Source organism: Eumetopias jubatus, unplaced genomic scaffold, assembly GCF_037043125.1.
Source record: "Eumetopias jubatus isolate StellerSeaLion01/CBP00866 unplaced genomic scaffold, mEumJub1_p1.0 scaffold_12, whole genome shotgun sequence".
In the NCBI taxonomy this organism is placed as follows: domain Eukaryota; kingdom Metazoa; phylum Chordata; class Mammalia; order Carnivora; family Otariidae; genus Eumetopias; species Eumetopias jubatus.
Genome location: NW_028274818.1, coordinates 106,921,568 through 107,033,678, shown reverse-complemented (window position 1 = coordinate 107,033,678; position 112,111 = coordinate 106,921,568). Strand labels below are relative to the sequence as shown.

The 112,111-nt window shown below is 45.1% G+C and overlaps 4 protein-coding genes across 6 annotated transcripts; 2 read left to right on the top strand and 2 right to left on the bottom strand.

Annotated features, from left to right (window-relative positions):
• Positions 1 to 11,878: 11,878 nt before the first annotated feature.
• On the bottom strand, positions 11,879 to 36,287 carry RBAK (RB associated KRAB zinc finger). The gene is made up of 5 exons (XM_028088473.2): positions 36,086 to 36,287; positions 35,198 to 35,256; positions 23,069 to 23,195; positions 22,679 to 22,774; positions 11,879 to 17,426 (listed from the first exon to the last, which is right to left on the bottom strand). Exons 2-5 carry the CDS (start codon positions 35,210 to 35,212, stop codon positions 15,508 to 15,510), a joined length of 2,157 nt encoding a protein of 718 aa, XP_027944274.1. The 5' UTR covers positions 35,213 to 35,256; positions 36,086 to 36,287; the 3' UTR covers positions 11,879 to 15,507.
• Positions 36,288 to 44,406: 8,119 nt separating this feature from the next.
• LOC148162885 (speedy protein E4-like) lies at positions 44,407 to 48,880 on the top strand. The gene is made up of 6 exons (XM_088016737.1): positions 44,407 to 44,521; positions 45,022 to 45,219; positions 45,868 to 45,926; positions 46,448 to 46,533; positions 48,472 to 48,640; positions 48,821 to 48,880. The coding sequence occupies exons 1-6, from the start codon at positions 44,413 to 44,415 to the stop codon at positions 48,878 to 48,880; spliced, it is 681 nt and encodes a 226-aa protein (XP_087872863.1). The 5' UTR covers positions 44,407 to 44,412.
• Positions 48,881 to 53,609: 4,729 nt separating this feature from the next.
• Positions 53,610 to 70,552, top strand: ZNF12 (zinc finger protein 12). Of its 2 annotated transcripts, none has more exons than XM_028088474.2 (5): positions 53,610 to 53,991; positions 55,482 to 55,546; positions 61,336 to 61,462; positions 61,713 to 61,808; positions 65,521 to 70,552. In XM_028088474.2, the coding sequence occupies exons 2-5, from the start codon at positions 55,532 to 55,534 to the stop codon at positions 67,371 to 67,373; spliced, it is 2,091 nt and encodes a 696-aa protein (XP_027944275.2). In that variant the 5' UTR covers positions 53,610 to 53,991; positions 55,482 to 55,531; the 3' UTR covers positions 67,374 to 70,552. The 2 variants fall into 2 exon arrangements, with proteins under 2 accessions (XP_027944275.2, XP_027944276.2); XM_028088475.2 differs by lacking the exon at positions 53,610 to 53,991 and adding an exon at positions 54,485 to 54,666.
• LOC114197448 (uncharacterized) lies at positions 69,437 to 97,901 on the bottom strand. Of its 2 annotated transcripts, none has more exons than XM_088016735.1 (13): positions 97,590 to 97,901; positions 97,052 to 97,207; positions 96,629 to 96,742; positions 96,343 to 96,524; positions 95,230 to 95,288; positions 85,564 to 85,705; positions 85,170 to 85,265; positions 79,773 to 82,396; positions 74,625 to 74,804; positions 74,204 to 74,391; positions 73,875 to 74,085; positions 71,653 to 71,845; positions 69,437 to 71,001 (listed from the first exon to the last, which is right to left on the bottom strand). In XM_088016735.1, the coding sequence occupies exons 5-9, from the start codon at positions 95,242 to 95,244 to the stop codon at positions 74,742 to 74,744; spliced, it is 2,940 nt and encodes a 979-aa protein (XP_087872861.1). In that variant the 5' UTR covers positions 95,245 to 95,288; positions 96,343 to 96,524; positions 96,629 to 96,742; positions 97,052 to 97,207; positions 97,590 to 97,901; the 3' UTR covers positions 69,437 to 71,001; positions 71,653 to 71,845; positions 73,875 to 74,085; positions 74,204 to 74,391; positions 74,625 to 74,741. The 2 variants fall into 2 exon arrangements, with proteins under 2 accessions (XP_087872861.1, XP_087872860.1); XM_088016734.1 differs by having other exon boundaries at positions 74,204 to 74,370.
• Between the last annotated feature and the right edge of the window lie 14,210 nt (positions 97,902 to 112,111).

Genomic DNA, 112,111 nt, shown 5'->3' with positions numbered 1-112,111 from the left:
ATTTATTTATTTGAGAGAGAGAGAGAGAGTGAGAGAACACGAGAGGGGGGAGGGTCAGAGGGAGAAGCAGACTCCCCGCCGAGCAGGAAGCCCAATGCGTGACTCGATCCTGGGACTCCAGGATCATGACCTGAGCCCAAGGCAGTCGCCCAACCAACTGAGCCACCCAGGCGCCCCTGATTGCCAACTTCTTGTCAGCAAGCCTGAAGACAGTGGAGGAACAGCTTTAAAGGACTAAAAAAGAAAAAAAAAGTCTGTACCCAGTGAAAGTATCTTTCAAGAAAGGAGACATTTAAACATTTCTGGATGTACAAAAGCTCAAGGAATTCATCAAGCAGTGAATCTTCCACGATGCGTGTCAATTGATGTTGGCGAAAATATCCGTAGAGCAGAAGGAGACCTCGTTTGACGAATGCACAAAGCTTGTGAAAATAGAGGTACTTAGAGTCTGTGGTTATTAATTGCCTTCTTTATTAGCAGGTACTTTTTGAAAGCTATTTCAACCTATCATGTGTTATCGATCAGTAGCATCAACTGTGAGTCTCATTTGCTCTTTTGAACTTGATCTTTGAAAATATTCTCACCTGTAGTTGTTTGGTATCCGTCGAGGCTAATTCTTCAATCACTTTCAAGCTTGGCACTGGCGTTTCAAAAAATGAACAACCTGCGAGGTATCAGTAACAACTGTCAACTCACTGAGAGACAAGGAAAACCACTCAAAGTCACTTGCCTTGTTTTGAAATTGACTATTGATGTTGCTCTCAATGTCATTGACTCTTCTTCTCACCAAAAGGCTAAACATCTCAGAATATGTTTATCTTCTCTTACACATTTTTTTTCCAACTGTCTCCGTCACGATTTATTAACCCGCCATTAGGTAGATGGCTTTTCTTGCTTGGCTAATAAATGGGCCACTCAGAAAAACTCAGTTTCATTTCAGCCTCATTTAAAAAAAAAGATTTATTTATTTGAGAGAGAGAGAGAGAGAGATCAGGAGGAGGGGCAAAGGGACAGGGAGAGACAGAATCCTGAAGCTGACTCCTCACTGAGCTCGGAGCCCAACTTGGGGCTCGATCTCATGACGCTGAGATCATGCCTGAGCGGAAATCAAGAGTTGGATGCTCATCTGAGACACCCAGGTGCCCCAAACCTCATTATTATTTTTGTGAAGAAATTCTGATGCGATGAGATCATCTCTTTTAAGCTTTCTAATGTTTCTGATTGTTGCTCTCCTGTGAGCTGGGAAAAGGATGATGAGTGTCTAGCCCGGTAAGGTCAATGTCTATTGTACTCTCTAGCATAGCTGTGTTTTGCTATGGCCAATACAATGCTTTGCCATCTAAATCAATAACAAAATAATCTTCACTCCACCAGGTCTTAAAAGTACAGTATTTGAAGTCACTTTTCCTCTTTTACAGAATGGATATACACTGTCTCTGTTGCAACTGATCTTTGTTGCACCTGCTTGAGTCCGCCATTGTACTGTCAATGCAGCCACATGGGAGTGAGTGATCATGGTTACGTTCCAGGAACACTTTATTTACGGACACTGAAATTTGAACTTGGCAGAATTTTCATGTGTCACGAAATATTATTTTTCCTTTGATTTTTCACAACTATTTAAAAACATAAAGGCATTCTTAAGTCAGGGGTGGTACAAAACCATGTGGTGGGCTGCATTTGTTGAATGGTCCATGGTTTGCCAACTGCTGGGTTAAAGAGAAAATTATAGTGCCAAGTTCCTATGTTAGAAAAAAAGATCTCAAATCAAACTCAGCTTCCACCTTAAGAAACTGGAAAAGGAATAGTGAATTAAATACAAAGTAAGCACAAGAAAGGAATAAAATAAAGATCAAAAATCACCAACATGGGAAAATTAAAATAACAGAGATGAATAAAATTACAATTTTATTTTTTGAGAAGAGCAAGAAGATTGATAAATCTCCAGAAAGACTGATCAGGAAAAAAAAGAACAAATTACCAAAATCAGGTAAAATGTGGAGAAACAGAGCCACATGCTCATCTCAATAGATGCAGGAAAAGCATTTGACTAAAACCTACATCTATCTCTGATAAAAATTCTCAGCAAACCAGAGAGAGAAAGGAACCTCCTCTATTTAATGAATGATAAACAAGCTCAAGTGAACTTGTGTCTTTTGAGTAATTTGTCCATTGTATGTGAATTGCTGGATCTATTGGCATAAAATTGTTCACATATTTAAGTATCTGTAGGATCTGTGGACAGAGATCAATTGTGCTTTTCTCTTTTTTCCTAACTAATCTGGCTAGGCTATTTTTATTGATCTTCTCAAAGGATCAAGTTTCAATTTCATCAACTTTCTCCACTATTTTTTTTCTCTGTTATATTTTCTATTTGATTGATTTCTCCTCAGGTAGTATTTCATTTCTTCTTCCTTTTGGTGAATCTGGACTGCTTTTTCTAGTATGATAAGCAGGAAGTTGCCATCATTAGCTTTAGACCTTTGTTCTTTCCCAACGTAGACATTTATTGCTAATCCCCTTTAAACACCGTTTTAACCACGTCCCACAAAATTTTATACATGGTTTTTTAAATTTTTTTCATTTGATTCAAAATACTTATTTCCTTTTTGATTTCTTCCTTGACCAGTTTTTCTCCAGGTATTTCAGGGCTCTGTTGTTAGGTGTATATATGTTCATAATTGTAGCATTCCTGATGGATCAATCCTTTTATCATTATTAAATATTCTTCTTCATCTTTAGTAACAATTTTTTGTCACAAAACCTATTTTGTCTGCTATTGGTCTAGTCACTCCACTTATCTTTTATTATTGTTTGCCCAGTACATCTTTTCTTATCCTTTCAAGCAATCTTGTCTTTCAATCTAAAGTGATAATCTTGGGGCACTGAGGTGGCTCAGTTGGTTAAGGGTCTGCCTACATATTTTGGGGGCTTACCTTCTTTTTTTAAAGATTTTATTTATTTATTTTGAGAGAGAGAGGAAGAGAGAGAGAGAGCACAAGCATGGGGGAGGGGCAGAGGGAGAGGAAGAAGCAGATTCCCCACTGAGCAGGGAGCCTGATGTGGGGCTCAATCCCAGGACCCTGGGATCATGACCTGAGCCAAAGGCAGACACTTAACGGACTGAGCCACCCAGGTGCCCCAAGATAAATGTACTCTTAAACCCCTTTATCTATTTCACCCACCCCCTACCCACTTCCCCTTTGCCAACAACCAGTTTGTTTTCTGTATTAGAGTCTGGGTTTATTTGTCTTTTTTCTTTGCTTGTTCATTTGTTTTGTTTCTTAAATTCCACATATGAGTGAAATCATATGGTATTTGTCTTCCTCTGACTTATTTCACTTAGCATTATACCCTCTAGGTCCAACCATGTTGCCAGATTCAAGATCAATGAAATCTTGCCATTTGCAAGATTTCATCTTCTTTATTCATTCATCTGTAGATGGACACTTGGGTGTCTATATCTTGGTTATTGTAAATAATGCTGCAATAAACAGAAGTGTGCATATATCTTTTCCAATTAGTGTTTTCATATTCTTTGGGTAAATACTTAGCAGTGGAATTACTGGATCATATGATATTTCTAAGTTTTTGAGGAATCTTCATACTCTTTTCCACAGTGCCTGCACCAGTTTGCATTCCCACCAATGGTACATGAGGGTTCCTTTTCCTCTACATCCTCACCAATACTTGTTATTCCTTGTCTTCTGACTTAACCTCTTATTTTTTTTTTAGATTTTATTTATTTATTTATTTTGTACATTTTATTTATTTATTATTTATTTATTTATTTATTTTTAGATTTTATTTATTTATTTATTTCTCTCTCTTATTTATAAGAGAGAGAGAGAGAGCACAAGCAGCGGGAGCAGAGGGAGAGGGAGAAGCAGACTCCCCGCTGAGCAGGGAGCCCGACACAGGACTCGGTCCCAGGACCCTGGGATCACGACCTAAGCTGAAGGCAGGTGCTTAACTGACTGAGTCACCCAGGCATCACCTGATTTAACATGGTAATTTAAAACAATCTAGCTTGGATTAATACCAACCTAACTTTAATAGTATACAAAAACACTCCTCCAATATACCTGTATTTTCTCCCCCCACATTTGTATGTGCTATTATCATCACACAAAATATATCTTATAAACCCATCAACACAGATTTTATAATTTACTTGAACATATTTATAATAGATTTGAAATTTTTGTCTACTAAGTCCAACATCTGGGATTTCTCAGGGTCATTGACTGCTTTTTTATTTTATGTGTATAGGCCACATTTTTCTGTTTCTTTGTATGTATCTCTCTCTTTTTTACACAAAACTGGCTATTTAAAATAACAGTGTGGCAATGGGATTCCCTTCCCCCTCCTCAGAGTTTTTGCTCTTTGTTGTGCTGCTTATTTGGTGATTTTCTTTGACTAATTCTGTAAAGTCTGTATTCTTTGTTGTGTGAAGCCTTTGTCTGCTCAGTTATCCTAGTTTTCAGGCAATGTTTGGTCAGATCTTTCCAGACATGCCTTAAACCTGTAAATCTCCCAGGCTTTGTCAAGGGGCCCCTTGCGTGTTGGGGCCACCCTCACTGCCCCAGCAATCAACAGCTCTGCCCTAGCCTTTATTTCCTGCTTGTTCAGAGTCTCAAGGCCAAGCAGATGTGAGACTAACGTTGTCCATGGTACTTCCTGGGCATGTGCATGGCCTCCTAGGCAAGGGGCATTAAGTCAGAGCTTCTCCCCCCAAATTTTCCTTTTTTTTTTTTTTTTAAGATTTTATTTATTTGACAGAGAGACACATAGCGAGAGAGGGAACACAAGCAGGGGGAGTGGGAGAGGGAGAAGCAGGCTTCTCACAGAGCAGGGAGCCTGATGCGGGGCTCGATCCAAGGACCCTGGGATCATGACCTGAGCCGAAGGCAAACGCTTAACGACTGAGCCACCCAGGCGCCCCTCCCCAAATTTTCCTTTTAAGTTCTTGGCCAGACTCTTGTTTGCCTCAACTGGTATCATCACCCCAGATAGCTACAATGTGATTAAAAGGCCACTAATTGGTTTTGACAAATGCCCCAGGGACAGGTCTTTACTCCCACAGTGAGCTCGTAATCAGGGAAAATAAAGACAGTTCCTACAGATGAGGCTTTTCTGGGGAGCTGCCATATAGGCTAAGTTTTGACAATTCCCTGGGGAGGGAGCTTCTGAGGAGCTTCAGCCCATTTGGTCCCTTCGATGGCTGCTAGGCTGATGCTTTTCACCACTGTTGTGTTCCAGAGGCTGCTAGTTTTCAAGGCAACCCCAGAGCTGGGGGGAGGGGGATGGAGATAGGGCAAATTTAAATACCCCAAAGTTCACTGTTCTTACAGTCACCCATTTTTCTTGAATAGTCTCCCCAAATTGTTGTGAGTCTTTGGTCAATTTCCAGAGTTCTGGAAAAGTTAATTATGACCATTGTTTTCATCAATGTTTTGTTGCTTCTGTGGAACAGAAGGTTTTCAGAGGTCCTTATTCTTCCATTATGGAAGTGCCTGTCCCCTCAGGTTTACTCTTGATTCAATAAATGGAAAAAAAAATTGAAGTGCAATATTTTGCTTTTGCAAAAATATTGGCCAAAAAATGTTTAAAGTTTCTGAATCCAGAGCTGACAAAGATGAGAGAAAATAGGCTTTCTCACACACAGGTGGTGGGAGTGTAACTTTCTGGAAAGGAAATTCGGCACTTGTCCTTATAAATTGGAATTTCAAAAAATTTCATGTTTTCCTGGTGGAGCCCCTCGTGTCAGAGAGATTCCATCGGATTAGAGAGGGAACACCATCCTCCCAGGCGAGGGCAGGAGGGCATTTGCAGAAAGGATGAGGGTGGGGAGCTCCCCCAAAACAGAGGCACATCGTGCCAAGCAGAGCTGACCACACGAAGCCTCAACACGTGCAGGAGCAGGGGCGAGAGGGAGAGAGAGGAAGTGGGACCAAACCTTCATTCCCAGTGTGGTAGGGAGAAACTAGGAGATGTTTTTGACTGGACAAGGTGTGTGAACAGATGGTTTGCAGCATGATCTTTGTGTGCCTTCGAGAGCCAGACCACAGAGGAGATGTAAAAAATATTAGCCGGTAGTTTGGTCCTGTGATCAATAGATGCCAAGCCATCGATGACAAAGAGTTGTTTAGAACACCTTTTCACAGGTCCAAGCTCCACACTCCTGACCAAAAGTGGCAGCCTAAGAGGATGGGAGTCCCCCTTTTGTGGGAGGTGCTACTGCTGTTCTCATTTTATAGCTGGGGAAATGGAGACCCCTGCTTCCCCTTCCTCTTGAAAGCGTGCACATGCACGCAAGCACACACAACTCTTGGCCAGAAACTCATGGCTGAGCTCTTCTACCTAATTAAGTCACCATTCCCACACTTGTCTTAGGATGATGATTCATTCTAATACCTTAGGATCTTTGCACTTGTGTTTTGAGAGATACTGAACTGAAATTGTTCCTTTCTCAAAATTTACTTTTCAGGTTTTGCAAGGAGGCTATTCTGGTTTCCTAACACACATTTTCTATTCTCTGAAGCATTTATATAAGATTGCCATTAATAGGGGCACCTGGGTGGCTCAGTTGGTTAAGCGACTGTCTTCGGCTCAGGTCATGGTCCTGGAGTCCTGGGATTGAGTCCCACATCGGGCTCCCAGCTCAGTGAGGAGCCTGCTTCTCCCTCTGACCCTCTCCCCTCTCATGCTGTTCTCTCTCTCTCAAATAAATAAAATCTTAAAAAAAAAAGTTGGGAAAAATTAAAAAAAAAGATTGCCATTAATATTTTTCTAAAGTGTTAAGAAGGATTTGCTACTGAGGTGAGCTGAGTCTGTAGACTTTTTGATGGGAAGATTTTAAACTGTAGATTCCATTTCTTGTCAGTTTCAGTAAGTTGTGTTTTCTAGAAAGCTGTCTGTTTTATCCAGATTTTCAAATTTACTGGCATAGAATGTTCATAATATCTTCTATGGGCTCTGTAATGATGTCTCACGCTTTTCCATCCTAGTGGATGAGGGGAGGAGAACAGAGATGGCATTCCAGGCAGTGGAAGAGTATGAGCAAAGCCCTAGCACAGAGATTGAACCAAGAGCTGGATGCACCTGTCTGGAGCCTCGAGGCACAGGCCCCAAGGATATAGAGGGTCCCAATATCAGGTCCTGCTGACACTGGATAGGAATTTGTTAGCAGAAGAAGCTGCCATTTGATTGGATGGTTCCATCGGCCGGGGGTCCCAGAGACAAGCCGAAGAACAACCTGAGTCACACACTGTGGCTTGAAAACAGGGCACAGCAACCATCCTGCAGGCTCCCCCTGCACCAGTAGGGTGCCATTTCTTGCTGGCTGATATCTCCATCAGGTGTGCTCACTTGGGTCCCTGGTGTAGTTGCTCCTCCACCGGCTCTGCACCCTGAGCCCTGCCTCAGTCCAGTTTTTTTTTTTTTTTTTTTTTTTAAGTAGGCTCCATGTCTAGTGCAGAGCCCAGCATGGGGCTTGAATTCACGATCCGGAGATCAAGACCTGAGCTGAGACGGAGGGTCAGATGCTTAACTGACTGAGCCACCAAGGTGCCCTTGAGCCCAGTTTATAATTGCCATCTGGCCCACCCATCTGGCCTTAGACGGGGCCCACTGTATCAGCATGGTCCTGACCTTTCTGGCCTCAAGCTCGGCCCCCTGCCCCCTTTCTTGGTGCCCCCACATCCACCTGACTCGGATCAAGCAGGGACCTACCCAGACAATGGCCAGGACCCTCACAGGCTGGGGTACAGCTGGCCATGCCCATGCTGCCATAGGGCCCAGACACACCCACAGCCACCAGAACACAGAACCAAAGAGGAATATGTCATCACTTTAACCTCAAAACATAATTGAACAAATAGTGCTTCTTCACCTCTGAACAGAGGTAGAGGTCCCCCACTATGAATGATCCATTTATTTTCACCAACCCATCAACATGTGTTGTTACCTTCAATTTCAGCTTTAGGACAGTAGGACTCCAGTATTTTTCAAAAGTCCAATGTGATCACCCCTTTAGGCAATATTGAAGTGGGAGCTTGGGGCTGGAGTGTCAGGGAGGGGGTCCCTCCGGACAGCACACAGGGGACTCAACTGTGTCTATTCTTGTTGACAAAATATTTTTGAGAACTAAATGCAAGCCACACTCTCTGGTAAGCATCATGCATCATCTTGCTGCTACAGGAGCTTGTAAATCAGGTAGAAGAAAGTATTTTTAGTTGGCCAAGTATTGGGGACAGGCCCTGAAAGGAAACAGCACAGCTGACTGTAAGAAAGGACTTTATTTCTAAATGAAGCTGGGGATGGGGTCTGGTAAGATACATGTCTGTCCCCTGCCAGTGCTCTGGTGCCCACCCCCAGCCGCAACAGCTGCTGCTGAGCCTCAAGTGGGTCGTGGGGGTGGGCTGTTTGAACTGAGGGAGGCCCCAGGTCTCGCTTCGGGGCAGGCCCCCTTCAAGATGGGGCAGACGGCCTGTAGCCGTGGAGGCTGCTCACAGAGCCGCAGGCCAGCTTCCGGGGCTTTGGGGCTCATAACCCAAGAGGACAATCAGAGTGAGGAACTTGATTTGCGATCGCCCATGGCCCTCTTTCTCTTCCAGCTTGAGTACCTGGTGAAGGAGAACAGGTTGGACTCCAGGAGGGGCTCTCTGGTGCTAGCTGGAAAGGGGGCTGTTCCCCAGCCAGGATCCCTGCTCCTCTGTGTGGTGGCAGTTCCTGCGGAGGCACTTAAGTCCATGGGGCAGAGGGGAAGCTGTCTGTGTCCCATAGCAAGTCTGCTCCAGCCTAAGCCCCTTGTCCCTCCACCCCCTTCTCGGTCCACCCTTTGACCGGGAGGATCAAACCAGTCCACCCACACCCCCATTTTGTTCCCTGTGTTTTTTGTTGTTGTTTTTTTTTAATCTCGGTCCCTCGTCTATTCCGTCCCACATTCTCCTTATTCCTGACCTTCGTCTGTCGTGTTATATCTCTGTTTCCCTCAGGCTCCCTCCCTTTATCTCTGTCTCTCCCTTTCTCTGTGTCCCTCTGACTTCTCTTGCTGTCTGCTCCGCCCTTCTTCTCTGTCTTCTTCCTCTCCCCAAACCCCAACGAGAGACGGTTGCAACCTTGGAGAAAGCTCTGCAGGCTGTCCTGGCTTCTGGCATCCGGGATGGGAACGGCAGTGGCGCTGGGAATGGGGACGACGGAGAGCAGCAGCAGCATCAGGACAAACGGGTGCCACATGGCTGGGCAGGTAGGGCTGGGGCAAGGCGGCGAGGGCCGGGTGGTCAGAGGCCCTGCCCTCTGTCCAGGCTCCGCCTCCCACTCTGCCAACCCCATCTCCTCCCCCTTCTGTCCCCTCCCCCTTCCGTGTCCCAGGCCCACTGCCCCCGAAGCTCGGCCCTCAAGCCAAGCCTCAGTCACTGCTCACCCGCCCGCAGGCCTGCCTGTCTTCTCACTGCCCTCGTGTCCGCCCACAACCCGGTCACTGGCCTTCCGCTCCCCTAGGGCTATTAGATCCACACGGTTTTTGCCTGAGCTGCTCCTGGAGCTTTGGACGCCTTCTGCAGCCGGAGCCACGCCCCACTCCTGACCACGCCCCGTCCCGAGCTATGCCCCACTCCTGACCACGCCCCCAGGGCATCACCACGCCCCACTCATTGTTACACCCAACCCTTCAGATAAAGATCACGCCCCCAGGACAGCCACACACCCCGTTACGCACCACCCAACCGTCCTACTATTGCCCCTCCCCCCGAGATATAACCACGCCCACATCCTTTAGCCACACCCCCTAGAGTCAAGACAAGCCTCCGCCCCCTGACCACGCCTCGACCACAGCAGGCCACACCCCAGGCCAGAGCCACGTCTCTACTTGAAGAGCAAGGCCCTAGAGACCCCTGGTGTTTGGGGGCTCTGCTCTGTTCCACTCTTGAAGACCGCCCAGCGACTTGGGGTGCCCTTTCCCGCGCTGTGGTCCAGAAGGTCTGTCCAAGCAGCACGCTGGGCACCCAGGGAGATCACTGTCCTGTGCCCACTGTCCCAAAGCAGTGACCTTATTTTGTCCAAGTTTTCAGTTTAGTCAGAAGCATAAATCTGGTTCATGTTACTTCACAATGGCCAACAATGGAAGATGAGAAATTATTCTTTTGAGTGATTGACTATAGAAACTTGCAAAATTTTATCTTGAGCATCCTTATATTGCACTTTGATGAGGTATGGCTATTTCCGTATCTTTCCCTTTTTTTTTTTTTTTTTTTGAGCACCAGATGGTCTTTTGAGGTCATTTTGTTTTTTTCCAAATATATAAAATTAAGTACCCCCCCCAAGTAGTTCCTCCTCTTCACTGCTGCAGTCTCCCCCACTTCGGAGACTCCTGTTATCTTGCGGAAACCTCACTTCTACCCCTTTCCCCGCACATTTTTATTCTTGCTGAGGCCTTCTGCAAACACTCCTTGCCACACAGTTATCTCCCAGTTCATCAGCCACTGGCTCATCTGAATTCTTGAATCTTTATTGTTCATACTCAACACTTCATCTCTTTTTTGCTTATTCCTACCTCACTTTACAATACACTGCTTCTTTGAGGACGTTCATTTCGCGGAGGTGGTTCAACCTGTTCCTTTTTAGTGGCTGAAGTCTCAAGATTTTGCCGGAGCTCTTTTTCTCCCGGGAGTTCCTGGAACCTTGCCCGCAGGAAAAGCCACTCACACCCGTTTTCCAGTGAGGGTTTCTGGAGAACCCGTGTACCCCAAAGCTGACAAAGCTGGTGTGCATTTCCTGTTTGTCCACCCACCAAACCACCATGCTCCAAGATTCCCCCTTCCTTGGTTTTAACCACTAAAATATGCCAATTTTCTTGTTGCTGCAAAAGCTTAGGTTTGGGGAGTATGGCAGGGGGAGGGCTGAACACCCGCCCGTGTGTTCCATCTACTCCCCAGTCCTGTCAGGCTTGAGGGTTGTCTGGTGGTCCTGAGCTAAGCACTTGCTTTCCTGTTCCACTGTCGTCAGGTCAGCTGATTGTGTGGAGAAACGAATACGGTTTGGGAGCTGTGCTTAGCAGATGCCATATTTGCACCTGTTTCTTCACCGTCCCCAGAGGCCACATGTTCCTCCATAGAGAGACCACGGTCCTGTCTTCCCTTGGAGGATTTTTGGACGTTATTTTCACTCCATACTCTGCTCACAAGTCAACAATTCAACTAGTTCCCCAATTTGACAGGCACTACAGCAATCTGATTTCCTAAATGTGAAAGGGAACTTTTTTGTCATGATTACCACAGTGGCAAGTTGGGGGGTGGGGGGTTATATGTTTGTTGTTTTTTTTTTTTTTTTGTGGCCTTTAATTCGGGGAATACTGTAACCCCATGGTGAAAGATGCAGGCTCTGGCTGGGATGGAAGGGGAGCCACGGCCATGCTTGACCACATGCCTCACGCGAGGCATGTGGTCAAGCCCAGCGGACTGAGGGAACAAACAGGCAAATGGGGTGGGGGAGCAAAGCATCAAGCCCCAGCTCCTGGATTACTGCTCCTTCAGCCAGGTGTTAATCTGTTTACACTTCAAGCTTTGCCTAGTATGAGGAAGGGAATCAAGTCAAGTGCACACAGTCTGTTCCATCCCATGGCCGTAACTCCTTCTTGCTGGGCCGCTGAGCTCAGCCAGCCCTCTTCCCTCCCCACCCGCCAAGCGCTCTTACTTTTTATGACACAGAGCTTTCACACTGTCCTCACTCACAACCGAGTGGAAACCTTCTAAGTACAACTTCCCATCAAATCAAAGTCACCATTATATGGATTTACCTCCCAGCAAGGTCATCTCGAGGACAGTAATGCAGAAGACGCAGCCCCAATTCAGAATGTGAAAGATCATTTGAGAAAATATGAAATGTTTACACACGTTAGTTCTTTATTGGAAGAGGTGGTTCAGATCCATTTATATATGCAAAAGGGTAGGATGACAAAATATGTAATGGCCCTGTCACCTTTTCAAATATTTTACTTAAAATATATTTTATATTAAGCTTTAAGGTCACAGTGTAGGAAATCTCTGTATTTGCCATTAAAACTACTCTAAAGAATATTTCCTGCACAAAATGATGCAGGATTTTAAAACAATATACATGCAGAAAAAGACACATATCTCAAGTGCACAGAACACTCAGATATTCAGCACCCAGATTTAGGAAACAGTATTACCAGCACCAGATAAATACCCCTTTTCCAGCCTTGCCCCAAGGCTAGCCACTATCCTGGTATCTAAATGCATAGACAAGTTTTTATGTTCTTATGCTTTACACAGATGGTCATGCAGTGTGTGTGCCTCTGTGTCTGGCTTCCATCATTCAGCTCTGTGAAGTCGAGCTCCTATTGCAAATACTTAGTTCACTCGTTCTCAACACTCTAGTCTTCTGCAGTGAAACATACCACGTAGGTTCATTCATTCTACTGTATGCATGCCTTCAGAGAATTCTGGTTTTAGCAGTTTTATGCCATGAATATTCTAGCATGTCCTTTGGTTGACATAAATGCACCTATCTGCTACGTTTGGGTTAAAAGGGTATACGCACATTCAAAGAGCCATCTTTCCAAAATGGTCATACTAGTTGGCAATACCTTGAGCAGGGTAGGCTTCCTGCTGTTTACCTTGCCAAAACTTGATTGCTTTTTATGCTTTTCATTGTAACCATCTCAGTGGGTGGGTAGTGTTTTAATTTTGCATTTCCCTGATTACTAATAAAAATAACATACCTTTTCGTGTTTACTGGCCATCTGGATATTCTCTTGTTAACTGGATGTCCCAATCTCTTGCCCATTTTCTATTTTTTTCTTGTTGATTTGTAAGCATTCTTTTTCAATTTTAGATCCAGGGCTGGAAGGGCCAAATCCAGACTGTTGCCTGTGTTTGTGAATAAAGTTTTATTGAGACACAGACATGTTCACAGAGACTGTCTAGCCCACAAAGCCCCAAGTATTTACTAACTGGCCCCTTCCAAAAACCATCACCACCCCCTCCTCTACACTCAAGTCTGCTGTCATATACGTAAGTTGTATTTTCTCCCCGTTTCTTGCCTATTTGCTTTCTTAATGGGATCCTTTTGATAAACGTAAGTTTCAAAAAGTTAATATATCTAAATTAACTGGCTTTATTTTATAGTTTAGTGATTTGGGGGGTCTTAAGAAAAATTTTCTTACTATAAGGTTACATACAGTCGGCTAAATTTTTCTTAAAGCTTTATTTTACATCTCATATTTAGATCTGTAATCCATCTCAACCCACTTCTCTATTAAAATTACTGACATTAGAAAGAATAGCCTCTTCCCCATTACACTGCATTATCATCTTCATCAAAAACCAAGTGACTGTATTATATATGGGTGTTTCTGGAATCTTTACTCTGTCCCAATGGTCAATTTGTTTATCTCTGCACCAATACCACACAATTATAATAATTTCTGTGGCTTTATGACAGGTCTTCCTTGATACCTGGTAATATAAATTCTTTCACTCTATTCTGGAAGATAGCCTTGACTATTATTGGTCTTCTGAATTTTTATTTGAATTTTAGAGTTAGCTTAATTAAAGAACTTACTAGGACCTTTAAGACTGCATTGACTATATGAATTTATTTGGGGGAAATTGAGATCTTTTTAAAACTGTCCTGGAATCCATGAACTATATATGGCCCTCTCAAGTTTTGTAGCTTTTTTTTTCTAGATACAGTTCTTGAAAATATGGTATTAGGTAATTTTCCCTCCAGGCACATGAGGATTTTTGATGCTATTTTAAGTGGTATTGCTTTTAAGTTTTTCATTTTTTAATGTTCACTGCTGGGTATATTAAAAAACTATTCTTGCACAATGAGCTTGTATGCAGGGACCTTGCTAAACTTAGTCATTAATTTCAATTATCTGTGCATTCCTCAGAACTTTCAATGTACAAAACCACGCAACTGCAAAGAAAAGTTTTACTTCTTTCTAATCTTTATGTTCTTTATTTTTCTTCCGTTATTCTCCTGGCTACGTCCTCTTGCAGAATACTGAATACAATTAGTGACAGCATATAGGTTTTTTTTTTTTTTTTTTTTTGCATCCTGGAGAAAACTTTCAGTATTTCAGTATTAGGTAGGCTGGTGGTTGCAGTTTTAGAGACTTTTCATCCAAGTAGGGAAGTTCCTTTCAAATCCATAGCTTATGAAGAACATTAATGGATGCTGACTTTACCACGTGACTTTTCTGCATCCTAGACTGTTTCCATAATGTAGTCCAGTGATTTTTGATTACTAAATGACCCTTGCATTCCTTGGCCCAGTGAACTGGGTCATGTGACCACCATAAACAGGTTACTGGCAATCAGAATGGAATTATCATGATTGGTTTAGATGAATCAGGATTCACCCTCTGTGTCATGTGAGGAAATGGTGAACAAACTCTTCCAGCAAGGAATAAGGGAAGAAAGGACACTGAGTTAATCAACTAAAACTGCCAGAAACTTGTATTTGTTCCACAATACTGGGAATGAGGAGCAGTGCACAAAATAATGTGACATAGTATTCACGTCAAATAAAAGGAGATGAAGTTTCTGAATTACATAATATTGGCACACCACGCACTCAAACCTATGGATTAGACAAGCAGAGTGGCATGAGAGCTGTGTGCTGTTTACAGATAAACTGTGTGGATGCCCTTTTACTGACACAGACTTAACTCCAAATCATCTATGCATAGTTTATGAAAATAATGTCTTTAAAATCTTTTTTTGTTCAAATGTAGTTGAAAACGCTACAAAAACCACCAGCTTAGCCTTTATTGATGGGGCATTCGCCAAAAACCCATTTGTCAATGCCTCCCAACAAACAAAAAAGTATGCATTTAACCATCTGGTGCATAGCAAACGTCTCACCAACAACACATATCCTGTGTTAGTACATTTTGCCACCTTAATACTCAGAATACTTCCTTTTCCCAAATAATTCAAATCCAAATTTGCATAGAATTACTATTAGACCGCATTTTAAAAACATGATAGAAACTGCCATATATGTGTTTAATGTTTTTGTCCTCATTATAAACTCCTGATGATTCCAAAACTTCATTTTATACAATGGTTTATTCAGAGCTGATAGCTTCTGATAGCTTTCCTATAAACATTGGAATTTACATCAGAAATATGGCTTTTAGTATAACAATTTCCAAGACAATGTTTTCCGACATTCATCACTCTGACAGATCTCGCCTTGGTATGATTCCCTGATATGTAAATACAATTTGAATTCCAAAATAAATATTAAATATTCATCAAGTCTCACTCCTGTATAAATCATCTCGTGCTCAATGGGTTGTAGGATCTCGCTGAAGGCTTTGCTGCTTCTTGCATTCCTAGGGATCCTTCTCTGTGAGAAATCAGGTGGAGATGAATCTAATGCCTAAATGGTTTTCCCCATTCAGAAACACGAGCTCTCAGTGACATCTGTCTCCCTATTAGATTTCGTCATACTCAGAGCGTTTTGATTTCACAGGAGCGTCTCCACATCCAGTACATTCACATTCCCTCTCCTGTGAATTCTCTGATGGCTATTGAAGGCTGACCTGTGGTGGAATTTTTTCCCACACTCGTTACATTCGTAGGGTTTCTCTCCCGAATGAGTCCTATAGTGTACTGTGAGGTATGACTTCTGAGAAAAGACTTTTCCACATTCATTACATTCGTAGGGCTTCTCTCCTGAATGGCTTCTATAGTGTACAGTGAGGTTTGACATCCGAGAGAAGACTTTCCCACATTTACTACATTCATAGGGCTTCTCTCCCGAATGGATCCGGTGGTGGATGGTGAGATAGGACTTCTGAGAGAAGAACTTCCCACACTCATAACACTCATAGGGCTTCTCTCCTGTATGCACTCTTTGATGTCTAAAGAGGGATGAATTATGGGAGAAGGTTTTCCCACATTCACTGCATCCATAGGGTTTCTCTTCCGAGTGACTTCTGTAATGTAGAGTGTAGTATGACAACTCGGAGAACAATTTTCCACAGATGTTACATTCATAGGATTTCTCCCCTTTTGGAAGTGATTGGTGCCCATTGAAGGCTGAACTGTCAAGGAAGATTTTCCCACATTCATTACATTCATAGGGTTTGTCTCCTAAAGGAGCTGTAGGATGGTCAGTGAGATATGAGAACTGAGAGAGCTTTCCGCATTCACTACATTCGTGGGGCTTCTCATCTGTGTGTACTTTCCGATGTCTAATGAAGGCTGAATTTAAATTGAAGGTTTTCCCACATTCATTACATTCATAGGGTTTCTCTTCTAAGTGACTTCTATAATGTATAGTGAGGTACGACACCCGAGAGAAGAACTTCCCACACTCGCTGCACTGATAGGGTTTCTCTCCCGTGTGGGTCCTCTGATGTGTAATAAGGGTAGATTTTCGGTAGTAGGACTTCCCACATTCATTACATTTGTAAAGTTTCTCTCCTGTATGCGTTCTCTGGTGGTCACTGAGGGCAGACTTGCGGGAGAAGGATTTCCCACATTCGTTACAGGGATAGGGTCTCTCTCCTGAATGATTCCTCTGGTGTAGGGTGAGATGGGTCTTTTGGCAGAAGGTTTTCCCACACTCATTACATTCATAGGGCTTCTCACCTGAATGAGTTCTCAGGTGCTGGGTGAGATGTAACTTCTGACAGAAAGTTTTCCCACACTCGGTACATTTATAGGGCTTCTCCTCTAAGTGTGATCTCCGATGGACGGTGAGGGTCCCCTTTTGGCTGAAGGATTTCCCACATACGTTACATTCATAAGGTTTCTCTCCTGTGTGGGCCCTCTGATGTATGATTAACTTTGACTTTTTACAGAAGGATTTCCCACATTCACTGCATTCAAAGGGCTTCAATTCCATCTGTGACCTCTGGTATACATTAAAATTTGACATCTGGATGAAGTCTGACCCAGAGTCATTCCACTCGTAGGGCTTTTCCCCCATATAAGCTCTCTTATGAGCAAGGAAAACAGCTTCATTGTCTAAGGCTTCCATGCATTCATTATATTCAAAGGGTTTCTCCAAAATATTAATTTTCTGAAGAATGCTCTCTTCATTCTGAGAATAGCCTTCCCCATTTTGATTACATTCATAGGGTTTCCCTCTGTGGTACATCTTCCCACATTCACTACACTCATCAGGTTTCTTTCTTGCATAGCTTCCATCACTAATAATTAATTCTGAAGTAGACTCTAAATTCTTTCCACATGAGACACAAGTATGAGATGTTATGTTTGAAGGAACAAGGCTTGTTTCCACATTACATGTTTTATCAAATGCATTCTCTCTCTCTTCAATCGGGGTTTTGCTGTTGATAGAAATAGCTTGCCTTGAATGTTCATCTTCTTTTCCTGGGATTCTCTCTAGCCGGTCATCAACTTTCCAGACTATTTCTAAAAAGGAATAAAATTAAACAAATCTTGTGAATCTGAACACACGAGGTATCAAATGGGAGTGGTACTCAGATGCCCTACTGAGGAACTAACTCTGGCTTTATAGCCAATCTCCACAAATAAAAATAATCACAAGGGTATAGTCTTCCTTTCCCCTTGATTTGTCATATAAGACAGACAGACAGACACACACACATACACACGGGAGTGGGGTGGGGTAGGCACAGGGAAGGCATAAGAGTGGGACAGGACTCAGCACTAGAGAAAGAAGGGAGAATAAATTCACACCAAATATTAAGTACCTTTGTTACTTCCCAAATATGTTCAAAACTTTGGTAGAAAAGGTGAAATAAACCCAAGAAATGATGAGCAGAGGGCACCATCACTGAAAGAGCACTAGATTAAGGCAGAAACAGGAGGACTCTTGAGCACATCGGTCCAGTGGGAGAACAAGAGCAACTGCTACATGAATATTCAAGGAAAACATTCAAGTACGGATTACGCTGAGAGTAAGAGTTCACAATTTATATTAAACTGTAAGATACACAGATTACCACAATGACATCCTCACTAGCCCAGACCCTTCCAAAACCTTTGCCTTTCTATTCTGCACATAAATCCAAATAAGCATTCTAAAAATTCCAATCTCCTTATCTTTAGAGACAGTCCTACCACCAGGGCTCCAACTCCTCAGCCCTGGTTCACATTCACCAGGAGGGAGGAGAGTTCCAGGCACATAAATATCCAAAAGAAATGTAAGATGGGACCAGATGGCAAGAGACTGAGCCACGAACATCGGCTCTCTGAAGTGTCCCAACAGTCTTACTTAACCCTAACTGCACTTTGCACAACAGAGCATGGCGGCTAAAAGTGTAGAGATGAGGCTACCTCGATTCAAAGCCCCCTCTACCACACTACTGGCCGAGTCTTGAGCAAGTTATTTAACTGTGATGGAGCTTCACATGGCTGAAATGTGCCCAAATCACCAGGAAAGGACCAACTTAGTGCATGTAAATCGCTCAGAACAGTATATGATACGAAACACATGTCCATCGATTTTCTTTCAATTTGCTGACATTTAAATTTCATAAAACCAGTCATGTCCCTGACATAACACTAACCAAGTCCTGAAAACAAGCAAGAGGTCCTATAGTACGGGTTTCATTTAGTTTTAGTATAAAACCTTAAATGTCAGATTTCTAAAGCTGCCCCTATAGTATTAACTTTTTATTTCTAATGCCTCTTACAGATTTTTGGAGCCTCTGAGCTCTTGTTAGCTGCCCTCACCCACAATCATTGCAACACCAACAGTTCTGTGCTCAGAAATCTACACCATCCCTGGGCCTCCAAGCCCTGAATACCAACAGAAAAAAACAAAAACAAAACAAAAAAACAAAAACAGAGAAGTTATCATTCACCAGTAAGATTTTTCATTACTTGGATTCACAAATGTATTCAAACTAGCATTTCACTAATCTTCCAAAAACACCTTCTGCTCCAGGAAGCCAGGCCACGCCCACTTACTCCCAACCACCAGCCTGTGCTCACACTTTCGTTCACCAAGGTGGCTTCCAGCGATGGCTACACTCCACACCTGTCCATACTTCAGGGGAGGCTTTAAATGTTTCCTCCCAGCTATTTAAAGCTCTTCTTCAATTTTTAAGACAGCTTTAATACAAAGTTATAAATAACACGTACTTGAAGGTCAGTACTGTGTGTGAAAGCTCAACCTGAACTAGTCCACGCAACTGTTTTCCTTTCCTAACAAAACCGTGTGCCTGCAGATAGTATGGCAATGTTTCCTAGTTTTCCTGGAATCTCTCTGTGATTGGAAATTAAAATAGTTCCTAATCTGATCAAATGGGGTGCTTTCAGGTTCCATCCTAACCCTGTTTTATCGCATCATAGTTGAGGATAAATCATGTCTCAACGGATATAGATAATAAAGGTCTTTCTTCCCTAGGTCCTCAGTCCATGAAAAATCTACAGAATGCCTTCTGTATGTTACATACCAAAGCAGGATGAAAAGATCCTTCCTCTTTGGAGGATTATAATTCAGGTAGAGAAAGAGGGTCAAGTACCAAATATATAATCATATCTAACTTTCATGGTAACTGCAGAATGGGTATCAAGAGAAGGGAGAAGCAAGTGTGGTGAACAAGTAATTACGGAAAGCTCAAATAAGAGGTGAACTTTTAAGGATAAAGTTCTAGAGGTTCTGTTGCACAACAATGTGAATATAGTTAGTACCAATGAACTGTATGCTCAAAAATGTTAAAATGGTAAATTTTGTTATGCGTTTGTGGTTTTTTGAGCCTTGGCATTTCTTCTGGGGTAGGTTTTTAAAAAAATTTTTACTTATTTTTAAAATTCAAATGTAGTTATTAACGTGCCGTGTTATATTAGTTTCAGGTATATATTGTAATCTCTTTATAACTACAATTTAAAAAGGAAGGAAAGAAAACGTATAATTTGGGTAAAACAAGCACATACGAAGAAGGGTTAGGATAGTCTGGAGATCTAGACCAAATGGAATTTAACAAGAGTCTGGGGAAAAAGGCCATGAATTTTAATGGGCAACATCACACCATAGTGAGAAGGACCCGAGGAGAGGAGAATGTAAAATGTATTTCAGAAGAAATAGTTATGGGCTCATCTTGTCAGCCTAGTGTTAAATCAACTGGATGTCTCAGATGAACAGACCCTGCAATTTCTAAATAGGATTCACTGTAAACCAGGTATGAGAAAGTATCCTTTAAGCTGAGGTCAGAAGAAACTAGGAAAATACAGGAAAAATTTAAAGCATTTCACAAAAGAAACAGGGACCAAAGGAGAGAAGACCAGTATGATGTAATAAATAAAGGAAGTGGGGAGGATGCACAGGATGGTTTGGAGAAGTTTGCAGCTGACTGTCAGCCACTCTGAGGAAGAAGGGATTGGGGTACCTCTCCAGCACGGGCATCCATCAGGTAAAATAGTCCACAGGTTACAGGCATTAAATATCAATTAGGACAAGCAGCATAAATACAAAGAAAAAGGTCTGACAATTGAGACAAGATGAACCTTTTTAAAGGACACGAAGAAAATTAAAGAACGGAAAAAAAAGGCTCATTTTCCTCCCTGGCTGCTTGAAGCTCAGCCGCCATCATGAAGGACATCGTAACTATCCAGACCAGGAAGTTCACAAGCAAGCAACTACTTCAGCGGAAACAAATGCTCACTGATGTTCCTCACCCCAGGAAGGCTGCAGTAATTCGGGAACAACTGGCCACAATGTACTAGACCACACCAGATGTCACCTTCGTATTTGGATTCAGAACCCATTTTGGTGGTGGCAAGACAACTGGCTTTGGCATGATTTAGGATTCCTTGGGTAATGCAAAGAAAAATAAACCCAAATACAGACCTGCAAGACATGGCCTGTACGAAAAGAAAAAGACCTCCAGGAAAGGGTGAAAGGAACGCCAAGAGCAGAATGAAGAAAGTCAGGGGGACGACAAGAGCCATGGCTGGTGCTGGCCAACAGCAAGCCGGAGACTGGACAACGGGAGTAAAGATTCTACAGTGACTTTATCTGTGGTGATTGTGCAGATTTTTCATGAGGATTAATAAACTAAGAACTTAAGAAAAAAAGAAAGATTTATTTTTTAAGAGCATGAGCGCATAAGTGGGGGGAAGGGACGGAGGGAGAAGCAGACTCCCCACTGAGCAGGGAACCCTGGGATCATGACCCGAGCCAAAGGCAGATACTTAACTGACTGAGCCACCCAGACGCCCAAACTAAGAACTTTAAAAAAAAAAAGAATGGCAAACAGGTCCTGGGGGGCCAACTTATGAGTAAACGCTTCCCGCACATCTACGGTGGCTGCAGGTGGGGGCAGACAGACAAGGAGCGCTGGGGAAAAGAGGAAGGCCCAACTCGTGCTGCACCAGCACACTGATACCGCTTAAAGCACAAAGTCAAAGAAAAATCAAGACGGCTGCACAAATGCTTCAGCGAAGCTCAATTTTATTTATTTTTATTATTTTTTTAAAATTTTATTTGACAGAGACAGACAGCACAAGTAGGGGGAGCAGCAGAGGAGAGGCAGGCTCCCTGCCGAGCAGGGAGCCCGATGCAGGGGCTCAATCCCAGGACCCTGGAATCATGATATGAGCCCAAGGCAGCCACTCAACCGACTGAGCCACCCAGGCACCCCACAAAGCTCAATTTTATTTTAAATTTTTTAAAAAGATTTTATTTATTTGACAGAGAGACAGCGAGAGAGGGAACACAAGCAGGGGGAGTGGGAGAGGGAGAAGCAGGCTTCCTGCTGAGCAGGGAGCCCGATGTGGGGCTCAATCCCAGGACCCTGGGACCACGACCTGAGCTGAAGTTAGACGCTTAACGACTGAGCCACCCAGATGCCCCGAAGCTTGATTTTACAGTAACCTTTTTCCTCTCTTCTGCAAACCTTCCTCACCACCCTTCTTAGCCTGTGGTCTCAGGAACCTGGCACCACCCTGAAAATAACTAACAAGGCTGGCAGCATATACACAATTCCTGGCAAACCACCTAGATCCTCTCCCTATAAACCCCCCTTCCTTGCAGTTTGTGAAGGCCACAGACCTCTGTAGCCTCCTTTGCCTGGCAAAGCAATGAAGCTCTTATTGCTCTTTATCCCAAGCTGTCTTTGAGGTATATTTGGGCTCTGAAGCACAGGGGTCAGTTTTCAACAACATCACGTGAGGACTGACTTAGGGCCTGTGCTCATCGGTGCCAAACAAAGCGCAGGTGCACCCACGTGAGGCAGCGGCTGGCCTCACCAGCTCAGGGAGGGGGCAGATTTTGGTGTCTGAATGCACAAAAGAGGGAGTGAAACACGCAGGAAACCAGCCCAAGGCACTTCATGGCAAGGAAAGAAGGAAAATGGAAGACAAAAAGAATGAACGGGAAAGTCTCAAGTTCATTTTTCTCTGAGACTTCTGAATGCCTGCAAAGAAAGGAATTCTGTGCTACTGGGGGTGGATGAGTTACTGAGGACGCCCGAGGAGGAAGTGACTGGATTCTCAGCACTGGCTAGCATGGAAAATGCCCACAAGTGTAAATCAAATGTAAAATCAGAAAAGCAGCCTGCACGTCGTGCTGGAGGGAGCAAGCTGCCTGCCTGCCTGTGGAGGTGTGGCCGGGGCGCTGGAGGCTCAGGGCCGCCCTCAGTCCCTCACAGAGTGGGGGCGACCATGTCCAAAACCCTACTGTGCTCCTAACTTACCGGGATGACTCTGACACGGCAGATCACCTTCGGCTATCCATGGCTCCTCTCCCTGCTCCAACTTGAGGATCACTTTTGGTTTGGTACTGTCGTACCCTGTGAGTGAGAAACGGAGGCAGACTTGGATTGGCTGCTCGGCTCTCAGATCTCTGAGTCCAAGATGCTGCCTCAGAGGCTGCAGGATAAAAAGTGGCCAGTTTTGCACCTTCGCAAAATCAGAAGGTTTCGATGGAGATGCCAACATACGAATATCCAACCTGGTACCCAAAGGGAGTTAAATGGTCCTATCACTTATTTCTTCAAACTTAAGGAAAAATCATTAAATTGGCAGTCCCTCCACTCCAACCCCTGCCCCCGGGGGTATCGACCCACACAGCAAGCTCTCCTCACCCACAGAGACGAGATGGCTGTAGTTCTCTAGCATCACATCCCGGTACGTGGTCTTCTCATCGGGCTCCAGCTGCTGCCACTCCTCCTGGGTGAAGTCCACGGCCACATCCTTGAATGACACTGGCCCCTGGAACAGCACCAGATCAGAACTGGTCACATGGAGGAGGCATGCGGGCACGGGAGCTTACCAAGGTCATTGATAAAGTTAACTGTGAACACTGAAAACCTGACTGTGTGTTACAGATTATGGAACGAAATCAGAGTGAAAACACACTGCCTTCGGGTTCTTTCACATGCCCCCTATAAAACCAAGCCCCCAAACCAGAAAACCAACTGAGCTCCCATTTTGCAACTGAACTGAATTCTGGGGGATATAAGATGAGTAAGACACCACTCCTGCTCTCAGAAAGCTTCCAGCCTGGGAGGAAAACACCACGGAAAAAAAGACGCATTTTATCCCTCAGTCTCCCACCCCACCTCGTCACGGGGGCACATGCAGCACTCGGTCCCTGGTCTCTGCCTTCCTGTTCAGCTCTTTCATCTGCAGCGACCTGCGTGACTAAGGGTTCAACTTCCTCCAAGTTTTGGGCCAAATACCACATGTCAAACACCTCACTCCTGCAGCAATAACTTGCACCGACGAACGCCCGAGAGCTCAGAGTGCCACATGGCGAGCAGTTTAACAGACCGAATTTTATGCTGCCAGGTTAGGTTTCACAGATGCAGCCGGTATGCCAGAGGAGTAAGGCGGGAAGAAAAGGCAGAGGCATGAAGTACCAACGGGCAGAAACAAAGACAGCACTGACACTGAAGAGGGGGGTGGGAAGAAGAGGGCAGGTAGACCCTTGCATAGCTCTCTGATAGTAGGAGCAGATTCTAATTCAGGAGGGTAAACTGAATGTACACAGTTACTTTCCTGCCTCAAAACAAAACAAAACCCCCTAAAAGTCCAATTCAAAGAAATAAAAGAACAGCGCCCTGGAACACAGAGGCTGTTCCCTGAGCAGGAATTTCTCTGAGGAGACTCCTGACACACAGAGTCGAGAAGAGGAGAACCAAAGCCGCAGACTGCACTGCTCCACACAGGGCGTACGCAGGACCCCAGCAAGAGTGGACTGCGGACTGTGCTGGAGCCCTGGAGAATCCCCAGGCCCATCGAGAGGGCACAGGGCCCCAGTAAGCAGTGGAGGTGAGGAGCAATGAGCCACAGGAGCACCTGAGCAGCCCAAGCAGTTCCCAGTTTTCAGTCTACAGAGCAGTGGGATGAGCGGCAGACGGTAAGACCTCTCCAGTTGTGGGCACTGTGGCCACACATGTGGCAGAGTACCACACACCTCAGGCCTCCGCAAGGTGGCGGGGGGGTGTCACACATTCATTGTGACACAAACAGACAGCTTCTGTCTAGGATAAATGTTAAATCGTAGGGAATACGGGTGCGCTCCAAGACGGTCTCGGGCAAACCAGGACACACATCCACTCTATTCGTGCTGGACATGAGTGATCTTCCTGAAGGCAGCTCTCAGAGAACCACACTGAGGGAAAAGCAACAATTATGTCTGCCAGCTCACAGCCAGTTCAAAATGGGAGTGGTGCCTACAGATTCCATGTTGTAAGAAGACACTATCCACAGAAAAAAAAGGCAGCCTACAGAATGGGAAGAATATCTGCCAATCATGTCTCTGGTAAAGAACTCATACCCAGAATACAGAGCAAACTCCTAAAACCCAACAACAGAAACCAACATGATTCAAAATGGCCAAAGGACTGGAATGGACATTTCTCAAAGAAGATACACAAGTGTCCAAGGAGCACATGGGAAGATGCTCAACATCACTAATCACTACGGAAATGCAAATCAAAGCCACAATGAGTTACCACCTCCTGTCCCTTAGCATGGCTACTACCAAAAAGCTAGCAAATAACATGTGTCGGAGAAATCAGGACCCTCATGTGCTGTCGCTGGAATGCAAACTGGGGAAGCCACTGCAGGCATGAGAGCACCTTAAAAATTAAAAATAAATTTGTTATTAATTTACCATGTGATCCAGCAATTCCACTTTTGGGTATATACTTAAAAGAACTGAAAGCAGGGTCTCAGAGAGGTATTTATACACCCTTGCTCATTGCAGCATTATTCATAATAGCGAAAATGCAAAAGTAATTCAAGTGTCCATCGACACATGAAAAGACAAGCAAAATGTGGTCTATACATACAATGGAGTAAAATTCAGCCTTCAAAAGAAGGACATTCCGGCACCTGCTCCATCATGGATGAACTTTGAAGACATGATGCTCAGTGAAACACACCAACAAGAAGACAAATGCTGGACGATTCCACTTAGATGAGGTACTTAGAATAGTCACAATCAAAGCAACAGAAAGTACAATGGTTGCCAGGGGTGGGGGGACGTGGGGCGTTACTATTTAAGAGCAACAGAGCTTCAGTTTTACAAGATGAGAAGTGTTCTCAAGATGGACGGTGGTGGTTGCACAACGTGAATGTGCTTAATGCCAGTGACTTGTACGTTTTAAAATGGTTAAAACAGTAAATTTCATGTTATATGTACTTTATCACAATAAAAAAATGGAAGAAAAACTGAAGTGATGTCAACCTAAACACATTTCCCTAATCCACTAACTTCTAGGGCTCTGCAGTCATCCCCTCCATAAAGAAAAGACTGAAATGGGGTCATGAGTTGAGTATATCCACATTAGCTATTAGTAATTTTTCTCCCAAAAACTGAAATAACAAAATCAAGACTCATCAGCTAATTGAGAAAAACAGTGTAAATAAAAGATAAACATCAAGATGAGCAGCTCAACAATAAAATCAATTTCGTAAAGGACACTTACATTTTTTCTGATTTGTATTTTTCAATCAATTAAGGACATTGTTTCCATAAAATGAGAACATTCTCCCAAAAACAGCCAGCAGAGACTACTTAGAAATTAAAGACCAACTTCTTGAATTTTTTTAAAACCCCCAGGTAAGAGGCTTAAATAACAAATGGGACACCAAATATACAATGTAGGAAATGTCTCAGATAACAAGAAATTGAAATGCTGAAATAAAGCTTGAGATACAAAAGCCAGGTCCGACAGACTCAACATTTTCAGAAAGAGAAAACAAGAAGGACAAACACAAAGAATCAAAGGCAGAATGGAAAATGATACATGAGCTGAAGGATCACGTAAGCCTTCATGTCACAAGGGGCCATCCAATTTGCAAACAAGAATTTTGGGGGGGAAATACAGATCTAGAGATTTCCTGATAAAATGCCCCAAACCGATAAATTAAGGAAAAAAAAAAAAAAACTCCTAAAAGGTGGGGGGAAAAACACACCAGTTACCCTGGAAACTGCCATTCCACTTCAACCTGAGAAAAACCTTTGCACAACTGCCCATGGCTTGTGAAAGAAAAAGTATTTCGAACCCAGAACTGATTCTTTCAGGAAAGCAGGACAATTTATTATCAAAGCAAACACTTTCCTCAAAACGTTCAAGATACCCTCCACTGAAAGCGAGTGAGAGGGCCACCACAGAGGAACACGGGGATGCAGAAGCCCCCCTGAGAGAGCAGCAAGGGGGTCTCCAATGCTGTTGCAAGCAGCAGTGCTAGGGACTGCCAAATACTCAACTCCTGTTTCAGAAGAAAAGTGCTTGGCAAATGTGTCCCATTATCCTGCGGTTGACAAAAGATGTATCAAGACAGGGTTTTCTACCCCCAAGTAGGTGCCACAGCCAACATTCCCCAAGACTGCAGGAGCTGAGCTGACGGAGAATCCCGAGCAGGACATTGCAGGACAAGTGAGCTGATAAACTGCCATGGAGAGTGGAGAACCTTCTGGGTTCAGCTGGTCCACAGGCAAGGAGTGGCGGGGTCAGAAGACTGACCAAGCAATCAGTAAGACAGACAAAATCACACACCGATATCGCTTGTATCAACACAAACGCAAAATGAGATATTAGCAAACAGAATTCAACACCAGAATGAAAATATATAATATCTAAGTGGCACTTATTCCAAGAATACAGGCTCATTTAATCTTTAGAAATCCATTAACATGCTATTCTAGTATGGCTAAGAAAAGACTTTTATCTCCACAAAGATGCTGAAAAAGCCTCTGACTATATTCAAAATACATACGTGATTAAAAAAAACCCTCAAGAGAGGCGCCTGGGCGGCTCAGTCGTTAAGCATCTGCCTTTGGCTCAGGCCATGATCCCAAGATCCTGGGATCGAGCCCCACATCGGGCTCCCTGCTCCACGGGAGCCTGCTTCTCCCTCTCCCACTCCCCCTGCTTGTGTTCCCTCTCTTGCTGTATCTCTGTCAAATAAATAAATAAAATCTTTAAAAAAAAAAAAACCCTCAAGAAAACAGGAATGGATACTTCACTAGCACGGATATGTGTATACACACACACTCTCACACCCTAATACGCGTAGTACGTGTGATACACACACAAGCACACGTGCTTTTTAAGTTTATACAGACGGAGACTCACATGCACAGGTTTTATACAGTCCTCTCAGTTCTAAAGTCAGGATTTTACTTAATGGACAAACACTAGATGTGTTCCCAGTAAGATAAGGAACAAGGCAAAATGCTCATTATCTCCAGTTGGAGGAAATAGAAGGCATACTAATCAACAGAGGAAGAATAAAACTATTTCTATTTCCGGGGTGCCTGGGTGGCTCAGTCGGTTAAGCGTCTGCCTTTGGCTCAGGTCGTGATCCCAGGGTCCTGGGATCGAGTCCCACATCGGGCTCCCTGCTCCGCGGGAAGCCTGCTTCTCCCTCTCCCTGCGCTCTCTATCTCTCTGACAAATAAATAAATAAAATCTTAAAAAAAAAAAACTATTTCTATTTCCAAGTGATATACTATACCCAGAAAACTCAGAGAATCAACAACAAAACCAACTCAATAAAGGAATACTGTTATATAAAATCAGCACATATAAAGCAGTAGCCCCCAGGGAGCCTGGCTGGCTCAGCTAGAAGAGTGTGCGACTCTTGATCTTGGGGTTGTGAGTTTGAGCCCCATGTGGGGAGGGGAGGAAAAGAAGAAAGAAAGAAAGAAAGATCAGAAAAACCCTAACAGCCCTTGTTACATTAACAAAGATACAAGTGTACACACAGTTTATGGAATAAAAGCAAAGATAAAATTGTTAATAAGAAATGTACAACATCTATACTAGGATACCTTTAAAAACACTCCTGAGAGGGGCAGAAGCACACTTTAACAAATGAAATGATGCTCCTTTTCCCCGGATGGGTCAACTCAGTAACACAGAGATATAAATCACTCTACCCTCAATTACTTTACAGATATGTGATCCCAACAAAATTACCAAAAAGCTTTTTTCCTGGAACTAGGTGAGCTGGCACTAAAGTTCATATGGGGGGAGATCAAGAACTAGGAAAATCTCCAAAAAAAGAAGCTCTTTAGGGGACCTAACCTCTACCAGATTTAAAACACAACCATTATGATTAAAAGGGTTTAGTGTCAGCATACAGATGGAGATGGGTCAGTGGAATAGAGCAATAAGTCTAGAAATAGACTTGTGTGATTACATGACATATGAGAACCTGTGATATAAGACAATATAACAACCCACTGACTTATAATAAAGTGTTAGAGCAACTATAGTCATTTCGGCATAGATGAAACTGCATCCATACCTTACACTATAAAAGAAAAAAGTCCAACTGGATCAGTGATCTAAATATAAAATACTAAAGCACACAGAAAAAAAAAAAATGGGTGAATTTCCCTATAACCCGGATGTGGGGAAAGGTTTCTGGGGACACCGAGTAACAGACTATACAAAGCAATGGTTTTCAAGACACGGATCTTGAAGCAATGAAGGACAGGAATGAGAGACAGGAAATCAACATGGGGAGGCCTGTGGTTACCACCCTGAGAGCTTCGGGCCCTGGAGCAGGGAGGGAGAACCGAGAGGAGGTAAGGACGGTTTACGAACTGGGGAAACATGCAGGAAAGGACAAGCCATAGAGAAAATCATGGATCTACTGAAACAGGCCTAGAATGCACCCAGATGTTACAAGTGGCACTGAACGTTAAAATAGTTTATTGCCGTATTCCATATGTTCACAACATTTGAGTAGGAACAGGGAAGACATAAAAAAAGACTCAAATTGACCTTCTACACATAAAGACTACAGTGTCTGAGATGAAAGTTACACCAGACTAGATTAATGCAGCACCGAAAAGAAGATCAGTGAACACGAAGCATAGCAATAGAAGCTTATATAAAATGAAACGCACAGAGAATAGGGAATTTAAAGAGAACGAGGAGTGTCAGTGAGTTGTGAGACAACTTCAAGCAGTGTAACACACAGGAATCGCTGAAGGATGGATGGAGGGAGGCGGGGGGAATATCTGAAGAAATGTGGTCAAGAATTTCTCAAAGTTGATGAAAATCATAAACACACAGATCCAGGAAGTTCAATGATCCGTAAGCACAGAGACATAAAGAAAACAATACCAAGACATAGCATAATCAAATTGCTCAAAACCAGGGATAAAAAGTTTAAAAGCAGCTAGAAAAAAACCCAAAAAACAAAAACCACAGTACATACAGAGGAACGAAGGTAAGGATGACATCGCATTTCTCCTGGAAACAAATGGAAGCGAGAGGACAGTAGGGGAACATGTGTGAACTACAGGAGGAGAAAACCCAGCAAAGCTCCCCTGAAATAAAAGCCAAGGCAAAAGAAAGCTGTTTTCTGACATACAAGAGCTGAAAGATTCATCAGCAGCTAGAAGTATTCCAAAATCTATAAACAATTTATCAAACTCAACACCCAAAAAACAAATAATCCAGTTAAAAAAATGTGCAGAAGACATGAATAGACACTTTCCCAAAGACCTACAAATGGCCAACAGACATGAAAAGATGCTCAACATCACTCATCACAAGGGAAACACAAATCAAAACCACAATGAGATACCACCTCACACCGGTCAGAATGGCTAAAATCAACAACACAAGAAACAACAGGTGTTGGCGAGGATGTGGAGAAAGGGGAACCCTCCTACACTGTTGGTGGGAATGCAAACTGGTGCAGCCACTCTGGAAAACAGTATGGAGGTTCCTCAGAAAGTTAAAAATAGAAATACCCTACAATACAGCAATGACACTATTAGGTATTTACTCAAAGGATACAAAAATACAGATTCAAAGGAGAATCTTTGATGTTTATGGCACCCTGATGTCTACAGCAGCATTATCCACCACAGCCAAACTATGGAGAGAGCCCAAATGTCCACCGACTGATGGATAAAGAAGATGTGGTTCATACACATACATACACATAAACACACACACACACACACACACACACACACACACACACAGGAATATTACTCAGCCATCAAAAGAATGAAATCTTACCATTTGCAATGATATGGATGGAACTACAGGGGATTATGCTAAGTGAAATAAGTCAGTCAGAGAAAGACAAATACCATATGATTTCACTCATACATGGAATTTAAGAAACAAAACAAATGAACATATGGGAAGGAAAAAAAGAGAGGGGGGAATCAAACCATAAGAGACTCCTTAACGACAGAGAACACACTGAGGGGTGATGGAGGGAGGTGGATGGGGGATGGGCTAGATGGAGGATGGGCATTAAGGGAGGGCACTTGTTGTGATGAGCACCAGGTGTCTTACGTAAGTGATGAATCACTGAATTCTAGTCCTGAAACCAATACTGCATTGTATGTTCACTAACTAAAATTTAAATAAAAATTTGAAAAAGAAAAAAACAAACAACTAGAAGTGTTGAAGGAAGTCCTTCAGGCAGAAGGAAAATGACAGCAGATAAAAATCTGTATCTACATTAAGAAATGAAAAGTACTAGAAATGGTAACTATGTTATTTTCTTATTCCTGAAAAAATAGCTACTTAAAAATCATTATGTCTTGTGGGACTGATTCTACCTGTAAAAGTAAAATGACACAACAGCATAATGACCCAGAGGGGAGAAATGGAAGTGACAAGCTCCCTACATTCTCAGCAATCAACGGTACATTACCTGAAGATAAGCTGTGATAAATTAAAGCTGCATACTATAAACCCCGAAGCAATCACAAATAACAACAGTGTTAGAGCTAACAAGCCCACAAAACATGTAAAATGGAATCATAAAATACACACAATCAATCAAAAGGAAGGAAGACAAAAGAAGAAAAAAGAAACTAAGCTGATGAACAAAGAGAAAACAAAACCAGACTACGACCTAATCGGTTATATCAATAATCGTATTACGTGTAAATGGTCCAAGCAACCCAATTAATAAGCAGAAACGGTCAGATTGGATTTAAAAAAAAAGCAAGATCCAACTATAGGCACTTGAAGTATAAAGACGGAAACAGGTTAAAAGTAAAAGGATGGAATCAGATGCCAACACTACTCAAAAGAAAGCTGGAGTGGCTGCATGAATATCAGAAAAAACTCCACGTCACAGCACCGAAGATTACCAGGGGTAAAGAAGCCCCCCCTCACAATGGCAAAATGGTTACTTAATCCAGAGGACGTAACAATTTAAATGTTTATGTACCTAATAAAAAACATGAAGCAAAACCCTATAGAACTGCGATAGACAAACCACAGTTGCAGGAGAAAATTTCAACTTCCTTCTCTCAGGACAAAAGAGGACAAGGAGGCAGGAAATTAGCAAGGAATCAGCTCACTTGAACAACACTACTAATTTAATGGGATCGACCTTTATCGAACTTTTCCCACCAGCAGAATAGGCAATCTTTTCAAGCACATGTTCACTAAAATTTAAATAAAAATTTGAAAAAGAAAAAAACAAACAACTAAAAGTGTTGAAGGAAGTCCTTCAGGCAGAAGGAAAGTGACAGCAGATAGAAATCTGTATGTATATCAAGAAATGAAGAGTACTAGAAATGATAACTATGTTATTTTCTTATTCCTGAAAAAATAACTATTGCACCCAGGGGGCACCTGGGTGGCTCAGTTGGTTGGGGGTCTGACTCTTGGTTTCAGCTCAGGTCATGATCTCAGCAGGGTCCTGGGATCGGGGCCAACCAGGTCCTGCATTGGGCTCTGCACTCGGTGGAATCGGCTTGGGATTCTCTTTCCCTCTGCCCCTTTCCACCCCACGCACTTTCTAATAAATAAATAAATAAATCTTAAAAAACAACAAAAAAAAACCACATGTGGAACTTCCCAAGAGGGACCCTATTTTGGGCCATAAATTTAAAAGGAGTGATTTCATGGAGTATTCCTGCAGAAAATTCACAATCTAAATCTAATCACGAAGAAACATGAGGGAAACCTAACTTCAAAGAATTCTGTAAAATAACTGTCCTGTATTCTTCAAATATTATAATGCCGTTAAGAAACTACTGTCGTGGGGCTCCTGGGTGGCTTAGTTGGTTAAGCGCCTGCCAGGTCATGATCCCAGGCTGCTGGGATCGAGCCCCGCATCGGGCTCCCTGCTCAGCGCAAAGCCTGCTTCTCCCTCTCCCACTCCCCGCTTGTGTTCCCTCTGTCTCTGTCTCTCTCTCTCTGTCAAATAAACAAAATCTTAAAAAAAAAAACTACTGCCATAAACAAACTTGAAAAGCATCAAAGCTAAATGCAATTCACAGCCCTGGCCTGGATCGTCTACCAGAAATTAAAAATTACTATAAAGAAAATTACTGGGAAAACTGGTAAAATCAGAAGTTGTAGATTAGATAAAAATATTATAATATTCCATTTCCTGAATTCAATAGAGAACACCCTTGATCTTAGGAGGTACAATCTGATAAGGGACATCCACTCTCAAAACGATTCAGGTAAGAAATATGTACATACACAGATAATAAAGCAAATGTGGGGAGATGTCAAAAACTGGAGTATCTGGGCAAAAGGAACATGGGAGTCCTCTATGATCCTTGCAACTGTTGTGTAAGTTTGAAGTTTTTCCAAAATAAAACGCTGAATAAAAATGAATGTTATCACATATACAGGGAATGTTTCAGGGGCGTCTGGGTGGCTCAGTGGGTTAACCGTCTGCCTTTGGCTCAGGTCATGATCCCAGATAGGGTCCCGCATTGGGTTCCCTGCTCAGCGGGAAGCTTACTTCTCCCTCCCCTCTGCTCTTCCCTCCCCCTGCCCCACTCGAACTCTCTTGGTCGCTCTCTCAAATAAATGAAATCTTTTAAAAAAGAAAATATCTTGGGCGCCTGGATGGCTCAGTCGTTAAGCGTCTGCCTTTGGCTCAGCTCATGATCCCAGGGTCCTGGGATACAGCCCCGGTGTCGGCCTCCCTGCTCAGCGGGGAGTCTGCTTCTCCCTCTGCCCCTCCCCCTGCTCATGACCTCTCTCTGGCACAAGTGCACGTGCACTCTCTCTAAAATAAATAAAGTCTTTAAAAAAAAAACATATATATATATATAGGATGTTTCAAAAGGACTCAGAAACCAATCTGAAGGGATTTCTCTGGTCAAAGAACCACTTAGGCATCAAAGAGAGTAACAACTTCGATGTACTGAAATACTTAAAACACGTGTAAACCTGTGAGCTCATAATGATAACAAAATGAAACAAACATCTCAGTTGCTCAGGAGCCTTACTCAGTATTGTGAAAATTACCTTTTCTGTATGAACCACAAAACCAATTAAAGAGATATTTTTCTTTAGGAAAGTATTCTAGCCAGTGAATGAGGAAGAAATGGCAAAGCAGCACAGCACCACCTTGTCTCCCCTAAAGAATCCAGGGATCTTGGCAACGAACATCAACCAATGGATGTTAACATCACAAAAACAAAGACAGGAAGAAAGCAGACAAGTGTCATGGGCAACAAAGTCTTCCCAAAAGAACTGAACAGAAATGGGTAAACTTGCAGAGCTAACTACCAATCTTATTTTTTTTTAATTTTTCATTGTTATGTTAATCATTCATTACATCTTTAGTTTTTGATGTAGTGTTCCATGATTCATTGTTTGTGTAACTACCAATCTTATAAGGCATCTAGGGAATTAATAAAAAAAAAAGTGTTATAAAGTTAAAATGATGGCAATGTGGTAAACACAATCCAGACTACGGGAAACAGAGGATAAAACCAATTTCTTCAAACGTAAGTTACATAGTAACACAAAAGACATACCGGAGGAACTACTAGTAAAAGATTTAAGACTTAACAGCCCCCATCGCCTCCCTGCCCCACAAAGTGTGGTCTCTATGTGTACCCTGACTGAAAAGAACCCCAAAACATTCAGAAAACGGTGAAACTTTGAACAGCAGATATTATATATTAAGAAAGAAAGGTATTCAGAGTCAGATGCGTGGTCCTGTGAGGTAAAGGCTGGAAGGTGTCCGATGGACTTGACCGTAATTAGGTCACTGTTAATTTTTGCCAACACATTCGGGAGCGGGGTGAGGACAAAACCAAGATGCTGAGAATTGAAACAGGAATGGGAGGACGTATTTACTAAAGAATACCTTGCTGTATTACTTACTGCACAACCCAAATGAACAGTAACAGAAGCATCTGAAGGATGAGCAGGCCATTCCCTCAGACTTAGCTTTTATCCCTGGATCAAACAGTAACAATGAAAATATGTCTCCTTGGATCAGGGTATTTTGCTGCCTGGAAAAATTATACACAGCAGGCCCTTGGCTTAGATAAACAAGTATAAGCCATATGTTGCAATGACTTAATGGTTGTTATTAGGAAAGCTACCCCCAATAACATCAATTTCAACAAAGACATTTTCTCAAGTCCTAGGAAATCTTGAAAACCCACAGGTAAAAAAACAGTCAATTCAAATCACGTAGTGGGCAGTACTCTCCTTTTCTGCGACTGTCAGGAACATCAGTCATATGTGTAGCTCTATCCCCACAGCCCTGAGGTAACCTAATGTCTGCACACACGAACTTGAAAAAAGACTCTGGGTGCTGATCTGACCCCCTAATAACTTACATGATACTGTCTTTAGACAGTACTTTACATGATAGTACTTTACATGATAATGTCTTTTATTCCCACATTTCCATTTTAAAATCTGGATCCATATAAACCTCCTGAAATGCATTACAAAACCAAGCAAAGGAACATATACAGAGATAGAAACACTCACCTGGGATTCATCCATTTTCTGCTGCTCTTGGAAAAACACACAGACTGTTAACAGTAGACCTAGGGAAGCAGAAGAAATAAAGAAGTCAGAAACATCCTGCATAATAACCACCAAAGAAAGCTCATATCCTGTGAACACTCAGAAGGGGCTAAAACTGTGAGAAAGGAGAAACAAAGAGTAGAACTGTTGTCACCCCACATATCAGGAGGCGATTAGATGGGTTACTCTCATTGGTTAACATAAACATCGACTCATTTTTCAAACAGCTTGCCTTCATTAATGTTGGAAAAAAACCTCTTCTTACACTGTTTACATATTTTCTTACTGACCCTTCAAATTGCTTAAAATCGAAGTATCCACAGAAACAGAGAACGGTAGTTCTCTAAAGTGATTAATGTGCATCAAAGCATGCTTCTGTTTTTAAATAGTATCACTTTACCGCGTTATCGCTGCACGTAAGAATCTTTTACCAAGAAAACTGTAACAGGGCGGACAGAACACCGGCCCCGGAGCTGAGTCCTGTGAGCAAGCCCACCCACAGACCTCGTCACCCTGGACAAGCCACCTCCCTTCTCCGACCCAATGTCCTGTCAACCTAGGCAGCAGCACCTGGACCTCGCACACTGGTCCGGCGCTACACTGTGGGATGCCTCAGGGCACAACCCAGGGCGGTCAGCAGACACTACTGAGCGCTTAGAGACGCGTCGGGAAGCTGGACAGAGAACCCGGGGGAGCAAGGCGTGTCGGGTGTGGGGGGAGGCGCGGGTCCCCTGCGCCCCCGGGAAACCTGAGTCCCACGAGTCCCGAGTCCCAGGGAGCGCCCATCCCTCCCAGTCCAGCCGCTCGCGCCCTCTCGCCGCCCGGAAGATCCACAAGCGCCCGACCTACCCCGTCGGGACCCGCCGAACTGCCCCAAGGCTCCCGAAGGCTCCGGGACGGGAGCTGCTCCTCCTCCGCCTCCCGGGGCCGCCGTTCCCGGGGAGCCGGTTCTGGGCCTACGGGACAAACTCACTTCGGACCGACGACCCTCTCGGGGCCCGAATTGGCCGCCCGGGGCCTCGCCGTCCCGCAGTCACAGACGGGCCGGGCCCTGGCCTCGGCGCCCTGCGCCGCCGCCGCCCGCCCGGCCCCTCCGGCCCAGCCCGCGGGCTCCGGGGCTCGCGCTCGGGGGTCCCCGTTCGAGCCCCCGCCCGGCCCGCGCGGACCTGAGCCCGCACAGCCCCGCGCCCGCTGGGTGCCGGCCCGGCCAGACGGCGTGTAACCCCGCAGGCCCCGGGAACCTCGCCCGCCGGAGGCCGAAGCCTGGCAACCACGGCGAGCGGCGACCTGGGCTCGGACAGGAAGCGAGAGCAGCGCGGCGGCACTGCGCGTGCGCGAACACGCACACAGGCCGAGCTGCACATGCGCAGGACAGCGGCGGCGGTGCGCCTGCCAGAGCCCACCCGGGCAGCCGGACAAATACCCCGACTTTTGTTTCCCGTGAGTCCAAGCGCCCACAAGTTAGGGGACGTCTCGAAAGTCTCCACCCCATCTGGTGGTTAAGAGGCGCTGCACTGAGGATCAACCGCCTGGACCTAGGGCCAAATTTCCCATTTGTCTTCGCTCCTGTTAGGGATCAAGGAAAGGTGTCACCTCGAGTGGAGGGCTGTGTTTGCGTCCTGGATCCCTGGTTCTTTGCCTGCCCTGAGATCTATCGGGTTGGCACTGAGATTCCCCACGAGCAAGAGAGGACAAGGAAAGGGTGTATCGTGTGCACGTCAATGAAATATTAGAAGTTTCACTAAAACACTGGGATACAATTAATACCCAGCCATGACATTAGATATTGTCATCCATGGGCACATGGTTTCTCCAAGGAAGGGGAGGGAAATAGAAAATGTGGCTTGTCCAGATTACACAACGAATGCTTAAATACTGTAGAACAATCAGAAATCACATACAAACTCCAAAATAAAAACAAAAATACCACCAAACCCAGCTACCTGAGATCTTGCCCATCAAAGAGAATTATGTGTGGGTTAGGTTAAAATGTCATTTTTCAAAGATGGGACCATAAGGATGACGATTTATCAGTATTTGTGTGTGTGTGTGTGTGTGTGTGTGTGTGTGTGTGTGTGAGATTATATAATCCTGTTGTTGGTCAATTGCTTCTTAACCACTGGCAGGTGGTGGGGATTAAAAGCAAAATCTCCTGCCATCCAAGAAATCCTCTCCACGAATATACAAATAAGGACAACTGTTCTGTTGTTTTTTAAAAAAAGATTTATTTTAGAGAGAGAGAGCGGGGGGAGGGGCAGAGGGAGAGGGAGAGAGTGAATCCCAAGCTGACTTCCTGCTGAGCAGGGAGCCCCATGCAGGGCTCGATCCCACAACACTGAGAACAGGACCTGAGCTGAAAACAAGAGTTCACCACTTAACTGACTGAGCCACCCAGGTGCCCCCGTTCTATTGTTAAATAACCATTAAACCAGACTGTGTTGTACATCACAGGCAAACCACTAACAAGATTGCAAGGATTGTCTTTTCATGCAGCTCAGCAGATACAATCCATTACATAGACGTTCTCAGGCTAAAGAGCACACCTGTTTCACGTTAACAGGACTTGCCAGCACCATTTGCTATACGTTTTTTCATAGTTCATCCTCACCTGGTAATCTGGGTGCCCATCCGTGCTAGTTGTTTCCGTCCAAAACTTCTTAACCTCTCTCTGACAAGCAGGTAGTTACAGCTCAGAGCTAGGTACCTAGAGCCCATCCTTAACTCACCTGGTGACAGAGAGACACCACCTTCCTTGAGGTTTACATTTCAAAGAGATGGCTCCCAGGCCCTTACGAACAACCTTCCCTGGTTGTAATGCTGGCAAGACAGTTACTTAGCTTCTAAAGAGATTTAGACACATATGAAATCAACAGAGTAAGTTCTCTCCAGGTAACACTCTTTTCAAAGGTAATAGTAAGTACTGATTTATGCAAACGAATGGGCACATAACCCATTCCTGATTTCCCTAGCTGAGCTGCTACATCAACTAATCCTGCACAAAAGACGTGCTTCTCTGGAAGCTGTGAAGTCTTGCCCAGCTCTTGCTGCTAGTAAGTGTGGCCTGTGCCCAAATTCTCACCGATGGAATGCTGGAATTCGAGCGAGGTGACCATACCTCCCCTGGGCCTGAGCCTGGAAGACTTCCAGGCACGTTTCTTCTGTGTTCTTTTCCATTTTCAGCAGGTAAAGGATGGAAGCTGTGCTGAGCACCTTGGTGAAGACAGGCAGAGCCCCTCTCTGCTGGGTCCTGGCCTCCAGCCCTTGCCTCCCCCACCAGCACTGACCCGCTCAGCTGAAGACTGGGACGCCCTCCCGCCTCTCTCTCCATTCTGGCTGTGAACTCTGGCTGTTGTACCCCTTTGCCCCATAACACCCAACTCTGTCCCTGCATCTCAGAGAAACGCTGCCCCCCCCCAGGACCCCTGCCCCATACCTTGGCCTGGATAACTCTCTGGGACGCTTTTGGAGCTCACCCTTCTCTCCAAATGGTTAAAACCTGTCATTGCATATTCATATATTTCCCCCTTCTAGAAACTTCTTTAAGCGGGGAGGGCAAATCTGAACCCTGTGATTCTGTCTGGGCCAGAAGCAGCAGATCTGCACCTTTTAATGTGGCTTCATTAAGATCTCTACACATTTATTAGTGTTTAAAATATAAAGCTTTCTCTTTTTGTATTTGTATTTGTATCAAATACAAATATTTTCCCCAATTTGTCATTGACCTTTTTAACTTAATGTTTTACCCTTATTTTCTGCCGTATGGACATTATTTTTTGTGTGTTCAGATTGTTCACTTTCTGTTCATAGTTGTCATCTGTTTTGACACTGTATTTGAAGCCTTTCCCGCCCTTAATTTTCTAAGTAGTTACCTGCATTTGTTCCTATTTATTTTTTTCTCTTTAGTGCATCAATTTTAGTAAGATAACTGGCACCCATCTTCAAGATTTGTAAATCATTCTTCTCTTAAAGTCTTTCAACCATTTCTTCCCAAAACTAGCACATTCACTGTGACCAGGAAATGCCAGCGGCTAAGAAAGCCCAAGTTTCTAATCTGTATGAAAAGAATTGGTTCTTTGAAGCCTCGGCACACGTCTTGCTTTAATGGAAGGCGCTGCAGAAGTGTCAGGAAAGTGACTGTCAGATCTAAATTCCCTCTTATTCAAAACACTGGTTGGATGGGATTACGGGAAGCTGTAACAAAGTAAGACAACCCAGGCGGCTTTAACAACAGAGATGCATTGTCTCGCAGTTCCGGAGACTGGGAGTCAGAGATCCAGGTGTGGGCCAGGCTGGTTCCCTCTGAGCGCTGTGGGGGAGGGTCTATCCCATCCTCTCTCCTTGGCTTGTAGATGACAGTCTTCTCTCCATGTGTCATCACACTCTCTTCCCTCTACCTGGGTGTCTCTGTGTCCAAATCCCCCCCCCTTTTGTAAAGAATGATGTATTTATTTTAGAGAGAGAGAGAGTGCACATGAGCAAGGGGAGGGGCAGAGAGAGAGGGAGAGGGAGAGGGAGAAGCAGACTGCCCGCTGAGTGCGGAGCCCAACTCGGGACTCGATCTCATGACCCTGAGATTATCACCTGTACTGAAATCAAGAGTCGGATGCTCAACAAACTGCACCCCCCAGGCACCCCCCAATTTTCCCTTTATATAAGGACACCACCCATCTTGGATGAGGGCCCACCCTAAGGGCCTGATTTTACCTTGATTTCCTCTGTAAAGACCCCACCACTAAATAAAATCCCATTCTGAGGCACCAGGGGTCAGGACTTCAACATATGAATGGGGGGGATGGGGGGGGAGAGGGTACTCAACTCAACCCATAGCATTTGTGTACCTGGTCATGTCCAGTTTGCTTTCTCACTGCCTTGGTTATGTTAACATGGGCAGAGCCCTTACAGATCATCTTATCTAAATATTTTATTTTATAGGTGAAGAGATGGGTGCTCAGAAGGCGGGAGGATTTGCCCAAGGGCACATGCTGGTTTGTAACAAAAACACTACTTTCCCATTCTCCTCCCCCCACCCCGCCATCTTTTATACAGGCATATTGTAACTACTGGTTTATGTCCTCCACATTGTCTATCATAAGGAGTCTGGGCAGATGAAGAAGGAGACACAGTGAATAGGATATAGGACTTGAATCAGAGCAGCTGAGGTGAATCCTGGGGTCTTCAGTCTTTTGGGCTTCGCATCCCTTGTTTCTGAAAAACGAATCCCAGAACCTGCTTTCTCCACTCAACAGAGAAAATGAGACAATCCGTCTGAACATGTCTTATAAAGGATGAATCTTTATTTCGGAACAAGATTTGCAAACATACATGGGCATATTGGCATGTAGACAACATTTATAACACTGAAAAGAGGCAATTATAACAGACTACAAAACTCAACTGATTTTAGGACCCACCAAGAGTATGTCAGCCTTGGTGGAGGGGAGTATAAAAGTCAAAGACCAAGATTGGCCTTTAATGCTTAGCTTCAGACACCAGTTCTTAGAGATCAGTATCCAGAACCTCTTCCCATCTGCCCATCCCAGAATTCTCTTCTGTGGGTTAGTGCTCCCTGTCACCTTCCTAAGGTGTCTCTAGGTCTTATGGGTCACAGAGGGGAATACAGAGACCATTCTTCACTAGGGAATGACAGGCCAGGGTGAGCAGCCCCTGGTGAGCCATGACTTCCGAGTGGAGAGGGCAGTTTTTATACCAGTGCAGACACATACACTTGGGATACGTATCCAAATCAGAGCTGAGGCTGCTGCATGGGTTGTCACCGGCAAGCTGGCCAGAGGATTGGAGCTGGTTCTGAAGGTCCACTTGAGGCCTGGTCATAGTCTCCTTCATCCAATAGTGGCTTGGCTTTCTTTAGGACCCCATTGCCCTACCTGGGTGGCATGTCCCACAGAGAGATTTCCAAATCTGAATGTGCATCCATAAAAAAGTTAAATTGGCCCCCACCTCAGTTCTGTTGATCCAGAACCACTGAGGCTGGATCCAGGTATCTGGATTTCAGTTACTTTCTCCATGTGATCCCCATTTTGCATTTGCAAAGCACTGCTGTTTTCACACTACTGATATTTGTGCAACGTAGCTACAGCCACTGAAAGAAACAGAGGAGAGGTGGTAGTTTGCTTTTCTCCATCTGAGTTGTTTAGTCCATTTTTGGGCAATGTACCAAGGTATCTTGAGATGGGCCCTGCCTAACTGCAGCGCGTCTGGACAAGGTGGCGGGGGAGAAAGGATGATGCAAACCATCTTGAAGAGCCCCCCTCTTCAAAGTAATCCACACTTTCACAGCAAAGACGAGAATTTTAATGGGGACAGAATATCCACCTTCTGGTATCAGGAAGCCTCCCTGGGTGGAAGAATGGACTTCTGTTTTGTTACGGGAGGACCCGACCAGCTATGCTGGCTGAAAGCATCAGCAATGGAATCTGAATGCAAATTGGCTTCCTAGAGATTGAACTTCACCAGCTATGAGTCACATGTCCTTCACATGGCAGTGCCTTTTCCATCAGTGGGGACCCCCAGGAAGGCCTGGGCCCAAGGATGCTGTGCAGGAAGCCCAAGGCCGTCTGCATGCTCTCTGAGACCTCGTCCAAGTGTGAAAGTTGACGATTGCAAACAAAGGACACAGTCGATCCCTTGCACCTTGAATCAACTACTTTTTAAAAATTTCAGCTTTGTTGAGGTATAACTGACATATAAAATGGTAAGATGTTTAAAGTGTACATCATAGCGATTTGATACATGTAGCCACAGTGAAAGAATTCTAACCATCTAGTTAAGTAACACATCCATGACCTCACATACTGACCTTTTTTTGGGGTGAGAACATTTCAGTTCTACTCTTGGCAAATTTCAATGATACAATACAGTGTTATCAGCTGCAGTTACTGTGTTTTATATGAGATCTTCAGACCTCATTCATCTTATCCCTGAAAAGTTTTCACCTTTTTACCAGCCTCTCCCTAGTTTCTCCACCTTCCCAGCCCCTGGCAACCTCTTCTTTACCTTCTGTTTCTATGAGTTTGACTTTTTTTGCTGTTTTCTAAGATTTCACATATAAACGATACCACACCGTATTTGTCTTTCTCTGTCTGGCTTATCTCACCCAGCATAATGCCCTCAAGGTCCATCCATGTCACAAATGGCAGGATTTCCTTCTTTCTCACCTATATATGAGATATATATCTACACATCTCTATATATATATACCTCACATCTTCTTTATGCATGCATCTGTTGATGGACGCTTGGGTTGTTTTCGTATCTTGGCTATTGTGAGTAATGCTGCAAAGAACACAGGAGGGCAGATATCTCTTTAATATCCTGTTTTCATTTCCTTTAGATATATACCCAGCTGTGGAACTGCTGGATCATATGGTAGTTCTGTTTTGTGGTTTTGTTTTTTTTTAATCTTTTGAGAAACCTCCATATTGTTTTCTGGGTGAACTGATTTGACTTTATTGATGCTTGGAATGAAATACGTAAGTGATCAAAATACAAAATAAAACTTTAGGCACATCCCGAATAACAGATGTTCTTCTCATCAAAGTTCAAACAATGGATCGAAAGCAAGATTTAGCCAAAATGTGGACACAACCCAGGTATCCATCAACAGATGGATGGATAAACTAGAAATGGTATGTATGTATCTATATATTATATTGTTATTATATTATTATGAAAGGAACATGCAAAAATACACACACGCACACACACAATGGATATTATTCAGCCTTAAACGGGAAGGAATTCTGACACACACTATAACATGGATGAGCGTTGAAGACATTTTGTTAATGAAATAAATCAGAAACATATGGACAAATTCTGTATGATTCCACCGATAGGAGGTACCTGGAGTAGCTAAATCCATAGAGACAGAAAACAGAATGGTGGTTGCCAGGCGCTGGGGGAGGGGAGAACAGGGAGTTATTCTTCAGTGGGGACAGAGTTTCAGTTTTAGGGAAGATGAAAAGGTTCTGGAGGAGGATGGTGCTGATGGTGGTACAACAACCCAAATGTGCTTAATGCCACCGAATTATACCCTTAAAAATGGTTAAAATGGTAAAATTTATGTTATGTTGTTTTAACACAAAAAGAAAGAAAGAGTGAACAAGATTCAGATGCCCAGGTAAAAAGCAGAGGTAGGAGGTAGGAGGTTCAGAAGTCAGCTAGCTATTTTGTTACCGCATCTGTGCTCCCACGTGCTTCCTACCTTCTCAAAAAAACAGATTCTGCCTTGAATTGGAGATTTTCCATTTAGCCTTTTTGTGCATGTGACATTTTACTCATAGGATGCACAAGTGGTAAAATTTCTGGGTCAAGAGTGTTACACACACTCACAAATTTTATATGCAGACTAGAGCAGATTAATTGCAATCAAGAGGCAGGTTTTGGGTGATCTGGGGACTTCTGAAATTGTAGACACTGTCTGAAGTGTGTGGGAGCACATGTACAGTTTTCTACGAGTTTAGGTTCCCAAAACGTCTCTCGGGCTCAGAGATGCCCGAGAGTAGAGCATGAGTGCTCCCCTAGCACGGAATCCCCAACACAGTGTCAGTAAAACATCAAGTGGAAGAACTCTGCCAAATCAAGCGATTTAAACTAACTTTTAAATCCAACAAGTCCATGTACCTGGCACCTTCTTTACATACTCATTTCACTCTTGTAAAATCTTACCTTTCTGCTCTTCCCAAATTTCCTTGTCTCTTTCCTCCCTCTCCCACCAGACCGCGCCCTGAAATAGGAATAGAAGGATGGAGAGAGCTGGGCATCTGCTGGAGAGGAGTAGAGTGACCCAGACCCCTCGAGGACGGTTTTGGAGGATGGTCCAAGGCTGGGTCGGTGGCAGGAGACAGCCTTTACCCTGAGCTCCAGAAGCGGACATCGGTCTGGCAGTTACGTGTGTTTCCCTTCAAACTGGTTGCCAGGCTGGAATGACCTGTGACATCAGAGGCTTCTGACCTTCCTGATTGGAAGGACCAGACTCCGTGGTGCTTGGCAGTGAAGGTGGACAACAGCATCTTTACGGAGCTTTTCTCCACTCCTGGCTTTGCCCCAGCCTAGAGAGGGATAACGGGCTTGTGTTCAGCCAGAATCCAGAAGAGGAGTTTGAGCACAACAGGGCCTAAGTTTTCTGGAAGGGCAGAAAGAGCTTGGGAGGAATCATGGCCAGTTGTCAACCGTGTTCCCAGTCTGAGGACGAGAGCCCCCAGCCTAGCTCCTCAGGGTACCCCTTGGAGGCGGTGGTGGATGAAGAAAGCCCGGGACCATCAGGTGAGGAAGCAGGAGGGGGAAGGGACTTGAGAGGCTTGACTAGTAAGGAGGAATGTGTACCAGAAGTCAGGAAAAAGTGTCTGAGTAGGGTGTGTGTGTGTGACAGGAGAGATTGAGAAAGCCAGGGATCGGAGAAGGAGAGTACAGGAGCTGGGGACAAGACTATCCCCATAGAAGGAAAACCCAGGAAGCAAGGAAGGAGGGTTAGGAGATGAGATCCAAAGATGAGATGGAGGAAGAGAGGAAATTATCCCATTATTTCCATGGGAGAAGTTATCTACAATGAAGAAGTTTTGAGGATGGGGGTGGTGAAACAGTGGCAAAGATGAATGGGGTCAGATGCATATCAACAAAGGAGAAAGATGGAAAGATGGTTTGGGAGATGCCAATCATCAATGAGGCTGGAGAGAATGAAGGGGAGGTTTGGGTTTTTTCGGGGGGGAGGAAGGGTGGTTGAATTCCAAATAAGCTTTATACTGTAGCCTGGTTTCTTCGCTCAGCCCCCTGGGTAGACCCCTGCCCCGTACCTCAGTCCCCCGGAAGGAAGAGGAGAAGGGATGAGTCAGACGAGGAGACAGCCTCGGGGACTGAGGACATCTGGGTCGTGGAGACACTGTGTGGACTCAAGATGAAGTTGAAGAGACAGCGGGTGTCTTCAGTGCTCCCTGAGCACCACGAGGTCTTCAACAGGCTGCTCGGTAGGAAGAGCACCCTCCAACCCTGTTCTTTTTTCTCTCAAAACACAAAAAACTTCCAATGTTTATGCTTTTCCAGTGGAAAAGAATTCTCTGCAGGTTGGTGAGCTCTCCATCCTTGGAGGGCTCCATACTGATCCCTCATCGGGGACACTTAAAAATGACAGGATTAGGCAAGACTTGGAGAAAGGTCTGTACTTGGGATAAGAAAGCTTGGTTTTAGTTGCACTCCTGAGACGTCTTCGCTCTTACTGGATTTTTGAATCTAAATGCCTTTGGCTGTGTGTGGGGGGGGAATGACAGGCCATCTTTGTACCCTGATGTCACTGTGGGTTGAGAAGATGACAGTGAATGACTTTATGGTCTCTGCAGTGGCACATCCATGCATGATGAGACAGCATCACTGTTTACTTCACGTCTAATCCTGCAGGTGTGCGGCTGACACCTACCTCTCTCTCAGCCACCCCACAAGGGGAGCTGCCAACTTTTCTTGGCCAGTGAATGGTCTTCGCTGCCCTCTGCCCATCAGCCTCACCCTTGGCCTCATCCTGAGACTTCCCCGGGGGAGGCATCGTGCTCCTCTTTGCTCTGGAATACTCCCACAGTAACCCCATTCCGCTTGCCAACGTGACACGTGCTCTCTTTTCACAGAGGATCCTGTCATTAAAAGATTTCTGGCCTGGGACAAAAATTTTAGAGTATCTGACAAGGTACTGTTGTTGTTCTCCACTAAGATGTATTCTTGCTCCAACACCTGTCCTGGGGCAGGGGGATGCCTCCTAAACCCTGTCGCCAACCTCATGCCTGCCAACACTTCCCCTCGGGGACCTTGTGGTTTCTTGCAGATCCTCTGGGACCTGAGTCCCAGGTGTGCCCCTCTGGCTGTTGCCACCTTGAGTCCCTTCTCCTCTCAGCTCTTGGCCAGGGTGGGGGGGGGTGGGGGCTTCCCTTGGCTCCAGCTTATCAAAGACCCTCCAGAAGCCAGCAGTCCTAAAGACAAGCCCTCAAACCAGCACAACTTGCTATCCTGGGGGTGGGGGTGCGGCGGGCACCAAAAACTCTTTCCCTTGACTTCTTTGGTTTGCAAGCAACCTTCTGACACCAAATAAGCAAGTTCACCCAGCACGTCCAAGCAGCAGCACCTGCTCCAGCCTCCCGTGCCCTTTCCCCACTGGTCTTTCTCTCCCAGTGTGTGACCTCTCTCTGACGCCTTTTCTCCTCTTTCCGCCAGTATCTCCTGTCTATGGTCATAGCTTACTTTAGCCGTGCTGGTCTATTCTCCTGGCAGCACCAGAGAATTCATTTCTTCATAGCGCTGTGAGTATTTTGCTTCATCCATCAGCAGTTTCCAATACCCTGGGAAGACAGAGGGGCGAAGTGGGACTCTGACCTTTCATCTTTTTTTTTTCCCAACCTGTTTGTAACTGTTTTTTAAACGTTTTTTTTTAATTTTTAATTTTTATTTATTTTTTTTAAAGGTTTTATTTATGTATTTGACAGAGACACAGCGAGAGAAGGCACACAAGCAGGGGGAGTGGGAGAGGGAGAAGCAGGCTTCCCGCCGAGCAGGGAGCCCGATGCGGGGCTCGATCCCAGGACCCCGGGACCATGACCCGAGCCGAAGGCAGACGCTTAACCGACTGAGCCGCCCAGGCGCCCCTTAAACCTGTTTTTTAAAAAATTGTTTACCCTGTGTATAAAAACAATAGGATTATAGTATTGTGGGGTTTTTTTTTAATACTGTTCTTTGTAAACACAAACAACCCTAACATCAGCTAAGAGGCTGACCAAAGAAAACATAAAACCCTCCTAAGAGGGAAGGAAATAACGGACACCGCCCTGCCCCAAGCAAATAGGCTCGACAAGCCGCCAGTTCTGATCCGCCGCCTGTCTCCCTCCCACGGCCGGACCAAGCGTGATTGTCTCCCTCCTCTGCGCTCCCAGCACAAATGCCTCGGTTCAGGCCCTCAAGACATAGCACAGATCTGTTGTGGATGCTTCCACTGGTGTTTCTGACAAGCCCGTCCCCAAGCCAGTGAGCGCTAGGTGCCTGACGTCTTTCCAAAGCTCCAGTCTCCTGCTTCACCCTCCGTAACAATCTTGCCAGCTAGTGGCACTCTCGGTCAAGGCCAGGGTTCCCGGCTTGGCTCCAACCCTCTCATCGCCGTCCAACTTGTTCACCTTCTTGGTATTTCATCCTTCTAAGCACCCTTCCCTCCATTCCTATACTGCTTTTTCTGTCTAGGTGATTTTGCACATATACCTAAAAAATATGACCTGTCCTCAAGGTTGATTCCAACTCCCAAATCTTCAGATGCACCCCCCGACCCGCCGACCTCCCTGACTTCTCTGCACCCTAGTAGCGCTTCCGTTAAACTCCTAGTCTCCTGGATATTTTGGACTATAGTTATTTCTTATCCACCCACCACTCCACCCTTCTGCCCCCTTCCCCAATCCCATTAGACTAGATGCCTATTGAAGGCAGGTCTTGTCAAAATATGACCACACTCTCAAGGACACTCAGCACAATTCCTTCCATTTTGCAAATTTAAGTTATGTTGAGTCTAGGAGGTAATCAGCATTGCACTTGACCATGAGAAAAAGCATTCATTTATTCATTCAACAAAAACGGATAAAGTGCACCTTATGTGGGTATTAAAGAGGGCACATCCTGTGTGGAACACCGGGTGTTATGCACAAACAATGAATCATGGAACACTACGTCAAAAACTAATGACATAATGTATGGTGATTAACATAACAATAAAAAATTATTTAATTAAAAAAAAGTGCACCTTATGTGCCAGAGACCATGAGGCGACTGGAAGAGAGATTCAAGAAGTGCGTGTTGAATTAATGCAGCCACGTGAACCCAGTCCTGTATTAGTCATTTGGGAGGAAAGCCGTGATTACGGAAATAGAGCAGTCAGCTCCCGCCCACAGGAGCTGTACACGTTCCTGCTCCACGGGGAGACAGGTGTGTGCACAGACAAGCTGAAGCGAAGGGGGCACGTGTGGGGATTGAAAACAGGGCAGGATATGCCCGCAGGCTTCCCGGTGAGTTCTATCTTCATCCCCAAGATGGGAGAAGTCTCTGCCCCACCGTGCCTTCCTGATGACTGGGTGGCGCTCTGTGACACGGGGTAATGAGCAGCCTGTGTCTTTTCTGGGAAGCTGAGCTCAGGTGGCGGGGGGCGGGGGGGGGGTCGTCCTTCCTGTCCTGCTCCTGACCAGCAACCTGATGTCTCTCTCCAGCTACCTGGCCAATGACATGGAAGAGGATAACCAGGCCCCCAAACAGGCCATCTTTTCATTCCTCTATGGGAAGAACCGCTCCCAGCGTCCCTTGTTCCACAAACTGCGATTTCAATTCATCCGATCCATGGGCTGGAAGACCAGGGTGTCCCGGGAAGAGTGTGAAGAGGTGGGTGCGCTGGGGGGGTTTGGGGTAGGGGGGCCCAATGGGAGAGAGTGGGGAACATGGAGGGACATGGGATTCGGGACGAGAGAGAATTAGAGCCTGGACAGTGGGAGGGAGCCGGTGGGGGGGGGGGCGGCGGGGGCATCTGGAGGTTGTCTTCTCATGTGGCCGCTTGTCTTCCAGATCCAGGCTTTTGATCCAGAGCTGTGGGTATGGGGGCGAAATCGCACCCTTGTGCCCTAGAGCTCCCGGGACCGGGGAGGCCTGAGGTCATCGGCCTGAGGGAAGGTAAGTCTGTGTCCTCACGGGTCCAGGCACAGTGATTTCTTGTGTACTGAGGGACTCTGCAGAGTCCAGTTGCTGGACCCACGCTCATATCCCCCGCCCCACACATCAGCTTTCCACACGCCTTGAAAAAGAGCAGCTGTACAGCCAGACGCTGACTCAGGTCCCAGCCATAAGCTGACAACCACACAGAGGGGACACGTGTGGGGGCCAGACCTCAGGAAATCCAGTTCATCACAGAGGCACAGACTTGGCTGAAATAATTCCATTGAAAGCAACTGGGCCCAAATGATAGCTTTGACGAAATGTTGATTTTCTGTGAAAAGTGACTAGGTTTCCAATTTTTTCCCTAGATTGTGTTTTGACTTTCTCTTTCATCCCTCGGAGATAGTAACTATAGGGATTTATTTACAACAAAGTAAATGTCTAACAGTAGGATATTTGATGGACCAGTCTCCCTATCCAATAATAAAAGATAAATTATGACTATGTGTTCATCCAGATTTGCTTGCAAGCACATTGCTTATGGCCAGACCACCTGTGCATCCTTCACGTCCCCTGCCTGCTTCTGGACCAGTCTCCCATCTTGTTCCATTACACCTTTCCCCTCAGCTTTATGGTCAAGGAACTTTGTCAGAATGAGTAAAGCTTAAGAAATACTAGTTTCAGCACGGCTTATTGTGATCGACACATAGAGTTATAGATTTGCGCAGAGGATTAAGTAAAGATTTGGTTTAAATAGTGTGAACTAGCTCTCTCAGTCCATTCAGGCTCCTACAACAAAGCACTACAGACTGCATGGCTTATGAACAACAGACATTTATTTCTCACGGTTTGGAGGCTGGAAGTCGGAGAGCAGGGTGCCAGACCCTTTTCTGGGTTGCAGACTGGGTGGGTTCTGAGCTAGGTCTCTGGGGTCTCTTTTATCAGAGCACTACTCCCATTCATGAGGGCCCCACCCATGACCCAGTCATCCGAAAGGCCCCGTCTCCTAGCACTGTCACCTTGTGGGTTAGGATCTCAATGTCTGAATTTGAGGGGGGAGATAACAAACATTCAGACCATGTAGCATTGACTAAATTTAGGACTAGGTGCTATGGTTAAACATGAGGATCTAGGGTTAGATCTAGGATGTCGGGGGATGATCTGGTCTTATGGTTTGGGGTGCTGGTGTGTTAGTGATGTTTGCCATATGGTTATTAGTTCAGACTTTAAGTAGCACAAAAGGACCAAGGTGAGTGTCAAGTCTAAAGTAACATTCTCTCAGGTTTGTTTTACTCCCTGAGCAGAATCCCCTAGAGTCCTGGCTATCAAGCAGATAACTGGGCCTGACCTTAGACACATTAAGAAATTTTTGGAGTCAGGGTCACCAAAGTCCAAAAGTCATAACTGAAAATGAATTGGGGTTTAGAATGAAGGATTAGAGATAAAACTGGATTTATCAATTAGTCTAAACTCTGGTCAGAATTGACCGAGAATGTGAATAATCTTTATATCTGGAGAGTCGCCTCCTTTGCGATCTGACTTCCTCTCTTCCTCTCAATTGCAGATCCCTGAGCCCAGGGGAGACGCAGGTTTTCAGGAGGAAGTCAGTCCAGACCCTAACAACAGACATGAGGAAGGAAGAGAGGAGTCTCTTGTGCAGATAATCTAGAAGAACCCAGGACCTTCTAGAATGAGCTGAATGGAATTATCATGTTGTATCCCTAGGAGCTGGGAGTACGTGTAGGAGTCCACACGTCCCGACAGAGGGACAATAAGAAACCAGGTTTTTTTTTCCAGGTTCCATTCCTTCCTGGGGCACCACCAAATATTTCAGATTGTTTAATTCAAATCTCCCCTGAGGTAGAAGTTGGAGGTCCCATTTTTTATGCATTGGGACACAGATGAGGAGGAAATTACTTCAAAAATATAAAATTAGAGACAAAAGGATTGTAATAGCCTAATATATGCCATGAATTTTCATTGGTATATTTTGAAAAAGTTGCCCTTAGAATTATTATATTTATTTTTATATTTTATATTTATGTATTTATTTTAAATAGTTCTGAAATAGTCATAGTTTTCAAAACATGCTGTTCCTACAAAGTTTTGCGATGAGATTACAGCTGTAGATAAAAATTTTGTTTACATATTCAGGATAAGTTTTTGTGTTTTTATTATATTTACAATAATATATCAATTACACTTATAACCAGATGGGTGGTTCCCCCAAGTTCTTATAACTGTAAATGTTTATTTGACATTTAGTCTTCGTTATTAAATTGTGAGAATCAGTTGTAATTTTTTAACTTGCCTTGATGACATGTTTGTATGTTATTTTATGTTATTTTAGGTTATTAAAGAGGACACTGCAATGTGTCTCTTGGGGAAACATAATAAAGATAAAAGTCTTCTCATCTTCATGCTGTTTGTGGTCATCCCAATCTGTGTTACCTATTCACTGTCAAGTGATACTGTTGCTTAATGGGGTTGTGATCATTCAGCTACACTTCTTAACTTTGAAAAATAATCCTGAGTTATTTTTCATGCAGAAAAATAAATAGAAGAAAAAATAGAAGACAAGGTGGATCCTGAGCTTGTGTCTCAAAGCAGGAAACAAGGAGAAGATATTGAGGGAGAAAAAGGGGAAAAAGGAAGATAGTGCTCTGGGGACCTAGATAATAATCTGAAATTCACAATGAAGGCAAGGTGACTCAGCAAGATTATGCATTCCAGGCAATGGTCCATGGCAAGCAGACCCACAGGTGCAAGGGAGCACACGGTGTTCATTATTTTAATTATAGTAGGAGTCCTTTTCACAATCTCCAATTCCAGTTTTCTGTGGTAGAAGGAAAACCTAGAGTGTGGGATGAAATAGAACAACTGAAAAGAAATGAAGGTTTTGGAGAACTTTCTGAGAAACACAGTAAGATAGGAGGAGCTAAAGCTGTCAAATAAGATAAGCATGGAGAAGAAAGAGCTAATTACATTAATGCTGAATATTGGAGGAAACCACCTTGGGAGATGGTAGCACCAGAGAATCCTGGGACTGTCCCAAATACCAAGCTTCAGTGTCCTCAGGATGCATCAACCTCCTGGCACTAGATGCATATCACCAGTCAGGAAGCTCACCTGAGCTTGGTGACCAGATGTTTTTATTGGGCTTTCATAATGCAAGTGTGATTAATTCAATCATTGGCCATATATTGAACTCAAACTCCAGCTCCCTTCCTTCCCGCAGAGATTGGGCTGATATCAAGTGGTTCATAGCCCCAACCCTGTTGGTATTCCTGGTATGGCTGGCCCCTATTCTGACTTACCTTGTTAGCACAAACTCAGGTTTGGTCCAAGGGGCCCTCTGTGAGTAACAAACACTCCTATCACTCAGGAAATTCCAAAGATTTAGAGGCTCTCTCCAGGGAACCAGGGAGAAGGATCAGACAAATTATTTACACAACACATTGGCTATGGTCAGGAGTCTGGCAGAACTCAGGTGGTCAGGAAGGTAAACATTTTGGGACAGATCTATCACAGGAGATATTGGAGAAGTTGAACAAATAAGGATTGAAATAATGGGGTGCTCATGGGGATTTGGAAAACCCTAGGAGATGTGAGAAATTTAGGAGATGAACACAGCTCTCTATATAGGAGCAGCTAATGAGAATGAGCAACTGAATTAAGAGAAGCCAAAGGAAAAATGTGTGTGTGTGTGTGTGTGTGTGTGTGTGTGTGTGTGTGTGTGTGTGTGTGTGTTGGGGTGGGGGTGCAGTTCTGATAAATGAGATGAACTGATAAGCATGGAGCAATTTCAGAAAGTGAAACCACCAAGGTCAGAAGAGCCACAGGGACATCAGCATCTAACTACAGCAGCTCTAGGAGAGGGATGGCATTCAGAAGTGGGACATGGTCGATGGACTGAGAGCGGCAGGGAGACCAGAGTCCGCAGACATGGAAACAAAGAGGAGAAACAGTCTGATGGCTTGGAAACAGATATAACTTATGAGACACCTAGGAATTAAAATGTATATTTAAGAAGCTCTAGGTCTCTGCAAGATGGCAGATAAAGGCAGATTAAGAAACAGCTCAAATGAGAAAAGACCTGAATGAAAAGACACAAGACGCAGGACGATGGCTGCAAACAATAAAGCAATAACAAACAGGCAAGAAAGCAGATGGTCAGGTGACTGATGACAGGGTGAGAACTGGGAGCATTTGGGAACATTGGAGCAGAACATTGTGGTATCAGCCCAGATACCTAGAGAAACTGAGATCATAACCGATCCAGTTGAAGAGAAGGGGAAGCCAAGGCTGCTGAGAAGGGGGTGAAGCTTAAGAGACTTGGAGGACAAAGAGATGGACCAGCTGAGAAAGTGGGAGAGGCTGGAGGCCACTGAAGGCTGAGAAGGAATCTAGGGAGCTGCTTTGGAAATGTGAGCTGATGGCAGAAGGATGCGTGACTCCCTGAGGAGGGAATGTCAGGAACAAAAGAAGAATACAGAAGAGTCAGAGCAGCCAAGCTTCTGGAACCAAAGAGCAACCAGGGCTATATGTGGCCGCTGCGTGGAGGTTAGGAGGCAGCGGCAGCGGAAGTTAAGGCACACAGCGGAGGAGCAGCGGACTTCCTGGGGAAACAGAAGTGTTGGAAGAACTCCAATGCCTGGAGTTGGAAAAGTAGGGGAGTGACAGGGACCGAGGGTGTGATGTGATAACAACTTACAGAGAGCGGATCTGAGGGGGGAGATGGAAAAATGGCACCGCACTGGGCATCCAGAATTTCGTGTGAGGAAGAAAAGCTGATTCTACAGGACTTCAGAAGCCGAGTGGGACGTCTGGACTATGGTGACTGGCAGACGGAACCGCCGCGGGGTTCTGGGGTGATTTAAGACTGACCGACAAACAAGGGGGAGCTGCTTTGTGAAGAGGAAACAGTGAGAAAACTAGAAAGAAATGGTAGGAGTGACACAGGAAGAGTCCCGCAAGCAACTCAAGGGCACCTGTCTCCACATTCCAGAGCTACTCCCATTCCCTCAGCTTCTCCCTCAACAGGCAGCCACACACCCTCCACAGCTACTCCCGTCCTTCATAAGGTGGGATTGTCTTTCTTTTTCCTTTTTTGTTTTTTTTGAAGAATGGATTTTTCGAGACGTCCCCTAACATTTGGGCGCTTGGACTCACGGGAAACAGAGTCCCAGTATTTGTCGGGCTTCCCGGGTGGGCTCCGGCAGGCGCACCGCCGCCGCCGGCCTGCGCATGTGCAGCTCGGCCTGTGTGCGTGTTCGCGCACGCGCAGTGCCGCCGCGCTGCCCTCGCTTCCTGTCCGAGCCCAAGTCACCGCTCGCCGTGGTTCCCAGGCTTCGGCCTCCGCCGGGCGAGGATCCCGGGGCCTGCGGGTTACACGCCGACCGGCCGGGCCGGCACCGAGCGGGCGCGGGTCCGCGCGGGCCGGGCGGAGGTTCGAGCGGGGACCCCCCCCCCCCAAGCACGAGCCCCGGAGCCCGCGGGCTGGGCCGGAGGGGCCGGGCGGGCGGCGGCGGCGGCGGCGCAGGGCGCCGAGGCCAGGGCCCGGGCCCGTCTGTGACTGCGGGACGGCGAGGCCCCGGGCGGCCAATTCGGGCCCCGAGAGGGTCGTCGGCCCGAAGTGAGTTTGTCCCGTAGGCCCAGAACCGGCTCCCCGGGAACGGCGGCCCCGGGAGGCGGAGGAGGAGCAGCTCCCGTCCCGGAGCCTTCGGGAGCCTTGGGGCAGCTCGGCGGGTCCCGACGGGGTAGGTCGGGCGCTTGTGGATCTTCCGGGCGGCGAGAGGGCGCGAGCGGCTGGACTGGGAGGGATGGGCGCTCCCTGGGACTCGGGACTCGTGGGACCCAGGTTTCCCGGGGGCGCAGGGGACCCGCGCCTCCCCCCACACCCGACACGCCCTGCTCCCCCGGGTTCTCTGTCCAGCTTCCCGACGCGTCTCTAAGCGCTCAGTAGTGTCTGCTGACCGCACTGGGTTGTGCCCTGAGGCATCCCACAGTGTAGCGCCGGACCAGTGTGCGAGGTCCAGGTGCTGCTGCCTAGGTTGACAGGACATTGGGTCGGAGAAGGGAGGTGGCTTGTCCAGGGTGACGAGGTCTGTGGGTGGGCTTGCTCACAGGACTCAGCTCCGGGGCCGGTGTTCTGTCCGCCCTGTTACAGTTTAAGTCAAAGTGAGTTTCTTAACAAAAGATCCTTTTGAGCGGCACATTTAAGTTTGAACAAATAATTCGAAGACAGCCATGCTTGAGCACATATGTTTACTCAGAGCATCCTGTTCTGATCTTAAGTAGTTAAAAGGGGTAGTAAGAAAATAGAGTGTAACAGACTTTCTTGTTTTATATTTAATGATGGAGGATTATTTCAGTAGGATTCAGGTTCGTTAACTACTGAGCAACATCAGTCAGGTGGGAGTTAAAGACAGGTGGGTGCTCCCTCATTCTTCCGGTTAATTCTGAAGATTTAAAGGGACAGTGTCACAGTGTCTTTCATGGAACTTTCCAGGAGGGTACTTCCTCGGCAGTCCAGATCTCACATAGCTTCATTGCTTCTCTTTTCTTTCCCCAGGTCAGCCTCCACTTTCACTGTCCTCCCCGTTTTTCCAAGAGTGGCAGAAAATGAGTAAATCTGTGGTAAGTGTTTCTGTGTATGTGTTTATTCCCCACTTGCTTTTATAATATACCTTAAGAGATGAGTAATTCACACTTTAAAGTGGGAATGGGAAGGTAGAAACAGAAAAGAGACGTGGGTGGACAAAGCGCGGAGGACCAGCGAGGCAGCAGGCACTCCTGTCACGTCTATTTGTGTCGACAGCACGATTCGTCAGAGCCCGTAAAGCCATAGTACAGGCGCTGCTCGGGGGCTTGACATTCGTTGCAAAAAAAAATGACAAATACCGTTCAGGACTTTACACTGACCTGCCGAAACAGTTTTGTTTTCTCGCGCATCTTGCGATTTCTTTGGCCCTATCGCTGTAATGGTGAACAGGCTTCCCGAGTGGCCGCCCCTAAACCATGGCCATTGGTACCTTGTGCCTCCTGTGAGCAAGGTACACTGTCCAGGGAGCACCCAGTGTATAGAATTTCTCTGGTAATTAAGACGTCGTCCTGTAAATGCATTGTTCTTACTGATCGAGCCAAGGGTGGGACGAGGAAGCTCTGGAGGAATGGCCTTCCCACCGTCTACTAAGTCTCGATAAATAGTTCTCTCTGATTGTCTGGGCTGCATCTCAGACTGGGCAGTGACGCCTCTGGAGGAGATGGCTGATTTCCCACTCACGTTGTATCCCACGGCCTGTGGTCCCCTGCTTAACCTGGGAGCCCCTCCTTGCCTTGGGCCACTTGCCACCATTCCCATCTGCAGAATTGGCTGTGTTGGTGTCAGTGACGAGTCTCTCCTGTCTCTTCCTGACTGCTTCCTGTGCCCTGTTCATGTGTTGTTTCCTGCACCCCGGCTCAGGACTTTTATACCCGGCGGATCTCCCCCTCCCGTGTTCTGAACCGCCCGCTCTGTCGGTTCTCCCACGCCGACCGGATGCCGCTGCCCGGCCACCTGCATGCGCTTCTGGGGAGGCTGTCCAAAGGACCCCTCAGCTTCATAGGCCCAGTAGATCCAAAAGTAATTTGCAGCGCCCCGCCTCTGCCTTCTGCTCTCGTCCCCGTCATCTCTCTGTTCCGTTGTCCAGCCTGTCGCTCTGTCCCGAACGATGGGATTCATTCTCCTCTCTTTCTCCTGTGTTACCACATTTGCGTGTTCCTGTTGTTGTTGTGGTCTTCATCCCCTTCCTGCTCCCATTAAATTAGCTCATTCTTTCATCCGTGGACCGTTACAAAACTTCCCTTCTGTGCTCCATCTTTCCTCCACGGGCTCAAGCGTATTTTCCACGTTGAGCATTTCTCCAAAAATGCTTCCTTTTCCCATCCCTTGCTCTCTTGCTTTTGGTAATGTGAATCGCATCATTTTGCTGCCATGTGGAAAGCGCTTCAGAGGGTCCCTGAGTGGCAGGAAATCCTGGGGTGTGGGGGGAGTCTAGGGGCTCCAGCTTGTCAGACACAGAAAAGGAATATGGCCTGGGATGTTCCACCTGATCCTAGGCCCCATACTGCGTTGGTGGGCTTGGATTTGTTCTTAATCACAAGTGAGGTTAAGTATACTTTCACATGTTGGAAGCTGTTTCTTGTTTCTTTTTTTTTTTTTTTTTAATGCGTAGACTTATTTTTGAGAGCAGTGTGAGTTTATAGGAAAACTGAGCAGTCAGTATAGAGGTGCCGTTAACCGCCCCCGGGTCTCAGTTCCCCGTGTTGCCCTGTTGTGAGCATCTTACGTTAGTGTGGTACATTGTTTCAGTGTATGGGTGGGTAGTGACAGGTTATTATCTGAAGCCCATAGTTGATGTTAGAGGTCACACTTTGTGTGGTTCAGGCCTTGACATCTGTATAGTGGTGTGTGCCTGCCATGACAGTACCATACGGAACACATTTACTGCCCTAAAAGTTCCCTGGGCACCCCTCTCCCTCCCTCCCCCGTCCCTGACAACTACCCGTCTTTGCACTGTGTATAGTTTTGCCCTTTCCAGAAGGTCCATGAACAATATGGGCCTGAACTCTTTGGGTTCACTTATACGTGAATTTTTTTCAATAAATACAGCTTGGCACCATAAAGGTATATTCCTAATATTTTTTTTTCTCCAGCTTACTGTATTGTAAGAATACAATTTATGATAGACGTAACATACAGAAGATGTATTAATCGACTCTTTATGTTATTGGTAAGGCTTCTGGTCAGCAGGACATTGTTAGTCATTAATTTGGTGGGGGGGAGTCAAAAGTTGCAGTGGACTTTTAACTATGGGGGTCAGTTTCCCTAACCCCCGCATTGTTCAAGGGAATCCATACAGCCGGTAGCTTTTTCAGACAGGCCCGTTTCGGTTTTTGTGTGAAGTGCCCACTCATGCCCACTGCCAGGCTTTTTCTGTCACAATCCTGTTTTGTTTTGCTTTTCTTATTGACTTACAAAATAGTCTTAAATGTTTATACATTTTTCCTGTTTGGATCACGCCAGTAAACATTTTCTTCCAAGCTTCTTTATTTTTTTACTTTATTTTCCAGCATTACCATTTCATACAGAGAGAGAGGGAACACAAGCAGGGGGAGTGGGAGAGGGAGAAGCAGGCTTCCTGCGGAGCAGGGAGCCCGATGCGGGGCTTGATCTCAGCACCCTGGGATTATGGCCTGAGCTGAAGGCAGATGCTTAACGACTGAGCCACCCAGGCGCCCCTACCGTTTCATTCTTTAATGTTTTCAATTTGACGAGTTGAATACGTAGGAGCACGGTTGTGTGGGTAGGAGTCCTCAGCCAGCGCTGGAGCCACAGCCTGGCCCAAGGACCGTCGGTGGTGGCGAGTGGGGCGGAGTTCGCGCTTTCAGGCTTCCCTCTCATTTCTGTGCCTCTGTTTTCCTCTGCTGGCTCTGGAGGGCGGCCGCGGCCACTCTCCCTGGGTGGGCCACGTCGTGGTGTGCTGACTTCTCAGCTCTGGAGGCCTCGGGTGTCTGAGCATGTCCTTTCTCCTGGATGTTTGGGAGGACTCTGGCTTGGTGGGGCCCGTGGACTGCAGGCTTCAGGTCCTGGCGATGCGTGTCTGGGACACACACAGGTGGCTATGGCCCTTTGCACGTGAGTCTTTGTCTACAGTCTTCCGAGGGCCTCGCTTCCTCTCTCAGCTTTTACTGATGCGATGACACGGCAGGGGAGAGAGCAGTGCTTCTGCCTCGGAAGCCTTCTGACAACGGGGCAGATAGAGGTGCTCACAGTCTTCTCGCTCACGCGTCCGATGGTCGGACTTGTGTGGAAATGCATAGCCAGCTCGGAGTTCCTGACAACGAAGCTGTGTCTGGAATATTAATTGTACTGAGTGTTCTTTTAAGACTTTGGGGGTTGTTCCCTTTTGAAACTCACCTGAAATCCCTAAATAGCTGCAGTTGTGGCTGGTTTCTTAATTTGTTAACCAGGTTTTCTGAAACCCATTTTCTTCGAGTTTCAAATGCTTGTAAAGCTGCTTGTTTAAAGCCCGAGAAAGAACAATACGGTTTTCTCCTCCCTTTGCATGTAAACGTGACTTGGGCAAACTACTCAGACCCATCAGAAAAGAGAAAGTCAGTTTGGAACTTTCACAGTCATGCTGGTTTTAAGCAGCAATAGTGCATGTATTTTATGTGCATTATAAACAATAAAAACTATCATTTTTTCTTAATGTGTATTTTTTCCTAATAAGGCAAAAATGCAAGCATTAAAATCCCTGCAAATTGTACATTTTGTGAAGTTACAGATGGCAAAACCAGAAGTTGAAATAAGATGTACGTTGTTCTATTTATGTATCACAACTAAACGACTTCCTTTTTTAAGATTTTATTTATTTGACAGAGACACAGCGAGAGAGGGAACACAAGCAGGGGGAGTGGGAGAGGGAGAAGCAGGCTTCCCGCAGAGCAGGGAGCCCGACGCGGGGCTCGATCCCAGGACCCTGGGATCATGACCTGAGCCGAAGGCAGATGCTTAACGACTGAGCCACCCAGGTGCCCCTAAACGACTTCCTTTTTCCATCCCTTGCTCTTTTGCTTTTGGTAATGACTTCTAACATGAGAACTTGTGGGCCCGGTCTTCATCAAGGTGGCCATAGTCTTGGCTGTGGATGTCTGAGTGAAGGATGGGCAGATCTTCTGGAAGACCTGCTCACCTGCTCTCCCAGGCCATCTCTTCACGGGCTGGGCTGGGGCAGTTCTGCACAGCCTGGTCTAGATTGGGCAGGAACCACTTGTAACACCACTCTGTGCCCCCTCCCCCCGCCCCCAGCAGTTGGTGCTCCGAGCCCAGCTCCTTTACCCTTCCCAGGCCAGCAAAGCCTGGTCCCTGGACGTCCCCGCACCTGGAGCATGGGAGAATAACACGGTCAGGTAGCCAGGCATCTCAGGGAATCTTGCCAACAGGACATATCCTGCACTCTCCGATTGTTCCGCATAAACAAGCTAAGATTTCGGTCAATGTCAGGAGTTTGTGGTCCTCTCCAATGGCCCCTGAGTATGACACGGCCTTTCCCTTCACTGCCATCCCCACCACTCCTCACTCTGTGTTTTGTCGGAATCTCTGGGGCCTTTTTGTTAACGCACTGATGCTGTTTTAGAATCCTTCCTTGGCAATTGCATAAACTTGACAGCTGCATTACGTTTAGTTACTTCCGCTTCTGTTTTTTCTGATTACTTTCTGTCCTTATTTGGAAAGAGGGATAAGACGCATAAGGGATGGTCAACCGGTAATACATAGGTGTCATTGAGAAGTGTGTATTATGTCCAGAGAACTTTGCTAAGTGCTTTCCATGGATTAGCCCATTTTGATGCTGGTATTACAGGACATGATCGGCACCACTATTACCTTTATTTTAGAGGTACTGATACAGCGGGACGGTTGTAACGATTGGTGTATTTGAGTGGGGCAGTTTATTCAGAAGATCCACGTTTAAAGGTCTGGTTTGGGCAGTTTCTGGGTCTGTTGTGAGTTGTTTGCCCCTCTTCAGGACCATGCTCCTGCCCTCCTGGAATGGGTAAATGGGAAGAAGGGGGCTTCCAGGTTACCCAGCTGGGAATTAGGGACAGCCGAACCATGCCATTACTGACAATTCCCGTGGCAGCTTGGTCAGACTTGTGTAGGCTTACCTTGCAATAAAATACACAGCTGGGATGTCCGTTGCCAGGCTTGCTTGTTGCTTTGGCAGTTGTGGCCAGTATCACAGGTCAGCGCCTTCTGTAAGCCGTAGGAGGAACAGGTGTGACACAGGGCTAGCAATTGAATTTTAGGCTGTTGAGTTTGGATCTGGGACATGTCTGGAGTTTAGGAGAGAAGTCTGGGTGGCTGGTATACGTTTGGGACATGTTGACACATAGATGGGAATTAAAGCCATGAGGTCCGGCGGGATCATAGCAGGGTGCAGCCAGCCAAGAGTAAAGGACCAGAAACAGAGCCCCGGGCCCTCCAACTTGAGGATGACTTGGAGAACAGGGGAGCCAGCAAAGGAGACAGAAGGAGCAGTGCGAGAGGTCAGAGGAGAGCCAACATTGGTAATGCTCTGGAAGCAAAAAGGAGCAAAGTGCATCCTGTGTTTCTGCGAGTGCCCCTCAGGCCTGCACTCCTCGGGGCCGGAGCTGCGCTGCGTCTGCTGGTCTTGGTGTCCCCAGCAGCCACGCGTGTTCCTGGCTTATAGTGCAAGACTGGGTGTGCCAAACGAACTCATCCTGGTGTATTTCTGGAATGTTCATTTTCTTCCCACGATGAAGAAGGTACACATGTTTATAGTTAACTTGATCGTGAGCTTGGTAAGCTCTTGTCCTCGTCTGCCTTCACCTCATCCAGTTCCGATCTGGTGCTGTTCCAGGGGCCAGTGTCATTCAGGGATGTGGCCGTGGACTTCACCCAGGAGGAGTGGCAGCAGCTGGAGCCCGAGCAGAAGACCACGTACCGGGATGTGATGCTGGAGAACTACAGCCATCTCGTCTCCGTGGGTGAGGAGAGCCTGCTTTCTCGATTGCTAGATACATGGGGTTTCCCTCAAATGTTACTGACTCTAACTTTGAGCTTGATGGGACAAATGTGAGTGGTCTGTTTTGGGTACCAGGCAGGGCATTTTGGTCTTCACCTCCCCAGTGAAAGGTTCTAATTGTGGTGCTGGTCGTGAGGCAGCACCGTCCTCAGACAATAGAGACCCAGCAGCCCAGCAGTCAGGCTCAAGTTCTCTTTCGTTTCTGTTAACAGGCTGTCACATTATCAAACCGGAAGTTATCATCAAGTTGGAGCAAGGAGAAGAGCCATGGATAGTAGAAGGAGCATTCCTACCACAGAGTTACCCAGGTGTGTTAGTGCAGGCAGTGCGGAGACTGGTAACTTGGAAGTGTTTTTCCCAGGAATTGTTAATGGGAAACCTGTAGACGGGACTACAAACAGTCACCCGTGTGCTACCCGAGTCCCACTCCCAGCTCTTTCTTCCTTCCTCACAAGAACCTGTGTTTGCAGAGCGTTGCCATGCGTGCCTCTCCCCGGAGCGCACGCCCAGTCACTGCCTTCCTCGCCCAAGCTTCGCCTCACGCTTGCCCCCACGGCACTTTCAGCCATCCCGTTATCGTGGATTCTGTCCGTTCTTAGGCCTTCGTAAGACGGTCATTGAAAAGTAACTGATATGACTCTTTGGTTCTTCCTGCCTTCTTTCTTCCTCTTTTCTGTGAAATGCCTCAGACTGGCTTCTCTCCCTGGTTTCACATCTCCCTTCTCCGAGGTCAGATTCCAAACCCCCAGCCTGTGCCTGAGCCAGTGAGTTGGGTTCACCTGTGGCCTGTGTGCTGCTCGTCCTTCCCACGATCCAGCCCCATCTTACATCTGGTGACGGCAGTGTCTTGGTCCCCCGCCTGCCCCCGACCCTCGTGTCCATCTTGTCTCTCACTCACCGTTCGGTCCCAGCGCTTGCCCAGCGTCCTGTCATGTCAGGCGCTCAGTGAGTGTGGTGCGCGGGAGTGAGGTCCTTTCCCTCCACCCTCCAGAAAGGGTCTCTGAAGGGTCTGCCTCCACCTTTGGTGGGTTCTGATTCCTGATTTCTTCTCAGGGCTCCTCCTCCCTCTGTCCTTAGGGTTGTTTGCCTGTTTCTTTATGCTTTGCCATCCCTGTCCTCCTGTCCGGCATCTCCTGTGGTAGCTGCCCTGCGGCCCCTCACGCTAAGTGCACTTGCAAGATGGGTTCCTTGAAGTTGCCGGTTGATCTCACAGGCGGCCCAGGAGGAGCCTTTGGTGATTCCCTGCTGCTTCCTGAGGGAGTGTACATCCCTCCTCTTCCCTGTGCTGCCTGGAAAATCAACGTTCTGTGGTTTTCCACAACTCTTGCTACACTCCACGGGGTCCTCGCTCCTAAATGTCTTCTGTTCTTGTGGTTATTGTCCCTGTCACTTTATTTCAGAGGGGCCTGCTCTGTTTGTCAGATAGCAACACGTTCTTCCAGTCTGAGCCCAGTTTTTCTACCTCTCCTTGAAGTTTTTCCTACTAGCTCTTATCATTCTTTCAGTCTGCTCCTTCTCTCTAAGTGACTCTGCCTCGGGCCATACCTTGAAAAAAGTTAGGTTTAATCAAGTAATCTGTCATTGGGTAGGATATATTTTTTGCTTCAGCTTCTTTCTTTCCTTTTTTTAAGATTTTATTTATTAGAGAGAGAGAGAGCACGAGTGGGGGGAGGCGCAGAGGGAGAAGCAGGCTCCCCGCTGAGCAGGGAGCCTGATGCAGGACTCGATCCCAGGACCCTGGGATCATGACCTGAGCTGAAGGCAGCAACTTAACCGACTGAGCCACCCAGGCGCCCTTGAGCTGCTTTCTTCCCCAGATCAGTATGTAATGGGTTCTCCCTTCCTTAGTATGTAACGTGTAGTCTGCACTTGAGTATCTGAGGCGCCAGGTAGGTGAAAGAACTTTCTTGTCCGTCTGCTGAGAAATAACTTATAAGCAGTTCTGTATACGCATGCCTGGGTCACATCCCCATTTACTCTGCAGGTGCATGAAAGATACCCATAGGATTCAGATGAAGAGCAACAGCTTTGATTTCTCTTTGGGGATTCAAAGGAAATAGGGAATAGAATCGTACTTTCTAAGAGACAGGATTTGGTTAAGAAAAGAGAAGAGAGTTGCTTGGTACAATTTAAAACTCTGCCTTCACGTGGACTGTTGATGATCCGATGCACAGCTGAACCGCTGTGCTAAAGTCATTGTATGGGGGGGTAATTATTTTCAGCTTTTTCAGGGGAAATGGACCTAATTGAAGTGAGAAAGGATTTAAGAAGTTTTTGTTTTTTGTGTTTAAACACGGAGACTCCCTGAGAGGTTTTGAGTAGATCCGGGCTGGAGGTCAAGTGAACTGAGTAAAGCAGTAAGAGCGTAGACTTTGAAAGTGAGCTTGGGCGTTGTTGGCACCACAGTGATCTCAGAAGACGCCTATGGTGCCTGGGACGGGGATCCGTGTCTCCCAACTTGCTGCGAAGCGATGTAGTGCCGAGTGCTGGTCCCCGCCTGCACACCCAAGCTCCCCTTGGGTGTGTCAGATGACACTGTTTGCCCAACAAATAGCTTGGTTTTCCTAGAGCAGAAATTATTCTTCATAGACTCATACAAACCCAGTTTGGAAGCATACTGTGAATCCAGGTGGAAAGTGCTCTTTATCAGATGTTTCCCCCCATTTTATCTGTCGACATTTTGGCAGTGGACTCAGGGAAGCGGTAGTTTGGGGAGGACAGGGTGGGTACGGTTTCATTTGTTGTGGATGACAGAGAGTACAATAGTCAAATTCATCTAAAAACTTGGAAGATAAGTAAAAATAAAGAGCAGTTTAGGGGATCTGATTTTTAAGGTTTGTAAGTGAATGAAACCAAGAGATACTCAGGAGTGGGGAAGTCTGTTGACAGAATGAAGTGACAGCACTGTGTCAGAGGCAGGACTCGTTTAGGGAAATCACCAGGAGACCCTAAATGGAAAACTAGCTGCTGCGTTATGGAGCATGTGTTTTGTGCCAGAGGCTGCTCGGAGCACTTTATGAATTTATGTCCTCCCACGGCGACCCTATAACGTGGGTACCATTGTGTCTGCGCCGCCTGTGGGTGATCCTGAGCAACGGGTGACATAGGGACTCCCCCAGGTCACCCAGCCAGAGCACATGCTGTATTGTCCAAATAGAAACAGAGTTCCATGGTCTGACTTCAGTTCAGGTTAAACCATAACATCAGAGAGTATTTATGAAATCTTAAACTTCTGAAGGGCTGGCATGCTCTGGTCTGTTTTATCCTTCCTGATGCACTACGGAGTTCCTGGGGCTCTCCTCCCACGTGACACAGAACCACAGGGAGTTAGAGCCCTGGCCACACAGCTGCTGCTCTAAACATGAGGAGGTTTGGGTGTGAGTGGATTTGGCCCTGCTGTGCGGAATCTGGGCAAAATAGTTCGGAAGGATCCAGGACCGTGAGAATGTTGCCACAAAAATCTCAGTAAAAGGTGATGGTGCCGCCTGAGACCGTAGTCACCTCTCCCAACTCGCTCTGCAGTGGTGTGGCGCAGAGTGCTGGTCCCCTCCCCCACACCTGATCCTCCGGGATACCTGTGCACCACTCCGCCCCGCACTGCTCCGTGTTGCCCTTCATGCACCCCGTTTGCTGTGAGTCCTTCCATATCTGCCTGTCAGCTGTTCATCCACCGTCCTCTGTCTTCCCGTCTCTGCTCCGTGTGTATGTCTTACTATCTATGCCCAGTTTGGGCAAAATCTTATAAAGTAGCAAAGATCAGAGGTGCTTGTGTTTTTTCCCCTTTCCTCACCTCAGAGGTGTGTGTGTGTGTGTCTCTGTGTCTCTGTGTCTCTGTGTGTTCACGTGTGTGCATGTGTTTATTCCAAACCATAACAATAGGGGAAAGAAGTACACTGGGAATTATTTTCATCTGTCCATGGAGCTAGCATCTACACTAAAAGGAAACGCTTACATATGAGTCACCTTCCATGTCTTATGTAGGAAGATATACAAAATTTTGTTAATTTTGCCTCTTTTTAGAAGAACTCTGGAAAGCCAATGATCTGGGAGAAAGAGTCCAGGAAAATGAAGGCAAATATTCAAGGCAAGCTGTATCCATCAGCAACAAAACCCTGATTGAAGAGAGAGGTAATGTTCTTGGTAAGACTTTTAATGTGGAAACGAACCCCGTTCCTTCAAGAAAAATGTCCTATAAGTGTGACTCATGTGAAAAGAGTTTGAAATCTATTTCAGAGTATATTAGTAGTGATGGCAGCTATGCAAGAATGAAGCCCGACGAATGTAGTGCGTGTGGGAAACCACTTCCCCACGTTAAACTTGAGAAAACTCATCCAGGAGATGAATCTTACGAATTTAATCAAAATGGGGGAGGTTATAGTCTAAATGAAGAAAGTATTTATCAGAACATTCATATTTTGGAGAAACCCTATGAATATATTGAATGCCAGAAAGCCTTTCAGAAGGATGCGGTTTTTGTTAATCACATGGAGGAGAAGCCCTATAAGTGGAATGAATCTGAAATAGCCTTTCTGCAAATGTCCAACCTCAGCGTACACCAGAGGTCTCATATGGAATTGAAGCCCTATGAATGCAGTGCATGTGGGAAATCCTTCTGTAAAAAGTCAAAGTTTATCATCCATCAGAGGACTCACACAGGAGAGAAACCTTATGAATGTAATCAGTGTGGGAAATCCTTCTGCCAGAAGGGGACCCTCACTGTCCATCAGCGCACACACACCGGGGAGAAGCCCTATGAATGTAACGAATGTGGAAAAACCTTCTACCAGAAGTTACACCTCATTCAACATCAGAGAACTCACTCAGGAGAGAAGCCCTATGAATGTAGTTACTGTGGAAAATCCTTTTGCCAGAAGACACACCTCACACAACACCAGAGAACACATTCAGGAGAGAGACCCTACGTTTGTCACGACTGTGGAAAAACCTTCTCCCAGAAGTCTGCACTTAACGACCATCAGAAGATCCACACGGGCGTGAAACTCTACAAGTGTAACGAATGTGGGAAGTGCTTCTGCCGCAAGTCTACGCTCACCACGCATCAGAGGACGCACACCGGGGAGAAGCCGTACGAATGTAACGAGTGCGGGAAATTCTTCTCGCGGCTCTCGTACCTCACCGTGCACTACCGGACTCACTCGGGAGAGAAGCCGTACGAGTGCACCGAGTGCGGGAAGACCTTCTACCTGAACTCAGCCCTCATGAGACACCAGCGAGTGCACACCGGAGAGAAGCCGTACGAGTGCACCGAGTGCGGGAAGCTCTTCTCTCAGCTCTCGTACCTCACCATCCACCACCGGACTCACTCGGGAGTGAAGCCGTACGAGTGCACCGAGTGCGGGAAGACCTTCTACCAGAACTCAGCCCTCTGCCGACATCGGAGGATACATAAAGGAGAGAAGCCCTACGAGTGTTACATATGTGGGAAGTTCTTCTCCCAGATGTCGTACCTCACCATCCACCATCGAATTCATTCTGGAGAGAAGCCCTATGAATGTAATGAGTGTGGGAAAACCTTCTGCCAGAATTCAGCCCTTAACAGACACCAGAGGACACACACGGGGGAGAAAGCCTACGAGTGTTACGAGTGTGGCAAGTTCTTCTCTCAGATGTCGTACCTCACCATCCACCACCGGATCCACTCGGGAGAGAAGCCCTTTGAATGTAACGAGTGTGGGAAAGCCTTCTCCCGGATGTCATACCTCACAGTACACTACAGGACTCATTCCGGAGAGAAGCCCTACGAATGTAACGAGTGTGGGAAAAAATTCTACCACAAATCAGCCTTCAATAGCCATCAGAGGATTCACAGGAGAGGGAATGTGAACGTACTGGATGTGGGGAGGCTTCTCTGAGGTCAGAGAACCTTTCAGTGTGGGAGCGGGAGACGCCTGCTGACGTACGTCAGAACTCACACGGGTGTTGTGCACAAGCCTTTGTGTTACTCAGACTTGAAGCCTGAAAGTTCGCAGGGTAGAAACCACAACTGTAACAAGACCACAGGACTTGTCGGATACCAGACTCTACAGGAGTAAACATTGATACGTATTTAGAATGTGTATGCACTTCACCGTGGACTCAAACTGTTTTACACATCAGGGAATTCATACCAAGGGAAAAATCTCCCAATTTTAAGGAAGGTGGGAAACCTATTCCTTTGGAAATTATTAATATTAAATGTTATGTTTCTGATGTAGTATCAAGCTTCTTGAAAGCAAAAGTACAGACGATAAAGATACTTGTGTAAATAGAAGCTGTAAAACCAGCCGACGGTAGTCAAGGCCGCAGCACAGCAACCTCACACTCTTGCGGGAGTGGTTCCTGGGAATGTAGGACTTAACGTTCATTTGAGGGGTTTTTGGTTTGTCTGCTTTTTAGGATGCTACATTACAGGAAGTGTATGTTCAGTTTGAATCATGTTTGGAAAGCCATTGTATCATTAGAATGATTTGTAGACGTGGTAAGATTGTCCATTTTAAATAGCTCCACCTTCTTAGTATCCTGATACCCTGGTACCATCACTGAACTAACATCTGATGGTCTCAGTTACACTGCTTCTCGTACTCTTGCCCGGCATTTATAAATGTCTTTGATCATTGTTAATGAACGAAGTCTTCTGTAAAGAAGCCAATGTTTTTATAACATGTTCAGCTGTATCTGAGTCAGCAAGAGTTAGAAATCTACGCATATGATAGAAAAGTGCATAGATAATTTTAAGTTGCTAATGCCGGACTTTCCCAGTAGTAAGAAGCGCCTGTAGTACTCATTGTACTCTATACGGTAATATTTACTTAAAATATTTAAGTACCTAAGATATTCCCATTTATATCAGTTTTTTTCCATCTGTTTTATTTGGATGCTTACAGAAGTGTGCAGAGCACACATGCTATGTAATTTAGGAATTATCTGTATTTTTGATAGGATAGTATTTTTAAATATTGTGCTCTACTCCTTCCTGAATGAAGAATTCTTCCTGTGGGTTTGTGGCAGACACTCTTGAGTGACCCTGGTCACTCCTTACTGTTTGCTGGCAGGATCTGGGGATCCATTCCTCCTCGTGGAATGGGGGGAAAATCCTGACTAGTTTCAACCATATTGATAATCCCTTTCTCATTGCCAGCAATTGGTGTAGAATGGTCACAGGACCCAGTTCTATTCAGATAAACAAAGATATCTGACAGGTTATCTCTGGAAAAGTTTCCCTCAAAGATTCAAGAAATGAGTCCTGCAGGGTGAAGTAGAGTCTTTTGTTGAACATTGCCTTCACTGCATGTGATGCCTGGTTGTGTCTTTCAATGCTGAATTAGAATTTAAGCATGGCAGAGCAGAAAGACTGGGAGAACCTGGGACCTGGACGGTGTGGAGCCACTGAACCAACCAGCCCTGTAGCTCCCGGCCTCTGGACTGTTGCTTCTGTAGGAGGCGAAATTGACTTTGGAGCCAGTTGATTTAGTTTGCTCTGTTAGGGATAGCTGAAGATACAAAGTTACACCTTTGTAGGAATTATGCAATTGAGAAGTGGACTTCAGGTAAATCACTTATTTAGAAGTACTGATAGAGGTTGGTCTTATTTTCTGTAAGTTTTGATGTAAATAGTTTGAGCCGTACAAATCAACTTGAAACAATTAAATGTATGTGTTTCCTCGAATGGTTACATCATTGACCTAAGACCCCTTAGAGCCTGATAACCATGTCAGATACACCTTCCTTTTTACAATGCATGACATTAAATTTGTTTAGGTTAATTTATGTTATTCATGGATCATCTCTCCACTCTTGGTTCACAATATATGGTGTGGAGGTAAGGACCTTTGCTTTCCAGTGATCAGCCCGAGAGCCTATATTTGAATAACAGCCCTGCCCGCTGAGGTGAAATGCCGTATTTTTCATGTATTTGAATCATTCATGGAACCCATTTTTGTTGCTCAGCACTTTCCCTCCATATTTTTCTAGCAGGCTGTGAGTATGCTACGTGACCGGAATGAAAAGTCTTTTAGATCATATAGCTTGTGTAGGAAAAAAAGTCATGGTGTATTTGTTGAAATGGTAACTACAAAGATTTCCCACAGTAGTTTGTCCTCATAGCTTAAATACACAGTATGCATTTTAAGTAAAACATTTAAAAAGTATAAATGGTTTACAGCATTCTTTCTCATGGAGTGCCTGTGCATGAAAGGGCCTGGCGCACAGAAGTGGTCCTGAACTGCGTCTCTGATGACGTAGTGATGGGATTTCTTCGTAGTTGCAAAGCGGTCGGTGTTTTCTTACTACATCTGAGTGGGCTCAGTGGCATGTTCTTTAATGACACTTGTTTTTCTTCCCTAGAGACACTTAACAGTTTGTCTTAAATTTGATGGAATGCAGTATTTGAAAAGTTTTTAACTGTTCCTGGCAAGCTTGTAAGATACACAGGCCTGAGTTCATGAGGGAGAGCGCTAGAGAGATGTCTGCTTCCCTGTCCTGCAGCAAGGACAAAACGTGGAATTGGGGCAGAGCGTGAGTTCTTGTGTGTTACACACAATGACCTGATAAGATCTGGAGTGTGAGCAGATGATGAACTCTGAGAGTGGTTTTCAAGGGCTGAGCAGAAGGAAGACCCTGGCAGGTGGACATGTAAGATTCCCCCAATTTTTTTCTATTGTCCTTGAGTCAGTGAAGCAGTGTCATATAGGTCAAATCGAAGATGTGTTAACACCAGGGCCCTGTCCTCTCAGAGACCCCAGAGTCACCCTCTTCTCTGTTCCACGGCCGTGTGCCTGGCTGTGCTGTGCAGTTAAGCTCCCCAGGGAAGGCTGTGTAATCCACACGACTACAGCCAACTGCCCACTTTATAGAATGCCTGCAAATAAAACAAATTCCTTTTCATCACAGAGATGACTACATCACAGATAAATTGCTTTTCCCTTCCTTGAATGTAAAGTCCATGATTCCTGCCAAATTGATGAACTAGCATGGTCTCCTGACTCGTTCCCAGATTCCAGCTCTGGGGCTACTGGAGAAGGAGGAGCAGTTTGCGGGTCTAGGGAACTGCAGTGGGGGGGGGGGGCCCTGGGGGAGGTGTGAGCAGCCAGAGACACTAGAGGGGCAGGCGCTGGGGAACTTTGGGATTGGAGTCTCCTACACTCTCCTGCTCTCCACTGTAGTGTCCCAAGCACATTCTTGCCCAGCACGGTGCCTTCATGAAACAGAAAGCAGGTGCACCAGCTCCATCCAGCTGAGATGAGGGGTGCACACAACACACACGTGCCTGGAGTAGCCTCTTCTCAGTCCACCGCCAAGTCCTTACAGTAAAGTAGGCACATGTTTCTGGACGGAGGAGATCCTTTCGGTGATCACGTAACGTGCCTAGAGGAGAGGATCCATCAGGAAGGGGGTTCCTCCTAGCTGGGGGCGGGCTTTCTCTTCTGTAATACATAGGTCTACTGAAGCCACACTGCTGCTCATATAGTCCTAGAGTTGCAGATACCCAAGCGAAAATTAATGCTGGAAAAAAACGAACACAGAAGGAGTTACTAAGAGCACACCATACATCTCCACAACTGGCAAACTTAATGGGATATAAAAATCCAGATTTCAAAACTGTCTTACAAGACATCCTTAAAAAAAAAAGTATATTGGTTATATGAAGCAGGAACAGTTAACTCCAAAAGAGGTATGGAACAGGGCATGGGCACAACCATAGACCCAGATAGTGGGCTGTGTGACAACAGGAGTGGTTTGCCTGAGATGCCAGGAAGAAAAAAAGAGATGCATGTGAAAACAAAACACTGAGACCAGAAGACAGTAGACATAATACCCATATCCTGGGGTTCTTAAGAAGACAGGATGGGGAAAAAATTATGAATTAAAACTTTTTCCGAATTAAAAAAGAATGAAATTATAAAAGGGGCTTTTGTGATGCCAAATGGAAAGGTACAGAAAAATCTAGTCTATAAAGCAAAATTGTTTAAAGACCAATAACTAGAATACGTGAAGATCCCCAGCAAAATAGCAAGAAAGGGCAGTGCTTGGAATCATCTGTCATTAGAAATACACACGTTAAACCAGTGAAGTACCCCTTCCACTGATGAGAGGGCCAGAAACGACACTGCCGTGTAATATCGGTAAAGAAGTATTAAACTGACCCGGAGATACCTTTTAAAATTCATGTGTGTGCCTTGTTATGCAGTAGTACTTTTTTTATGCTTTTCTGTCCCAGAGAAGTTCTGTCAACACGATGTGCTGGATAGCCCAGGTCACAGGAAGAGGGGAGTAAAATGCAGATGAAGCAGTGGAGTGCTTGCTCTCCAGCAGTTAGGAGCAAAGACCGTATCTGCACACAGCACGTCTGATAAAACATAAGAATTTCAAAAAATGGAATGAGCTTTCACGTAACTAAATATTTGTATCAGTTAACGTGACACACCCCACACACACGCCCCTACCCAGGCTCCAGTGGAATGGGCTTCCAGTCACACACTGACTCGTGTGAATGGCTGTGAATGGGAAGAGAATGGAATTGGGGTTTGGAATGAAGAATCAGGTTAAGAATGGTTTCCATGCAGAAACCAGTATTGAAAATAAAAGTTTTGAACTGAGTGGCATGATGAACACTGTTCCCCAGGACTCCAGAAACATTAAAACACAAAAATTAAAGGGCCAGAGAAATAAAAATCCTCAGTGTTTTATGCTGTTCAGTTTTAGCCAGAGTTCCACAGCCCAGGTACCTAAATGATGTCTGTGTCCTTTTTGGCAACTTCACCCCAAGCCAACTTCCAGTAAAATGGTTAAATGGTTGTAGCTGCTCCATTTGTTGGTCATTCTGTACTTTAATTAAAAAAAAATTTTTTTTTTTAAGTAGGCTCTGGGCCCAACATGGGGCTTGAACTCACAACCCTGAGATCAAGAGGCACATGCTTTACTGACTGAGCCAGCAGGTGCCCCGGTCACTGTACTTTGAGCCGTCCTTCCCGGGAAGAGGGATGACCCTCCCCCCTCGGGAGGATGTGCATGGATAGAACCTGCTGAGTGGGGCAGCCCGCACTGGTCGGCGCACTGGTGCCCCCCCTTCCTTCTGTAAGAGCCCCCCTTCCGTCCAGTTTGAGCTGGCACCCCACTGCAGCTAGCCACGGCCAGGAGGCTGTGGATAGGTCCATGGGGTGCGAGTGGGGTAACGTGTCATCTTCTGAGTCATTCTGAAAGAGGACTGTCCTTCTTCACTGACTTTCCCCCTTCCTCGGCTGTGACAGAACCGTGGTGCTGAGCCGCCACCTACCCTGAGAGCAAGGGTAACACTTGAGGGCCAGGCTTGGCCAATGGGCCCTGGGAGGGGCCAGCCGGGAACACTTCAGGCTTTGTGGGCACAGGCTCCGTGGCCGCTCAGCCCTCCCTCTAGTATGAAAACACCTGTCCCAATACACCTTTGTGTGTGGCATGCAAATTTCAGTTTCATAGAATTTCACATGCTATAAAATATTTTGATCTTTTAAAAAAACTACTTAAAAATGTAAAGCCCATTCTCAGCTTACAGGCCGTACAAAAGAGGCAGGTGCAAAGTGTGGCCCATGAGCTGTGCCTTGCTGACTCCTCTCTAGGGGATGGAGAAGCAACAGGATAAAGGAGACCCTTCCCTCTGGAGAACAACCTGGAATGGGGCTCTCCTACCTCCCTGGACTACCTGTTAGTTTGGAATTGTACGGGAGAAAGCATTCTTCCTTCTTGGCAGCCGATCAGACGCTGATACAGAATTAGCCAACAAGAAATGAACCACTGTCATTTCTTCTAAACTGTGATGAATGCGTCCCTCCCAAACCTCATGGTACACACACAACTAGGAGTAAGTCATGGGAAGAAAGTAGAGTAAGGACGGCCCACTCAAAACCTCTGATCTGGCAGAATCTGCAGCAAACCTAACAAAAAATACTAGCACAGTTTACAGATTTTAAGTTCCTTATAAAAGAATGCAGTATTTTTATCTTTAGAAAAATGTGCTCCGATCTTGATTTCTAAATATTCTTCTTCACCAAATGGAACCAGGGCTGTTCAGGAAAACAGCACAGAACACTGACTTGTCAAAGGGAAGTGCTCAGCACTGATGGGAAGGTGCGGCAGAGGAGGGAAACGGAGGGGCACTGCCCGCCCCCGTAGGAGCAACTAGTGAGCTGGCAACCTCTGCCGAACTCTAGAATCTAGTCCAAAACTCACAACCAGCAGGGGAGGTGTGCTGAGGGCGGCCATGTGCAGCCAGAGAGCTGTGACTTTAACCTGCCTGCCTGCCATCCCCTCCTCCGATCAGCTGCCACGTGCTGACGGCCTGCAGTCTAGGCAAGTCCCGGGGCTGGGGCGAGGGTGGGTGGGGGGGTGGGGTGGCGAATTACCTTGTTCTCAAACAGCTGCGGAGGGGGTGTCGCCTGCTGTACCGCTGTCTGGAGGAGGGCTACATGGCTTCCCCTTGTGTCCCGGACTCATCCGTCACGGGCCTGCGCAGCTTCCTGGGTGGCTTGTGCCACAAGCACATAAAGGCCCAGGTACTGGCTGTGAGCCAGCTGTGGTAAGGAATGGCCGTCAAGGTGAGTGGCAGAGAGACACCTGGGAAGGAAGAGGTTGAAAAAGGAGAGATGTGTGGGAATGAGATTCTAGAAGATCCCATGTGTGCCAGGAAATCACCTGTGCCCACACGGGCTTAGAGAAGTCTGTACACTCTCACCTCGGATGGACCTCCAGGCTCCACAGAAACTGGACGTGAAAGGGCAGAACGGGAACCAGCTTGGCTAAGCACACAAGGTCTGCAGAGACTGGGGGGTGTTATTTTTCCTCTTTTTCTCCCCACCTCTTTTTAAAATCTTTTTTCAGCTCCAGATGTTTAAGAAGAACCTGGCAAAACACACCTAATCCCTGAGTTAATGGAACAAAGAACTCAGTGGCTGCTCATGACAAAGATTACACACCTACTGAAACAGAAAAATCCATTTAAAACACATAAAAAGAACCCACCAAAAAACGCCCCACAAATCCTGGGGCGGGGGGGGAGATCTGATTTCCAGAGTTGCCACATTGTAATATTTAAAATGTCCAGTTTTCAACGAATAATGATAAAATATGCAAGAAACAAAGTATGGCCCACTCACAGGAAAGTGAACATCTGTGTCCGTGAGTCCCTCCGTCTCTGGTCACTGGGGATTGGTCCCAGCCAGCTGGGTCGAGAGTGTGCCACTCTTGGTGGGCAGTCGAGACTAAGCACAAAATCAGAGTCCCAAAGGCTTTGGAGAGGAGCCTGGTGAGTCCATGCCAGAGACTGTCTTGAAGAACTAATGTAGGAAAAGCCAAGAAAGATTTGAAAAAGAGAACAGAGAGAGACAATGCTTTTCAACATGTGCAAAAACATTACAAAGAATGATGAAGGGGCGCCTGGGTGGCTCAGTCGGTCAAGCGTCTGCCTTCAGCTCAGGTCATGATCTCAGGGTCCTGGGATCGAGTTCTGTGTCCCTGCTCAGTGGGGAGTCTGCTTCTCCCTCTCCCTCTTCCCCCTGCTTGTGCTTGCTCTCTCAAATACATAAAATCTTAAAAAAAAAAAGCAATGAAAACATGATCTTGTTCAGCACAATTATAAAATAGGTCAGTAAAGCAGAAAACAAACCCAGAATCAGAGTACTTACAAGCCGTGAGTCAGGACTGACTGCAAATAGGAGAAAACCCAAGATAACCAAGCTGTCGGCAGCTCTGCCGTCCAAACCAGCCAACCGCTGGTCCACCACATCTACCAAAAGCCCTGGCAGGAACTCCCCTCAACTCTCATTGGTCTCTGGCTTAAGTGTCCATCCCAGGAACAACTGAACTGGGCCCAAAGGGTGGGTGCTGTGACTGGCCCCGAGGGAACGTGCCAGCTCTGTAAAATCAGCATCCCTTTCTGGAAGGATGTGGGGAAGAGTGCTAAGCAGACAAAAAGCAAAGCCACTGCAAATGATCATTTAATCCATGATAAAGATGGTATTTCAAGTCAGGGACAAAAAGATTAATTCAATGGTGTAAGGACAAGTAACAACTCATTAAAATAAAAATCAGATGCATTAAGCCACATCTTGTTGAGAAAAAAGTGGGAAAAGATCAATGAATGATTCAATTTTTAAAGGTCATTTCACATACGGAAAGAATATGTAACTGGGTTGCAAAAAAATTTCCTGTGCTCTATTTCTTTCAAACAAGAAATAGCACTATTTCATCATGGCATGTAAATTTATAGGGCAGAAAGTAGTCACTGAATCATTTTCTTAAAATCATTCTTGCTCCCAAATTCCTGTATCTAACCCTTCTGAATTACAGAATATTACATATATACACCCATATATGTATAGGTACACACACTCCTCTATAATATATAAATACACCTCTGCACCATTAAGGTGCCTTGTAGCTCCAAGTAACGAAAAATCTCAACTCCAACAGGCGTAAGCTATAAGGGACATTGAAGACCTCGGTCTTCCCAGTACGGAGCAGCTTCAGAGCTGGTTAATTCACCACTCTGTGTGCTCCCTGCCCTTGGCCCTGCCCTCCCTCAGCTCACCATCCTGACTACCAGCCCCAAGTCACAAGATGCCATCAATGGGCATCCAGATGGACAAAGGCCATTCTGTTCCCGATTCTTTATCGATGACAAAACCTTCCCCCCAGATCACCGAGAATACTTTGGTGTCTGGTCATACTGCCAGCCCCAAACAGCCTCTGATGAGGGAGGAAACACAGGCCCCATCGAGGCCCTCTGACAAGGAAGGGGCGGACAGCAGGTGCCAACCTGCTTCAAGGAAGCTGGGTGAGGTGGGGAGCCAGGCTCAGGGCACAGCCTCTGGAGCCTGTTGCCCTCACATGGGGGCTCCTTCCACCGAGCCTCAGCAGGCGCCCTGCAAATCCCACCAGGAGTGGGAAAGAAGGGGTTTTCTACACAGAGCGCTGTCTCCGTGTGACAAGCACCACTGCTTGCCAACAGCTGCACCTCTGCACACTTGATGAACAGGGTTCATTAAACCAGCCAAGCCCAAGACAAACACTTTTCTTAAGGCATTGTTTGGCTTCTTTATTGACACGCAGATCAGTAACAACAGGCATCACTGTATATGCCAAAAAACAGAGAATAGCTAAGTGGTGAGGTGCTTTTCCAAAACCTTTAACATCTGTCAGAACTCTGTTAAGTTTCTGTTAAGTAAGTTTCTGTTAACTCTGTTAAGTAAGAACCCATGTGCCAAGCACCACGCTCAGCACTTGCTCAAACTGTTTTTTCCTATTTTCTGCTTCATCTAATTATGCACACATTCTTGTCCTGAACCATTTCACAGCTGCAGCTGTGACAGCTCGCCTCTGTTCTGCATGGTGTTCTAGAAACTCACATTCATAACCACCATTACCACACTGAAGAGAAGTACTCTAATTCCCTAACATCATCCATGCCATTCCACATTTAAATCCCTCCAAAGGTCTCCAAAGTACCTGCGTGGATGTCTTTTTGAGCTGGATGGTTTCTGGATCCAATCAAGGATCACGCACTGCATCGGGTTAGGTCTCGTTACTCTCTCTGGATTGAAAGAGCCCCCTGGCCTTTTCTCTTTTTAAAATGACACTGACTTTTGAAGAGACCAGGCCAATTGTCTTGGTGGATGCCCCCACAGTCTGGATTTGTTTTCTCCACGGAAGCTGCCCTCTCTCGTATTTTCTGTAAGCTAAACAGTACTATGAAGTACTCTGGCAAGAGCCTGCCACAGTGCGATGTTGGACCCCACGCCGCACCTCAGCAAGAGCCACACGATGTCACCACTGCTGATGGTGCGTTTCCCCACTGGTGAAAGGGGGCACTTCACCGTTCCCCTGTAAAGGCATATCTTTTCCAGGGCCAGTGAGGAAGGTATCTGTGGGAGGTTCTCTGGCCCTGCACACATACCCTGTTTCCTTTGCACCTAGTGATCCTGGCATCCATTGACAATCTTTGCCTAGATGCCCTAGGGGTTGCAAAATGGCCATTTTTCAAATTCTATCATTCCTACATTTATAGGTTACACTTTTCTAGAACAGTCAGCCTCTCACAATTGCTTTTACTAAAAGGGCAGGGTGAAAATACTTTCCTTCTAATTACAGAATAAGGAGCTTGTGTAAGATTCACCTATAAATCTGGAAATAAGCTCAAGCCCCTTTCTCTCTGTATTGATGGGGACAAAGATTTTTGTTTATTCAAATGTTATAGAGTCAGTTACAGTCATTCCGTTGGACTGTCAAAGTACCTCAAATTTGGCCAGGGAGAAACCCTGCAGGGTAGCTTCTGGGACCATTGACACATCCCCATTAATCTTTGAGTACTCCCTTGCTTTTTGACACAAGAGGTCCCAGCTTGGGGTGCCTGGGTGGCTCAGTCGTTAAGCGGCTGCCTTCAGCTTTTAGGTCATGATTCCAGGGTCCTGAGATTGAGCCCCGCATCAGGCTCCCTGCTTGGCAGGAAGCCTGCTTCTCCCTCTCTCACTCCCCCTGCTTGTGTTCCCTCTCTAGCTGTCTCTGTGTGTCAAATAAATAAATAAAATATTTAAAAACAACAACAAAAAAAAGAGCTCCCAGCCTCACCCAGGACACCTCAGGCCTGGACCTAGAACCAGCTGTTTCTCCAGGGAGTCCTGGTTCCTCGAGAGGGAAATGCTAGCTCTGAGTCTGCTCATCTGTGGGGGCTGCCCCTGCTTCTAGGCCCTTGGTGGACAGAGCTGAGAGATACATACACTTTTTAAAAATAATAATTCATACTTTCAGTTCATATTTCTTATTATGGAGAGTTTTACATACATTCTTCCATTTGTATGGTCATCTTTTAAACTAGGAAGTTTGACTCCTGGTAACTTTAAGTTTCCTTTTGCCTTATCTTACAATATACATAAACTAGATCCAAAATAACACCAATAAATGAGTGGTGTTTATTTCTTGCAGATCTTTGTCCTTAAACATATCCCATTAAGGATGTATAGTTATAATTCTGCATTCAGAAGTTTCTCGTAAGAATTGTGTGGTTACCAATTTGATATAAAGTTGATTATTTTCAATTTCAGAAGGCTTTTTCTATTTTTTAATATATAATTTACATTTGTTCTAAAGTCAAAATGTCATAAAAAGGTATAAGCAAAGAAAGCTTGCTTCCATCCCTGATTCCACCCTGTTCACTCCTGCCTCCATAGGAATTCATTTTTATATCATAGTTTATCCTTCTAGTATTTCTCTTTGCAAAAAATAAGCAATTGTGTATCTTACTTCCTCTCAACTCTTACACAGAAGGTAGCATGCTATATGGTGGAGTGTACTTTGCGTTCCTCACTTAATAGCATGTTGGGGTGTAGTATTTCAAATTTGTCAAACGTGTCCCCTATAACGCATACTGTACTACAAACATACGAAAACACACTGGGGGCATTTAGCGTGAGAAATCTGTCATGATAATTATTAAGCTATGGGGAGATATTTTACTGACACCTATTTCAACACCCGCTACGTAAACCAAACGTACACGTGTGTATGTGCGTACAACATACCAAAGCCTCGCTTACTCAGCTGCATCTCAGCCGCCTGGTGCTGTGAGCTACAGCCACCACTGTGTTCTTCCAAAGGCCTCATAATCCCACAATGAGCACCATTAGCATCTGATGTATCTTATGCCACATCTTAAAATCTGGTACCACATCCAAATCATGACTTCTAGTGTTCTATTATTTCTAGAGAAAACTTATCCACATTTCCCAAATTGATAGATTTCCCCCTGAAGATTAATTCCTTTCTTACACAGAGTTTGATTTTTTTCCTCAAAAGCTTTCATGCATGTAAAACATTGATATAGTTCCACTCCAATATCAATTACCTGATGATCAGTAAGTTGTGACTCTGTAAATGCCTTTATACTTCTGTGGCATTCTTTGTGACTTGAACCCCGTGATTGATTCCTCTGAGACACCTATTAGATTCATAGGTGGACACTAACATACAGGGCATTCTCAGGGCTCTCTCCCTGCAAGTTCTCTGATATTTCATAAGGTATGACACAGAAACCTTCCCAATATCCATTCCAGAGAGAGCCCACCAACCCCCACCCAACGTGTGTCTTCTAATGCCAATTAAAGACTGAATCTCCACAAGAGGAGGTCTCCACATCATTACAGTCCCAAGGTTTCTCCCATGGGTTCTCTTGGTGTTGACAAAACTCGACTTCACACAGGAGGGTTTTCCACGTTTGCTGCACCTTAGGGCATCTCTCTTGTGTGAATTACCTGATGTTTCGTGAGAGTCGACTTCTTGCAGAAGGACTTCCCACATTCGTTACATTCATAGGGCTTCTCCCCTGTGTGTGTGCGCTGATGAACTGTGAGGGTCGATTTCATACAGAAGGATTTCCCACATCGCTTACATTCATAGGGCTTCTCCCCTGTGTGAGTCCTCTGATGATTAATGAGGTTTGACTTCACATAAAAAGTCTTCCCACATTCCTTACATTCAAAGGGGTTCTTCCCTGTGTGAGTTCTCTGATGTACAGTGAGGTGTGATTTCATACAGAAAGATTTCTCGCATTCATTGCATTTATATGGTTTCTCTTCTGTATGAGTTCTCTGATGTATGGTTAAGGCTGACTTATAACAGAAAGATTTCCCACATTTGTTACATTCATGGGGCTTCTCCCCAGTGTGTGTTCTCTGGTGTTCAATGAGGTGTGATTTCTGGAAGAAGGTTTTTTTACATTCCTTACATTCATAGGGTTTCTCCCCTGTGTGTGTGCGCTGATGTTTAGTGAGGTGGGACTTCTGGAAGAAGGTTTTCCCACATTCTTTACATTCATAAGGTTTTTCCCCAGTGTGTATTCTCTGGTGTTGACTGAGGGCTGACTTCATATAGAAGGATTTCCCACATTCATTACATTTATAGGGTTTTTCCCCTGTGTGAGTTCTCTGGTGTACCGTTAAAGTTGACTTATGGCGAAAGGTCTTCTGACATTCGTTACATTCGTAGGGTTTCTCTTTTGAATGTGTCCTCTGATGATCGGTGAGATTGGACTTCATAGAAAAGGCTTTCCCACATTCAGTACATACGTGGGGTTTCTTTCCCGTGTGATTTCTCTGATGAATATTAAGAAGTGACTTCACGTAGAATGACTTTTCACATTCGTTACATTTAAAGGGTTTCTCTCCAGTGTGAGCTCTCTGGTGTATGATCAGGGTGGATTTCATATGGAAGGCCTTCCCACATTCGTTACACTCGTGTGGTTTCTCCCCTGTGTGAGTTTTCTGGTGTTTAGTGAGGGCTGATTTCTTATAGAAGGACTTCTCACATTCACTGCATCCATAGGGTTTCTCCCCCGTGTGGGTTCTCTGATGTACTATTAGGATTGAATTCATAGAGAAGGCTTTGCCACACTCATTACATTCAAAAGGTTTCAAACCAGTGTGAATTTTCTGATGTTTAGTGAGGTTTGACTTCACACAGAAGGTTTTCCCACATTCATTACAGTCATAGGGTTTCTTCCCTGTGTGAGACACTTGATGGATAATTAGGGCTGATTTATAGCAGAAGGATTTCCCACAATCGGTGCATTTATAGGGTTTCTCTTCTGTATGCTTCCCCTGATGTACATGCAGGGCTGACTTATAGTAGAAGGACTTCCCACACTCATTACATACATAGGGTCTCTCCCCTGTGTGTGTTCTCTGATGGTCAGCAAACTGTGACTTCTGTAAGAAAGTTTTCCCACACTCATTACATTTGAAAGGTTTCTCACCTGTATGTGTTTTCTGATGTTTAGTTAAGTTCGATTTCACACAGAAGGATTTCCCACATTCCTTACATTCATATGGTTTCTCCCCAGTGTGAGTCCTCTGATGATGATTGAAGTTTGATTTTGCATAGAAGGATTTCCCACACTCAGTGCATTGATAGGGCTTCTCTCCTGTATGAATTCTCTGATGGACTTTGAGGGCTGAGCTATGACGAAAAGACTTCTTGCACTCATTACACACATAAAGCTTCCCTTCTGACCGTGTTCTCTGCTGATCAGTAAGGGCTGACTGCACAGGGACTTGGCTGCATTCACTGGGTTTCTCTCCTGCGTGAGATCTCAGAAGGTCCGGGGGTTGTGATTTCTGAAGGGTTTTCCCAGATTTATTACTTCCACAGGGTTTCTCTCTTGTGTGTGTCTTCTGGTGCTGAGTCAGGTGGGACTCCTGGTAAAAAGATTTCCTGCAGTGACTACATTCAAAGGTTTTCTCTCCTGTGTGAGTTTCAGGAGGTTGAGTGACATGGGACTTCTTGCTGAAATTATTCTCATTTTCATTAGATTCCACATTGACTTTCTGATGTTTTATGAGGGTTGACTTCAGGCACTCATTGACCTCACAGTGATTCTTCCTTGTGTGAGTTTCCTGAAGGACTTCGAGGGCTGACTCATCACTGGTACTTCCCCCCTGTTCCTTATAATCGCAGGATTTCTCTTCTGTTTCAACCCTCGTAGGTATAAGGATGGCTGCCTTATTAAGGAAGGTTTCTCCACCTTCATTATCTTCAGAAAGTGGTCCCAAAGTCTGCATTTTCTGTTGCTTAGAACGGTCCTCAGTATGACTTGGGGATTTCCCATCTTGGTCATGTTCGTCAGATTTCTTTCCAGTATGAGTATTTCCTTGGTTATTATCAGAGATCAACTTCCTGCATACATTAATTTCATTAGAGTTCTTACTTGAATGATTGTTATCACTAATAATTAATTCTGAAACATTTTTCAAACTCTTTCCACGTGAGTCATCTTGACAGGGTGTTTCTCTGAAAACATTATCTCTCTTCTTAGTCAGTGATTTTTTGTTGATGAGTGAAACTCGCCACAAATGTTTGTCTTGGTTTTCCTGGCTTTTGTCTATAAGGTCATAATAAGAAAAATTAAGTGTACTTCAAAAATGTTAACACATTTCCTATGATTACCAAGATTAAGATAATTAAAACATCTATCACCATACTTAGTTAGCCCAGGTAAATTGTGTGTGATTAGAATGATCAACATCTACTCTCAACAACTTTCCACTGTACTCATTGTACTATTAACTATAGTCACCTTGCTGTGCATCACATCCCCAGAACTTGAAGTAAGTCATTTTTAAGAGGAGGAAAAAAAATCAAGCTAATTTCAGACATCCATTATAGAATTCAGTGCTAAAATTAGCAGTGGAGAAAAATTACAAAATCCTTAAAGACTAAAAGTAAATCCCAATAATTTTATATGTAGACAAAATGGCACACCAATAAGTCTGAATATGCAAGAATGCAGGGAAGTATTGTTCTCATGAATTCTTAAAGAACCTACTAGCAAATGAACTTGTCAAGAAATGGTGAAATGTAATACAGCAGAAGGCTGCTTCTGAGGACTGACTTGTTTAACAAGCCTAGAACTAAAGCAGGGACTGGCTATCAGAATAAAATTAAAATATAAAGGACTTCAGATTTTAGAATTATCAGATGTTAAATTTTAAACTTCCCCCAAACTGCTCCTGCCCAATCTCCCATGTTGGTAAACACATCCCACCCCCATTATCATGTTGCTCCAACTAACCCCTTGCCTCGTCCCTCTCTCACAGGCCACATCTGACTCAGTGGCAGATCCTCCTCTCTACACATGCAGCCCCACCTCCTCACTTGCACCAGCTCAGAACTCGAAGCCCCCATCACTTCTCATCTGAACCACTGCAAGCATGTCTGCTCCACTGAGAGCGGAAACCATCCACACCCACACAGCCCACTATCTACATTAACCTGACTAGTATTCTGTCTGCTGAGAGCTGAAACCGTCCATACACCACACAGCCCACTATCTACATTAACCTGACTAGTATTCTGTCTGCTGAGAGCTGAAACCGTCCACACACCACACAGCCCACTATCTGTGTTAACCTGACTAGTATTCTGTCTTCATAATAGGACTTTACTGACTTTACTACTCCAGGAAACTCGCCTGGGAAGGAAGGTTGCAAGTAATTTTACTGTTCAGAATCCTCCCCCAAAACCTTTTATTTATTTATTTTTTAAAGAATTTATTTATTTATTTGACAGAGAGACAGAGAGAGAAAGCACAAGTAGGCAGAGCGGCAGGCAGAGGGAGAGGGAGAAGCACACTCCCCACTGAGCAGGGAGCCTGATGCGGGGCTCGATCCCAGGACCCTGGGATCATGACCTGAGCCGAAGGCAGACACTTAATGACTGAGCCACCCAGGCGCGCCCCCCAAAACCTTTTAAACAAACTGTTCAACTTTCCAACAAATAAACTTATTCTCCAAGACTCTTCAATCCTTGTTGTGTCCACACATCCTAAAGTATTATATTATGGCCCTTACTCAATGGTTATCAAGCTCCTGTGTTAAAAATATACCTGAAACCATGCCCTCAGATCCTATAAATAACCTGACTTTGTTCACCTCCCTCCGTGGCACTACTCAGACTGTAAGGGTGAGCAATAAATTAAAATCTGCCATATCAGTGGGTAACTCTGGCAGTGCTCTGGGGGAGCCAGCCCTGCATACTGTCTCTGCTTCTACTTTTGTCAACTACCCTCAGGCCCATCTCTGATTTTCTCTGGACAGTAGCCAGAGAAAATCCATTAACAGTTGTCCATCTCACCTAAAGCAGAATCAAAGCCCCTACTTTGTCCTGTAAGACATCGTCTGGGCTCTGGCTACTCCTCTGACGTCATCCCCTACCAACGTCCCTCTCAGATGCATCCCTGCTGGCACAACGGCCCCCTGCTGGTCCCAGAGCACTTCAACAAACACCTCCCACTAGGGCATGGCCCGGCTGTTCCTTCTGCCTGGAACCCCCAGAACCCTGCTCTAATGCGGACCTCATCAAAAAGGCAATCTCAGAGCACCTCTGAAAAGAGCATACCCCACTCTCTTATCTCCTTTGAGACTGCCTTAGTTCTCTTCATGGGCCTTGTCAGTACTTGATAAGTAAATTGTTTCGTTTACATCTATCTTCTGCTGGCTTGTAAGCTCTAAGAGCTCAGGAGCATTGTTAGGTTCACCGGCATATCTCCAACAGCAAGAACACGAGTAGCATGTAGTAGGAATATCTGCAGAAGAATGAATGAATGAATGAATGAATGAATGAATGAATGAATGCCTGAGGGAAAAATAAAGAGGAAATAGTTCATGAGGGGTGCCTGGGTGGCTCAGCCGGTTGAGTGTCTGCCTTCGGCTCAGGTCACAGTCCCGGGGTCCTGGGATCAAGCCCCGCATCAGGCTCCTTGCTCCGCGGGGAGCCTACTTCTCTCTCTACCCCTGCCTGCCTACCTGCCTACTCGTGATCTCTGTCAAATAAATAAAATTAAAAAAAAAAGAAAGAAATAGTCCATGAAATGGAGGAAGATGAATACTGGGGAAAGAAACTGAAGACAAAGGTCTAAGATCAGGCAGGCAGGGGTTCCATATTGGCTATCGGGCAGGAAAGGGCAGCACTGGTATTTACAAGCGATGGACCGGGGTGATTCGGGTGATCGGAGGCCAGCTAGCTCGCTGTTCAGCTACTTCCGAAGGTCTGAGGGCCCAAAACTGAATTACAGAGACACATACCAACCTCAGAACCAACCCATCTGGGACCTGATTTCTGTGGGCTTCTTCCTTCCTCCACAATGACTGACTCACCTTGATCACCCTGGTCTGGGAATTCTCCCCCTGATGGCCACAGCTCTTCTCCTTGCTCCAGCCTGAAGATCACCTCTGGTTTGGTGAGGTGACACCCTGTGAGTGGGATACAGGGTAAAACATGTCAGAGCTGCTTGGATATCAGGGCCCCTGGAGCACGAGGAAGGTGCAGCTTCAGGAGCCACATGATAGAAGTGCCCGTGTGTACCTTGCATTAGGGAGGCCAGAACACAACGTCCTTTCTGAGCCCGATGGGAACATCTCTGACCCACGAGATCATGAGATCTACACACAGTATCATTAAACATTCCTTCAGGGGCCCACAAACTCTGGCGGCTACAAAGGAAGAAAGGAAATGCATGCGAGGAGACGTGACACAGGGAACAGCCCTCACCCACTGAGACCAGGTGGCTGTAGTTCTCCAGCATCACATCCCGGTACAGCGTCCTCTGTGTGCCCGTCAGCTGTAGCCACTCATCCCGGGTAAAGTCCACAGTCACGTCCCTGAATGACACGGACCCCTGACCGGCACATTTCTGTTCAAGCCAGAGAGAGGAGTACAGGGTGACATGAAACACACGTGACAGGGTGACATGAAACACACATTTGGGAAACAAGTCTTAACATGTTTGAGAGGTCACCATAAAACAGTAGGTAAGTTGCCTATTCTATACCTTCTTTCATTTTTACTTTGTGGGATAAAGTGATATGATGGGAAAACGCAGAGAACCCAGTATTAACTAATTAATTCAAACAAAAAAACTAAAGTTCCTACTGTGTTTCTGAAACTGTCTTAACCTGCCAGGAATATTAAGCTAAACCAATTCTGGTTTTTTTCCTGCCCTTAAGGAGCCTAAGTCTTTTTTTTTAAGATTTACTTGAGAGAGAGAGAGAGAGACAGAGATAGCACATGAGTGGGGGGAGGGGCAGAGGGCAAGGGAGAGAAGCAGACTCCCCACTGAGCGCAGAGCATGACACAGGACTCGATCCCATGCCCCTGAGATCATGACCTGAGCTGAAACCAAAAGTCAGACACTCAACTGACTGAGCCACCCAGGTGCCCCAGGAGCTTAAGTCTTAATAAGGTGACAAATCACATTTACGAACACATCCTGTAATAAGGTATCAGGAGAGCTGTGATAGAGTCATTTACAACGAGTATTAAATAATGGTAGAAAATACGGTTCTCTTTTGTATTGTCAGGTTTGGCTTCACTTAGCAGGATCTTTGTTAATGTGGCACCATTACATAAGCAGAGCCAAGGAGCTGTGAGAAGCACCCAGAAGTGTGACAGAAGAACAGTGTGTCGGACTGTGAGAAGATAAAGATCTGCAAAGATGTCCAGAAATACGTTAGAGAGCAAGTCTGGGTTTATTCCTGTACTTTAGTGTCTCCAAAATAGTTCACCGCCACCTTAGCAATAAAGTTTGAGAACCTCCAATTTATTTATTTTTTAATACATAATATATACATCCTACCAATCCACACAAGCTTATAATGATAAGCTTAATTTGTCTTTTTTCTTTTCCTGGCTGAAAGTTAAATGTAGACAACCTACTGTTTCCTTTCTGCTGGAGCATCCCGGGCCCTCGGCAGGCAGCAGGTGTGACCCTGAAGATGATAAGGAACCAGCGAGGACACAAAAGCAATCACCGTTACAGTTCTCAAATCAACAACCTAACTTTACAACTTAAGGAACCAGAAAAAGAAGAAATTAAACCCAAACCCAGCTGATGGAAGGAAATAATAAAATTAGAGCAGAAATATAACAGAAAAATAGATAAAATGAAAACAAAAGCTGGTTTCTGAAGAGATGAACAAAACAGACAAACTTTTACCTAAATGGACTAAGGAGAAAAAGAGAGAAGACTCAAATTACTAAAATCAGAAATGAAAATAAGGACATGTATACCACTTCTGTTGAAATAAAAAGGTTTATAAGAAAGTACTATGAACAACCGTATGCCAACAAACTGGATAACCAAGAGGAAATGGACAAAATTCTAGAAACTCGAAACCCAGTCAAGACTAAATCAGGAGGAAAACAGATGATCTGAATAGAACTGTAACTAGTAAGGAGACTGGGTCAGTAATGAGAAGTATCCTGACAAACACACATCCTGGACTCATGAAGTGAAAACACGCTCACCATCACTCATCATTGGGGAAATGCAATTTAAAACTACAATGAGAAACTGCCTCACACCCATTAGGATGGCACCTATAAAACACACACACACACACACACACACACACACACACACACAACACGTGCTGGAGAAGATGTGAAGAAACGGGATCAATCCCTTGCGCAATGCTGGTGGGGATGTGAAATGGAAGAGCATGGCAGTTCTGCAAAAAGTGAAAAACAGAATTACCATACCCAGTAATTCTACTTCTGGATAAATACCCAAAAGAACTGAAAGCAGGGTCTTGAAGACATTTGTACACCCGTATTTACAGCAGCATTATTCACAATAGCTAAAATGTGGAAGCAACCCAAGTGCTCATCAACAGATGAATGGATAAGCAAATGTGGTATATACATACAATAGGGTGTTACTCATCTTGAGGAAAAGGAAGGAGGTTCTGACACATACTACGATACAGATGAACCTTCAAGACATCACGTTAAGTGAAATAAACCAGCCACAAAAGGAAAGCTACTCACTTACACGAGACAGTATCATACAGAGAACAGAATGGTGGTTGCCAGGGACAAGGGGAAGGGAGGAATAGAAAGTTACTGTTCAATGGGCATAGAGCTTCAGTTTTACAAGATTAAAAGAGTTGTGGGAACGGATGGTGGTGATGGTTGCACAACATTATGGAAAAAAAAAAATCAATGAAACCAAAAGCTGATTCTTTGAAAAGATTACCAAAAAAAATTGATAAACCTCTAACTAGGCTTTCTACGAAAAAGAGAGAGAGGACACAAATTACTAGTATGTAAAATGAAAGAGGGGACGTATTACTACAGATCCTAGGGATGAATAACTCTATGTCCACAAATTTGATAACCTAGATGAAGTGGACCAATCTGTTCAAAGACACAACCTGTCAAACATGCAAGAAGAAATACACAATCTAAATAATTCTATACATAGCAAAGAACTTGAGTCAATAATTAATAATCTTCCAAAACAGAAAACACCAGGCTTAGATGGGTTCACTGGTGAATCCTACCAAACACTTAAGGAAGAAATTATACTACGTCTCTACAATCTATTACTACTTCTCTACAATCTCCTTTAGAAGATAGAAACAGAGGGAACAGTTCCTATTTCATTCTATATGGCCATGATTACCCTAACAGCAAAATAAGACAGACATTCCAAGAAAAGAAAACTACAGATCAGTATCTCTCAGCAACACAGAAGCAAAAATCCTCAAGAAAATATTAGCAAAATGAAAGCAACAATGTGTAGGAAGAATTATACATCACAACCAAGTAGGATTTTTCCAGATATGCAAGGCTGGTTCACCATTCTAAATCAATTAAGATAAGCCATTACATCAACAAGCTGAAGAGGAAAAAATCACATGATCATATCCATAGATGCAGAAAAAGCATTTGACAAGTAAAAAAAACTCTCAATAAACTAGGAATACAGAGAAATGTCCTCAACTTGATAAAGAATATCTACAAAAAACTTACAGCTAACGTCGTACTTAATGGTGAAGAACTAGAAGCTTTACCACTAACATCAGGAACAAGGCAAAGATGTCCCCTCGTACTGGAAGTATTAGTTAATGCAGTAACACAAGAAAAGGAAATAAAAACTACACTGACAGGGAAGGAAGAAATAAGCTCTTTGTTTGTAGATGACATGATGGTCCATGTAGAAAATCCAAAAGAATCAACAAAAAAAAGTTGTGAAGCTATTGATTATAGCAAGTTTCCAGGATACAAGGTTCATACATAGCAACTGTTTTCCTATATAACAGCAATGAATAAGTGGAATTTGACATTAAAAACATAATTGCAGGGGGCGCCGGGGTGGCTCAGTCAGTTAAGCATCTGCCTTCGGCTCAGGTCATGATCTCAGGGTCCTGGGATCGAGTCCCGTGTTGGGCTCCCTGCTCAGCGGGGGAGTCTGCTTCTTCCTCTGACTCTCCCTCTGCCCTGCTTGTGCTCTCTCTCGCTCATTCTAATAAATCGTTTAAAAAACTCATAATTTCATGTACATTTCACCCAGAAAAAATGAAATACTTAGGTATAAATCTAACAAAATACATACAAAATATATATGATGAAAATTATAAATCTCTGATGAAAGAAATAAAAAACAAAATAAATGGAGAGTTATTCCATGTTTGTGGACAGCAAGACTCAATATTGTCAAGATGTCAGTTCTTCCCAACTTGATCTATAGTTTCAATCAATCCTAATCAAAATCCCAGCAAGTTATTTTGTGAATATCAACAAACTGCTTCTAATGTTTCTATACAAAGGCAAAAGACCCACAGTGATCGATATAAGTGAGGAACAAAGTGGGAGGACCAACAGTTCCTCACTTTAAGTCTTACATGAACCTATAGTAATTAAGGCATGTGCTACTGGTGAAAGAACAGACAAGCACATCAATGAAACAAAACAGAGATCCCAGAAATCGATCCCTATAAATACAAGTCAGCTGATCTTTGACAAAGGAGCAAAGACAGTCTTTTCAACAAATGGTGCTGGAATAATTAGGAAATCCACATGCAAAAAAGTTAATCTAGATGCAGACCTTACATCCTTCACGAAAATTAACTCAGAATGGATCACAGACCTACATGTAAAATGCAAAGCTATAAAACTCCCAGAAGACAACACAGAAGAAAATGTAGATAATTTTGGGTTTGGCGATGACTTTTTATATACAACTCCAAAGGCACAATCCACAGAAGAAAGAACTGATAAGGGGGACTTTAAAATTAAAACTTTCTGTTCTGTGAAAGACACTGTCAAGAGAATGAAAAGGCAAGCCACAGAATGAGAGAAAATATTTGCAATAAACATATCTTTTTAAGATTTTATTTATTTATTTGACAGAGAGAGACACAGCTAGAGAGGGAACACAAGCAGGGGGAGTGGGAGAGGGAGAAGCAGGCTTCCCGCCGAGCAGGGAGCCCGATGCGGGGCTGGATCCCAGGACCCTGAGACCATGACCTGAGCCGAAGGCAGACGCTTAACAACTGAGCCACCCAGGCGCCCCTGCAATAAACATATATTATCCAAAATATACAAAGAACTCTTAGAACTTTTAAAACTCAACAATAAGAGGGGTACCTGGCTGGCTCAGGCAGAAGAACACAAGACTCTTAATTAATCTCATGGTGTAGAAACTACTAAAAATAAACAAACTTATTAAAAAAAAACCCTCAATACTGAGAAAACAACCCAAGACCTTAAGGGACACCTCACCAAAGATATAGAGATGGCAAATAAGCATACAAAAAGGTGTCATTAGGGAGATGCAAATTAAAATGAAAAACCACTACACACTTATTACAATGCCCCAAATCCAGAACACTCATAACACCAAATGCTGGTCAGGATGCAAAGCAATAGGAACTCTCATTCAATGCTGGTGGGAATGCAGAATGGTACAGCCAGTGTGGAAGCCAGTTTGATGGTTTCTTACAAAACTACACAAATTCTTACCATGTGATCCAGCAATCACACTCCTTGGTATTTTACTCAATGAAGTTAAAAACTTATATCCACAAAAAAAACCTGCAAAAACCTGCACATGGACGTTTATTTCAGCTTTATTTACAATTGCCAATACTTGGAAGCAACCAAGATGTCTTTCAGTAGGTGACTGGATAAACTGTGGTCCACCCAGACAATGGAACATTATTCAGCACTAAAATGAAATGAGCTATCAAGCTATGAAATGACACGGAGGAATATTTTCTTCTTTTTTTTTTTTTAAAGATTTTATTTATTTATTTGAGAGAGAATGAGAGAGAGAGAGCACATGAGAGCGAGGAGGGTCAGAGGGCGAAGCAGACTCCCTGCTGAGCAGGGAGCCCGATGCAGGACTCAATCCAGGGACTCCAGGATCATGACCTGAGCCGAAGGCAGTTGCTTAACCAACTGAGCCACCCAGGTGCCCCGACACGGAGGAATCTTAAATGCATACAGCTAAGTGAAAAAAAGCCTATCTAAAAAGGCTACATACTATATGATCCCAACTATGCAACATTCTGGAAAAAACAAAACTATGAAGAGAATAAAAATATCAGTGAGAAGGGGAGGGAGAAGGGAGGGATGAGTAGTAAAGCACAGAGGATTTCTAAGCACAGTGAAAACACAGTTGACCCTTGAACAACATGAGTTTAAACTGCGTGGGTCCACTTATACTCAAGATTTTTTATTTATTTATTTTTAAAGATTTTATTTATTCATTTGACAGAGAGAGAGCACAAGTAGGCAGAGAGGCAGGCAGAGGGAGAGGGGGAAGCAGGCTCCCCGCCGAGCAGGGAGCCGGATGCGGGACTCGATCCCAGGACCCTGGGATCATGACCTGAGCCAAAGGCAGCCGCTTAACCGACTGAGCCACCCAGGCACCCCTCAAGATTTTTTAAATAAATACAGTACTATAAATATATTTTCTCTTCCTTCTGATTTTCTTCATGACATTTTTTTCTCTAACTTATTTATATTGTAAGACTACAGTATATAATACAACATACGAAATATGTGTTAATCGGCTGGTTGTGTTATCTGTAAGGCTTCTAGTTAGTAGTAGGCTACTAGTAGTTAAGTTTTGGGGAGTCAAAAGTTGTATGTAAATCTTTGAGCAAGGAACTGGCACCCCTAATCCCCATGTTGTTCAAGAGTCACTGTACTCTGTATGATACTGTAATGGTGGATCCATGTTATACATTTGTCAAAAACCTATAGAGTGAACGCCAAGAGTGAACCCTAATGTAAACTGTGGACTCGGTGATTCTGATGTGTCAGTCAGTGCAGGTTCATCAATTATAACAAAGGCACCACTCTGGTGGGGATGTTGATAATGGGGAAGGCCATGGTTGGGGGGGGCAGGGGTACATGAGAAATCTCTGTACCTTCTACAATTTTGCTGTAAACCTAATGTTGCTCTAACAAAAAATAAATTCTCAAAGCCACAACAACAACAAAACTCCACCTTGCATGATCTGAGACAGCATTCAGAAAAGGGAAAGGAGACCCCACTTCTCCCGGATGGCCCTGCTGGGTGTTCAGGTAGGATGGTTTACCCAGTAAGAGTTTGGTTCCCAAATAAGACAAAGGCTACCATTTGTCTAGTCAGCCACAAATATGTGTCGAGCACCTACTAGGAGTGAGGCACAGGGTGAGGAAGTGAAAGTATAAAGATGAACACGATGTGCATCTAGACTTTGAAGGGCTAATGCTCTGACTGTCGATACAAACAAGTAATTTCCACACAATGGACAGAGTACAGTGACAGGGACAGCACGGGGCATTGTGGGAACACAGGAGAAAGGCAATTAATCTAGAGGGGGGGACAAAGAAAGAGAAGAAGGGCTTGCTGACTGAGATACCCCCAATCTAGCTCAGAGACTCAGAAAAGGAAATGCAGCAGGGGTCAAAGTCAGCCCACAGAGCCGGAACATGAACAAAATGCACAGGCAGGCAGTAACCCCATGTGTTTAGGGAACTATGTCAGGTTTGGGGTCACATTACAGGTTTACTTGTAAAATGTCACCTTCTCCACCAAACTGTAAATTCCATCAAAAAGGGACCAGGTCTCTGCATCGCTTTGAGTTCAGCCTATGGCACACAGTTCAGTGTCTGGCATACTGAACAAATGCCCAACAAACCAATGTTGAATAAAATGTAAAGTGTATTAACATTCAAAAAAATGTTTTAATAAAACAGAGAAATAGGAAGTGGTCACACTCTCAACAGCCTTAGTTTCATAAGGAGCTTGGCCTTGCCCCTACAGGCGGTAGGAAGCTCCTCAAGTGGTCTCCAGATTGCAATGGCATCATCTGAATAGATTTATGTATTTACTTTAACCAGAGAGAAAGCACACGTGTGTGAGTGGGGTGAGGCGGAGAAGAGAATCCTCAAGCAGACTCCCCGCCAAGCACTGAGCCCAGTGTGGGGCTGGATCCTACAACCCATGAGATCATGATCTGAGCTGAAACCAAGAGTCGGACGCTCAACCGTCTGAGCCACCCAGCTGCCCCGAAGAGCATTTCAGACGAATTACTCAGGAGGACAGACGAGTCTGGGGGACAAAGAAGCAGGTAGCTGTTCCAACAGTCCAGGGCAGAGAAAATTAAGCTCTGATAAGGGGAGAAGGAATTCAGGAGGAAGAAGAGGTTTAAGAACCGTTGACATCTTAAAAGTAGTAAAACTGAGATACACACAGGATGAGGCTGAGGGAGGGAAGGCTTTAGGGTGAATCCCGTGCCGGCGCGTCCCTTAACTGTGTCCCGCAGGTGGCCCATCATCCGACAGGGGGTGGAGGGACAAGATTAGATGGGAGACGGGGGAGGCTGTAAATGACCATTTTAACTTCAGAACTGTGGCAAACAAAGGTGCCTCTAGCCACCTGCACAGAGAAGGACAAGACATGAGGGGAGAGCCCAGGCTGTGGTAACGCTCGGTGCCCCCACCACAGAGGGTATGAAACACAAGGGACTGGCACAGTAACAGGAGGGAGTGAAGGATGGGAATTTGGGGATAAGCCATGAGAACTGGCAAAAGAGGAGGAAGATGCCATGAGGGAGACAAAGAAAGCAGAGCAGGAAGAAAGCCAGAACAATGTCACAAAATACCAGAGAAAGAGGCCTTTCTTGAAGGTCAGAGTGGGTTAACTGCCACATGCAGCTGAACGTTCTAGTAAAGTAAGGTCTGGAAAACATCTGTTGGGAGTCCACTGTAGAGACCTTGCTGTCGAGCTTTATCAGGACGTATTTAGGCAAGTAGTGCGGAGGAAGTGAGGATGCATCCAGTGGATTTAAAATGCGAAGGGATAAACAGATACTTGTACCCGAATGTTCACAGCAGCACTATTCTAACGGCCAAAAGATGGAAACAATCCCAAGTGTCCATTAACACATGAATGGATGAACAAAAGGTGAGGCATCCGTACAATGAAAGATTATTCAGGCACTGACAGGAAGTTCTGATATATGCTACAACATGGATGAACCCTGAAAACGTTATATGAAGTGAAAGAAGCCAGACACAAAAGGACAAAGATTGTGTGATTCCACTTATATAAAATACCTAGAATAGGGAAATTCAGAGACACAGAAAGTGGATTTGGTTACCAGTGGCTGGGGGGACCGGGAGTTACTGGCTAAGAATTACACAGACTTGTCTGGAGTGAGGAGAAAGTTATGAAAATAGGGATGAATGGGTACACAACATTGTGAATGTAATTTATGCCGAGCTGTACACTTATGATTAAATGGTTAAAATGGTGAATTCTGTTATATATACTTTATCAAAATAAAAGCGAGTGGGTAGTGCATAAGCATTTGCCAAAGGCTATGAGTTTGAACAATCTGCCGTACAACTGTTTAAGGAGTTAAGAACAAACCATCCGTTTCTCTCATGCCTCCAGAGAGCCTTAGGGTTTTGTCCCTAGATCAGAGTGGATGTTCAGAAAGCTCTCCAGAGTCCAGCAGCACTTTGGTCCCTAATAAAACCTGAGTTCTGATCTCTACCTCAAGTGAAGAATGATTACAGGCAACCAGGGGGTCACCATAAGGTTCTTCACTACCTGAAGAACTTCAAAGACATTTTTTCCCAGACTCCAGAGTCACGAAGTCTTTCTGTCCCAGGAGTAACTGGCTGGGTCCTCTTTGTGGTCACTGAAAATCCTGCGTAGGTCAGGAAGCTCAAAGACAAACATGTGGCTCACCTTTGATGACTTAAGGGGTCACATGACTTACAGCCACCACCACAGGTCACACAGGTACCACCCAGTCTTCATTCACCCAGAAGTAGCTTTTTATCTATTTCTACTTTAAGATATGAGCACACTTAGAAAAATGACAAAATCTGCTGGAAAATGAAATAGGGAATAAAGAAACAACTCACCAGGGATTTGTTCATTTTCTGTTGTTCTTGGTAGAATGTCAAAAACTGGGAAGGCACGCCTATAAGAGAAGGAAAGAGCAACAGGGTAATGAGCTGGCTGGCCCTGCAGCACCTCAATTCCTGTACAAACTTCTACACACCAGCTGGTTAACTTCTGATCCCGGAGAAGAGAAGGTAGGCAACATCCATCCCTCCGTGACCTTTTTTTTTTTTTTAAGATTTTATTTATTTATTTGACAGAGAACACAAGCAGGGGGAGCAGCAGAGGGAGAGGGAGAAGCAGGCTCCCCACTGAGCAGGGAGCCCGATGCAGGGCTCGATCCCAGGACTCTGGGATCAACCTGAGCGGAAGGCAGACGCTTAATGACTGAGCCACCCAGGCGCCCCCACTCTGTGTGACTCCTTAAACCTGCAATGTTTCCTACTGCTTTAACTATGCCCCCCTCCCACTAACACAGAAACGTTTAAAACAGAACTGTTTTTTTTTTTGAAGATTTTGAGAGTGTGTGTGTGTGTGGGTGTGTGCGTGTGTGCGAGTGCCCATGCGTGGGGAGGGGGTGCAGAGCAGAGGAAGAGGGACAAGCCGACTCCCCATTGAGTGCAGAGACTGATAAGGGGCTCAATCCCATGACCCCAAGATCATGACCTGATCAGAAATCAAGAGTCGGATGCCCAACCGAGCCACCCAGGTGCCCCTTAAAACAGAACTATTAAGCAAATACCGGCATGTCAAAATATGAATTACAATGTCTTCATTAAAACTGATCTTGTAGGGTGCCTGGGTAGCTCAGCTGGTTGAAGCACCAACTCCTGGGTTTGGCTAGGGTCATGATCTCAGGGTCATGGGATAGAGCCCCTCCAGGGGCTCCATGCTGAGCATGGAGGCTGCTTGGGGTTCTCTCTCTTCCTCTCTCTCTGCCCCTCCCCCCACCACTCACTCACCAGCTCACCAGTGCACTCTCTCTTTCTAAATAATTAAAAAAACAAAACAAAAAACCTGATGTTGCATAGGAAAACAAAACCTAAAAGCTATTTTGTGTATCTGATTTACTAACAATAAAATTCACCCCTTGAGTCCAGAATCCTCAAAGCTTTGGAAAAAGGGGTAGGTACCTTAAACGTAAGTCTTTTAAGAAACTGTTTCTTCTGGGGCACCCGAGTGGCTCAGTCGTTGGGCGTCTGCCTTTGGCTCAGGTCGTGATCCCAGGGTCCTGGGATTGCTCCACGGGGAGCCTGCTTCTCCCTCTCCCACTCCACTCCCCCTGCTTGTGTTCTCTCTCTTGCTGTGTCTCTCTCTGTCAAATAAATAAATAAAATATAAAAAAAAAACCCACAAAAAAAACTGTTTCTTCTAACTCGACTGGTGTTTCTCAAAAGGATCTTTTAAGAGGAAACTTACTTTGATGTTATTGTGTGGACTGCACCACACCAGAAGTCCGGGACTCTGGCGTCTACCCGCCTCTTCTTGATCCTAGACAAGTCATTTCCCTCCTCCAGGTTCTTTTCCCCTCTTCTGCCAAATGAGACAAAAACAGAAAACTCTGGCAAACCCTCCCCGAACTACTACTCTTCACTTTGTAAGATCAGGAAGACACAAGAACACATCTCCAGATACCTGACCTGGTGACTGGTCGCGGTTAGAAAGCTGCCCACCTTCTGGAAAGAATCAGTGGAGAATGACGGGAGGGAAGAGTGCCCTTTGGGGTGGGGCTGAAAATAAGAACTTCCCAGCTGTAAAGCCAAAGAGGTGACATTTCTCACAGTCTGTCCTCTGCCACCACTTGGCCCCAGGCTCCCTTCTCCCATCTGCCAAGTGACTCACAGCTTCTGAACGTGGTGAAATCACTCGGGGCCCCATATGCTCTTTTTCTGCGTTTCTTCTGCCTCTTCTGAAGCTCTGCAGAGGGTTCCTCCCGGTGAGTTTCCCGTTCCTGAAGTCCGGCCCTTCTTGAGTAGAGCTGCTTTGTTCCAGGAGAGCCTAGAGGACAAACTCCCTCCAGCTGGAGCCTTCATCAGGAGCCCCAGATCCGCCCTCCCGGGAACACACGACCCCTCTCAGGGGACGCAAAGCAGGGGGCCGAGGACAAAGGCGGGCTGGCCGCGGTAAAGTGCTCTCAGGCCCTGGACAGCGCAGATTCAGGGGGGCCCCCGCGCCCGGTGGGGCGGCACACGGCGGGGAAGCCCCCGCGGCTCCCACACGCCCAATCTTGCAAGGACCCAGGGAAACGCTAAGGAGCCCCGGGATTCACAGCGCCGCGGGCGAGCCGAGCACACACATTTCGGTCACGGGTGTGGGGCCTCGGCGCCGGGCTCTGATGGATGTACGGCAGGCAGATCGCGGCACCCGGTCCCCGTCCTACCTCGGCGACCCCCCGGCCGGTGGCAGCCGGCGCTCAGTGCTGCGGGACGCGGTCGGGCCCCTTCCGCACCTAGGAGGATGGAGACCCCGCGGCGAGCGCGGCCTCCCCCCAAAACGCGGGCCTTCTTGCGGGTTCATTCGGGGGATCCAGAGGCGCCCCCATTCTGGGTGGACACGGCCCCCGCCGGGGGGAGGCGACCTGAGCGGGCCGGGGTCTACCGGCCCCCTCCCCACGCCCCGCGCTGCAGCCTCGGGCCGCCAGCGCAGACCACAGGCCTGACCTCCCGGGCCCACCGCCCGCGGTCGCGCCTCCGCAACCGCATCCGCGCCGAGATAGGCCCGAAACCCCCAGAACGCCCCGCGGCGGAAAGACGCGCGCCTGCGCACTGAGCCCGACGCGGGCCTGGCGACGCCCGCCACGACCCCCACGGAAGGCTCCGCCCATGTGCGGGGCGGGACCTACGCGGACCCGCCCACCCCGCCCCCACAGCACCCCACTCTGCCCTTCCCCAATTTCACCCCGACTCCCACCCCACCTCGCCCCCACATCACCCCAACCCACCCCCGCATCACCCCACTCCCAGCCCACCCTAGCCCTCCCCAAATTCACCCTGACTCCCACCCCCACCGCGCCCCTACATCACCCCACTCCCACCCCGCCCCCACGTCACCCCACTGCCACCCCTCCACGCTCCCACATCACCCGAGTACCCCACGTCTCCCCAACCCCAGCTCCGCAGCCTCTCCTGCCAGGTGGTGAGGGGCTTCCTCAAAGCCGCCAAACAAGGCAGAGATTCGGCAACACTGAGGAAAAGTTTTAACCAAATTAGCCCTTGCATTCAATTGCCCAGCCAAGCAATTTTTAAAAGATGTGAATGAAAATGAAATAAAGGCAGGGATGACAAAAATTTAAGACAAAATACACAAAAATCGAAGTTAAGTCAAAACGCACAGAAACGAAAAGAAAAAAAGCATCTCGCACCTTCTCCTAGAGATGACTATACTGAACGGTTAGGCGCCCATCCTTCTGACAGTTTTACCGTAAAGACAAAATAAAAAAGAATCACGAGGGGCCAGGGCACAGGGCACTGAGGACACTGTAACTCTGTACCAAATGAAGGGGCCTTTGGGTTTGGTGGGAGAAAAAAGTATGCCATACATCGTTAGCTCAACCAGTGACCACGCTCAAATACAATTAAGGTTAAATGCCGAGCTCACACATCAGAATAAGTTTGACCTGGAGTCAAGATTTTTAAAATTTAAAAGCAAATTCTTTCTTTTTTTTTTTTAAGATTTTATTTATTTATTTGTCAGAGAGAGAGCACAAGCAGGGGGAGCAGCAGGCTCCTTGCTGAGCAGGGATCCTAATGCAGGACACCATCCAGGGACTCTGGGATCATGACCTGAGCCAAAGGCAGAGGGAAGGCAGACGCTTAACCGCCTGACCCGCCCAGGCATCCCTAAAAGCAAATTCTTAAAGCATAAGTGAATTTTAGAATATACAACCAATGGGTAGGAAACACGGGACAGCACGATAAGAAACCATTAAGCTGAAAACTAACTGGTCTTGTGTTAGAAAGTTACACATTTCAGTTTCAGATTAAAAATTGGAACAGCTTAAAGACAATCTAGGAAAAGATCTCTATACATAAGAAACAAAGGCGTTATAATCTTAATTTATTAAGAGCTCTTACAAATCATTGAAAAGACCAGCATTACTATCGTCACTCCTTTAAGATATGGAAAAGGGAGGGGAGCCTTTGTGGCTCAGTCGTTAAGCCTCGTTAAGCGCTAAGGGTCCTGGGATCGAGCACCGCATCGGGCTCCCCGCTCAGCGGGAAGCCTGCTTCTCCCTCTCCCGCTCCCCCTGCTTGTGTTCCCTCTCTCGCTGTCTCTCTCTGTCAAATAAATAAATAAAATCTTTTTTAAAAAAAAGATATGAAAAGGGAATTAATAAGACAAGATGTAACTGGAAGATAAATATATGAAAAAGTCCCTCATGACAAATAACAGACGTGCAATGTTTAAGATATTTTTGTCTGGCTCAGTCTGAGGAGGATGCGACTCGATCTTGGGAGGGGAGTTCGAGCCTCATACTGGGTGTAGAGATAACTTAAAATAAAAAAAAACACTTTTTAAAAAGATATTTTTGGAAAATAAAATTTGAAAAGAGTAAAATAATAGTAGTATCCAGGGTAGGTACAGATTGAGAAAAATATTCATTTCCCTCATGTCTAGTATGAGGCTAATTCATACAAACTTTCTGGAAGCTACTCTGTATTGAATCAAAATATTCTCAAAGATATAAGATGGGGTTCTCGGGCGCCTGGGTGGCTCAGTCATTAAGCATCTGCCTTCGGCTCAGGTCATGATCCCAGGGTCCTGGGATCGAGCCCCACATCGGGCTCCCTGCTCCGCGGGAAGCCTGCTTCTCCCTCTCCCACTCCCCCTGCTTGTGTTCCTGCTCTCCCTATGTCTCTCTCTGTCAAATAAATAAAATCTTAAAAAAAAATAAGATGGGGTTCTTTTTTAATTTGCATGTGTACTCTAAAGAATATAAACAAATATGTGTTTTTAAAGGTGAAGAAAGACGGGGGCACCTGAGTGGCTCAGTCGGTTAAGCGTCTGCCTTGGTCTCAGGTCATGATCCCCGGGTTCTGGGATCGAGCCACATTGGGCCCTCTGCTCAGAGGGGAGCCTGCTTCTCCCTCTCCCTGCCCCCACTTGGGCTCTCTCTCTCGCTATCTTTCTCTCTCTCATGTAAATAAATAAAATCTTTTTTAAAAATGAACAAAGATAAACCCACAAACAAAACAATACAGAACAGTGTTGACATTATGGACAGAGTTCAATCACAGGAATCTAAAGAATGGAATTAACATCTGAATATCAACTGGAGGGACGCTACCCTGAATCACAGGCAAAGCATTGTTAGCTTTACCATTCTAAATTCCTGTAAATTTAAATTTACAATTTAATAAATTTGTATTATTTTAAATTTTGGCTTACTATGAAATTATTAATATTTTATTAGCATTGCTTTGAATCTGCATGATTAATGAATAATTAAGAGATCGCATGCCTATGATCTGGCAATTCCAGCGTTGCATGGCAGAACACACTAGAAATTCCCCAGACTCCTGGGAATCTGGGCTCTGCAGTCTCCTCACACCACTAGGTAAAAGAAAGACACTTGGGGCCCTGGGAGGCTCAGTTGATTAAGCCCAAAAGAGGGCTCTCACCAGAATCCAACCATACTGGCCCAACCTCCAGAACTGGAAGAAATAAATATTTGATGTTTAAGCCAACCAGTCCACAGTAATTTGTTACAACAGCCTGAACTGACACAGACCCCACGGGACTTCGCACTCTCTCCATCCTTCCTGCAGCAACCTGTCAGGCCAGATGGTACAGCTAAAACCCCTTGACCAGTAGGCTGAGTGACTGAGTAGAGCAGCCACTCCCCCACCCACCCACACACATCACAGGCATAGGAAATTAAGACCTGTTGTGTGGAGCTATGCCGAATCTGGGGCCAGTCATTTGTCACCACATCAAAGCCTACGACACTGTCCTAAGCTCTCCCCACGTGTAACTCACAGCCACCCTACCACGCAGGGTTATATGCAGTCTTCTATATGTGGGAAAACTGAGGCTTTTTGAGGTTAAGTCACCTGCAGAGGTCATAAAACCAGTCCATGTTGGAGTTAAGATCTGAACCATGGCCATTTTTCTCAGACTTCGCTCCTAAGCATAGGACCAGATTAGCACCACTCACAAAACTATTTGTATCGTCATGCTGCCAGCAAACCTTTCGGGAGAGCCATCTCAGGGGCCAAGAGGAAAGACAGCCATCCAGAATGGAGGGGCCAACTGAGTCAGGCAAGGAAACAGCCCATCTGTCCTGATGTCTTCTTTCTTCCCCCCTCTTCCACCTAAAACAGGAGAACAGAAACTGTTCCGGACGGTTGCGTTTGCATCCCTCGCCCTCGCTCATCTTTAAGGAGGAGAGAAGATTTTGGTCATTCCATGAGGGAATCCACCGGGATCGCTCTCAGGGTCCCCCCTCCCCTTGGCAACCACAGCATCTTGATAAAGCTCCTTGTCCACACTCATTGAATTTAGCCCCATCTCGGCGCAAAGGTTCTGTAACTGTGAGGGATGCCGACCCTACTTCCCGGGGAAGGCGGGGGGAGTCTTGGGGAGCCTGGAAAGGGCAGCAATGCAAAACCAGAAGAAAAGCATCCCCCTCCCAGGGATCGACTAGCGAGGACAAGGAGGATGGAAAATAAGAGACAGGTGGGAGAAGGCGGGAAGAACTTCACTGATTCAACCAATCCCGGAGCAGCACGCAATGTGTTTCAGCCAATCCCGAGAGAGCAGGAAGCCAGCCTTAGCCAATCCTGAGGGAGCAGCCCGGAAGAGAGCCTGCCCCAGCCAATCCCCGAAGGAGCAGAGGGCACATTGGTGAGCCATTTCAACCAATTAGAGAACGTCATCCATCCTGCCAAGCTCCTTTTGCCAAAACCATCTTAGCCTGCAGACGTTTTCTGTGGGGTTGCAGAAATTGGTTTAAGGAGCTCGTCGCAGGAAATGTAAGTTCTCAGTTATTAATGGGAAACAGTAATATCCTCTGCACCAGAAAGACGCTTGGTTCTTTCTCTCCCACATAGATGTTTTCCTGGGGGAAATGTCGCAGGATTCTCCAAAGATTTAAACCGTCGCAAAATAAGAATTTTAGGGAATTTAGGAAGTTATCATGCAAGCAGCAGTATTCAGCATCTGAAATTAGAATTGGTTCGGCTATCAGTTGGTTTTTTTTTTTTTTTTACTATTTGCGTTTTTTTTTTAAGATAAAATTTTCTTTTTTTAGAAAGTTAAAGGATTTCAGGAAAACTAAGTAAGAAATTTTGCCTTTAATTTCAAGGCATTTGATTCCTGTACTATTTTCCTACCCACGTAGAAGGTAACATTTCCTGCTTAGTTGGAATTAAATAGCTTTCTTAAAACCCTCTTTCTGAGCCATTGTGTTTGTAACAACTGCAAGAAACAATGCTTTCTGAGAATTTACCAGTAATGACCCAGGAGCTGTTTCAATGGTTTCCACTCATCTGATTCTCAGGACAAAGCTGGGAGGTAGCCCTTGTGTTGAGGTAACAAAGATGCAGTTTTATTGGGGGCAATAAGTGATTCAATGAATTGAATATGTATGAAATTTACAATTTGCTAAGTTTTGGTGCATGTATATACCCATAACGCCATCACCACAATCAAGATAATGAACATATTATACCCCCAAAAGTAATCCCCCTCTCCCACTTCTCCCTGCCCCCCCAGTAACTCCCAGGCAATCACTGATATGCTTTCTGTCACTGTAGATACATTTGCATTTTCTAGAATCTTAGACTTTTACATAAAGCGAGATTATATTCCTTTTGAATGACTTCTGTAAGCCAACATAACTACTTTGAGACTCACCAATGTTGTTGCGTGTATTCATACTGTATTCCTTGTCAATGCCAAGTAGTCCATTGTATGAACAAACCATTATTTGTTTACCCATTCACCTGTTACTGGACAGTTGGGCAGATTCCAGTTCATTTCTCTTAGGTAAATACCTAGGTGTTGAAGAGCTGAGTCATATGGTAGGGATATATTTAACATTTTAAGAAACTACCAAACTGGCTGCCCATTTTCCATTACCACTATCAATGAATGAGAGTTTAAGTAGCTTCCATGCTTGCCAACACTTGGTATGGTCAGTTTGTTTAGTTATTTATAGTAATTTTAAATAGGTGTGTAGTAGCATCCTATTATGGCTTTAATTTGCTTTTCCCTAAGATTGATGGTGCCGAGCTCCTTTTCATGTGCCTAATTCTTGTCCAAAGATTGTGTCCAAATCTTTTCCCCATTTAAAAAAAAAAGTTGGTGTTCTTTGTTGTTTTAGTATCAAACTTTTAGATTTTTTAAAAATATATTTCTGGATACAACCCCTTTATGAGGTGTGTGATTTGTAAATATTTTCTTTCAGCCTTTTCATTGTCTTTACAATGTTTTTTGAAGTTCTTGATTTTAAGAAAGTCCAATTTAATTTTTTTCTTTTATGGATCTTGTTGTATTTAAAAAAATTCTTTGCCTAATCAAACATTTGTAAAATTTCTCCTATGTTTTCTCAAAAGCTTCATGGTTTTACATTTGGGTCTCTGATCTCCTTTGAGCTAATTCTGGTCTGTTGAGGCAGTCCAGTAGTCAAATAGGAATTCAGAGGAAAGTAGAGAAAATGATGGAAAGGCAATATTACAGAGTGCTAAGAATTTTCCAGACTTAGGAAATATGTTCATACACCAATTTACAAGATAGGTTCTGGGCAGGATAAAGTTAAAAATCCCCACTTTCCCCATTAAACTGTTATCTTTTATTTATAGGAGTTCCTTAAGTATTTTGGATGATAGTCCCTTGTGAATTTTAGATACTGCAAATATTTTCCCCCTCTGATATCTATTTATTTATCTCTGGAGTCCTTCATAGTGCAAAAGTTATAAATTATGAAGTAATCAACCTCATCAATTATTTCCCTCATGGCTATGATATTGGAATTTTTTTGAGTCCTTTCCTACCCCGAGGTCACAAAGATATCATCTACATTTTCTTCTACCAATATTGTGGTTTTATCTTTGTGGTTAGGTCTTCAATGTATCTGGCATCTACTTCTTTATATGATGTGAAGTAGGGATCCAGTATTATTACCCAGTTTCCCTAATATCATCTACTAAACAATTTTTGCTTTCTTATCATTGGTAGGGTGAGTAAACTCCTCTTTACTCTTCTTCTCCCACAGAAATTTATCAAGGTCCTCCAAGAGCTCAACTGAAATTTTTATTGAAATTGCATTATTTATGGATTAGTTTGGGGGACAACTGACATCTTTATAATATTAAGTCATCCCCTCCAAAAGCATGATACAACCATTTATTCAAATTGCCAGTAGAGAAACACTGTTGGTATTTGTAGGTTGATCTTGTATGAACACTTGTATAAGTTCTAATCTGTTAGCAATGGATTCTTATGTTTTTCTAGGGAGATGGTCATGTTATCTGAGAACCATGACATTTTAATTTATTCCATTGTAATTCTTATACCCCCTCCCTTGGAAACTCCAGTATTATGTTAAATGGTAAGAGGATGGTGGACACATCTGTTTCTAATTTTAAAAGAAACCTACCTGATATTTTTCCATTAAGTATCATGTTTGCATCAATCTTTGCTATTATAACCCTTACAAGGTTAAGACAGTTCCCTTCTGGCTCTAGTTGAATTTTATCTAATGTTCTTTCTGTATCAATTGAAATATATGAATTTGATGAATAATATACGCAGTTGAAATAACTATATATGACTGCAATATGTAATTAGCATATGTTACTCATAGTGTTATAAATGTATATTACGTACAGTGATATATACAATTTAAACACAGTTATGTATGTACAGAATTTGACGACTAATATATACAGTTTGAAAACATTCACAAATATTGTTTTCTAGACATAATATGCAGTAGAACTAATGCACGGGAGCAATAAACAGCAAATTAATGACAATCACTTCCACAGGGGAAAGGAAGAGAATGAAATTAGACAGGGATACATATATGAGTTTTGCTGCACCTGTAACATGTATTTCTAACAAAATTAAAATTCTGAGGCAATATAAAAAAATCAAGTCTGGATATGGATGAAAAGTTCATGGTTGTTCATTATAGTATATTCTCTGTGCGGGTTATTTTAAAATTTTTAGTTAAGACAATGGCTTTCTGTTTTACCCGTCAGGTTGCCAGAGACCTAGAGGTTTGATAACACATACTGCTGGCAAGCCTGTTGGGGAAACAGGGGCCCATGTTGTTGATGAGAGAATACAATGTCATAATCACTTCGGCAAAACTCAAAATCAATGTACCCTTTGACACAGCAATTCCATTCTAGGAATTTATCGTACTGATCATATTAACAGGCGAGTGCAAAGGACATGTACGCCTTCCAGCATTGGTTGTAGTAGCAAAAGACAGGGAGTGTCTGAAGTGTTCATTCAAGGGGAACTGAGTGAATAAATAACAACATTCATACAATGCAACTATGTAGCATTAAAATGGATGTAGATCCCATTGTGCTAATATGAAACTAACTTCAGGTTATAAGGTTACAAGGATAAAAACATTGTGTCTAGTATTCCAGCATTTGTTTAAAAAGAAAGGTAGGAATACATATGTATTCGAATATGCATATTGCTGCTCTGGGACACAAGAGATTAATAGGCAGTAGGTGCCTTTCAGGAAGGGAATGGCAAGTGGGTGCGACTAGGGAGTAGGTATGAGAAAAAGACTCAACCTTTTATTTTCACTCTAAACTAAAACGCCTTCTAATATGTTTGGATTTGTGTAATATGTGTGTATTAATTGTTCAAGCAGATAAAAAACATTTGTATCAATGGTATTTTAATGTCCCTGTCATCTTTTTGTCTTGTCTCTTCTCAGGAGTTTCTATAAAGGTAGTCTGGGTTTGTTTCTTTGGGGCTGAGGAGGTATGGGGCTTTGGAAGTTTCAGGTGGGCAGAGAGGCTCCCCAACTCAATAGCGAGTTGTCACTAGCTAGGGACCACTCCAGACCTGATGTCTTTAGCTCTAGACGTCACCTGTTCCCCTCCATCCCCCCCCACCCCGAGCGTGTTTTTTGCACAGATTGTTTTTATAGCACTGTGCTAGTCAGAGGAAGAGAACAAAACAAACTGTCCCTACCTTGGTGGATCGTACTGGCCCATGGAGGAGACAGCCATTAAACCAGTAACACATGTAATACTGCAATTTGTGCTAAGAATTATGAAGGCGAGAACCGCGCATTGCCAGTAGACGGTGGAACAGAGCAATTTAAATTAAATTAGGGGAGCAGAAGACCTGTCTGACAAACAGATGTTTATGCTGGAACCTGAGGGCTGCTTTGCCATTTAGGACTCTTTCCAGTGCAAGTACAGAAATCCAGCTCAAATGAGCTGAAGCCAAAAATGGAAAATTATTGTCTTAACTAAAGAGTCTACTAGCATGGGGCTCACTAGCTTCAGACATGGCTGGGGCTCGGGGGAAGGAGAATCAGGAGTGACTACTTAATGGAGTGATGGAAATGTTTGGGAACTTGACAGGGGTGGTGATAATACAACACTGTAAATGTGCCACATACCACTCAACCGTACTCTTGAAAATGGTTAGTTTTATGCCACGTATATTTCATCTCAATAAAAAAGAAAAAGAAAAAGAATCTGCATGGGATTCTACGGGGGGGGGGGGGGATCCAGAGCATTAGGAACGGCCTCTAGGTGAAGCGGTCGATAACGTCCAATGGGACAAGGACAGATGTGTTCTGACCCCTTTCATTTAAGGTTCCTTAATGCTCTGATGACACTTCCAGAAGATACTGGAATGACGCACGTCCATAGTCTCCTGAGATGATTCACAAAAACAGACCAGAGCCATCTGGTTGCCCCCTTCTGTGCGTGGAAATCACAGTGTCTGTTGGCCTTTGGCAGGTAGCTGCGTCTGGGAGCTGTGCCTGGCTGACACAGGACAACATCGGGACCAGGCGCTGACACCTCCCAAATCCTGGTGTCAACAAGTGGCTTCCTGGGGGGTTCCCTCGGGTCCTCTGGTGAGCGGGCATGTGTACCCATTCTCATGTCCTTCCAGGTGTGCCCGCTGGAATGCTAACTCCTGCACTTCCCAGCCTTCCCTGCTGCTAGGGTTCTGGACTCAAATCAGGCCCTTCCAGTTAGATGCACTTGTGTAAGTTTTGGCAGGCGGAGGAAAGGAGGGTGCATCTTCCTGATGCTTTGAGTATTGTGCTAGCAAAAACATTGGGTTTTTTGCAGGCCGTCCAATGCTCAGCCACCAGCTCCATGAATGACAAGTGGAAATTAAGCAAGTTCACATTTTTGTCACCTGTCCTGCATGTTGCCATCTCTGCCTGGAAAGAAATCCTACAGGGTGACAGGACATGAGAATCAGCATCTCGGCATAGTGATTCAGGAAGGTACGGCTGGTCCTAGGACTGTTCTCAATTGACTTGCACCTGGCCCAGACCCTCTTAAGAGTGGGCTGATCATTTGGAAAGGAGGTCCTTGAAGGAACACTACAGCCGGGCCTATGTGCATCGGATGTTGTAAAGGGCTAGGTCTGGGATGGGTGCTGGAAGAAGTGCCAACATGAGGTGGAGCTAAAGCCCAGAAAGCCTCGAACCAGGATCAAAGAAAGGAGCTTCCCCCGGATTTGGGGAGAGAGAGAGAGCCTGGATAACGGAGAATTAAGAAAAGCCTGGAAAGGCAGGATGCCGTCCACGCCCCGAGACTGTCCCTGTGTTCTCTTCCACATCCACACTGGGAGTGAATAGAAACGAGCCGCAGCTTACCTCATCAAGAGGAGGGATTTCCAGCTGGAGATCTCCCTATGTATCTGTTACTACAGGGGTACAGTTGATGTTACCCACGGTTTCTCACTCTCCAGGGAGGAATCCTCTGTGTGGGTCTTAGTGGGAGGCAGTGCCTATGTCCCCCTATAGATGCCAAAGAGGCCAGGTATTCTTAACCTCCTAGCAGCTGGGAAATGTGCCCCTGACCCAAGCCCAGCCAATCACATGCTTCTACCTGGGACTTTGAATCTTCAAGGAAGGATGCAAATACAGAGGGTCTATTGAGAAATTGCTTCTGACAGCAGCAGATGTTGGTCATCCTAACTGGATAATTCCTGGGGCAGGACCTTGGTTACGTCTCCAGTGACCAGCCCACCTTGGTCATGCTCTTGGGGAACCCAGGTTCTTGTTGCTTCTCTGCTCAGCCATTCTCAGCATGTGGCTTCCATCCTTGAAGTGACTTGTCTCAAGATGGCAGCTGAGCTCTGCCCATCACATCTGCATTCCAGGTACAAGAAAAGAAAGATCAAAGGGCAAAAAGATAGACCTCCCAACTGAATCAGGCCCTTTTAAAGAACTTTCCTGGAAGCCCCATGTAATTATCTTTTCCTTACATTCTATTGGCCATTTCTATTCACAGAGGAGGCTGGGAAATGTCACTGGGGCACACTGGCACCCCCAGCGATACAGAGATTTTCTTAGAGCAAAGGAAGGGCAGAATGGACACAGAGTGGACAACTAGGGAGGGCAAAGAGAACAAAGTTAAACGGAAGTAATAAAAGTGATATCAATCTGGGTGAGATAGCACATCAAGGTTGCATCCAACGTACTCCTTGTTTCGATCACATGGCAATGAAAGATAAAAGTTGTTAATAGATAATTAAAAAGACAGGGCCAGGATCCAAAAGCAAAGTGAGTATCTCTTTGGATCAAAAATGAGCAGAAGCAATGTGAGTGGTGAGAGAAAAGGCCTCGTGGGCTCTAGGTTTGGAAGGGAGCAGGAGGTGCTGGGGGCTCAGCTCTGGGGGGAAAGGACAATGTAAAGGCTTCTGGTGAGAAGAGGACCTGAGGCCGGTTCACAGGGTGAAACAGAGCTGGGAACGAGGGCTGCCCACCTGCTGCTGGGGACTGTGGATTACAGGGAGCTGAGGACCTAGGGAGGTGGGCTAAGGGGACTGAGTGAGAGTCAGCTTCCTGACCAGGAGGCCTCCTTCCCTGGGCCGCAGTGTGCCTGGTGTCCTCCTGGAGCAGCAACCTCAGAGCACTGTTACCACATTTCTCAGTTACCATGGAGGTAACCAACAACTGCTGGACTTCTGGACAGGCGGAGAGAGAGAATGAAACCCAAACATGACCCAGAGAAACAAAGAAAAACCCTCCTACTCAACATGAGCCTGCTTGCAAAGTAAGTTTCCAAAATATGAAGAGATCTAACGCCAAGAAGGGCAGTCAACAAATTTACCAAAGCATGATACAAATTAAGCTTATGGAACAATAGGGCAAGAACCTAAATAAATATGTTCAGGCTAGTCAGATAAAATTAAAGACATAACTAAAAAAAAAAAAAAAATACAAAGCAAAAACTGCACAGAGCCTCCCAGTGGCCACTGTGGCTGCCGGTTATGGTAAGGGGCGTCCGCATTCAGTCTGTGTCTCAAGGTGGAAACAAGATCCTGGTTCCTCCCCAACCCAGTTCTTGTCCGAAAAGAGTTTACTTCATGGCCCTGAGATGCACCATGCTGGCCTTCCCAGCTGAGGTCCCTTTTGATCTTCAGGTCCGCCTTCCACCATAGCTCTGCTCTTCCATGTCCAGCCTCTCAGGCATATTTGCAACTCTGCTGGATTCCCCCATTCCACAGAGACCTAATTCCTGAAGCTCCCCATCCTCATGCTCCAATTGGACTGATGTATAGTTGTTTTCCCAGACAGCTTTCTCCTGGACTGGCTCCACTATTTCCTACATCTCAAATCTTCCTCTTTCTTGGTCGATTCTTTCGTTGTGTGACATGTCGCCTATAAATGGTTAAAGGATGGTAAATTTTCTGAATTATTGCAGATCTAAAAATATCACTTGTCTTCATAACTAGAATAGCTTGGCTGGATATAGAATTCTAGCTGGAAAATTATTTTTTCCTTAGGGGGGGAAAAAAACCAACCTAATAGGATTGAGCACCCAGGCACCAAATTGTGGTCCCTAAATATCATTTCCCACTAAAGGAATCCTGGGTCCTTGGAGAATTGGCTGATTACAGGTTGGGGGTAGGAAATTTTCAAGGTAACCCTGAGATATCTTATCTTACCAGAAAATATGGAAGAAGCTACTAACTTGGACTGGGTGGGGATATATCATAGCCACAGCCCCAGAAATACCTCAGCCAAGGCCATGAATTGTTGTTGTTGTTTTTAAATAACCTATTTACATGTTTGAAAGAAACAGAAAAAGGCAAGCCATTCACCTCTGTAAAATTAAGAACAAAGCAAGATTAAAATGATTGTTGATGCCCCCTGTTGGCGAGGCCATGGACCACGAGCACTTCCTCACCATGCTGGGAGAATCCGCGGTTGGACTGGAGTTAGCCTTTCTCAGTGACAATTTAGCTATATGGCAACATCACCTCTAGTTCTTTTTCTAAACAAATAACTAAAAATCTACATAACTGCACAGAAATATGTACAAGAATCGACATTGCACCATTGTTTGTAATTGTGAGATGCTGGGAACAACCAGATATGCCCATTGTTGCAGAAGAGGTGACATCAATTATGGGTACGTCCACAAAATGAAATGCTATGCTGGGGCAGTTAAAATGAGTGAGGTAGTTCTGTCCAGTAGGAAAGTATGTCCTAATATGTTGTTAGATGAAAAAAGCAAGTTGCAAGGGAACATGTAAAGTATGTCCCCAGCGGTGAAACATCTGTTCCATGGAAGAAGTGTACCCCCACGCCTCCTGAAACTGCTCTGGTTCCCAGTGGCTGGATGTGGTGTGACCCTATAGGATATAAGTGTGCACGTAACACATTTTGTTGTACTGTTGGGATTTTTACAACTAGCATGTATTTTATAATCAGGAAAAAGTTAAATAATGAACAAGGATCATAAAGCTTTATTTAATAAATATAACCAAAAATTTCAAAATACTTTATTCCATATGTAGCCAATTAGAGAAAGAAAAAATAAAGAGTTAGAAGGAGATGTCTGAAGAGATCAAGTGAAAGGGTCAGGAGCAAGGAAGGAGGTTGGGGAAATGCAAGCAAGAGGGAAACAGGAAAATAACAAAGGTGGAGGGAGGCCAGAGGGGTGCTCAGAGCCTCAAGACTCTCAAAGTACCACCTTGCATGGGTCACATCTCCTGCGGGCTTCTACTCCTTGGCAATGATAGAAGATGCTAAATTGACACTTGGGGAATCAGTCAGGGACTCCAAAAATTTGGAAGTCCTCTCAAAACCAGAAGGGCTGTCTACTTTCTTTTTTCTATGACCATCAGGATTGGGTCCCCCGCCCTCCCCGAAACAAAAAAAAATTTGGCCAGACATCTGTAAGCTCTATCCGGGAATAATTGGCCTTTTCTGAATAGACTTTAAGATCCTCAAGGCCATCAATTTTTAACTAGGTCTTAACATCCATCTGCCACTCAAAGCCTTTTTTTTTTTTTAACTGAAACACTGGGTTCTGTTCTGATGCCTCCAAATCACATCTCAAAGACGATTTACTTCGTAGTTCATACTTTTCCAAATCCACGGGCAAAGAATGGGAAGTCAGATCTGGTTATGGGGCATCATCTGGTGAGAAGAAGGTAGTCAATAAATCAGTAGAAAGGAAGGAGTTTGGGGGTCCTGGGGAGGTGTCCTTTGCCTTGGCACAGAGCAGATGAGCCTGGATAAACCCACGAAGCAGCTGAGGCCTCTGAGGAAATGTCTGGGACTCAGCGCATGTCTGGACCCCCAGGAAGGGGACCTGGCCTGTCTCCTTTGACCAAGGGAAGGCTGGAGAAAACAATCCTAAGCACAATAAGATCCCAAGATAGGTGTATTACAAAGAGTATGTGGCAGTGTGGGGGGTCCGCTGGGGACTCCCA

What these genes read in the sequence shown, in the direction of transcription:
- RBAK (XM_028088473.2), bottom strand. An exon ending in CAGCCATCTCGTCTCTGTGG is followed by an intron (nt 22,775 to 23,068) that starts GTGAGGAGAGCT and finishes TCTCACTCACAG; the next exon opens with GGTACGACAGTACCAAACCA. An exon ending in GCCGTGTCAGAGTCATCCCG is followed by an intron (nt 17,427 to 22,678) that starts GTAAGTTAGGAG and finishes ATTCCTTTTTAG; the next exon opens with AAATAGTCTGGAAAGTTGAT.
- LOC148162885 (XM_088016737.1), top strand. Translation starts at nt 44,413, where the DNA reads ATGGCCAGTTGTCAACCGTGTTCCCAGTCTGAGGACGAGAGCCCCCAG. An exon ending in ATTTTAGAGTATCTGACAAG is followed by an intron (nt 45,927 to 46,447) that starts GTACTGTTGTTG and finishes TCTTTCCGCCAG; the next exon opens with TATCTCCTGTCTATGGTCAT. An exon ending in ATTCATTTCTTCATAGCGCT is followed by an intron (nt 46,534 to 48,471) that starts GTGAGTATTTTG and finishes GTCTCTCTCCAG; the next exon opens with CTACCTGGCCAATGACATGG.
- ZNF12 (XM_028088474.2), top strand. An exon ending in CAGCCATCTCGTCTCCGTGG is followed by an intron (nt 61,463 to 61,712) that starts GTGAGGAGAGCC and finishes TTCTGTTAACAG; the next exon opens with GCTGTCACATTATCAAACCG. An exon ending in CCTACCACAGAGTTACCCAG is followed by an intron (nt 61,809 to 65,520) that starts GTGTGTTAGTGC and finishes GCCTCTTTTTAG; the next exon opens with AAGAACTCTGGAAAGCCAAT.
- LOC114197448 (XM_088016735.1), bottom strand. An exon ending in CAGCCACCTGGTCTCAGTGG is followed by an intron (nt 85,266 to 85,563) that starts GTGAGGGCTGTT and finishes TCCCACTCACAG; the next exon opens with GGTGTCACCTCACCAAACCA. An exon ending in CCCAGACCAGGGTGATCAAG is followed by an intron (nt 82,397 to 85,169) that starts GTGAGTCAGTCA and finishes ATGACCTTATAG; the next exon opens with ACAAAAGCCAGGAAAACCAA.